The sequence below is a fragment of the Diadema setosum genome, chromosome 21, assembly GCF_964275005.1.
Source record: "Diadema setosum chromosome 21, eeDiaSeto1, whole genome shotgun sequence".
NCBI classification, from domain to species: Eukaryota; Metazoa; Echinodermata; class Echinoidea; order Diadematoida; family Diadematidae; genus Diadema; species Diadema setosum.
In genome coordinates this window covers 3528200-3672378 of record NC_092705.1, presented here as the reverse complement: position 1 = coordinate 3672378, position 144179 = coordinate 3528200, and the positions used below count along the sequence as shown (strand labels likewise).

Here is a 144179-nt window from a genome sequence, read left to right as displayed (position 1 = left end):
CATAATCTTTGCACGGCTGTGTGCAGCCACCAGCTGTTTGAAGCACCTCTTCAATTCCCTCTTTCGTTTCCTTGATCAGCGTGTAGGCATCCTCTTTTTTCCTTCTTTTCTTCCATTTTTCCATCCATTCTGTCTAATCGTGTCACGTTGCTGTGTGTCTCCTGTTTTGTTCCGTCTTGTCTTAATATATGTTTGTGCTAAGTATATGCAAATAAGTATTTCATTAGATTTTCCTTTGAGTGGTTCACAATGTAGGCCAATAGTGCTGAACTTTTCACTGTAGTCCACATTTTGTTCATTGATTTATAGTTAGCCCGAAGTGGTGGCTGCGAGCAGACAACCGTGTCTTCTCTATGACGAGATTTTTGTCTAGTTCCCTTTTTTACTTCACTCCTCGTGATTTTAATTTCGGTCCTTGTTTCGTTTTTGATATATATGTATATTTTTTCTTTTGTTTTTGTCTTGTCTTTTTGTTTCCGGGATTTTTCCCGCAGAATTTCGTTTGTACCGTATGTCTTTCTTGTGGAAAACTCTTCAGCAGTTTCCGTTCACACAATATAATTGCTGTACGTGAATACTCTAATAGCCCACTTGTATTATTGATAGAATTAAGAAACCTTTTGTCTCTCACCTGGTTTACTGGAAAAACATTATTGTGTACCACGCTCCAGAAGCATTCCTTGTATTTCTTCTCGAAAAGATTCCTCTTATACATGCATTTGTGTGACTTCACACATGACTCACCCGTTTTCGTAACGGCAATTTGCATCCTTGGCGTCAGTATGTTGCTTGGCATCGAAATTTACCAACTGGTATTCCTCGCTGTTTGCGTTTCACACCAGCTTGTCTTAAATGTCTCTTTCCATAATGACAATGTTAGGTATTTTCTGCTTCCTTTTGAAATGTTTATATGCTACTTGGTAACGAAATCTCCCAATTGTTATTTACACGGTGTTTCCGTTTCTGGCAAAGTATGTCAAGTTGTCTCTTTGTTTAACAGTAATGTCATGCTTTTCTCGTATTTCCAAAGTCAATATGTTACGCGATGTATATTGAAACCTCCCAACAGGTGTTATTTTTGTATGTCACACGTTTGGGAACCACGTCTAGTTTGTGTCCCCGTCCGGCTTGAAAGTGATAGTTTCTTTATTGTCAACCTTTTCTCCCCCACTAGTTGTAATCTAATTCACAATGGCTAATGAGGTGAATACAAACTCCCTATTTGTGACCAAGACTTCAGATTGTACCAGGGAGGTGACTCACCTCCCTGATTGTACTGACAACCCTGTATTTTTACCGTCCCTTTACACGGCCACACCTGAGCTGCGATTTGATTTTGATCCCAATGATCGGTTAGCTTACAACATTACCACTAATTATTATTCCGTGAATGAAATGATTGAACAAATGCAAAAGACTCCTGTGAGTGAACTTCTTCTTTTGCATTATAATATCAGAAGTCTTAATAAAAAGATTGATCAGCTGGAAACATTTTTAAATCAAGTGAAATCTGATTGTTCTGTTATTGGTGTATCAGAGACTTGGATAAGCAACTTGCCGTCTTCATTTTATTCTATTCCAGGGTATACTTTTCATTCGAATAATAGGCTTGACAGGAGAGGGGGTGGTGTAGGTTTTTTTGTTACAAACAATTTGGAAGTTAAAACATTGAAGGATTTAAATATAATGTGTGATAGTTTGGAATGTATTTTTATTGAAATTGAAATATCAAAACAAAAGAATATTGTAGTTGGTGAAGTTTATAAGCCGCCTTCTTCCAATTTCCGGGACTTTTTTGAAACGTTTTCTGATTTGTTGCTAACGCCTTCCCTACACCAAAAGAATATTTTTATCATGGGGGACTTTAATTTGAATTTGCTTCATTACAATGAAAATGTCCACTGCCAAGAATTTTTAGACCTGATGTTATCCAAATATCTTATACCGTTAATTAGAAAACCTACCCGTGTGACTGATACATCATCCACCTTGATAGACAATATTTTTTCTAACGATATTTCGTTTGTATCATCTGGTGTTATAGTATCTGATATATCTGATCATTTCCCGATATACGCCAAGGTTCCTCTTGTGAAAAGCTGTTGTCTTAAGACTCAAAGATTTACTTTTCGTGATTTTTCTGAGAGCAACATTGATAGACTCAGGGAGAGATTGTTGACTGCTAACTGGGAAGAAGTTTTTGGTATTGATAATGATGCAGAAACTGCATTTCATACTTTTCTGGATAAATTTTCTAGGCTTTATGATGAAATTATTCCTTTACGACAATCCACCCGTTCTACCTATAAAAAAACACCAAGAATGCCTTGGATCACCAAATCCCTCCTTAAGTCTATCAATCATAAGAATAATTTATTTTGTAAATATAAGAGGAATCCGAATGAAAATACGAAAGGTAAATATGCATGTTATCGTAATATTCTTACAACAACTTTGAGATTTGCTAAGAGGAGGTATTTCACGAGGCAGTTTGACCTTTACAAAAATGATACCAAGAGTACGTGGAAGGTGATTAATGAAGTTCTCAGAGTTAAAGATAAATCGGAACAAGTGAAGGAAATATCTCAGCATGGTATCTCGATCCAAAATCCGGTACATGTTGCTAATGCGTTTAATGATTTTTTTGTTGATTTAGGCCCCAGTCTTGCTAGTAATATCCCAGTAACAGATAAAGAATTTCATTATTTTCTAACTGATCCAAATCCTCAATCTGTGTTTTTTACTCCCATCCAAGAATACGAGGTGAGGGATGTAGTTCTGAAGTTGAAAGCAAAAAAGAGTGCTGGACATGATGGTATTACAAATTTTTTACTGAAAAATATTATATCGGCAATATTGTCTCCTTTAACATATATATTTAATCTGTCCCTTGTTACTGGCGTAGTGCCTAGTCAAATGAAAATTGCTAAAGTTGTTCCGATTTATAAAAAAGGTAACAAGCAAGATGTAAGTAATTATCGTCCAATTTCTCTTCTGACGGCGATGTCTAAGATTCTTGAACAGTTGATATATTCTCGTGTAATTAAGTTCCTAAACGAATGCAATATTTTTTGTGAGTCTCAATTTGGATTTAGGAAAAAACACTCTACTACTCATGCTGTGCTTGCTTTTATCGATAAAGTAGCCCACGCTATTGACGACTCGTCACATACTGTTGGTATATTCCTGGACCTGTCCAAGGCCTTTGACACTATCGATCACGGTATTTTGCTATACAAACTCTCGCACTATGGGATACGTGGAAAGGCCTTGGACTGGTTCAGGAGCTACCTAACTAACAGGAAACAGTTTGTAAATATCAACGGCTTCAGTTCCAACTTAAAAACACTATCTTGTGGGGTCCCTCAAGGATCCCTTTTAGGCCCACTTTTGTTTATTCTTTATATAAACGATTTCAAAAATTCATCTAATGTTTTATCTTTTCTTCTTTTTGCCGATGATTCTAATATCTTTTTTTCCCATCGAAACCCAACAACCCTTTTAGATGTAGTGAACAGAGAATTAAAGTCGGTTCAAATGTGGATCCAAGCTAACAAGTTGTCTCTTAATATAAACAAAACTGTTTATATGTTATTTAGTAATTCTGTGACCCATTTGCCTGGCGATATAAAAATGAATAATAATAGTTTGATTCAAGTTGAATCGTTTAAATTTTTAGGTCTTTATATTGACCATGAATTAACATGGAAATATCACATGAATTATTTATCTAAAATGCTTTCGAGAAATACTGGGATTTTAAATAAGCTAAAACATTTTTTCCCAAAGTATATTTTGAAAAACTTATATTCAACGCTCATTTTACCCTACCTCTGTTACGGAATACTTGCCTGGGGAAACTGTGCCAAATTATACATTGATAAAATTTTCAAACTACAAAAACGGGCTATTCGTTCAATAAATCTAGCCGATTATTATTGTCACACGAATTATTTCTTCTTTGAAAACAGACTCCTTAAGGTTGCTGACTTGTTTTTATACAACTTAGGCACATTTATGTTTCAGTTATCAGCAAACGGCTTGCCTGACGTATTTACTCATATGTTTCAGAAAAACTATATCGTCCATGCTTACCCCACAAGACAAAGAGAATCATTTCACCTTCCACGTACTCGCACACTCCTTGCTCAAAAAACAATTGTTTTTACCGGACCTAAATTCTGGAATGATCTTCCCGCCGATTTAATCAATTGTTCTAGTATGTTTACATTTAAACAAAAATTGAAATTAATGTTAATAAATGAATATAATCAGTCTGATTAGAATATTTCAATATGTTATATGCGCAGTATCCTCGTTCAATGTATATTTCTGGTTTATGCTCCCGTTATATAATCACTGCACCCGTATTTGTATTAACATTTTGAACTCATTATGAAGTTGATTATAGATAATGTGCACGTATATACTTGTGTACCTAATTATATATGCCATATTTTCATTTAGTTTTTATTCTTTGGGTTCTTGTTTTTTGTTTTGTTTTTTCACTTTTTCTTTTTATTCCCTTATTTCTTTTTCCCTTTGTACTTTGATATTTTAGCTTTCATAATCGTTTCGTCATTATTACTTTGTGTCCTATCTCCATTGATTGCATAGAAAATTTACACCGGTATTTTTTCATGGAACCTGCGTTTACAAGCTTTGCTTTTGCGGTTCCATCATATTTCACAAGTTATAGAGAATAGTCTTATGTACATTGTGTATGCTGACACACTTTTTTCTGTTCATGTCCCGACGTATGACATATTTTGTATCTTACTTGGTTTGTATTCTTTTTTTGGATGTATTTTGATGTCAAGTGAAATATGAAAATAAACGTGCTGGAACTGTTCACTGTGTCTCGAGTGCAAGACCAGTGCAGTTTCAGTTATTCAATCAAATTAAATCTACAAGCTTGCTTTTTAGTGGACCTCTTAATTCTTTTTTTTTCTCAACTGAAACATAAACTTGTATTATGCATGCATTATATGTATATATATATACTTGTATTATGCATGCATTATATGTATAAATATATATATATATATATATATATATATATATATATATATATATATAACTTTATTTGTAGCATTTTGATATCATTTGCAAAGTTGTATGTAAACGTTTGTGATATAATTCCTAATTTATACTGTGTTGTGTTTTGTTGGAAAAAGAGAAGAATGAAAATGAATTGAATTGAATTCATGAGGCATTTCATTCACCTTGGTATCAATATGTCTGAGAGGTATAGAACCCCTGCTTTAGATTACTACAGACAGAATGTTCTCTTTCTCACACCTCTTGTCACAACCTCCGGGGAAGCTCCGGAAGCATGCATAATATCAACATTTTGTAAGTAAACAGGTCTGTTACGAAGACTTCACATGCACTCTCCTCCACACAGATCAACTCTCTTTTTTATTTATCTTTTTTTTTTACATCGCTTAATTGCAGACTGCCCCAGAGAATTGTAACGCGTCGTCCGAGGCAGTCCCAGCGGCCCGCAGTTCGCTCGCGACTTGTATAACTACTCTATAAATTTAGTTGAGACTGTACCTGACGAGGAGGAATAGACATAGACAACTCACTTCATTGGCAAAATTGGGAGATGTTCGCTATCACAAATTGTACTGCGCTTACTTCTGACGTTAACGGCTTGACCTGTTTGACGAGTCTGAATAGACAGAAAAATCGGTCAGTTCGGAGGAGTTTTATATCATCTTTCTTTTTTTAATCTTTCCTGTGACGGTTCTTTTCCATTTCCGCGGAACACATCCCCGATGATAAATACAGATTGTTATTTCGGTCTAGAGCCTGAAATACTACATGTATTGTGAGCCTGCATACTGAAAGAATGCCCATTGTTGAAGCGGCATGATTAGTAGGGCAAGTAGATTGAGAAATAAATTGCTTTTAAAAAAGCGTTAAAAATTTCACATAATTTTTGTGAACCATTCACATCTATATCGTTTTTTCAATAGTTATGCAATTCTCCCATTTTCAGGGACTCATAATTTCTGGATGAAAAGATGAAACGACGTGTCTGGCCCACAAAGGGACAGAAATGTCGAAATGTCCGACATTTCAGCCTCATCACTGGTTAAAGTCAGTACTCACTGCATTCAGTAAATCACCTAAAATGTCACGGGTAGAAAAAGAAGGTCTTCGGCATTGTTCTGTAATAGATAACCATATTAGCAATCAAAAAGGCAGTAATCAAAGTTCATATTTTCAAACACATTTATCGGTTCATTTTTCACCTCTGAATTTTGCCGACAGGAAGTATGCCATGAAGACCAACTTCCAGTTAAAAATAATGAGATAGTCACATCTGAATACTGCCAGTACATGTAATTGAGTGTAAATATAATTTCAAGTAAGTGCAAGGAGGTACATGTTATAGGCGAGCTCGCCTGAGCACCTCATCGGTAAGTGCATATGAAGAGCTTTCAACCAAAAGTCGATAAATCCATTGAAAATGATGTATCTAGCGCCTTTTGGAAGCAATCTCCTCATATATGAAACCGTCAAATCAATACTTTTAGTAATATTTTATTTTTAAGTTGTTTATTATGATTTTTAAACACTTTGAGTAGATATTACATTTAAGGCTAAAATGCATTGCATTCATATATAACTTGATCGAAAATGTATTACATTTAGGTTGATATTACAATACGCGGTGACAAATCAAATACATCTAAGGTCAAAATGCAGTACATTGAAGGTTAAAATGTATTTCATTTTGAATTGACTCGATCATAACATTTACGGTCCATATCAAATTAAAGGTTTAAAATGTATTGCAATTAGAGCTGATATAACATTTAGGGTTGATATTACATTTAGTGTTACCATGTATGATATTTACGGTGGATATTTAACTTAGAGTAAAAATGTATTACATTTAAGGTTAAAAACTATTACGCCTAGGGTTGATATAACATATTACAAGGGTTGATCCACTGTATTTCATTTAAGGTTAGTATATATAACATTCAGGGTTGGTATTACATTTGATATATATAGGGTTAGAATGTATCACATTAACGGTTGATATTACATTAAGAGTAAAAATGTATTATATCTAGGATCGATATTACATTTAGGGTTAAAATTCATTTCATTTAGGGCTGATATCAGATTGAGATGTAAATATACTACAATTAAAGTGAAATATATTACATCTAAAATAAATATTACATTAAGGTTTAAAATGTATTACATTAAGGGTAAAAGTTTATTGCTATTGGGGTTTATAGCATGTATTACATTTAGGATCGATATTACCTTTACGAACAAAGTGTGTTAATTTAGGGTCGATAATACATGAACGGTTAAAATTATTACATTTAGGATTTATATTACATAAAAAAGTTAAAATGTAATGTATTTAGGGTAAAAATAATTATGTATTCATGTTTGAGATTACATGTTGGATTGAAAAAGTAATACATTTGGGGTTAAAATGTAATACATTGATATCATGATTAAGGATAAAGATATTACATTTAGAGTTGATATTACATTAAGGTTAAAAAGAATTACATTTAAGGTCGATATAAAATTTAGGGTTGGAATATGTAACTTCTTGGTCGATATGCTGCATTTAGGTTTTATTACATAAAAGGGTTAAAGTTATAGTAAGGGTCTACAATGTATTACGTTTACATTACAGTTGTCTCCAGTTATCACATTTAAAGTCAAAATCTATTGCATTTCTTGTTGACTAGATTATTACATTTTGGGTTGAATGGTATTACATTTCGGGTCAATATTACATCTAGGGTTAGAATATATTACCTTTGGCATATTTCGGGTCGATATTACACGTAGCTTTAAAATGTATTACATTTATGGCGTCTCCAGATATTGCATTTAAGGTAAAAAACAAACAAACATGTATTATACTTTGGGCTGACTCGATTACTACATTTAGGGTTGAAACGTAATACTTAGGGTCAATATTACATTTAGGGTCCACATTTTATTCAGTGTTTCACACAAAGTTCCACAGTGTTGTCACATAAAGAGGTAATAAAACGTTCCAATTCCTGTAATCACGACCAATCAAGTAAGAGAAATTAGCAAAATTACCGTCGTAGTGCATTAAAGACACGCAGTTAATTCCTTCTTCACTCCTCGTTATTTACTCTGTGTATTAGCATGTGAGTGTGTGCGTATGTAGCATTGTGTATTTCATATCCATGTACAAACTATTATTATCATGAATAATTTAATTGAATAAAGATTTGAGAAGTTCCCTGACGAATTAAGACGAAGATACTTTTCTCTGCCCACTCATAAACAGTTCATTTTGTAATCGAGTAAGTCTTCGCAATCTTAAAGACATGTTAACATCTGAACTTGATATTGACATAAGCAAAAATGCAAGTCCGCCATAATCAAATCAATAGCGCTAAAATGACCAAGCATCCCTTACCAGGTTTCAGTGTCATCGCTGCAAGCAAACAGGTAAAGCTGGTAACATAGTTCTTCACGTATTTTCCATAAAGGTAACCACAGGTAGGAGCACTGGCATTTCGTGCACACTTCTATTTGCAGTGTGTGTTGATGATGGAATGGCGCCGCTAAAGACCAAGCTGCTTACTTGTTTCCTTTGTAATAGAATAGCTCCGTTTACTAGCTTAGAAAAACTTATTTTCTATGAGCTCCAAACCCTGCCCTTAATGTTTAAAAGATGAGATTTAAGTGAGTTATTACAAAAGAAAGACAATGAGAATCGGTGAAAAAGACAAACCTCGTGCATCGATTTTAAACTATTGAGCATTGATTTATTTTGTGCCCTACAACAGACAGTTTTTACACTTTTTCACCTTGTGAGAGTTTCTGATTAATCAAAATCAATTGAATATTGGGAAATCTAAATTTATTCACGTATCATCCTTTTATTTCTTTTTTGTTTTAAATGTTCTTTTCAAACTAATGCAAAGGTAGAATTTTTCTGACTATGTTATTACCATTTGTGTACCCAGGTGATGGGAATATCAGTAGCCATTCCTTAAGTAGCAATCGATGTTAACCAATTTGCGCAATGCATCAACTTGGTGGGCAGATATCTCTCCGGTATCAGGTTCCCCTCTCAGTCTTTCATCGACTGGTCCTCAAATGATCTCATCGGAGGCGTTAAGCTGTCGGAACACCCCATGCGAAGCAACCTGTTTGCCCGCCGAGCAATGAAAAAAAAAAAAATCCAAGCAGAACAAAGACAGGATGAAAGAAAGGGATGAGGAGGAAGAGAAGTAGTCACTTTAGACTGACCGTTCCCATTTTCACCGACTTTCGTTTCCCGATGGCACTTAGAGTTACAGCAATATATGCGTCATATTTCAGTGGGGATACTTTGGACTGTCTATACCAGCAGTGTGCAAAATACGTTCGTGCATGCCTATATTACAAGATCTAGCAGCTTCCGCACTTTTAACATTCTGTGTCAGGTATACAGGTTCTCCGATTCACAATATGTGAATGATGTGAACGGCCGCGCATTTGATGACAAGTAATCATTTTTTTTTCTGTTTTTCTTCATTTACAAACACACAAACACACACGCACAGACACACACAAACACACATTTAAGAGACAGAGAAATAATTGTACGAATTTGTCATATTGTCAGACAGGGATTGTCATAGACAAATTATAGGCAGAAGAAGTAATTTTTGAGGATTTTAAAGAATCCAGGGAAACTGTAAATACGATCTAACCACCACTTTATCATATTGATATAAGTTCAATCCCAACCAAATATTACGATAAGATATAAAGGACTACTAGTATGATAACAATATTGATCCAGATTTAATTTGATTTCCATCTCTCTTTCAAAAAACAAACAAACAAACAAACTCACACACAAACAAACAAACATGTGTGATTATGTTAGAAATACTTTGATGATGTGTATCCCATTAATCGTGGAAAAAAATCGTTCCGGGGGAAAAAAATAGGGTAACCGCCGTTCATTGTCCTACAAGCTGAATCTTTTTTATCAAAGCTGTTTAATGTCGGTTTAGTTTGGAACATTTTCTGTTTTCATGGAGAATGACAGATGAGTCATAAACTGCCAATGCAAACGGTAAATAAATGATGGTCATAAATCATCTTTTAGAGAGGAAAACAAAATGAACTCGGTGACTCATAAAAATAAAATATATATACTGTTTGTAATCTCTTAGAAATGGTAAAGTAAATGCAGATGTCATAAGCGCTCCCAGGAATGATTCGTATTACCTACAGCTCTATCCCTTATTTGCTAAATTTAACTCACCTGTATCTACAGTATAACAAACATAACGCAATCATGCGCTATTTCATTTTGTCTTTGCTAGAAGTGAACGGGTATCATAATGATAGAAGAAAACAATGAGGGTTCATTCGAACCAAAAAATCCGCCTACACACGACAGTGCCTTTAATTGTGTAAACGCTTTGTCGGCTCCAATAGCGGTATCGTTGGACATTTAAAAGATTATTTCCAATCAGCGCATGAGATTATTGTTGCTCAGGCTAATATGATTGATTCAGATTTACGGTAGCTGGACATATAGGTAAGGGAAGAATAGCAAACTAAAGAAAAAAAAGACCCACACACTTACACTATTATCAATAGATTTTGCAATCCCTTGTGGATTCTTGCAGGTCTTACCATACTCATTTCGGCGATCTATGGGCTGATACGGACTTCTCGCTAAATGCGCTCAGGCCATAATGTATGATTAGAAGCCAGTGCTATAAACCAGATTTTTAGTGATGGTATCATATTAGTATTATGTGTTTCGTGGAAATTAATGCGTATTCCATCAATATGCCTGGTGTACGCAACACACTCTAAATGAGTCATAAAAATGACCGTATTGGTTTTGTTCAGTTTAATGCTCCGGTTTTTCTTTCGTGCTGTAACGACATATTTTGCTGTGGGCAGCGTAATCCGTCATTTGTCCTAAACGCATTCTCTTCACAACTCTAAACGAGCCAGATTAACAACTAAATTGGATCATTCACAACTATCTGGTGCAACATCGTCTAAAACATAAATGGCGTCATTAATATAGCAATAAAAAATGATATCAACAAAAAGCGACGTAACATTTGTTCCGGTGGTTTATTTGCTTGTACGTCTGTATTGCATACGTGTACGTGTGTTTTGACTTTCTAATAAGCCATTTGTCCCAAAGGTATTCTCGTTACCACTCTAAACGAGCATGATTAACACCTTAATTGGATCATTCACATGTATCTACTGCAAAGGGGTCAAAAACATAAATGGCGTAGAAATGCAGAGATTAAAAAAAGAATATAAAATGTTAACGAAAAAAAAAAACCCGGTAACGCTGGTTTCCTGTGATGTATTTGCTTCGTTCATCTGTGTATAATGTGCGTATGTGCGTTGACTCTTCCCCACACATTTTGAGGATGAATAAAGAAAAAAAAGCAACCATCTGAACAATCATAAAAGACGATAGAAAATCCGATAATTTTTATTCTGCCTACATTTGAGTGATTTTGATATCGCTTTCATTGAGCGCGTCACCCACGCCACTCCCACCATGATTTCTATTTCCCATGCTGTGTGCTCTCTCATTAGAAGTGAACGTGATTATTGTGAACAGTTGAATTTGCACGTTTCTTCTCATGTGACCAGTCTTTTCTCGCTTATTTCTTATCATATAAAGTTATTATTGTTCTTCAAAGAAAATGTAAAAATGTGAGACACGTATGTAGGTTATAACTTCAATCTTCCTTGTGAGTGAGAGAGAAGGAGAGGGAGAGAGAAGGGCGAAGAAAAGAAGAAAAACAGACTTTTAGAGAATCAGCAATGTCTCTTACTTTTCCCAATACGAATACACATCCCTTCCCCTCATGTACTGAAATAACATCAAAGCCTAGCTAAATTTTTGAAGTTGCTTCTCATTTTGCCTACATTTGCAAAAGAGTTTCTCCCCGGCATGTTAACTCTGTTCGGTAACATTCGCGCATTTTCCTTCTTGTGTTGTACCTTTTCCATTTATACTGTTTTTTAAGTAACTCCATGTTATGACTTAGAGGCATATTCATCCAGGCTTTACTCTCGTAGCCAGAAAGTTCAGCACTCTGAGCAGCTGTGAGCCATTAAACAATTTGTCTGAATATCAACTGAGCTTTCGCTAAAACACACAAGGCTAAGTGGGCGTTATCAAATATGCACCATTAGAACATCCAAGATTATTGCAAGAGATACTCCATCCCCTCCAAATGCAAGTATTTTAGGACGAATGTTGAGGAAGATGGCCGACTTTTTTTTTTTTTTAACCATGGCGATCCGAAAAGTGGCTGGTCTTCTTTGTGGATGATTCAATTCAAAACTACATTTCAAAGAAAAGAATTGAACAGGGAATTTTGACCTACGAGAGTTCAAATTTCTCCTCGGCCGACAAAAACCCAAAGTAGGTTCTATTTCGTTAGTTTGCATGTACGGATACATGTTTTCTCCACATTAGTTCAAGGATTTTGACGCCAAAGATATAGGACATATTATTACATACACATTTGATTTAATGTTGTTTTGAAACACAGCCTAGGATCTGCCAGAATTAAATTACAGGCACCAACCGACTCTTCATCTTTGATGTCCATTTCATTCGCCTTTGTAGGAATCATGTCAATTTCGTAAATGCTAATAAATGAAATTTTTATTGTAATTGCACCATATTATTATAGCGGTATCATGTCTGCAAAGCTGTCAGATCTGACTGTGTTGGTTTGAAAGAGCTAATTTGTGCCAAGTATCCAAGTATATAGGTATATATTGAAAGTCTAATGTTTGGATAGCCAAAGCCAGATTTTAAGTTATCATACGTGATTTTGAACGAGGAAATTACTTGAAGGGATTGGTAATAATTATATCGTGAGACACATTAACATTTTCTTACTCCTTGGATCGGAGGAAAAGCACCGGGTCATTTGAAAGACCACGATGTTATCAGACTCGGAAAAGGGACCAATTTACACCATGATGACGACGGCCAAAGCTCGTATCAATGAGGACGCTGACGAAGAATGAAGGACTGGTTGTAGAAATGATGACGATGATGACGATTACGATGACGATGTCAATATTGATTAATGTTTAATAACCCTGCTAGAGGTGTCCATGTCTTAAAAGAAAGAAAGAAGAAATATGCAAGAATTTGTGTGTAGGCCTACCATAAACTAAAATGACAATGAGTCCACCGATGATGACAGATAAGTAGGTCAATGTACTTCTTAAAATTCATAACACGAAATAGGAGATGGGGTGGCGTTGGATAGCCATTCGCACATCTGTAAATTAAACGTACGAGAATGAATGATTGATAGTAATCTGTGTGAGAGACAGAGCAACGTATTTCGAAGAGATCTATCCTTGTAGGGACGGATTTTTTTTTTTGTGCTAAAAATACGGTACGCTACATCAATTTTAAAACACTCGGAGAAACGGATGGAAAGGGTTATGGGAGAAATCTCGGACTACAGGGCTTCAAAATGCAGTAGCTTGCCTCCTTTTTTCGCAGCTACTTATTGCAACGCAAACGCAATCGGATCCCTTGCGCGCTTCCCTAATGATGTTCATCTATAGAATCTCCTGCCGTGACGAATTTTCCTGCTTCGCTTCCCAATGAAGAAATGAGCAAATTTTCCTCCCACTAAACCTCCCTTCCACCCCATCCCCCTCACTACACCGCCACCCATCCTTTCTGCTGAGTTCTGCACAGTGCAGTCATTTTTCCCCACCATCCGTTGTGTTTGCCTAGGTGCTACATGAGTCTTCCACTAGAAGTCAGCCCAGTTAAAGAACGTGAGGATTTGAGTTTGCCTAAATGACGTCATCAACCCATTAAAATTGCCCTTGAACCTACCAAACTGTCCTTCGTGAAAAAGGTGAATTAACTGATCGGGCTGTTCTGTGAAAATCAATTTTCGCCTCAGTCCTCTTGGTCTTATGACTGTCGCTCTGGCAAGCTTTATCATGTCTATAAACGATCATGATTCTTGTGGATGTTCAAGAAAGAGCACAAAAGAATAAAACAGAAAAAAAATACTGATAGCAAAAAATGGGTGTTACAAAGAGCGCACATCGCAAGGGGAAAATGGGGTGCAGATACTCTCAAATCGCACGTCAATTCAGATTCTAGATTATGTTCTAGGTTCTTACTTTGTGTCCCATCTCCATAACGAGACGTATTCACATTGCTGTTTGTTCCCAGGAACCCGCAGTAACAAGCTTTGCTTTAGCGATATCTGCATATTTTACAGCTTGTTGGAAATAGTCTTTCTAGTTATAATCCACGTTATGTTTTGTCTTTTGTATATTTTGTGTTTTCTTTTTACGTACATATGCCTACGCATTGCCTCAATGTCAAGTGAAATAATATTATACAAATGATTGTGCTGACCTGTCCACTGACACTGAGTCTCGAATGTAAGACTGGTGCAGTTTCAGTTATCAAATAGAAGAAAAAAAAAACAGAAAGGGGAAACAGCGAGAAAGGGGGACAGGGACGGACAGACAAGCACACAAATAAAGAAACAGACGTACATATATTATCATTGTTTATCTCGATTGCAAAATCGTTCAAAGTCTCTGAGTCGCTAAAGTTATAATTGGATCCTTAAATTTCATGTTATTGTAGAAAAACTGAATTGAATTTGAGTTTGATATTGGAAGTTGAATTAAGGTAGTTTGATTTAAGTTATTTTTTTCTGTCTCAATAATGAGCCAACTTCCGTGTTTTTGTTTTTTGTACCGATTTAATGAATCTAACGACTTTAAAGGGTGAGCATAGTTTTGTTTTAGACGGGGATTCAGGTTTTATCTTTTTGCTAAATGAAGAGAAAACACACATATGAAATATTAAAGAGCATGCAATTCTAAAAGTAATTCATAGTTAATTTGATGAAAATCGGTTTTGAAGTGGCTGAGATATTCTAGTACAAAGCAAAACAAAGTTGTCCCATCAAAAGATGGGGTCCCACCTTTTATTACAACTACTTGGTATTACTTTATTTGTTTGATATGTTAGCCATTTCATCAAATAGACCATCAATTTGTCTAGTATTGTATGCTTTTTAATATTTCATATGTTGGGCAATTTGTCAATCAGTTGCAATGAAAACATCTCGATGGAAGAATTCACTAATTTGAATAATAAAATAAGGATATAAAAGGATTAGAACCAGCACTTGCTGTCGGGCGGAAGCTCGGTAGTCTAGTGGAGATGACGCCTGTCCGGAGATCAGGAGGTCATAGGTTCGAATCCTGCTCGAGTATGTACGCCTATGATTTTTTATCATGGCTACTACTAAAACACTGATCAAATCAGTGCTTATTTACGTCGATGTTGGGCAATCTGTCAATCAGTTGCAATTCATATAAGTGGTCTCTGATTCTCACAAAAGTCAAAACATGAATCCCCATATCAACCTTTAGAATTTCTTTATCCAATAAGATGGGATATGTTCAGAGCTGCCAATACAATGACGACAAGTAAGTAATATCTGCAGAGAAATGATGGCGGGAAATTATGGGTTAAGCGGATTTTTCGAAAGGAAAATGACAGATAGCTCCTACCCACATACAATGATGAGGGTGTTCATATCGATGTAGCCAAGGGGGCTTTCAGTGATGTCTTATCAATCCGTATTGCAAGTAATCAAAATGTCCTTTAGAAACAAGTCGAAGATTCGTCATCACCTGCCGTCATCCGATTTCGTCTTTCTTCAAACACTTCATCTCCCCACCTCCCCCCCCCCCACACACACACACACAACATGATGACTGCGAATAAAAGAGCGACAAATTAAATTTCACCCGTCTTAGTTTTTTTAAATGAAATTCTCATATATTTACAGAGTAGCAAGGCGAATTCTTCGGCAGTCCCAACCAAGTTTGGAGAAAAAAAAAACTTGGGGAAGAAGGCGCGAAGAAGAAGACTGCAGTCCGGGTAGTATGGACAAATTGCCGAAGGCAAGGTCTACTAAAGTCATCCTTGATCGTATTTATTCTGGAAATGAAATTTCCAAACGGACGTATTTGATGGCGCCTATGCCACACATTTATCCATCGGCTTTCTCTCGCAGACTTTGTGAGAGACACTATACTTCCCTTGTCAGTTTATTTGATCAAGTTTGATTACAGACAGAGTGTAAATTATTTTCAGGGCCTCACTGATACATGTATCAATATTGTATACCCTTGGTATATATAATAATAATAGTGTATACTTTTATAGCGCAACAGTCCATCAAAAGATGCTCATGGCGCTTTTAGTCTTAAGGTTAGGAGAAGAAAGAAAGAAAGAAAGAAGAGAGAGGGAGAGAGAAAAGGAATTATGTGACTTCTTCACTTTTGTTTTGTTTCCTACAACATGTTAAACAGATATGTTTTCAGGGATGATTTAAATGATTCCACAGAGGATATAAATATAAATATATATATATATATGTATATATACTTCAATACAATTTTGAAGAGACTAGAGAGAACGAAGCGATGAATATGTATGCTCTGATCTCATGATTGCGCTTTCATAGTCATCCAACTGTGTGTAGGCAAATAAGGAATATAATCAACTAAAATCAGTGACATCACCTCCGTAACATTTTTGGTAAGCATGATATCGTAAAGCATAAACATCATATACAATGTGTAGATGACATTTTATCATACATTCAAATTCAGCACTCTGTAAAATCACTTTTCTAATATAACATACTCTATTCAAGTTCAACTGCGCCTTGACATTGCTTGATGGAGTCAGATCTTTGATGTAGTGAAACGCCCACAAGCTCCACAGATGAGTTTATTTTGTTTGGCTCTAAGTGGACATAATGAAGAATTGATCCAACACGTGGCATTTCATGTGGAAAAGAAGCGCTGCGGTTGAACCCACATACACTGTCGGTAACCTGGGGGTTCGTTTTAGGAAGCTATCACATTTAAGTCTTTACATAAATCTGAGAATGGCCAATGTCGCTCATAAACACTATCAGAGACTTTCAAAGAGAAGTAAAGTTTATTTCATGAAGCCTCTCACAGGTGTGTCGTAGGAGTGACAAGTCTCTCATAAGACTTTCATGAAACTGACCCCTGAATAATAGATAGAAATTTGCTAGCAAGAATCATGAATAGCATATGGCACAAGCAGTGAGATGCTATTCTCACAATTGATGTTTTGAGTATTTTTGTCAAAAACTGCACCTGGATTGTTGATTCATGACCTCATGATCAATTAAGCCCTGTTAATAATCTTCCCCAGAAAGATAAGAGTCACATTACAAGCCTATAGTACAGTACTAACTTGATTAAACAGTTAATTAAACAAAAATGTTATTACATCGTCCTTGCATCATTCACTTCCTGATGATAAATGAACATCTTTTGAAATTCCACGTCTTTCTTTTCACATCATCACCTCACCTCACTTGCCCTACTTTATCCGCAAGACTGCCTTTCTATTCACAGGCGTATACGTGATAATCTTTGCTCTCTATAGGAAATCAAAAGTTTATACATGCAGCAAATGACGCACTCAAGGAGAGATCGTGCCTTGTCTGTCATTGGCCCAAAACTATGGAACAATCTTCACCTCACATGTGCAACGTTTGTTATCTTCAACTGGATCACGTGGATTCTCCCTCTAGGCACATTCTATTCAACTTGACATAATGGTGCAGAATATTTTGTGATATAACGCATTTGTGCGTGTACGTCTTAATTTTCTTGTATGGGTGATTTTCCTCTCCCCCCCCCCCCGACTGTGAATCAAAGCGTCATAAAAGCCATATATGTGATGTGATAAGTTGCCACTATAATTATCAACAACGATAATTTAGTTTCTATAGCGAATATAACGAATCAATGTTCCCTGCGTTTTACAATAACTCTTGTCCATTCAACATACACAGTATTAACACAGAGGCATATTAAGAAATTACAGCGAATTGACAATAAAAAAAAAATAATCAAAATACAGCGCACAACATAAGCAGTATACCTTTATTTAAGTAACTTTTTAAAAAAAAAGTTTATTCTACAAAAAGATATTAAAGGACAAGTTCACCTTCATAGACATGTGGGTTGAGTTAATGCACCTATATTAGTAGATTACATCAGTGAGACCTTGAGGGAAATCGGACAATCCGTTCAAAAGTTATGAATTTTTGAAGTTTCTGCTCAGTCACGGCTGGATGAGAAGACTACTATAGCTTGTGATGTCACATGTGTACAACGATATAAAGAAAGAATATTGAAAGAAAATTCAACATATTTTCACTTTTCTCGCACAACAAAAGAACACTTGACTTCTGTCTTTCAGAACGCAGGGGGAATAATATTACACATAACATACATCAGTTACAAGTGAAAGAAATAAAGTGAAAGAAATGCACACTTTATTCAAAAAGTAAAGTTTTGTGAAATTCTCTTTTTATTTTCCTTATATCATTGTACGCATGTGACATCATACACTGTGGTATTCTTCTCATCCAGCAGTGACTGCACGATACTTAAAAAATTCACACCTTTTGAACGGATTGTCCGATTTCCCCCAATGTTTTACTGATGTGCTCTACTAATATTGTTGCCTTCACTCAATCCACATGTATTTGAAGGTGGACTTGTCCTTTAATTAATCTACTCGTTATTAATATTGTAATAGGAAGGAAAATAATAAATGCAACTTATTTTGCGTGATATCCACTCCAGGACAATACACCCTGGTCACTGGATACTATTATTTCCAACCAGCACTGATAGTGATCAGTCTACACTCCCAGGGGAGCATTTCAGCCAGTCGTCATCTTGTAGGCGCGAATATAAATGCTGATCAACCAAACATTCTCATCCTACCGGGTACTCATTTATCCTCCTTGATTGGGACCAGCAATGTATAGATAAAATGGCGTACTGAAGGGGAAACGTGTCGAGCTTGGCAGGGGCTCAAACCCTCGAACCCGTACCACGTTAATGTGATTCAGAGACGAGCGCTCTTATCTACTCAGCCACGACACCTCCAAATATGTTTTGATATCGAGAGATAGATAAAGACACATTGGGACCCGCGTATTGTACCGTAGGAGTTTACTAGATATAATTCAAGCAAAGGAAATTACCTTGTGATCCGCACTTATACCTCTCAGATCGAGAAGTTTTTCGGACAATCAATTCTGCCTCTTGCATGTGTGTGTTTGTGTGTGCGCGTGTGTGTATGTGCGTGTGTGTGTGTGTGTGTGTGTGTGCGTGTGTGTGGGGGTGTGTGTAAAACAAGGGAATCTTGGTTCATCGGCAACTGAAAGACGAGTCTTAGAGTGGAATATGTTCAATCTAAACTACGACATTATTGTAGCACAGAAAAACAAAACGAAAAAGTATGCCAGGAACAATTTCTCCTATGGGATTCAAATCAAGAGAACCAATTCCTTTCAGAATAGAATATTGCATGCCTGTCGGATGTGACAGAGCGTGCCATTAAAGTCCCCTTGTGTTATGACGTGCGTGATAGCAGCTCAAAATGCGTGACATAGTCGGCCCAAGACAGATTTAAATCGCCCCATTTGTACCGTTTGTTCATCTCCGCGAACTTTTTTTTTCTTCACGCACCTTTGATTCGAGAAATCTTTCATTTCTCACGATCTAGCGTCTAATTAAAGGTCACACCACAACTTGCTCTCCCTTATTAATCCTGTATCACTGGACGATGATGATATGAGTGTTGCTTGCATATTGTACGGTGTTTGCCTCCATCAGGAGAATATTAAGATGGCTGTAGTCATAGAGAAATATGACGTGCGATGTGTGTCAAAAACATTTAAGACATGACGAAGATATAGTCAAAAACTGATGAAATAGCGGCACAACTAGCCGGTCATAATTAATTTGTACGTTGGAAAGAAAGGGAAGTGATGATGAAGGGTAATGGACAAAAACAAGATAGAGAGCGAAGCAGAGAGAAATAGATAGACAGACAAACCGAAGAACAACACCTTTTAGCTCATAGCATGAGGCACTTTGATACATGGAATATGTCCGACCCTCGATGAGGAGTGGTGTGTTGTTGATTTTTTTTCCTGTAAAGAAACTAAAAAAAAGAAGCAAAAAAGAATAAACGAGGCAATAAGTATAACGAGACAACGAATAACAGCAATGGAAAACGTGGAAGCATGAACGAATGAACGTAAAACGATAAAGAGAAATCGTGTTAGATGAAAACAATGTACGCGGTTTGAAAATTGGATTCAAGAGCGTATAGTTGCGACTAAGGTAGAGTGGTGGATAAGAATCACAGGAAAAGGCAAAGCTGTGAGGAGGGAAATATCACGTGGTATGGGAAGATCGAAGAGAACTTGAAGTGTGAGGGAATTATTGGGATCGCTCCACGACATCTTCATAGCGAGGATGCGGTTGCCTTGGGAACCCGCCAGAGCTTGCCGCATCTCGCAGCGTGGAGCTGCATTGTCCGTCAGTGTTACTCTCTGGTACCACCGACCACGTACGCTTTCATCTCTATCTTGTCTGTTTTCACGCCAAGTCTCCGTTATATAAAATCATAAAGTCCCTTTAAAGCGGCATTCCAGACGATTTTCATAATTTCACATCGTGTAGTACATAAATCGACAGGTCCATGTATAGATTTGTGGAATTTATTGTGGTCTTTGAGCAGAGAAACCAATACTCTGAAAAATCTTAAACAAATTACATCGAGCAGTCTTGATGACATAGGAGCCTCACGTATTTCAGAAATGTAGCAGTGTAATTCTATTACAATACCGCCTGATTGACAGATTCACCTTTGTAGAATCTATGCATACGTTCTTCTTTTGTTCTGTTTCCTTGAGACCTAACTCATGCATTCTTATGGTGAGACTGCCATGTCATCATCCTTGTTCATTGCAATTTGTTATAAATTATGAAAGCATTCTTATTCCTCATCCCAAACACTATAAATTCTGAAACTCTGTACCCAGTATAGGTAATTTATAGTTGTTCAAATATATAAATCTGAAAATCATCCGGAGGTCTTCTTTAAAGTCACGGTTTAACAATGCTTCCAAGTTATGTATACATAATGCACATATTTATGTGAGATGCATGGTCCAATATGGTCTAGCGTGTCTAACGTAGTGTAAAGTGAAACTCTACGTAATTTCGGTCGAAGTTCCGAATTATGCTGAATTCATCACCAACAATCAAAAATGGAAATCACACAAACAGATATCTTATTGTGATGTTATCATCATTTCTTTGTTCATGTGCGTTTCTTTTTCTTCGTTTGAAGTCACTACAGCTCAGTTAACATATTCGGAACACACACACACACACACACACACACACACGCACATATATATATATATATATATATATATATATATATATATATATATATATATATATCCGTTTGGTATATATCCGTCGGGAATATGAAGTTTGGTGAGGATTGAAAAGTGCTCAATGCTGTAAAGCAGAGCTCATATCCAAATGCAGACACCGGAAAAGAAAAATCATCCAAGCGTCAAACCGATCCACCGCGCCACATGAGCACAGAAACACACCACTTTGTCAGTCTGCCTGAGGATCGCGACAGCGTGAAACCGACGGTAGCAGACAATGCACCAAAACACAGGTACGCCTATATATATATATATATATATATATATATATATATATATATATATATATATATATATATATATATACATATACTGTATATTACGATATGTAATACCTTCTTGGGTCTTGATATTCCAACGCAGAATCTTTAAAATCTTAGCATCCTTCTCGTCAGTCAATTCATTACGCACTCCACGAACATCAACCACGAAATCGCACTAATGAAATGCTCGACAAGATCTGTAACTAATTGGACTGAAATTTGTCGTGGTCGCACATGCCGTATTACTCCGGCGGTGCTGCTGAATGTAGTACGCATATGTTTAGTGGCATCTGGTATTGCGCATGATCTCACGTATGCACAATTCCAACACTCACATAACTGAGCCAGCGAACATAGATTGAATTGGACGAATGTTTCCTCTATTCCTAGTTCTAAAGAGTAAATTACTCCAATACCCAAAATGTACATGTGGATTGACTGTATGCAGCGATCGCAGTAAAACACATCAGTGAAGTTCGAGGGAAATCTGACAGCCTGTGCAAAAGTTATGCAACGTTATGATATTTCAGAGTTTCGGTGCGGCCATCGCTGGATGTGAAGACTACAACGGTTCATGACGCAACTGCAGAACAACGACGTTAAAGGCTTTTAATGCTATTAAATTATTATGTTTTATTTCATAAATTACATAATTTTTTGATAAAGAGCATTATCTTGCATTCCCCATGGTTGACAATTCTTTGCTGGATCATTGTATATTTGTTAATCATATGAGTTCACTAGCTCATTAAATGCGGGGCTCCAAAAGGATCCATAAAATCTCCTTCTAATTCACATTAATAACATGATGAATTAATTCGCTTTAGTTTCTTTTGTAATCTTTACCGATAGTTGCATGATATGATTATTAGATTATCGTACAGAAATTTAATAGACCTCACTGATGTTCTAAATGTATATTTAAGTAAAATTGCAAGCAGATTTTAATGCAATACTAATCATGCCATGGAATACCAGTAACTAGCAGCAACCTACAATACAAGCAAAATGGGAAATAGATCGATGTTTAAGAAAAAGAAGAAGCAAACAGTAAAGAAGAAGAAAGTGGTGACACTCCAATTTTGTGTAAAATGAAAAAGTTGACACTTTGTTTATGAATATAAACACACACGCATACACACACGCACACACACACACACACACACACACACACATACACACACACATACGAGTTACCAATCTATTTCTGTACGAATATTAGTCTAAGATGACCTGAAATGCGAAATGAATCGTTCACGAATCGTGTCTACATACCGGATGGCGAGCATTCTCGACCGCATCTGAACTTCAAAGCCCATGATTATAATCATGTCATGCTATGAAGATATGCTTTCATATCTCGGTGGCTTCTCTTGGAACAAATCGTAAGTCTGAATATGCTGTCACACGAATGTCAGAAATCGTTATTCGGGCATGTCGGGGATTTAGCCAGGTTTCCGTGATTGGGAGGCAAATAGTAAAGTAAAGTAAAGTAAAGTAAAGTAAAGTAAAGTAAAGTAAAGTAAAATAAAGTAAAGTTCGTATAAAGTAGGACATAATAGCGACACAATATAAATGACGGAAATGAAGAAGTCAGGCATTGAAAATCATTACGTACTTTGTTTCCTCATGTATTCAATGAAGCTCTATAGGCAAAAGACGTTTTCTGCCAAAAAGAAAATGCACTGTGAACCATTGTAACCCCGGTCATAGCGTGTGCAACAACAACAACAACAAATGCAGCACTGCTATATATTTTTAGTTGTCACTCAACACGAATGTGAAAGCTGTCAGCCAAGGTGGAAATTTGCAGCCCATCATTGTTCAAGCAGCAACAATACCTGAATGTTCTCTGTGTTACCAATATAAATGTAGATATTGAGTGATCTTTCTTTGTTTTGTAGCTGACGATTTAACTTTGGTTGAGAGAAATTTCATCTTCCACGAGTGCACACTGAGTTCATACTGGGTTTTTTTTCTCATTTTGACACAAAACAGCAATATAAAACACCACCTCCATTTTTTTTTCTTTAATCACTTTCGCTTCATTGCAGCGAACCTAATCATGATTATTGTCGTACTTTTTCTACATGGCATTACAAGTCGTCAACCCGAGAAATGTAAAAAAAAAAAAATACTGTAGATATCATATTAATAACATTTGCTGTCACTTACAAAGCGGTTGGTGTCTACATTTCTAGAAAACGGAAATATTTGGAAAATTTTCAACATCTGAGTAATCAAATGTTATTTTTGTTATTTTTGTTGTGACAAGTAGTTGGTATCTTGTGCGCCCTCAGATGGCTGAAAATGATTCATAATCACGCTAGAAGTCTATAACAAACGTTGTTCCAACACTTGAAGAAATTGTACAATCGCAGAGATTTTTCATGTGTGTTTGTGTTTGTGTATGTGTGTGTGTGTGTGTGTGGGTGTATGTGTTTCTTTATTCTGATGGCCACGACTCCTGTACTCAGATAGCTACCTCAGCGGATCTGTCAGGAACATTGAAATTTTATTCCAGTATTCTCAAACAGAACCGGCTCTCATCCAATCATTCTTGTATCTCTCGAATGGCAAAATGAATTAAAGTCACCCCAACCGCATTTGTTGCAGGCTTACCCGAATGAAGACGGATTAGCGCCTATGCCTGTGTGCAGTTTCTTGGAAGAAACGTCAAAGCTACTTCTCGCTTGAAATTCCGACATTAGTGAGCTTTAGATTTTAGACGCGCGGACGTTCAAAGAGAAAAAAACATGATCTGAGCGTGCGCAGTAGCGCGGATAAAGTTACTGCGCACGCTCAGATCATGTTTTTTTTTCTCTTTGAACGTCCGCGCGTCTAAAATCTAAAGCTCCCTATTGTCTGCAGAAGATTCACTAAACTCTGTCCAATTTATACATCAGTCAAGAGGGAAATAATGAACATCTTTTTTTCCGAAGGGGTGGGATTTGAACCCAGACCGTCTGTTCGACATTTATACTGGAGTTGTACCCACGGGTGCACGTCACAATCTGGATATCCACAAGTCAGACAACCCACGAGTTATACAACCCTCAAGTTATACAGCCCACGAGTCATACAGCCCATGAAATCGCACTGCCCATGTGTCACACAGCCCACGAGTTAAAGTGTCCACGATATGCCCCACGAGCGCCAAAGTAAGTAAAACACGTCACGATCTATCCATACGTTCAACGAGAAAAACACCAGTCAATCGTGGGCCTGGTTTTCTTGCTCAGTTTGGCGTCTAGCTCGTGAGTGTTTGACTCATGGACGATTGTCTAGCTAGCTCATGGGCTGTATATGACTTGTGAGTGTCTAGCTAGTTGGATGACCCCGTATCTACTACATAACGCTGCTATCCGCCTCACGTTCTTGCCTTCCTTCATGAATAGAAGAGAGAGAGAGAGACAGACAGACAGAGACAGACAGACAGACAGAGACGGAGAGACACGAAGATGTGCAACCTCCTTCAAATAGAGCAAGAGACAGATGAGATTATAACATTACAGCAAAATTTATTAAGCATTTTGATTTACCATCTCTGGAAAGTCTCTGGTAGTCGTAGAGCGATATTGATCGATATCTGTGGGTGTTCGCAGCATTTGACGTTGAAGGAAAACAAAAGAGTTCCACTGAGGAGTCAAACTGATGCTGTGAGACAGCGCTTCCTCCAATCATATATACCTCGCAATCCCTCTCCATCTCTTTCTTTCCCTTTCTATCTCTTTCCCGCCCTTTGTCGCCTTTTCCTCTTCCTCATCCTCATCCTCCTCCACCTCCGCTCCGAAGTTCAGCGAGTACAATTGGTCATCACGATGTTCTCCATCATGTTATCAGGGACAATCGCAACACCCCAGGAGGTCATTGGTCGTTATTGATACAGGATATGTCGCATCCCTCCAATCCTGGAGACACGGGCGCCCTCAATGTCATGTCTCTTTCATTACTCACGACCTTGTCCTTGACAGGGTCTTCTTCCGATCCTTCTCTTGCCGAGGGTTAACCTTCCTTTCAGCCTCTTGGCTGCGTTCTCTTCCTGTAAAATATTTGCCCATTCAGTTCATCTTAGCGCTTATCCTCAATCGTCCGCTTGCCTTCCAGGTTACTAGCGGAATAAACAGAAGAAAAGGAAATAAAAGAGGGCAAACAAAGGGGATTATGGAATCACAAAAGGCCAGAAAGATATTGGTGATAGCGATGCCACTGCTCGCAATAAAATCAATCATCATAAATATGGTAACAGATCAATGATAAATACGCAATAGACCGTGGTAATATTCAAATTCTATGCATGCTTTGTTCACAAAATTTGTCCTTATCAACCACAAAGCTTGCTAGGTCTACCTAGCAATGATTAAGTGGGTTTTCTGCCTTAGGAAGGTGAATGAAATACTTCGTTACATGAATGTATGAAAAGAAACATCAGGAACTGTAATGGATTACCCTGTACAGAAACAATCTATCGAATAGACGGTAACAACTATCGTACTGATTTTAATCAAAACACAACAACAACAGCAATATATACATGATTATGGTAATGTGAATATTAATGTTATTAAGAATGATAATTGTAATTCTAATGAGGATGATATAGATAGGAAGACGACGAAGAAATGATAGGGTGATGATATTGTGGGATGGAGTTGGAGAGAGACAATTGCGGTTTTGGACTCGAGACTAGGCAAAGGTTGCGATATTGGAGGCGTCGCCAACTAAGAGGGTGATCAACACGTTCAGCCATTAGGTAGCACAATTCTCTCTTTATGAATGGCTGGCATTGGCGGGGACCACAACGCCCAGCTCGTCAGACGCCAAGTGGATAGTTCACGTGATCTTCTGGCAGGTCCATCATCATCGCTCACAAAACAAACTGGAAGATGGAAACGCTACGCGAGATGAGAACTAAAAGGGGGCTTCTCTGGAGGACCAATAGTCCAATTTAAGAATTGATGTAAGAAATGAGAGGCAGTGCGTTGCACTTTGTGTATACTGGTCAGCACCATGTATGATGGCGTCTGGACCGTGTGCACGAGGGGATGTGAGCTCGGCGCAGTCCCGCTCCTTCACGTACTATAGATGGGACGTGTGATGGAAGAGATTTGTCAACACGCAGTGCCGAAGTACGAAACCGAGTGAGGGATACAGAACAAGTTCCTCAAATCTCTCATGTTTAAAGGGGCGCAGTCCAGACGATTTTCATAATTTCACATCTTGTAGTACATAAATCGACAACTCCATGTATAGATTTGTTGAATTTACTGTGGTTCTTGAGCAGAGAAACAATACCGTGAAAAACCTTAAACAAATTACACTGAACAAGGATGATGACATAGAAGCTCACATATTTCTGAAATGTAGCAGTGTAAGTCCATTACAATACCACTTGCTTGTCAGTTCACCTATGCATAATCTATGCAGGCCTTCTTCTTTTGTTCTGCTTCCTTCAGCCCCAACTCATGCATTCTTATGGTGACTCTGCCATGTCATCATCCTTGTTCATTGCAATTTGTTCTAAATTTTGAAAATATTCTTATTCTTCATCCCAATTATCATAAATTCTGAAACTCTGCCCTCAGTATAACTAATTTAAAGTTGTTCACATGTAAAAATCTGAAAAATCATCTGGATATCTCCTTTGAGTGTCTTGGTAAGATTTTTCTTTCTCGTTTTGTTTTCTTTTGTTTCTTTGTATTTTGTTTCACCCTTTTTTATTTTGCTTCGTTTTGTTTTGTCTTGATTTGTTTTGGCAGGAAAAACACGAAGTGAATTCCATTTCCATCCAATAGCTGCGACATGTTCAGAAAGAGTTTGAATTAAAAGTTATGCTCTCCACTGCACCTGCTGAGGGCTTACTGGATTCTCCTCTCTCTCTCTAGTCTAGTTTCTGAATAAAAAAATGGAAACTGCATTACAAAAACAACATCAACGAGGAGAAGGAGGCGAGTAATGAATGACTGCCGATGAAGACCAGAAGCACAATGGTAGACGACGTTAGGATTAGACAACATGATGGGTTAGAAGGAGGAGGGTGGAGGAGGAGGAGGAGGAGGAGGAGGAGAGGACGATATGACTGATGGAATCCTGAAGAGGGCAGCATGATCGTTCATCGCCATGACAATTCAATGTCTGAGTTTTTTTTAGAACTTTTCTAGCAAAAATTGCTTTAAAAAAGACAGAGAAAATGGCATATTCGGAAATTACGTTGTTCTTTCTACCAAAATATCATCACGATACTTTATCATGCCGGAAAGCTTCTCTTAAACGTAACTTAATTCATAATTTCGTCAGGGAGCTACGAAACACTTTTAGTAAAACAATATATTTAGAATCCCAGGGTTCTCACAATCCTTTTCACCTTGTGGCAGTATTTCTGAATGATCACTCAGCATGCTCAATGATTTACGTTGTTAAAATGAAAAAAAAGATGAAAACAGTGAAAGCGCAACAACAATATGAAAAGTGCAAATGCAAATGAGTGATGTGATGAAATCGTCCCTCATGAGCCCGAAATATTGTGATCAAACTGTCAATAGTAAATGTGCATCTGGTTTAACTGTAAAATGCGTGCAATGAGTAGCATTCGAAAGTAGTGATGTGAAAAATACCAAACAAAACCCATGAAAAAAAAAAAACGATCACAGCACATTTTTGGTTTAAGGCTATTGAAGCTAAGATTTCATAACATCGAAATACATAAGGATGCCTGCAAGTCGTGAACGCGGCATGAAGAACTCGCACACGCTCGCGCAGGCGCGGAGACAATGGAAGGAAAAAACAACACCAAAGTGACGAAAATAGTCTTCCCTTATTTTCCAAAGCTACACAGCTATCGTTCATCTTTTGCGCACGATAACGCCTCTGTGCACAATCAAGGCGTTAATGCAAGATCGATCAAATCTCTTTGCCTTCGGTGTTTGAGGACGAGGGATCATACTTAAAACCATAAAGTATTTTCTACCCAATAAAGTACCCATGTACACCTCATCCTACCAGCTCAAAGCCATGATATTGCATCCATAATTCAGGGGTATCGACGAGGCAGCGAGTACTGGCTAACAAATCAATCTTGAAATTCGATGCCTGAGTTTTTGTGAACCGGCGGGGCTGGGTGACCTTTTCTCTTTTTCTTTTTCTTCATATTTTTTCTTACAAATAAAAGGACGAAATTGGAAAGAAGTGAGAAAAAAAGCCAAAGGTTAAGACTCCCATCACACTGACAAATGTCCACCTACTGTGGTCTTCTTCATCGGTTGCTGTGAATATTTCATGGCATAACGCATCGTCTGTCCTAAACTCTCATGAAAATAACATCTCGAAAGTCTCAGCTTTCGATAACTGTCTCACAAAGAATACGCTCCATTAAGGGGGGAAAGTTTGGATAATACCAACCATCGCGCGTTTCACAATGGGTAAATTGATTCCGTCTAAGAGACAGAGATCGAGCAGTTGGGTCGAGGTTTAGCTACAAAGGGCAATTCCGCACCATCGCACGTGGAGGGGTTTGCACGTTGCAAAAAGAAAAAAATAGCAATATTAGTTATACAGAAAATGAGAAAACAACGAACGTTGGGGGCGACATTTTACGTTGTTCGGGAGCTGGCTTGAACAAAATACCGAATTGATGTGACGCATATTGTATTCCGGAATCTCGAGGTGTTATTGTGAATTGTTGTTCATCTGAGCATATATTTTCTTGCTTTCCTCCCAGGATTTACGAGGCAAATATTCCCTTTGACGTACTATAGCTTTAGAATTACTGTTCCGTTCGATATTTCCGTCCATGCACTCCTAAATCTGCAACTTGCGACAATTGACAGCATTTTTAAAGATAACAATTCACCTTCTTTAAGAAGTTCTTATCAGGCTATAATGGTTTACGCTTGACGACGTCGTATAAAACAACAAAAAAGAAAGAAGTTCTATGCAAGCTTCACATCATGTGATATAGACATCATGTTAAGCTTCAAATGCAATTACACAGCCAGGCTTGAGTCAGCATATGCAATTTATGAGCAATCTGTATTCGTTACGGTATGATTTGTGGTATTCAAGTTACTCGAGTTCAGTCGTATCACCAAAGACAACGAGATTCTACTAAATGCGTCTGGCAGTTATCTCGTAATATCAATCTTACAATATACAATTTTCAATATATCTTTTAGATAGTATATCTTGTAGTATATCAATATATTTATTGTAGTATCTTGAAGATCGTATGTAGTAAAGTATAGACAAGCAGACAAAGTATATAGCCAGCTGACCTACCCAACAAGTCGTTACATCCTCCCCCCCCCCCTCCCAGCTTACTACCTATCCGTCTTCAGAGAATACTTGCAAGAGGTCACGACCGTTGAAGTAATCTGTGTATGACAAAAATAATCCCCGAATTGTAAAACTCTTTTCACTTATAGCATTGTATAGTCAATCTTTCTAAAGTAGGTGGTAATGGTCCTCAAAAGATTAAACAAGTTGATACTATCCAAGTACTAAAGAGGGGAGACAGAATTCTTGGAAGTAATTACAAGCAAAATGCTTTTCTTTGTACGTCCTTTCCTTAAAATTCTTGGAAGGAAAATAAGTTACTGGGTGATTTCCTTTTGGGAGATGGAGAAAAACTGCTGTATTATAACGTTCTGGAACAGAATATATAGGAAGCCCAACTGATAATCACTCATTGGTTATTTCGAAAGTGTTTGGCAGACGATTAAAAGAGACTTCCGGGTGATTTTCAGACGTTTACACTTGAACGACTATAAATTGGTTTTACTGGGTAGGGGAGTTTCAGTATTTATAGAGGTTTTGATGAGGAATAAGAATGTTTTCAAAATGCATGCAGTACAAATCACAACGAACGAGGATGATGGCATAGCAGCTTCACATAAGAATGAATGATCATGTGTTCAAGAAAACACAAAAAGAAATAGAAAGCATACATACATTCTACACAATGGCCCCAATTCACGAAGGTGGTACAAATGAAACCATGGTTTAAACCAGGGACAAAAACCATGGAGCGCCAAAGTGTCGCACGGAATATTTCGTTACGAAATTGGTCATTTCGTCGACAAAATGACCGTTTCCTTAGCAAGATTATCATTTAAATTTATTAAATTTATCAAATTATCATATCAATGTTCATTTAGTTACAAAATGTTATCATTTCGTTACAAAATAATCATTTCATCGACGAAATGACTGATTTCGTAACGAAATATTCCATGCGACACTTGGCTCTCCATGGTTTTTGTCCATGGTTTAAACCATGATTTCATTTGTACCACCTTCGTGAATTTGGGCCAATGTGTAGGTGACCGAATTACTTTGCTACATTACTATTATGTGAGTCTCCTATGTCATCACCCTCGTTCTGTGTATTAGGCTTTGGGTTTTTCAGAGGATTGGTTTATTGTCTGCTCAAGGACCACGATAAATTCCATAAATCTATACATGTCACTATCAAGTTATGTACTGCATGATGTGAACCTGTATAATTTGTCTGGAATGCTCCTTTAACAGCGAAATTTATAGGGTACAAACTTTATCATGTTCGTGTCAAAGGTTTCGCACTGAGGAAATTTGAAATGGACATTTACAGTAACCGTCCTAAAAGACTGGAATGACCTCGCTGTTGACGTCATTATTAGCCTTTCCCTCCCCATTTTCTAACGCAGAGTAAATCTTTCTTGATTAAAAGGTAAGACAAAGGAACTATTTCATCTGCTACATGTTAATGATAGCATTGTCTCATAATCCTTTGACGTTCAAGCCACTTGAGATTCAGTTTGACACATCTGTTTATTCTTTTCTCAACCCTGAATTAAAGAAGTGCTTACTACAGAGTAAAGTGATCATGGTGCTCTTTATCCTTTTTCACTTCCGCTTTTTTTTTTTTTTTGTTATTGATAATAATAAAAAATTGAATGTCTTTATCCAGATGGCTGATTCATATTTCATAAAATTTGTCTTCTTTTATTTATAATCTAAGGAAGCACTCAACCGAAAGAAATGACTAGTACTGACACAAGCATTGCCGTTCCGTCATATTTCACACTCTTATTCGTTATCGAAACAGCCACTGTAAAAATTTGAATCGATATAATCTATGTTAACTAAGTATTGTTAAATACACAAAATGTGAACAATACTTATAATAAAAATGTTTCCAGACTAAACCGTCTACAGTAATGGTTTGCTGAGAAAAATATTGATATCTCCTTATATTTTAGACTTTATTGCGAAATTCTTATAGGGTAGGATGTTTTGTGATAGAACAGACCTACACTAGACATCAAATGTGATACAACGTATCTTGCAATTTTTTTTTTAAATCACTGCTCCCAAAGGAAAACAGGACCTTTAATGAACCGATCGCAGCTGTGAAACCTTCCTTGAATCTTTTGCAGACCAAAGTAATGTCTTTTAGTAACTCTCAGCGATTTACCTCCTGAAAGTATAATCGACCTGATTGATGTAAGTCACATACGACAATTCAAATGAGAAAACATCTACCTTCTTATCAATCATCTGTGATAATCTGTAATTGACACTGCAAACCACACGTAACCAATATATACACGGGGGTGATACATTTGATTTGAATTGTATTGAATTGATTTGATTTGATTTATTTTCCGTATGGCATATAATATGCTTTGCAATTACATCAATTTTCAGCAATTTCATTGACATTGTATATACAGATATGACATTACACAGAAATATGACTATGCAAAATGTACGAATAATCAATCACAGAAGAAGCACTTTTCAGAATTTTAATATAAAGGGTTTAATATTAAACAATAAGATAACCTTGGGTAAGGTTTGGTGTACTCATGTAGGTTTAATGCAAGCAATACCCTCCCTAAAAAGAATATCACTGCTACAACAACAACAACAATGACGACGATGAAATAATTTGTAATTTGGTTTTTCGTGTGTATTCAGGCTTACCTCTTCGCAGCTTTCGGTTTCCTGAGGATCAGGGCTGTATATGTAAGTATACTTTTTATTTTAAATGGAATATTTAACATTTACATCTTAGTGCATGTTTCAAGGAACAAGCATTATCAAGTTTATCCCACGAGATAATATGAATTGCCTCATTCATCAATAACTAGAGCTGTTATGCAGATAATATAATTGCGTATTCACACCTCTTCAAGACAAATTAAGACATTGGACTACGTTCATCTCAGCTTCACCCAGTGACAAGGATAATCCGTTCTTTTAAGCGTACGTAATTGCCCCCCCCCCCCCTAAAAAAAAATGTAATCAGAATAGTGTGTTTATTAACAGTTCTTATCCTTCGAAAAGATTTCATGCGAAATTTGCAATTCCGTCAGTGTTGTTCAATCCTCCCTTTAATATTCTGTATCCGCTTGCCTAATACCGTACTCTTTCTATATCCGATAGAATCGTTTCCCACTATGTCGTCCTAGAGAGCAGACTTATCTTAAGAGAGAAGAATGAATGAGGTTTCTTAGAAAAGATAAAGAAAGAATGATTAAATATGTATACTTGTCTTTAAGTTAATAATACTCTGTTTTTCATTGAAAATCACGCTCCGTTTGATTGCAATATAATCTTGTCAGCATCGCACGTTGAGTTCAAGACAAGTATAATCTTGTCGGCATCTGCATTTAAAAATCATCAGTATTTCTTCAGTTAGTTAACTCAAACAATATTGTTTCATGCTTTTGATTGATATTACCCTTCATTTTGAGGAAAAAGTCTCTAGTACACTGTACTTGACCACATCAAGTTGCAACGCATTCATGATTCGACCATGAAATGTCTCTTTTTCTATTCCGTTAGATGCCCTTGTGGCTGAATCTTCCATCGACTCTTCGCTTTGTTTCCACTTGTACGTTTTAAGCACATGAAATGACAGATACGCAGATTAAATATTACGTAACTGTAAATGCGATTTCTTCAATGAACCTTGATTGTGATACACATAAAGAATATACACATGTTGTTTCTCCCAAGATATTGTTGACGGAGGAGTTTGATGTAGATTCTCACGAACTGTAAAGGGTTTTCCATAATTTCACAAGAGATATCTTATAAACAAAAAAATGACTCTCTTACACAACTTCACACTAAGAGAGAACTTTCGAGAGGCAAGTGGTAGGTTTTGTTTGATATTCACTGTGCGAGGTGAAAAGAACATTGGCAGAAATTAATGTCAAGAGTGAAAATGTCAGAGGTTAGCATTTCTGAATTCATGGATGCACAAGGTTAAACTTTTTTTTGTGTGTGTGTGTGCAAAGTTAACGAATGCACAGCAATACTCATGTGCAATGACATAAACATGCAATGTTTGTATCAACATTATGCTCAATTCCCCATCACTTTTACCCCTGACATTTGTATAGCTCTAACGCGTTAGACACCCAAGCGATTTCTACACCGGAATGTCTCATCCGATCACTTTCCTTTTCGATAAACAAACTTGGCAGCAGAGAAAAAGTAACGAGCTCACTTCTACTTGGTCTTGCACTCGATCTAGTTCCACACATCTCTTGAATCGTGGCTGTTTACTATGAACGACAAAAATATTGATGGCTTCAATTTCTCAAACAGACAGGATGGGGGAAAGAGGAAAGGGTATAATCTTGGTACACTATCTCTCATACATTATACTTGAAGAGGTTTTTTCCATCTCAGAGAAGCAAGGTAGATCAGATGAGCCACTGTAATAGGATTACGCTAACACCACATGATGAGCAAACTCAGGGCCAAGGGTCATATGTATTAAATCGTCTGCCACGTGCGCGCCAAAGTTTTTAAAAGCAGACGACACTGGACGTCAGCTTAGATTCGCGCGGGAATCGGTTACCAGGTCAGACGACGCCAAGATGATGTTCTGTCATTTCCTCACCTTCTTTGTTCTAGCTGCATGCAGTCTTCAAGGTATACAGACGTAACATATAAGATACCTAAACGCTTCTTGTTGGTATCATTCAGTTCGCAAGGTTTTGTTTCGTCTTGTTTGTTTGTTTCTTTGTTTTTTGCGTTCATAATCACAAGTCATCTTCAAAATTTCTTTAGGTCTGTTTGGATTATTCAATGTTTGAGTAATAGCCATGACGAGAGAAAAGAAATCATGGACATGGTGGAATTTGACCAAATACGCAGTCTAAAAGGCTTCAATAAGGGAATAGAAACATCACTGGCTTCAACGGAAGCTCTGTTATATTCTAGTGGATATGACGCCTATCTAGCAATCAGGAGAATCGAATCATATAGATTCGAATCCCAAGAGTACGTATGGCTATGTTGTTGTATTTCTCCATCATGGTTATTACTTAAACAATGAATATTTGGTGTTTATCAGTGCTTTCTTTCAATAGTGGCAGCTCTTTCCAAATAAAGCAACGTGAGAGGAGGTCTTATTACTTTCTGCGCCAGGAGTGTCACTGTGTGACAGACATGGTGCATTGAAAGACTCCATCATCATCATTTATATTATTATAATCATTAGTATTATCATAATCATCATCATCATTTTTATTATCCTCGTCAATAAATGACACTTAGTCAGTCAGTTGCAACTCATATTTCTACCTTACCACTTCCATTTTCATATACCACCATCAGTCCTTGCAAGGACGGAACTGGCCCTGATATAGAAAGAGTTACCAGGAGATTATATACCACTTTAACAAACATGAAAAAAAAAAAAAAACTCTTCTTTATTGCCGTGGAAAAGTAACATTTAGGCTCTTCTCAAGACGTCACCTCTGAAAGATTGTTCTTAAAGAGAAATGCATCAGCCTTACTAGCGATCACATGGCTGTATGCGCTATAACTAGATGTCTTCCTTATGTTATTATTTTGCGTCTCCAGAGTTCTTCCTGAAGTTCATTTCTATGTTCTGTGTTCTAGGTCAGATATGACATACGAGAATAACATTGAGAGTTTTACTACTGTGTGTAGAACGCATTCAAGCTACACTGAAAGTATTATGCACGCGAATTTGAAGTTTCATTTACAAGTTTGTCACCTTCATTTAACAAAATTCGTCTTATACAAGAAGTTAGACTTTGCTGTTGATTAGGACCAAGTCTTGTTGCCTGTCCTCCTCTACTACAACGATTCTCCTTACTTACATGCCAAGTCTCTACTTTCCAAACAATGATAATGGACAATGGCCAATAAATACAAAGGTATTTTGTGGGGGAAATTATTTCAACCCTCTATTAGATCAATATTATACACTCTTCAATCACAAGACGGTGCAGCAGACACCGTGACTTACGACGACCTGGGCAGCTTCAGCTACGGTAACGGCGCCCCGATCTGTCACCACGCCATGCCGGAGAGCCCCGAGGACATACGCACTCGCTTCTGGCTCTTCACTCGCAGCAACACGAACTCCGGGCAGGAGCTCGACCGAAAATCTTCGAAGTCGATCAGGACCTCGTACTTCTCGGCAAGCAGAGACACCAAGTTCATCATTCACGGCTACACGGACGAGTACACAAGCGGCTGGGCCATGGACATGAAGAATGCTCTACTCACAAAGGTACGACTTAATACTCAGCCTACTTTCTCATAATAAAGTCGTCATCATATTATCCCTTTCTATCAGTTGTAATAATGGTATAAGGTTAAAAAAAACAAATCTGCGTTTTCAGCAGTATTTTGAAACGAAAATGTAATCAGAATGAATCATAGTATTACACATATTGTCTACCAAAATTTGCACTGAAGGTAAACTGGATCGAAAGAGGAGGTTACCTTGTTCCTTCGGTCGATTTTTTTCAGATTTTTCTGGGTCTCTCTTTTTTTAAATCTGTATTCTTGTAATGGTACCCTTACCACTTAACTTAGTCAACAATACAGTGAGGGAATTTTTTGACCCTCGGTGATAGACTATTAAGATACTATTGAAAATTTTCTCCATATCATTTGGCCTCAAAGAACACAAACGTCATCATGGTGGACTGGCAGGAAGGCGCTGGTCGCTTGAATTACGCCACTAGCCGAGCCAACACGCGCGTAGTCGGGCGCGAGATTGCAAACCTCATCGAGCTCCTGGCGTCGACCACCGGCGCGTCCTACGGCAGCATGCATATCATTGGCCACAGCCTCGGGGCGCACACTGCCGGCTACGCGGGAGAGGCGCGCTCTGGGATTGGGCGACTCACTGGTAAGTGATAAACACGACAACATACGTTGACATAAAAGAAGTGACCTTGCGTAAACGCTTTTACAGCTTAAAAAGTGCAGGAGTGTAAACCTGGGAGGCATTTCATGAAGGAACTTGTCGGATAAAATATCTGACAAGTCAATTATATTCGACAAGTTTTGAGAAATTCTTTAGTTTGATTGGCTGATTTCTCTGAACTTGTCAGATATAATTGACTTGTCGGACATTTTATCCGACAAGTTCCTTCATGAAATGCCCCCCTGCACCCCGGTCACACACACACACACACACACACACACACGAATACAATCACAAGTAAACACACAACAACGACGGTAACAAAATGCTACTTATAAACACACCCACACACACACACACAAACACACAAGAAAACACATAGACGCAGTAAAGAGTACAGTCAAGCGAAACATTAGAAATGGCAGAATTCTTGCTTCTCTGAGATATCATCCATGGTGACTGATACGGAGAGGGCTTCTGATCTTTTAACATCTAAAAATAAAGGTGAAAGGAAACATCAACCATGGATGTACAAAGTATAGAAATGGTGGATAAACAAAAAGGAGCTACGTTACTTTATACGTTGATTACTTTGTAAATAATAGATTAGAATCTGTGTCTTCACCTTCTCCTCCTCCTCCTCCTTCTTTATGTTCTTCTTTGTGTTCTTCTTCTTCTTCTTCTTCTTCTTCTTCTTCTCCTTCTCTTTACTTCATTTTGTTATGTTTGCATGACCAACGGAAAAGATATTTTACATTGTAACTATTATTCCATCAATTACTCGGCTACTCGCTCGATTCTCAGGCCTGGACCCAGCTGGACCAGAATTTTCTGGCTACGAAAATGAGTGCAAGCTGGACTCGTCTGATGCTAACTTCGTCGATGCGATTCACACTGATGGTGGGGCCACAGGGGCTGGCCTACTCGAGCAGGTACAGTATCAAAAGCAGAACATACTTTGCACAAACGTTGTACATTTAAGTTAAGGGCCTATCTAAATTGAGGAGACTTCGCCGCCACTCGTGCAACTCTGTAAGCCTGTAATCATGTTTAGACCAATGAATAGCTTGCGCTCTCATCAAGGAGACAGGGCGACGTCCAAGACGTCTGCATATAAGGTGACACCTAAATTCGTCAGGAAGTCGAGGAGATGTACTCGCGATGTCTCCAAGATGTCCTCGCAAGGTCGCGGAGAAGTCTCCGAGACCAGCTGAAGACTAGAAAAAGTCTCCGGAAGAAACTTTGAACGTGTTCGAATCTCTCGCAACTCTCCGGAGACCTGGCTAGTCTTCAGGAGACGTCGTGGAGACTTCGCAAATACTGCGCGACTAGCATGACTAGTGAGACTAGAGTCGCAACCAGGTCGCCACCTAAACTCCAAGCCAATGAGTTCATAGTAATGAATATGTGACCTGCTGAGGTGTGCAACTTTGAATGTATTGGAATAGTCATTGAATGTTTTCGTTGAAGAAAGTGGTCATAAGGACCATTTTTAACTTCATCCCAAATCATAATGAGTGTAAGTATTTTAGTGACCACTGTAGTAAGATTTTCAGGGGATTTATATAATCATTTTTATTTTGTTGCTGTTACTGTTTACAATGTATTTTGTTTGCTTTGTTTCTCCAAACCCCGTGTACAGTGTAGAAATCAAACTTTACCCCCATCGCTGTAACTTTATAAAAGCGATATCATGGACTCTTGATGAAAACACTGTGCTCACGTTGCAACTGCTACCCTTGGTTGAAAAAATGATCAGTGAACATGCCAACGATAACATCAAAAATAATGCTAAGAATCGTGATCATAGTACACTTCAGACTAATATTACTATCATGACCGTCTACTTCCATTATCACTACATCCATTGCGATCATTACAACTGTGTTGTGATTTTCATGGCATCATTCGCTCGATACCGTTTCAGCTGGGTCACCAGGATTTCTACCCCAACGAGGGCGTGGACCAGCCTGGCTGCGAGGGGACGAGCGTGCTTGAAGCCTGCGATCACATGAGGGCGACACACTTGTTCACTGAGAGCGTCACGTCGAGTTGCAGTTTCTCCCCCTCGCACAAATGCAGCAGTTGGTCGAGCTACCCGAATTGCGCCCGCTGTGGCTCCTGCCCGGAGATGGGTTACAACGCCCAAAAGAGTCGCGGAACGGGAGCCTTCTTCATCGAGACCAACGGAGCCAGCCCATTCTGTGCCTAGAAGTAGAATCAGATAGTCTATAGAACTACATGTATCTCTATATGCTAGTATCTATATAATATCTATCTATCTTTCTCTCTTCCATCCCCACACTGTAAAGCAGATGAGATACATTATTTGAATAACATATTATTAAATGAAAATTTTTACCAATCGTCATCGATATGACAAGTTGTCACTTCGTGGATTATATATATATATATATATATATTTATTTATATGTGTGTGTGTGTGTGTATGTGTGCGTATGTGTGTGTGTCCGTGTATGTGTGAGTGGTGTATGCTTACTGTAAAAATTATGCTAATTAAGTCTTCAACGGTACTTGTATGTTTTACTTTGAATCTACAACTGATTTTTTTTTTTTGTTTGAGAATGAATGAATGAATGAGGATGAAGATAAAGTAAACATTAAAAAAAATCTTATGGTGATATCAATGGCTTCCAACTGCTTTTAAGGAGAAGGTAATAAAATACCTCTGAAGTGATTCCTAGTCAGTGTCTTATTTGTTTAACTCTTTTGGTGCTATGAGTGTATTGACAATGGAAATCCCATAGCGCGGAATTCATTGCCCAAAGTCCCTGACACACACACACACATGTCCCCCCCCCCCCAAGAAAAAAATAAATGAATAAATAAAAATAAATAAATAAATAAATAAATAAATAAATAAATAAATAAATAAATAAATAAATAAATAAATAAATAAATAAATAAATAAATAAATAAATAAATAAATAAATAAATAAATAAATAAATAAATAAATAAATAAATAAATAAATAAATAAAAAAAATAAATAAATAAATAAAAATACAATACAACGGGAGCTCCGCAATGATATCTTTCAAAATGGTGAATCAATCTAAATACAAATTCAGGGTATGAAACTACTGTATAACTCATTGCCCACATCTTACAGAAAACCACACTCGATTTGCTTCAGTGGTCAAAGAGAAATGAGGAATTTTGTAGAGGATGTCAGGAATCTCTTCCCTCCATGTTTTTTCCATTGCATTCACACACAAGAGCATCGAAGTGCTAAACTTGGAAGAATCAGACTCAGGACATGCTTTACAACAATCCACATTTCTCTGTGACCGCTTAACCAAATTGAATGGGGTTTTCTACAAAATAGAGCTAAGACGTTATATTTTAAGACCTCGAAGTAGCATTTAGACAGTTTAATCATATTGAGTGTTATCAATGCGAAAATCTGATTGTAATTTTTTGGGGGGACATACTGTATAGTCCAGTTGCTATGAAAGTCGCCGATTCGTCCACGTTTCCAGCAAACTAGTTTGCTTGTTTATTGAAATGTTTCAATAATAACAATGGGGAAAAAAAGTATTTCAGATAACTATTATGACTGGAAAGCTTGTCAAAAGTTTCCCGGATTACAGGTCACTGTACTTTGTTGATATTCATGGTTAAATACGTTAATGTCATGGTGACAGTGGTAAACAGAAACATCTATAGGCCAACTTTATACCCTCCTCCACTCTCTCACTATAGCAAAGAATATCAAAAGTGCAGTCAACCTGGCTTTCATTTTCATTTAACATTTAATGAGTGGGGGACGGAAACATAGAAGGCGAAATATAACGGGTCCCATTTCATACAAACTAATATCCTTCCGCGTACGTCGAACTTGGCCTTAATTAATCGACGCTGGACTTTTTTTTTTTCGTATTCCTGTTCAGAATGGTGTATTAATAATCACCATTGTTTGCGTGTTCGTGAATGAATGTGAATAAATGGATTGGAAAGGGACGGTTTTTCTTTTAATGAATTTTAATTTTTTTTCTGAAAATCTCGAATTCCTTAAGAACTACATCAAACGAATGTAAGATTTGCAGGATATGCTAAATTTTTATTATCAAGTGTGAAAAGATTTATGACATTGTGATTGACGCTCATACGCGCTTAGTCTTGGCATTTGTTTCTCTTGGAACGGCTGACATGGCTGAGCTATATTGGAATTTTGCTTCGAATGAAGTGTACAAGTATATATGTAAAATCAGTTGGTTAAATTTGCGTTAATACGCCCCGTTTTCGTCGTATTTACGAAATTACAAGCCTTATTTCATTTTCGGTTTACCCAGCCTTTTCCATTTCCGGATTAACGAAAATTCGGAATAACGAACCGTCGGAATAATGACCCTTATTCCATCTTCGGCATTGTTCGGATCAACGAACCTTCGGGAAAAAAGCGGACTATCACCCAGCTGTTCTGTGGGACTTCTGCTCATGCTTTAGTCCCGCGGTTACAAGGTGACCTCTGCCTGGCCACCTGCCGACATTGTTGCAACAGTAACAGCAGGTCATGGGGAGGAGGGGTAAAGAGGATGAGAAGATAGAATTATAGCATGGGTGGGATACGCCCTTCCGGTTCCTACAACCTAAAAATGTTATCGGATGAATACTTCAGAGCACGGATAGTGCTCTAGATCAATGGATAGCGTGACGACATTAGCTTGCAGTAAGCTGGCATTGATATGGTAGAAAGGGGTTCGATTGGTGAGGATAATTATAGGAAATGACGCGGGGGGGGGGGAGGTTGAGAGGAGGAACTCACAAATTTCATCCTGTTTCCGATGACGTGACAATTTTGTGGAATACTTGTTTTAATGTGACTTTGGGCTTAGTCATTGTTGCCAGTTGGTGTGATACTGTAGCTGCTGTCTTGAAGCTTGAAGTTTAACCAAGTGAAAGGACTCGCGAAGGTGAATGTGGCAAATGTTTGCTTTGGGATGGAGGAGGGGTGGGGTATGACAGGAGGGGCGGTAACTTTAAAACTTCATATCGGCCCATCCGTAAGGCTGCGTTTTTGGAAGAACTTAAATATGCCTGTGTTTTTGTTGTTGTTGCTGCTATTCTAATCTAATGTCAAGATGGCAGTGATGTAATGACGTTCAACCTGTCTTACAATGAAAACACGGAAGGGGTGGAGAGAGGTGTCCTCAATTCGACTAACATCCGTTTTCATGGCAACGCCGTCATTAAACTGCTCCAAATAATAATTGCGTGTCAGCTGTTCCAGATCAATCCTCGTACAACGTCATAACGGCACAATCACTTTTTTCTTCTTTTTATTTTATTGTATTTTTTGCGGGGTCGTTTTATGAAATAAAAACATGTCAGCTGTTTTCAGTTGTCTATGCTTGATGAGATACACTGAGCCCAACGGGGCATATGAAAATGGCATTTAGCTGTTGTGCGACGGAAGTTGTCGGAAAACCGCCTAGGAAGCCACAATTGATACTGTGGTGCAGATCGTGGTGACCATTGTTACGCTAAAAACCTCTTGGCTTGGCCGTGACAGCACCGTGCGAGATTTTAGGAGAGTTCAGTATTCATTCCATTTTGCTCTTTTACGTGTTTAATGCCATTGCTAATCTTGGTTAATCGAGGCTAACAGAGATAAACTGATATCATTTTGGTGGTTTCAGTGGGTCTTTTTCCCATCTAGGAAAGCTGGAAAGCTGTTCGTCTTACAATTATTTGCAAAATCCAATTTTGATATTTTTCATGTTATTTTTTCTCTATGGCTCATTTGTGTTTTATGAATCCGAGCACAGTCTCTTGAAATTCCGAAAGATTTTCATCTAATGATGGACATTCATCACAGACGCACTCATTGTTATGCATACACATTTCACAAAAACAAAAAACTTGATTGGGAAATCATGCATGACATGTATATTATTCAATGACGTGCAACGACCTCATGACATTAGCGAAGAATTATACAATTTCTCTTCAAATGAAATCCAGGACTTATAATCATCTGTTTATTAAAAAAAAAACACACACACAAAAAAAACAACAACACAACTTTTCAAGTACACCTGACTGCAAATGGAGGTACATTTCAACTTTTGATTCATAGACCATAATTGGCCATCGATCAGCACATGACACAGATAATCCACGAGACATGAATTTCTTCGGTTGCTGGTGGCAAAACTTCAGTTTCATTGACATCATGTACTCTCTTAAAAAAATCGAGTGAAAATATTCACTCTTAAAGGAGTGAATACAAAAAAGAGTGAAATTAGAGTGAAATTGGAGTGAATTTTGAGTGAAAATGTTCATTTTCACTCGTTTTGGAGTGACGTCAGGGATCACTCCAAAATCTTCGAGTGATCCCTGAGGTCACTCCAAAATGAGTGAAAATGAACATTTTCACTCAAAATTCATTCCAATTTCACTCTAATTTCACTCTTTTTTGTATTCACTCCTTTAAGAGTGAATATTTTCACTCGATTTTTTTAAGAGAGTAGGAGAAGAATGAGGACCATCAATAGTCAACATTAAAACAGCGTGCGGAAGAATCTCTCATTCTCTTGACATTGGTTCGAAATACATAAAAAACAGGGATCATCTTATTTTTCGTAACACCCAATAATGTCATACCGTTTGGCAAAAATGCGCACGTAACACACACACACACACAATTTTATTTTCCTGTTAGACTTCCCTCCAAAAATGTTCACGAGTCTGGGTGTAATGGCATAATATGTGATTATAATTACATTATATACACACATATGTATACAGTATAATCTTATGTATATTCATACATTTTACTGAAGAAAATCATGACAATAACGAACCGGTTCACTTTTAAAGCGCGCGGGGGGGGGGGGGGGGGGAGGGGTAATTTTGAAAGGAATATCGATGCCACTTCGGATCCACTTCCATTCATGCATTCCCAGATCGATGTTATCTCGTTCCGGTTTTCAGTAGAAAATAGACACGCATCTGTTCAACACATTAGTGTGTGTGACCAAGGCATTAAAAAAAAAAAAACAAGGACGTGAAGTAACTGATCATTCGCTTCAGCCGGTCAATATTAACGAGACAGGTAGCTGAACTGGCCTCTCTGTCCCCTCCCAAAGGAAATCCAAACCCAAAGAGAAATGTGGATTGAGTGAAAGCAGCAACATCAGTAGAACAAATCAGTGAAAGTTTGAGGAAAATCAGACAATCGTTGCAAAAGTTATGAATCTTGAAAGTTTTGATGTTGGAAGTGCTGGACTAGGAGACTACTAGAAGTTATGACGTATGTGTGGACAACAATATAAAGAAAATATAAAGGGAATTCCACATTTTTTTTTTTCATGAAAATTACACTTTCCATCAACTTGATAATGGTATATTATGTTAAGGGTAGCAATATTCCCCCTGCTTTCTGAAAGCGTTTAGTCAAGTGCCCTTTCATTATGCTAGAAAAGTTTTTTTTTTTTTTGTGGAATTCCCTTTATGTTTTCTTTATATTGTTGTCCACACATGACATCATAACCTCTAGTAGTCTCCTCATCCAGTGGTTTCAACACCAAAATTTAAAAATTCATAACTTTTGCATCGATTGATTTTCCTCAAACTTTCACTGATGTGTTCTACTAATGTTGCTGCTTTCACTCAATCCGCATTTCTCTTTGGGTTTGGGTTTCCTTTAATAGAGTAAAGAGAGAGAGAAAAAAAGGTTCAAATATCATTACACTTCAAGAGGTCCCAACGTCATCAATCAATGCCATATCATCCTACAACCGTGTTCATCAATAAATAAAAGTTACTGAAAATATCGAAAACTCTGTTAAGCGAGTGAAATCTTGTATCAAAAAGGTCAACAATGTGTCGACCTATGCGTAAGTCGACATTCTCTTATTATGAAGTCGATAAAATAGATTTTCTCTTACTGGAGGTAAGATAACTCTACAAAAATAGCTTAAGGGCAAACATTTTGTGAATTGCATATCAAAATCACATACATTCATAACAAATATACATCACACCGTTGTAACGTTTATATACAGTAGATATACTTCATATTATGTTTAGATTATGGATATGAGCCTCTCTTTCAGTCTCTACAGCATACAAACACTTCCATACAAACATTTTTGCGAAATGTTCTGTTTGTTCTGTGTGTGTGTGTGTGTGTGCGTGTGTGTGTGTGTGTGTGTTTTACATCACCTGCACACTAAACACTAATAAGGTAGTTTGTATTTCTATAGTAAAGAACGTGTCAGATTTTTGTCACAGCACTCAAAGTACTCTTGCGGCAAGTGAAAGTATGAATTGACAACACATGACATTCGACATGTATTTACAACATCAAAAATCCTTGTCAAAGAGAAAACATGTTGGAGAGGGACTATAGCTAAAAGGGAGACCACAATAAATGTGAAGATTTCAGATCAGATTTACAGGGGATGGCTAGTAACTGAACAGTGGGAATCAGTGGGAATGCTGGGGATGATTGTTCCAATTCTTGTGGGATCCATTTAAGAGTACAATATATATCTATTGTTGTGTGAAAATTATTTGCTTCAGACAGGTCTCATATTCAAGTAATGTGCATTTTAATGCCCCGTCACTGTACAGGCATGTTAACCTGGAAACATTTAATTGCACATTACTTGAATATGAGACCATTCTGAAGCAAATAATTTTCACACAACAATAGATATATAATGTACTCTTAAATGAATCCCACAAGGATTGGAACAATCATTCCCCAGCATTCCCACTGATTCCCACTGATCAGTTACTAGCCATCCCCTTTAAGACCAGATTTCAGAGCAGATTTCAGATTTCAGATGTGAAGATTTCACAATCATGGGCGGTGAGTTAGCTCAGCCGGTAGCGCGTCTGCCTCACTATCCAAAGGACCCCGGTTCGATTCCCGGTCCTACTGCGTAGTGTTGTGTGTAATCATACCGTCCCTTCTAGTAAGAGGCAAAACACTCTGTCCCTCGGATAGCACATTAAATAAAGGTCCCCTGTGTGAGAGAGTCACAACTCATGCACGTAAAAGATCCCGCTACATCCATTCATCGCAAAGAGCAGGGTGTTTAACCCGGTGAAGTGGTCCCGTCTTACACCCAACTGGACCCCATGGAAGACCAGCTATTGCAGCTGAACATGGGTTATCAAGCCATCTTCTCAGATGGAAATGAAGCAAACAAACAAACAAACAAACAAACAAAACCACATTTGATGTGACCTTGTCTCCAAACTACATTTTATAAGGAGATTGCCTCTCAGTTAAGCTCTTCGGGTTAATATATGTATCTTCTTTAACTCTCTGCGTGCCGATGATATTACCTGTTTATAGTATAGGTTTACACGTGCGAGTTGTGCATATTCTACTCATTGGCAGAGAAAGGGTTAAATATGCTTTAAAGAGAAAAGTCCTTTTCCATTTGACTGTATTGTTCGTTACTTGCTTACTTATGTGTTCTTGGTTTTACAGAACTGAATGAATTCAATTGATCAGAACCTAGAATTACAGCACAAAACGAAGAAAGGAAATCCGACATAGGTAATAAGCGTTGTATGGCGCAACTTAAGTCAAATGCGTAATTGTATTCAATGCTATTTATCTCAATATACAGGTATAATGCAACATACGTGTCTAATACAGTGTAATACAAATAATTGTATCATCAATATAGATTGAATGATTAGTCTAACAGCTTTGGTTCGCAAACTTTCGTCCCAACCCTATCATGTTGCATACAATCTAAAAGCGATGTCTTTAATGATTCAAGACAGTCACATACAATTGACTTTTCTGGTAGCAAGGGAAGGCTCGCAATAGTTTCCATTCACAAAAATCCAGTTGATTACACGTAAATCATTTTAACGACAGCAAAGACAGTTCCTTGTACGCCGTGAATCAGCGGCTTTCGACAAGACACCGATCTGACAAGAGAAGTTTTACTCAGCTTCATTAAAAACATGTATTGGTATATGGTCTGGCAAACCTTAGTCACTGGGTATTTACTACAGCTTTTTATTGCAAGCAAATCTCGAGAAATCCCTGAAATATTTGCCGGATACAGTGCACTCCCGTTATATCGCATACTGTCATAGCCAAATCTCGCATGCAAAAAAGTTAAATTCAAGTCCCCAAAATGATCATTTATTCATCTCTATAATTTTATTTGTTCGGCCATAAAGAAATGTCGATATAGTGAAAGAAATTAAAAACCGCCGGTCTTGAGGACTTCGTTGTAACGAGAGTATTTTCACGTTCCCATCAGATTCAGACACAGTTGTAGAATTAATCGAACATACTGATGCAAACGCGAAAGAACAAAATAACGGGATAATGAGGTATAAGCTAAATGATTCTCAATGAGGTGTTGAAAATCCCACACTTGGTCTATAGGATTCGACATGTTCAAGAAGACAATATTCTTTTCTTTTTCTGCTCATCCTTAAAACACATAAAATCCATAAAACACGTCGAAAATAATCTGTCATTTTGTGCATCATCTATTAGTCGAGTATTTGATGGAAATGAACTTTCAATAATGGACCCGTATCAGCAGCGACAAGAATTATGTGAGGAAAATATGTATATAAATACGTATACATTGTAATTGACCGATACATTATGCAATTATGCGCTTTGTACACGTAGTTCCAATGTGCATTTTTACAAAATGGTGCACTCTGCAGTTGCTTCCTATTTGTTTTATAGTTATCTGTATAAGCTGTTATTTTCGTGAGGGTCTAATTTTCGCGAATTCCGCGAACCACAGTCGGATCGCGAATTTAACAACACGCGAAAATGTCGCGTTGCACAAAGGTAATACTGCATTTACGACACCGTTGTGTCAATTCGCGAAAACAACATCCCGCGAAAATGTCTCTGACCTCCTCATTCGCGAAATACTTGTACGCAAAAATAACAGCTTTTCCAGTACCCGATTATGATTGCGTTCTGCAAGCCTCTTATTCTATCACTGACATTCCCGGTCAGCGATCGTTCTAGACAAGTTCGGAGACATTTGTCGAGAATTTGTTGCATTTGGCACTACTTTCCATATGGAACTTCAGCGAAAGAAACAAAATTGAATTCTGCCCTTCGAATGATTACCCATGGTTAAAAAGTTCACAGGTTATAACTATGCTCATTGTGTTTATAATAAACATAAAATTCCTTCGTTGTCGCAGAAGGGCACTCCTTGAAAGTTTGGGCAGGAAAATATATACAGCTCTGACAAATTCAGAAACATACTTCCACCAACCATGTCTAGCACGAGTTACAGACAGTTAAGAGACATGTTTTGCTCCATAAAACGGAGAGAGATACTGTAAAGTTGATTCTAGCGTTATCATGATTTTATTATCATTTTTTTTTTTAACTGAAGTAAACTGAACTGAACTGAATTGAACTTCCAAGGCAAGATTTCAACGCGATAACAAAACAATACAGGAGAAGATTCGAAATAATATTTCCAGCCATTGCAGAATAATGATACAATTATTTCAGGTGGCGATTTTTTTTTCTTCCCTTCATTTTCTCTCTATTATAATCTTTTTTCTTCGTTCTTTCTTTCTTTAAAAAACCGGTAGTGTGGAGATGTATGGAGTGGGAAGGCTGGTCCGGCTCGGATATAATCGAATCCTCGTTACAAATTGTGTATAGCTTTATCACTGACAGACTGATCTCTATATAAAAGTACACACACAGCCGCAGCATCTCGACCGGAGTCGACCGTTACCGGTGAGCCTACGCTTCGATACACATATTCGCTGACCGGTGCTGTCCGTGGTTTTCGAATGTACCCCGGTGCGCAGTGAATGAATTGGACCACCCATGGATCCCCACGCTACCGGCTCTTTTGAGGCAAAGTCACAGCTTTGCAGCAGACACGGAGCACGGTGAATCGTCTGGATCGGAAGTGACCACATCACCGTTGACCGGACTCGCCCGTTGTCGGCCGGTGTCCAGCCGTCTGGCCAGAATGAGGCCACACGCCAGGCTGAGGGTGACCAGCATGATGCCACCGAGAACCATGAAGACCGTCTCGAAACTCTGCGTGACGTCAAAGAGGAACCCTGTGGGTGTGTCAAGGGGAAGAGGGTGAGAATATTTTACAGCTGGTCCGGAAATTATTCACAGGTGTCGCCGGACAAAGGCAGGATTCTCTTTAATCTCTACTACAAACAAAAGACATGGTCAAACTAGCATTACACTTGTATTTATACAAGATTTGATACGACAGTGTCTACCTCATTGGGTAAACGAGTATGGCACAACTGCAATGTCAACAGTAGGTTGCTTACATATTTTCTTTCTTTTTTTTTTTTGCCTAACGTGTAAATGGGTGGGTTAAACGGTGAAAGGAAAATGAAACTCAAATATAAATGTGAATTAATTGAGAAAATGCAGCAGTTATATGAATACATCAGAGAAGTTGGAAGAAAATCAGACAATAATCCGTTCAACAAAAGATATGAATTTTCAAAGTTTTGGTGCAGTAATTGCTGGATGAGAAGGCTACGACACTATGTAACGTCAGAAAGCAGGGGGAATGATATTACTTCAAACATAATTATGTCAGCAGCAAGTAGAGGGAATGTGTACTTTCAATAAAAATGAACATTTTAGACAGATTACAAGACAACATCGTTCTGGGCAAGCAATCGAGGTGAGAGTTTCCCGAGGGAAATGTTCCCCAGGTATATGTATATCTTCCGGTACTGATCCACAATGTAATTTTTACCTGAAAAGGGGCCTGCAATGAGTGTCCCTATTCCTTCCAGGGCAAAGGTGAAAGCAATGGCTCCTTGAAAGTTCTCCGGGGACACGATGACCGCTACCACCGCATCGACGACCACGGAGGTACCGTAGAGACTCCCTCCAATGAAAAATGAACATATAAGCAGGTAAGGGAGTGTTGACTGCAGAGTCTGGATGAACAATGTCAAAGACCCACAAAGACTAAACGCAGCCATGAGGTGGGGGCTCCATAGAGGGCGCTTTTGAAAGACGAGACCTTGTATCATGCAGGATACTATACCTCCCATGGCCCCTGCAGCAGCGAGGTAGGCAGCCGCGAAAGATTCCACGCCTACTGAGATGGCGTACGACGTAACAAAGAGAACCCAGCCATAGTTGGTGATGGAAGACAGAATTAGAAAGGGTAGCAAAATGAACGTAAAATGTTTCTCTTCGCGGAAAACCCTTAAGTCAAATTGGTCGGTGAAAACACTCAGGAAGTCTGACAAATATGATTTTACTGCTTCCTCTTTTACAAACTCGCCATTATTCACTGAGACTGTCACGCTGTCGGTTTCCTTCATCTCCGAACATTTTGATATTGCTTCTTGACGACTGTGCTCCGGCTTTACGAAACCGTCTGACGCGTGACTCTGGCAGTTCGTGACGGCAGAGCCATCAGTGAGTTCGTATGTGCGCTCAAGACTGGAGTCCCTCCGCTCAGCTCTGGGTTGGTGTGCCACACGTGGAGGTCGGAGGACTGCTCCGATGGGAAGCTCGTTGAGAAGGAGGCCGCCGAGCAGTAGAAGGGTTCCGTGGAGACCATACTGTTGGTAGAGCTCTGCCGTGACTAAGGGCAGCAAAGTGGACCCGGCTGCGATGCCTATTAAAGCCAGGGAGTTCATGGCACCAAACTTCTCCAGGTAGTGCTGCTGCAGCGTGATCGCCGTTCCCAGGTTACTGGTGGCAGCGAAGAGACCTGAAAAAAAATGGGAGCAGACCAACGGTGTTTAACATGTATTACTTAATTCCAAGACGCCAAAAAGGAATATTCAGTCAACCTTATCTAAGTCAACCTCGAGACGAGCTACTCATAATGTGTGCTTATCTAATACGTAGGGAGTGTGAGATAAAGAAGATAGGTGCATCAGGAATATCCAGTTTCGACTCAAAACGAATCCTCTAGAAAGAATTATATAACAGCTGATGTATAGGGTGTCCATCGATTTGATTAAATACCAAACAACGCGGGGAGATTTCAAAAACACATCGCTTGTTGACGGTCGGAAAAAAAGACTGTGATTCGACGATTATGTTGTCTAAAACAAAACAAAAACAAAGCAAAAACAAAAACGCAAGCACTATGCCAACACTAAAACAAGATTGTTATGTTAACCGGATAGGGAAACCGTTTCAAAGCCAACGCGTCAAGTTGCCCCTAAATTTGAAGCATTTGCTGATACAAAGTTGAACAATGAAAAAAGCACGTGAGGTGCACAAGTTGTTTTCATGACAATGGCATGCAAAACAACATGTAAGAATAATGATTAAGACAATTGAAGGGGTGAAAATTATTGACATGAGAATCACACAAAACGGCAACTATTTAAAGACATGTACATAGTACGTGTTCACTTTGATATTGCCGTGTTGTGTCATTGGCAAGTACCGTGCAACATCCCATTAAGCCAAAGAATAAGCAATATTTTTCTTCTTGTTTTCATAGGAAAGAAAAGCAGTGATCCTGATAATCATTATCTTTTTATTGCTAGTTTTATAGGTTTAACATTGTCGGGGTTTATACTTTAAAGCGATCCTATCTCCAACGATCATCGCAAGGACATTAACAGCACACATCATACATAACGCATTACACAGAACTGTCAACATCCGATCGGGCTCTGACCTCAAGCACAAAAGTTATGGTAGATCCACAGATTATACCTTTTGTGAAGTCCCGCGCCATCGACCCTTGAACACGATACACCCATATCGAAGTTCAGGTAATGAGATCATACGAAATTCTTTTGTGCACCAGTTTTGAACAACAAACAATTCCCCCTTCCCCTTTAACAAGCCTATACAGGAAAAGATATAACCTGCTTCTATAGATTTGTGCGCACATATTAAGTATTTTCCTTGTATCTGCAAAGAGCAGTCCTCTTAAATTACAGATCCTGATTTCCAGGTGCACCTGGGGATGTTTCATCAATTTAGTCAGCGCTGACAAGTTGTCAGTCTCTGACAATTTCAGCAAAATCCTTAGTTTTGATAGGCTGAGATGCTCTGGTCACTGACTGTTACCATGGTAATTGTCAGAGACTGACAACTTGTCAGCGCTGACAACTTTCATGAAACGGTACCCTGTTCATCCACCGAGTCCTGCACGTAACATTATAACATTATCATCTTGCCATCATTTAATTAGTACCTCTGAATATGACTGCATGTCTTTCATCAAAAAAAGTTCATTGGATGGAATTGCTTAATTTATTAGACCTGGAAAAAAAAATCAGACATAAATGGATATAGAAATACTGATAAGATATAGAAAAGCAGGAATTCAATCTCCCGAAGTGTGTTGCCAAATTAAAAATTGATTATACATCAAACATTTGAGAGACTTTTGAAAATGGCACAACCGAAACAAATAATTCTAATCATATGAGCAACAAAGGGCTCAAATGATAGACTTTTCTCACTTTTCATTAATAAGAAACACCGACAGTGAATAGGAAAGCATTAATATACTGAGATACAGTACAGTTATGTGGTTTCTTCAACTTGATGTATTAAAGCGCTTTTTTTTTTGCGTGATTCAAAAGCTATCAGTGACGTAACAACGTGTGATGTATCAACATACCTGCTGAGACAAAGAAGAATGACGAGGCAGCGAGGGATTGGCAGAAGGCGGTGCATACGATGCAGACACCCGACGCCAGGCCGCCTACCATGGCGATTGGGCGTGTCTCCATCTTCTTTACCAAGGGATTCACCACCAGACCTGGGCCAGATGGGAAAGGGTTATACGTTTTTGTTTAAATAGTTCTAAAATGTGAGTTTGGGATAAAAACAACCAATAAGAAAATGTTAATCATTATAATCAATGTTTAAGTATTGTTAGATATACAAAATAAGAGCAATCATAGTAAAATTGTTGTAGAACAAACCGTCTACAGTTATGGTTCATTGAGAAAAATGGTGATACATGTATCTTGTTATATTTTAGCCTTTGTTGCCATTTTTTTAATGGTAGGATGTATTGTGATACAACTGACCTAATGCATCACACGTGACATCTTGAACATTTTGAAATCACTACTCCTATAAGATAAGCAATACCTTTTTAAAGGCATTATTTACCACTTGTTTATGAAACAAAAACCCATCTTTAGTGCTTCAAAATAATTCAAAAATGTGAGCTGGGGACAGAAACATCCAGCGTAAAAATGTTTATCAGTTATGTTTTAAAAAGGAAGAACGTTTACAGTTGAGCAAGTTGTTATCATAATAGTCGTGGCACCGTTTTGCCCCACTGCTAATAGTACTGGTTATACTGTACTCAAAAGGTTACAGTACAAGCATTATATGAAACGGCAGAAGAAGTTAAGCGGCAATGTAGTCCATAGGAAAAAAAAAACCAATATTGGAAGGATCCACGGTGTGAAAGAATTGGTAAAAGTGCTGGTAGAAGCAATCACCGCAGTGATATCAGTACAGGCAAGAGGGAGAAAAGGAGTACCATTAGTCGACTGCAGTACTAGCAGGAGTATAAAAGCATAGACGTGGCTCTCTTTCAACCTCTTTGGTGGTAGTGTCATGTTAGAAAAACAGTGTTGAAAGTAGTACTTTATGATGTTGCAGGTATTATTTGTCTAGTAGTAGTAGTAGTAGTAATAGTAGTAGGACGAGTAAGAGTAGAGGTACAAGTGATGGAGTAGAAGAAAAAACAAACAAACAAACGAACGAAGAAACAAAGAAGCAAACGAGCAAGTCGATAGCTGTAGTTATACTCACATTTGCAGTATACATAGGGCTACTTTGAACACGATGACTATACGGAAACAAAGTAATAATCATGATTATAATAACAGTGATAGTTGTAGTACTATACTTTACTACTAGTTAGGAATCGGTAGTAGCTTTAGTTGTGAAGACAGTGACATCATGCGCATTTAAACAGTTAGTATTCTAGCTGCCCTTGTTTAATAGAGCTGGCAAATGTAGAGTGAGGAGAAGGAACAGGAGGAGGAGAAGTGACAAGTTCCATGGGGGTCTAGGACTTGTCCCCCGGAGGACAACTCCCCCGGGGACTACTCCCACCTGACAACTCCCCCGGAGGACTACTCCCCCGGAGGACTACTCCCCCGGAGGATGTCTCCCCCGGAGGACGACTCCCCCGGAGGACGACTCCCCCGGGGGACAACTGCCCCGGGGGACAACTGCCCCGGGGGACAACTCCCCCGAGGACAACTCCCCCGGGGGACAACTCCCCCGGAGGACAACTCCCCCGGGGGACCACTCCCCCGGAGGACCACTCCCCCGGGGGACAACTCCCCCGTGGGACAACTCCCCCGGAGGACAACTCCCCCGGGGGACAACTCCCCCGGAGGACAACTCCCCCGGAGGTCAACTCCCCCGGAGGACAACTGCCCCGGGGACGTCTCCTGGGGGACAATCCCATACTGAACAGAGATTTTTTTTTTGTGTGTGTGTGTCCTAGAAATTAGAATTAAATTCATCTGTGTAAAAGCAGTATTCTTTTTAAATAAAATTTAAATTAAAGTTGGCGTTACCGAAGACACGTCCATCTTTATAACAAAGTTTTTGAAATCTCAGCACAAAGTTTTTACCATTGTACACGCTACATGTAATGTCGAAAAAAGTAGAAACGCAGGTCCATTTTATCACTGAAAATTGGTCAAGAGATAAACACATTGACGGATACACGCTTTTGAGGGGAGAGTTCATTCCTTAGCATGTACCTGTTATTCTTCATTATTTTATAATATTTTAAGACGTATCAGGACAACTCCCCCGGAGGACTAGTCCCCCGGGGACTACTCCCACCTGACAGTTCCCCCGGAGGACCACTCCCCCGGAGGACGTCTCCCCCGGAGGACTACTCCCCCGGAGGACGTCTCCCCCGGGGGACAACTCCCCCGGGGGACTACTCCCCCGGGGGACTACTCCCCCGGAGGACAACTCCCCCGGGGGACAACTCCCCCGAGGGACCACTCCCCCGGAGGACCACTCCCCCCGGGGGCAACTCCCCCGGGGGACAACTCCCCCGGGGGACAACTCCCCCGGGGGACAACTCCCCCGGGGGACAACTCCCCCGGGGGACAACTCCCCCGGAGGACAACTCCCACCTGACAACTTCCCCGGGGACGTCTCCTGGGGGACAATCCCATAACTGAACAGAGATGTTTCTTATTCGTGTCCTAGAAATTGAAATTGAATTCATCTGTGTAAAAACAGTATTCTTTTTATACAGAATTTAAATTAAAGTTAACGTTACCTAAGACACGTCCATCTTTATAACAAAGTTTTTGAAATCTCAGCACAAAGTTTTTATTTTTGTACACGCTACATGTAATGTCGAAAAAAGTAGAAAAGCAGGTCCATTTTATCACTGAAAGTTGGTCAAGAGATAAACACATTGACGGAAACACGCTTTTGAGGGGAGAGTTCATTCCTTAGCATGTACCTGTTATTCTTCATTATTTTATAATATTTTAAGAAGTCCATTCTTTGATGATTTTCCTTTTCTTTTTGCAATTCATGATTATGATAAGGAATATGTTAAATGAAAGAAAGATATTATTCAGAGGGGTGAAGGCTCAAATTTTTGAGTTTCTTCAGTTTGTCTCCCTCTACAAAGGAATAATTTATGTTGTTAGAAATACCCTTTTAATGGGGTTATGATTTTCATCTTAGATTCTTATGATAGTTACTATCATATATGTCACTGTCAGTAATACTTTATTGTGCAATTTTCGTTTGTTATGTTGACTGTGAATTTATCTGAACGTCATTACAATTCTTAATGTCGGAGAAATAATTGACAGAAAAAAATATGAATATTCTGTGCCTGAAAAGACTTGAACGTGTAAAAAGGTAATATCTTCCAACAGCCCTGGGAAAGCACACCCGCACGACCAACACAAATCTCTCAACCACAAAGATGGGATGATTCGAGTTTCAATTAATTGAAAATTGAGTTTTGTTTCACACAGTTTTATTTGATAACGTTTGAACATGGAAAACAAAAACAAAAAAAAAATGTCTAGCGTAAGAGTAATTGAAGTTAGTATGCAAACAACACTTTTGCACGTAATGGTATACCGGAGATTGTGGTATCAGATAATGGTACACAGTTTACAAGTGACCAGTTCAAAGAGTTTGCTTGTCAGTACCAATTCAAGCATGTCACGTCTTCATCACTTTCTACATAGCAATGGGAAAGTTGAAGAGACAGTACAAATCGCAATGTCTAATGATAAAGGCAATGAGAGATGGAACAGATCCAGGTTTGGCATTTCTTGACTATCGGAACACACCGATCGATGGGCTAGATGCTAGTCCTGCACAATTGTTGATGCAGAGGAGGACAAGGACCACCCTGCCAACAGCTAGTCAGCTGCTGAAACCAAAAGTAATAAAGAATGTGCAAACAAAGCTGACCAAGAAACAAAAGTGCAGTAAAATTACTTTGATCGAAGCGAAAAGCGTTGTTGTTTCAAAGACAAAGTTTCTAAGAAGTTGCATAGTTGAATGTGAAGGAAAAATGCTCCTGTCAAAACAGAATTGACATCAGAAGAGGTACAGCGGAAAACAATCCTTAATGCAACAAAGCTAGATGACTCAACATAATATCGTATCACAAGATCAGGTCAAAAATATGGACCAGTGTAAAAACTTATCTATTTTATAGGATAGATACCGGAATTTGACGGGAAATGAAATGACAATGATCACGGGATTGTGATAATGTTTAGATGTTGAACTATTCATCTGGAGAGTAGAGTTGGTTACATTTTGAGTGCAATAAAAGTGTTTCATCTAACTTATCAAAAGTAACAGCTTTGTCGGTTATTATAAGAGAAACAATGATTAACGTTTCTTCAAAGACAAAAATAACACATTTCTAAAAGTGAACAAAAGTACAGTTTACAAAACAATCAGAAGTATTCCTCCAAGTGTGAAGAGCGAGATTGAACTTACGTCGTTATAAGAGTGCGTTGTAATGTGTCATACAAAGCCGTGATATCTCAATATTGAAGTGAAGTGTTACTCACTTTACAAGTATCAGTAATGTTTGTGTTTATAAGATGTGTTGCTATGATTACACATGTAGTAAAGTTGAATGTAAGATATAAGATATGGCAAGTCAAACACGCCCATACAAGACGTATTTCCATTATTACTCAAATAGGACAAGTATATTGTGTGAACAACGTATCAAATAATTGCCATGATAATCCTAAAAAGACAATGGCTTATTAATTAAGTTTCAGTGGTAGTTGATAAATGAAAAAATCTGTGTCAAAAAGAGAAACTTTACTTTTCTACAAAAAGGGAGATGCCAAATGTTTGAAATTAGTACAGTTTGAACGCAGAGACTAGTGCCTAGCTATGCAGCACCAACCAATCCACACAGAGATGATGCTGTTGCTATGCTCTATAGTTACCCCTCTCGAGAAACCCCGGAGGTAGATGTACTACCTCAGCAAACTTCCTTACTTGCACCCAAGACCTAGAAGAATAAAAACATATCAGCCTATCACCTGCGTGTTAACAAAATGTGCACATATACTTTTTGATCAGTGTCCGTTTCTTCCCTTGGGCATCCGATGCAATCGATATCGCTAAAGCATTTGCATTGTTCAAACTCGTCTTGATTGTAATACAACAAATTACTGCCAAGATCGTGTGCTTATTCTGACTGATTAAAGAAACAACTAAGGAACTCTCTAAATAACAGGCTAAATATTACAGTCGTCATCCCTTGATATCTCTTAGAGATGGGCTAAAGAGGATGACATTTTCAGAACATGCTCATCACACCTTAGTTTGATGACTTTGTGCCTACTGACACCATTTTTGAAGAAAAAAAAAAGAACAAAAAATGCGAAATCCAGGGTGCCCCGGCCGAAAAGCTGGTCGCCGTTTCGGCTTTAAAAAGACATTTCTGGTTATAACTCGGCTATTTTTTGGTCAATTGTGATGGTTTTGGTGTCTAACCCCATGTTTTGGGGGTCAAGGAAATGGATTATAATGATAATTTTAGTGTAAAACCTAATCTTCCACATGATACTAACCTTTTGCCCATATTTAGGCATAAAATTTCCTTGCCTTTTACCCATACCCCAACTGCCATTTTTTGCATTTTTTCTGTATTTTTTCAAGTAGTATTGACTACCATACTCTTAATAACAAGTTCTAGCTATCAATCTGGTGTTTTCTACCAACAATAGTACAGCAAGGGTTATGTTATACGTGTGTCATGCAGATACCGGTATGTGGCTGGTGCATTCAGGATGCATGGTAACTGTGCAACCAGTGCTAATACTGTTTCTGCATTATAGTGCCTAATGACGGTTGGAAGATATTACCTTTTTACACGTTCAAGTCTTTTCAGGAACAGAATATTCATATTTCTTTCTGTCAATTATTTCTCCGACATTAAGAATTGTAATGATGTTCAGATAAATTCACAGTCAACATAACAAACGAAAACTGCACAGTGAAATTACTGACAATGACATACAGGATAGTAACTATCATAAGAATCTAAGATAAAAATCATAACCCCATTAAAAGGGTATTTCTAACAACATTCCTTTGTAGAGGGAGACAAACTGAAGAAACTCAAAAACTTGAGCCTTCACCCCTCTGGATAATATCTTTCTTTCATTTAACATATTCCTTATCATAATCATGAATTGCAAAAAGAAAAGGAAAATCATCAAAGAATGGACTTCTTAAAATATTATAAAATAATGAAGAATAACAGGTACATGCTAAGGAATGAACTCTCCCCTCAAAAGCGTGTTTCCGTCAATGTGTTTATCTCTTGACCAACTTTCAGTGATAAAATGGACCTGCTTTTCTACTTTTTTCGACATTACATGTAGCGTGTACAAAAATAAAAACTTTGTGCTGAGATTTCAAAAACTTTGTTATAAAGATGGACGTGTCTTAGGTAACGTTAACTTTAATTTAAATTCTGTATAAAAAGAATACTGTTTTTACACAGATGAATTCAATTTCAATTTCTAGGACACGAATAAGAAACATCTCTGTTCAGTTATGGGATTGTCCCCCAGGAGACGTCCCCGGGGAAGTTGTCAGGTGGGAGTTGTCCTCCGGGGGAGTTGTCCCCCGGGGGAGTTGTCCCCCGGGGGAGTTGTCCCCCGGGGGAGTTGTCCCCCGGGGGAGTTGCCCCCGGGGGGAGTGGTCCTCCGGGGGAGTGGTCCCTCGGGGGAGTTGTCCCCCGGGGGAGTTGTCCTCCGGGGGAGTAGTCCCCCGGGGGAGTAGTCCCCCGGGGGAGTTGTCCCCCGGGGGAGACGTCCTCCGGGGGAGTAGTCCTCCGGGGGAGACGTCCTCCGGGGGAGTGGTCCTCCGGGGGAACTGTCAGGTGGGAGTAGTCCCCGGGGGACTAGTCCTCCGGGGGAGTTGTCCTGATACGGTTCCATGGGACTTGCTCTCAGCACACGTGGCCTGGTGAGGGGAAAGAAGCCCTCGTCATAGCCTTGGCGGCCCGACGGCCGGCCGTACCTTCTCAACCTACTTACACATAAGCTGCGTGAATGCTGCGTTGAGGGACATGACGAGCCCCAGGGTCGTGTAGTTCGTCGCTAGTTGGACAATCATGGCAGGCACCAGCACGCCAAAGGACTTGATGACTCCCTTGCGGATGAAGGCGTCGAAGAACCTGGCGGCCAGCACCAGACGACGGCGACATCGATCTCGCTGGAGGCAGGTCGGCTTCGCCTCCATGGTGCAATCTCCTAACTCTCTCCTTCTCCGATGCCGCACAGATAAGCCTGCAGACGACATGCAAACGGACGATATAATGATATTTGCGTAAATTCTGTGTAAACACATGCATTCAACTTATGTACCGCACGAGTGCACTAACTCTATAATGCCAGGGAGGTGGAAAGAGACCTTCCACCTCCCTGATAATACACTGTACTGTTCCATGAACATTACAGAGTCCTTATCGTTTGTATATTACCTCCTGCGATTACCTCGAACTGTATGCCTTATACAATTATTGTGCGTGTGTGTGTGATAAAAGAAAATGATATGCTTTGGGGTTCAGGTGCAGCCACGTAAACACAAACCTAGGCATTTTCTCCTCATGAAAACTCTTTACTGCATCAAATGCAGTCGTTGCACGCATTTCACCTTCTTCTGATGCTATTCTCATGCTTGAGATAAAAAAAAAACCGACAACAACACAATAGGCGTTTTCACATCAGCCCGATAAAAATCCAAGCTCGAAATATTTTCCGCGATTGCGAATTAGAGCGCTATTTCATTTCTTATTCACATCAGCCCGAAGAGGGGGTAGCCCGAATAGTTAAAAATTTTAAAATAGCTAATTCGACAGCTGAGTATGTGCAAACAGCATCAGTAATGTGTGTGTCCTCTCAAAAATTCCTCATGACTTGTGTGCAGTTTGCCTCGATCGATCGGGTCACACACGCTAGGCATAATGGATTCATCGCGCTAATTTCTCGAGTCGTTGTCACATTATCAAATAGCGCGCTACTATCCCGCTATTTCAGAAATTTCCCGAGTTGGAGTAGAGAAATTTTCTCGATCAGAGCGATACAATTAGCGCGGTAATTTGTGTTCACATTATCAAATAGCGCGCTATTTCGCTATCGGGAATATTTCCCAAGTCAGAAAATAGCGCGCTATTTGGAGACATCGGGCTGATGTGAAAACGCCTCATGAATATTGCTAACTGATCAGAGACTGGCTAATTTGAGTCGATATATACCCAACAACGAACCAGGTCAAATTTAGTGTTTTAACAAAGATATGAACAATATAAACATATAACAAAAGATATGATATATATATATATATATATATATATATATATATATATATATATATCATATCTGATTATCTGAATTTCTGAATTTCTTCCAGACCATACCCTGAGCATACAGAGAAAGAAGACCTTTGAACTACAATGATTACTTTGCACTAGATATCGGACATGAAATAGCAGACATGCAAACAGTATACGATGATGGACAGAGATATTAAACAAGACATTGTGTTCTCGATCTCGGATGCCTCCATCAAGTAGTAATCGTGGACATATAGGTTTTCCCGCCCAATTTCATCAGATTTGCATTCAAATTGAAGGAGAAGGCAAATTCAAGCGATTTCGGTCACTGATCCCCTCCCGCGGTACTTTTCCATTCTTTGAGCATTCAAATTCGTTTTATGCCATTCCTTTTAAATTCTATTTCGTTCAAATTAGAGAGGAATTCATTCAATTTAACGACTACAAAGAGACGTTCAATTTCGTCACAAGTACCAATTTCAATTTCATTTATAGGAACATAACTTCGCACTTTGAACGTTCGAATTCAATTAACACAGTTAATTTCAACGCGTTTCTACGAATCTTGTATTTCCCTGTGATATATTGGCTTATGATTTCTTTTTCATTTCAAAGTTTCATTTAATCTGTTAAATTCAATTGCTCTTTTACAGGGAATGGCCATACATCTTAATTTCTCGTATTCCACATCCATATTTAAATGTTGGATTCCATTCCTTCATTCCCGTGTATATGACAAATTTGGCTCAGCTGTAGACCTGTTTCATCCGCTCACCAATTCTGTCCATATTCGAGATATTCATGTAAACTCTGCTCTATACACTGTAAAAAGTCCGGTGTCAAATATGAAACACCTAGCTGGTGTTAAATTTCCGGTGCTCATTCATGGTGTTAGATTAACACCTCCGGGTGTCATTTCAAAATATAAAATTGTTTTTTGACTAGTTTCTTAGTTACTGCACTTCTTGTTAATTTTAAACTTCAACAAGACAAGAAAAAAATTTCCGATAAAGTACTTGATTTTTGAAAAAAATGTGTAAACACATTCACACCACAGTAACACCAGTTGGTGTGGTCTCCTATTGAAGCTGGACGGGTGTTATACCATTGAAATTAACACCACCAATATCAAATCAACACTATGCGGTGTCATTATTGAATTAACTCTAGCGCAGTGTCAAAAATATCACCAGCCACAGTGTCAAATTAACACCACGAAGTGCCAGGTGAACACTTTTTAACACCGTCACAATACATTTTCTACACCTGTGGGTGTGGTCCTCTATTGAAGCTTGCTCGGTGTTAGATTTAACACCCATAGTGTTAAATCTAACACCGATGTTTTTACAGTGTAGCAGCCGCGTATAAGTCATGTGTAAATAAAATGTATAGTGTAATTATATGTGTTTGAAAGTAAAGTTATACGAGCTATTATAGCTATCATCAGGCAAAAGTTCCATTCCACGGCACATTGACTTTGCATATTCAAACGTGCATTTCAAATTAGCAAAACCTCATAATTTCATAACTGTCTTAATTTCTATCCGATTTAATTTATCCGATTAATCCGATCAAAACTTCACTGTTGTGCTTGTAAAATGTTTCTCTTTCTTTTCAGACTAACTTTCAACTGGACCGCAATTACCCTTTAAGCGTTTCAAAAAAAAAAATACTCACTGAAGTATAGTACACCTGTTTGTACCAAATTATGATTTCAACATCACAATGCAGAAGTTCATGCAGCACTCATCACGCAGACGAACCCTATTCCCTGGTCACTTCGCTCCCTGACAATGTTTTATACTATCTTTTTTTTTTTTTTTTACTTTAAACAGTCCTATAGGCAGAGAATAATGCCTCGTAGGAATCGTAAGTCACCTGGTAGAATACATTGAGATACATGATGAGGAACAAGGAAAAGTAGAAATTATGCGGTGCGTAATATATGTCCCCGCCGGAAGTAGCATTTTGTAGCAAAATGTACAATATAGGTCAAAAATCAAGGTCAAAGGTCAAAGAAGTCAAAGGTCAAAATTCTGTGTAGAAGTTTTGAAGCCCTCATCTAGTGCCATCACATGAAGCAAACGGAATCGAAATCGGGTTAGAAATGGCGAAGGAGTAACATTTTGTAGCCAATGTACAATATAGGTCAAAAATCAAGGTCAAAGGTCAAAGAAGTCAAAGGTCAACATTCTGTGTAGAAGTTTTGAAGCCCTCACCTAGTGCCATCACAAAAAGCAAACGGAATCGAAATCGGGTTAGAAATGGCGAAGGAGTAGCATTTTGTAGCAAAATGTACAATATAGGTCAAAAATCAAGGTCAAAAATCAAAGAAGTCAAAGGTCAACATTCTGTGTAGAAGTTTAGAAGCTCTCACCTAGTGCCATCACATAAAACAAACGGAATCGAAATCGGGTTAGAAATGGCGAAGGAGTAGCATTTTGTAGCCAATGTACAATATAGGTCAAAAATCAAGGTCAAAGGTCAAAGAAGTCAAAGGTCAAAATTCTGTGTAGAAGTTTTGAAGCCCTCACCTAGTGCCATCACATAAAGCAAACGGAATCGAAATCGGGTTAGAAATGGCGAAGGAGTAGCATTTTGTAGCAAAATGCACAATACAGGTCAAAAAATCAAGGTCAAAGGTCAAAGAAGTCAAAGGTCAAAATTCTGTGTAGAAGTTTTGAAGCCCTCAAATAGTGCCACCACATAAAGCAAACGGAATCGACATCGGATTAGAAATGGCGAAGGAGTAGCATTTTGTATCAAAATGTACAATATAGGTCAAAGGTCAAGGTCAAAGGCCACAACTGAAATTCTGTGTAGAAGTTTCAAAGCTCCCATGTAGTGCTCTCATATAAAGCAAACAGAATCAAAATCGGCTCATAAATGACAGAGAAGTAGAAAATTGAACATTTTGATCATACACGGACGCACACACGGACACACGGACAAACACACGTACGGAGCCCGTTTCATAGTCCCCTGCTCGAACTTGTTCGGCGGGGACAAAAATAATTATATCCCAGAAGATATTCACATGAGTATCGATACATTAATTTTGATAAAGTAAAACGAAATTAATAATTGCTCGTCTTAATAGTAAGGCGAGATCTCTTGCAAAGACTGCAATCATTCTTAGCTATTGGATCGCTTCGATATTAAATTCAACAAGATTTTGTTTGAACTTGTGTATTCATGAAGTTGTTTTGTTCTTGTTTTGGTCTTGTGTATACTGATGTTTTCGAACCATTCGAAACCTATACAAAAATCAAAATTTGCAAAGCTAGAAAAGTTTATTGGAACCGTAAGTCTTCTTAACTGTTACAAGCATTTTGTACACACTATAAAACCTGAAGCATGCACAGTTAGAATTAACAAATGTTTATGTCACCTATATAGTCCGCAATTCGGCAGGCCCGAATAGCGATCTTGATCTGAACGTTTCGAAAACTTTTGCGGTCGCAGTGTGAAAAGCGCCCATTGTCATCTGAAAAATTGAGTTAAATGTCTTCAACAGACGCATAATTTCATGGACTTAAATCAGAGCTCGAGTAAACGTGGATGAAAACTACAGACGAAATTGTTAAAATCATCCAATGATCATGTATGTTCAATGTTCAAAAGTATGATTAAAAAAATCAAAGGTACTGCGTTTATATAATTTCAAACGCCCCATCGGGTAAAAACAAAACAAAACAAAGAGTCATCTGTTTTATAAAGTGGGTCGAAAATTCCTAAAATTACTGTTAAATAACATTGTAGTTTACCGAAAGCAGGGAAAATCATGTGTATAGAAAAAAAAATGCGTGTGTCCGGTAGGCCTATACGATACCGGATGCATGGGAAAATCATGCATCCACTTATTACCGGACGCATGGTTATGGGAAATGGTGACTGAAAGGAAAATATACATGTATGCAGTCAGTGAGAAATGACTAAATGGATACTGAACAATCAGGTTGCAAGAATACACTAATCCATTCCATGAAAACAGTTAAACACATCGCGCCTAAAACTGTACTGATAATATTCAATGGCAGTATCATGATATTGTCTCACCGTTGCAATGTACGAGTTCCTACTTATCAGAACCCTTTTCTCAGATAGAAATAATTAAACCTGAAAATAAAAGGCTCAAGGAAATCAATTGCCGCGCGAAGTATAGACTAGGTGCCCAGTCTATCTGTCATAAAAACTTAACCCTTCATTTATAGGTCTGTCATAAACTTCATTTCTAATATAGGGAGATTTTGCTGTGGCGACGCGGTGGTAGACTGTGCGTGTCGTGTGCAAATTTCGGCATGGTACGAGATTGATATCCTTGAGATCTGTCGGTTCTTTAATATTGTCTTTAATGTTTGATAACAGATCTCTTAATTAGTTCTAATTGTTTGCATGGCAGCACCCTTAAAGGCAACAGTTCGTGAAATCATGGATTCCTTCTTTAAAAGATTATATTTTATAACGAATAGTTAAATCATATCGAGATTCAAACGATGTCACAAATCGCTCCCTTCTGAGGGAGATGCCATAGAAACAATATACTTCTCAAAAACCTAATAATCCCCAGCACACATACACGCGCACACACACGCATATTATATTACATACTTGCGGGTAAAAATAATGTATATTGCCCCTTGACCCCATCACGGGCACAACCCCCAATACACACTACCCTCCCCCCCCCCCCCACTACCACCACTACCACCACTACCATGCCAATAATAACAGCTTTCCGCTGTCCCAACGTTCTATCCAATGTAAATAAAAGTGCGCTGTTCTTTTGTAGCTCATCCGTAAACATTAATCATGTAAGTGTTAATGACTTCTACACCTGCCCTGATATGCACTGTGTTCATTCCACTATTTCTATCCCCATATCCTTTTTTGTACCCTTATCCCCGGCGATGTGTATTTTCTTGACATTTTTTTTCTTTTTCATTGTAAATTTGTATTACTTTTGTTCCCTTTTTTCCCGTCTCCATAACGCCCGTATAACCGCGCTATAAAAATATGTTTACTGGGCCACATCCAGCAGCTGAATCTTTTTTCTTTTCTTTTTTGTGGGGGGGGGGGGGGTTCAATAGTCGTGATTATTACTTTTCTGTCTCATGACTATTCTTCATGAGGTATTATTCTTGGAATGCTCAGGAGGTTGAATTATCCAGTCAAACATGTCTATTTAGCGGCCACACACGGAGACGAAACAGGTGGCCGTTATAGACAGGTAAGCGTTTTTTTTTTTTTTTTAAAAGACGTGGTCTTGTGGGGTTGTTTTTAGTGGCCGTATACGGTATGTGACCGGTATAGACATTAGTGGCCGTGTACGACAGGTGACCACTAAGGCAGGATTGACCGTGCGTGAATCTTTGTTTGTATTTCATTGTAGATGGTAAACTTATATCATGATTTTAGCATGAAGTGAAACAGAATGGTAAACAGGCTGACAGTGAAAAAAGAGGGGGAGTTCTACTCTTTGTTCTGATGCCAGAACACATTGAACGCTCAGCCTTGTCAATGATCTTCGAGATCTGTAATTTAATCTCTTTTTTCCCCCGTCACCTGACCCACTTTATATTACAGGTGCACAATCGCGAACTTCTGATTGGAAGGTATAGGCGAGTTCACAGTTAGCTGCATGGTCTGCAAAGACATCCAAATCTGACTTGTCAAAACATTGACTGGTGGTGTAAGAGAGGCAGGTGAATAAATGAAGCTAAGCAAACAGAGGTAATTTATAAGTATAAGTTCCTGCATGAATGGCTGTTATTTACTCGTACGTGGTTGAAAAGAACACGCGTTCACCTGTAGGCCTACATATCGATACATGCATGCACCTGTACATTTTATGTACTGGGCCTGGCTAAACATGAATACCCACCTCCACCCCCGTTATTACCATAGTTTTCATTATCATAGTTTGAAATGCCTAAGTTACGAGTCACTTTCGAGAGAAAGTCTGCAATGACCTTTGTTTGTCTGCACATGCTCAGATTGTAAGTGCGAACTGGCTTATTATGGACAGCTGATGAATTCATAAACGATGGCGACTAGACCTTGAACTTCATTACGTCGTGGTGTGAACACGCGCACGCGATGACTCCGAGCTCCCCGCTATCTCGGCCTGGTTTCAAACGCATTTGATGGACCTGCTCGGACTCGAGTGCTGTCAACAAAGGGGGAGGATATGTTCACCTGGACCTGGTACAGTTTATCTGCCCGTGAAAATTTATCACTCTATCTTCACTTGTCGCACGCCCTTCCTGCTCATCTAGCTCACGGTCGCTACCGCTTCGAAGGTGAATCATACGGAAAGGTGATATACATCTTACGTACCTATGTCTGTACCACTAACTGTACATCATCTCGCGGCCGAGTAAGTCGGCCATTGTTACAGCAGACGAAAGTGAGAATGTTTTCGCACAATTTTGCACGTGAGTGTTGCGTATGACGAACCGTTGCCGCGCACTGTTTCGCTGTATACACTCGCCCACTGTGACCAGTCGTTGCGACATACAGCACAATAGCGCGGGTTATGTACATTGTTCAGCTGTTTGCTCCATTCAGGTTATATAGGGAACGATCAGCTGATTGCTACCGTTGTGTTGTTCCTCTGCCCTGGTGAGTGCTAGGGCGAGTTCACTGCTACGCTCCAAGATCGAGGCCCCTCGTATTTACAAATACAAGTACACAGCTGGGACTGGAGACGGACGAAGTGGTAAGTGATATGGTACAATTCAATGCTGTAAATGTAATGAACTGTTGATGTAATATGACACCACTGTCGTTTGCTTGTTGTGTGAGTGTATCTTTCAGTATCATGCAGCTCGTATGCATTAAATTGCAGAAATTACTGCAATCATACTGGCAGTCCGGGTACGTGACTGGTGTATTAATGACGGCATTAATGACACTTAGACCCGTTCAAAGGGTATTATTATGTCACGTGCAGTTGAAATCAACATGTTTGATCAATATTTGCTGTCATCCATCCTATGGATAAACTGCATTGATATTCCAAGGAACTCCCAACGAAGGGGGCGGGACGTGTTCCAGTTTCGAAATAATAAGATAAGATTAAGACACTATGCCAGTATGTGTCATGTCTCTTGAGTCTTAGACATGCTGTCACAGGAGGAATATTAATATCTATGAAAAAATAATAAGTTACTGACCAGGACGTATAAAAAAAAGGCCAAAGGATCATTCTATCCATATGCCATGCCCCCTCCCCTGCAAATAAAACTGAGAAAAAGAGGGGTACATTTCACTTGTCTCAAAATTTTGGGCGGTCTTCTTGTCTGTTGCACTTGCTACCAGCAAAAAGAATAAGCGTACAACACTAGGCTGCATTTTATCATGTTAAAACAACAAGCAAAAAAAAACAAAAACAAAAACAAAAAAACAAGCAAACCGGGAGTGCTATTTACGCGCATGCATGATCATCCTCAGATATAATGTCTTTATAATGGAAGCACATTAGGAGACGAAGTACAGTGTACTAGTAATATATCCAGAGACTTTTGCACGTTGATCGAAATAGTGAAATAGATCTCCTCATTTCTATTCTGTATAACACAGAGCAGTCATTGCACATAGTGTCAGTGTCCAATTTAACACTAAACGCCATGTGGTTAATGGATCACTAACCAGAATATAACATTACGAACAGAAAGACATTACACACTCGATCATTACAACATTATTCCCCACAGCTTACAGTCATGCTCTTATAGGGAGTAGCAGAAACCTGCAACAATGCGAGTAAAAATCACAGGCACGTTTACTAAGGTAAGACTATATGAATGCGAATGTTGAAACAGTTAACAAGGAGACAGACACAACGTTATACCGTATAATAGGACATTATTATAGCATCAACTTGACAAAGAAATCTGCTGCAACTAACACACAAAGGCTCGACGTTTACATCCATGTGTCAAATTCCACACAATAATGGTTAGTTTCTTTCATTACACATTGTAGTTCTTTCATTTCTTGAATAGAAAAAAAAAACGCATGATGTTCATACGACCGAGGGTTTTTAAAAACATGTTTACAAAAGAATGATTTATATAGTCCAACTCTCAGCCTTTAGACAATCGCAAAGCATTATTACCACAAAGAACGTCTCAGCAAACACACACACACACACACACACACGTAACAAAATCTGCTTGATATCATTAAAGGGATGGTAGGGCCTATATAAAGTATTGGTGAAGATGGGGATTGGGCTTTATTTTATTTATTTATTTTTTTTTTGCAAGATACCAAGAAACCACTTATGAATTAGAAGAGAACATGCAATCTAAGAAGAATTCAAAGTTTATTTGATGAAAATCGGTTTTGGAATGGCTGAGACATCCAAAAACGAAGTAAAAGAAAGCGATTGTAATAAAAGGTGGGTCCCACCTTTTATTAGGATCGCTTGGTTTGGATATCCCAGCCATTTCAAAACTAATTTTCATCAAAACGCTGAATTCCTGTTGGAATCACACGTTCTTTCACATTTCGTAAGATGTTTCTCAGTATCTCACAAAAAAAAAGAACAAAATGTTGGAAACCTGAAGTTAGGTCTGAACCAAAACTATGTGATCGCTTCAACAATGCTGCCAAGCTCTTTGTCTGCTTTGTACTTTGTGTGCTATCCCTTCAACCGTTCAGTTTTATTGCGCATTGGTTTCACTTTGTTAAGAAAAGATTTGTTTTCCCTGTTTTTTGGTCCGACAGCTCTAAGCTGCCACATGCAGGAATTGTGAGCGGTGGTCATGATTTATTGCTGGATAGTACAGTATTTCGTTTCGTGAATGTGTTGTTATAGGGTTACAGCTTTGGTTCGCGAAAAGTACTATGTTATTCTAGAATGTATATACAAGGCAAAATTATATACGCATGTTTACGTGCATGGAAATGTTTCGCGGAATATAACAGACTGTTTGTTTAAAGGAAACCTCCAGCTGTCTTTAGACGTTTAACATTTGAACATCTATATTATGTTTGTTATCCTACTGGGTAGGCATCTATACATGTATCATGTTTGTTATCCTACTGGCCTCACGCTCCTTTTCCCGGCTCCCATAGAAACCTGTGTTAAATGCAGCATATTCCATGAATCATAAAAAAATTAATCGAATCATAGAATTTTTTTTAATGGAAGCAGATGAAGGGAAATTTTCTCTGCTTTCAAGCAAACAACATATTTTGGGATGTTTTCCAGCTCTAAAAAAAGTTAAGAGCCTCCATACGTGATTAGTCATCCAGTCACTCTCAAAAATGATAAAAATAGCAAATTACCTCATACATCAATAAAAAAATCATTAAAAATACAAAAACCCTGACTCATTCAACTTCTTCATAACCTGCAGAAGCTCCTGTCCTCAAGCAATATCAAACACTACCAAAAGTGGCAATTTTCCACTTGACTGATTTTTAATGATTTTTTTGGTAAAAAATAACATTACCTCATCTTTAGGCACATAGGCAATGCGCGAGTTTAATTAGGAGCGTGAGGCCTACTGGGTAGGCCTACAGAGTTACGGTAGGTTGGTTAAGAGGGGGCGGTGTGGCATGTGTATAGTGGATAAGACTCCCGACTCCTGACCGGAAGACCAGAGTTCGAATCCCGCCCTGTGCTTACGTCCTTGGACAAGATGTTTTTATCCACCATGTCCCTCTCGACCAAGGTCTATAAATGGGTAAACCTGGCAAACGATAGGGTAATGATAATGGCAGAGCCCTCTGGTAGAGCATTGGCAACACTGAAGAGGCTATCCTAGGTAAATAAGATCTTATTAAATTATAGTTAATGGGAAAATGAATAAGAAATGTTTTCAAAATTCATAGTAAATCATATTGAATTTACAAGTATAACAGAAAATAGCTTCACATAATAAAGAATACATGATCGGTTGCTCATGGAGGCAGAACAAAATAATGGAAGAAGGAGAAATTCTCCATATATGAATTTGTTAGAGCAAGTTGCAATGTAATGGAATAACAATGCTACATTACTGCCTTTACTGGTATATGTGAGTCTCCAATGACCACCATCTTTGTTCACTGTAATATATAGGCCTACATCCAATGTATTTTTCTTTTTTTGGGGGGGGGGGGGTCAGAGTATTGGTTTGTCTGCTCAAGGACCAAGATAAATTCCACAAATCAGTACATGGCACTGTCACTTTATGAACTACACAATGTAGAATTATACAAATCGTCTGGATGTCCCTTTAAGCTGTGTCTTCAATATGACTTTCTTGTATGCGTTTTTTCTCGTTAGAGAATATTCGCGCATAGGCACCCTACACATTCTGTTTCGACGAAATCAAAGTTGATTTTGCTGTAACCAGTGTAATGACGCCCATCAACATATCCTGCAATTGTCATTACAGATATGCAACTTGCGGTCTGTTCCTGCAGGTACATTAAATAATTTGATTGTAATGCAGCTGTCATGGCCAGCTGTCAAAATAGTGTATGGTGGACTATTGTTTCCACCTAACAGTTTAGTCCTATTGTTCAAGCTATGATTTTTTTTTTTTTTTACATTAGTACCTTCTTGTGTGTAGCACAAAAATACCCCCCCCCCCACACACACACACAAACAAAAACAAGCAAACAAACCTTGGATTGCAACTGATTGACAAATTGCCCTACATCGACGTCGACATACGTAGGGTAATTTGTCAAACAGTTGCAATAAAAACACCTCGACGGAAGAATTTCATGATTTTAAAAAACCTTGGGTTTCCATGAATAACACAATATTTGAAAAGATAAGGCCCTACATGAATAGGGTACTGATAAAAGCAGGAAAATAGTTGGGTGGTATAACAGGATGCCATCTTATCAAGACACACGGTCACACATTAGAATTTTGCCCGGGAGGAGCGAAATTTGGTGTATAGCCAGAGAATCCCCGATGGGGAGGGTGCTAATGAGGTGTTACCCACCGGCGCGCCTCCTCATCTGGCGCCTGCAGAATTCGCAACTCTGCATCAGGGTCTACAGCATACAGCATGTGCATCATGTTCAAAGATACAGAGCGGCAGTAATTTAATCGATAACGGATATAGCTCATGAAACATCTTTTCATCGGATAGTGGTGGTTGGTCGCAACTGTGATATCATTACTATAATTATCCACAAATTAAAAACAATTGCTCTTTTAAACGTCTTTACACAAAACGACCGTAGACGCGCATGGTCGTACATGACAACAATTGTATTGTCCGTCACTATAATCTAGCAATTACGAGTCTTTTACCTCTTATCCCAATGAGGACAGACTGATTTTGCTACTACACGCATAAGATTTATTTCCCATATACCTCTTCCCGAGTATTCTCGGGACTCGTCTTCAACGGGTTAAGACATCGGTTACTACAGACCCGTTCATTCGGTTTTTAACGTTTTCAATGCCAAAGTGTCCATTTCAGACATAACTGTCAGGGCTTCATTATGTCCAACAGTCGTTGATTTATGCACTGACATTATAATACATAGCAATACACCTGACTCATTGCATCTAACCCATTGAATCATCCGTTCTCCTTATTTTGAAAGCCCCCCCCCCCCCCTTGTATTGGCCGGCAGAAAGTTTGTCTTTTAAACCGAATATAGGTCTGGGTATAACGGCAAGACTTCAATACTTTGATGCGACCGTTACAAGTTATTCTAATTACGTTCATTTTTTAGGGATGTTTACAGAGAAGATTAATTCAATACGTCAGTGAGAGACTAGTCAGGCCATGATCACGTGATCTTGATGTACATAGATATATATTCCATTCACATGCCCATAACTTTCATCAGTCCCCGTCAAGAAAATGGAATCATCCCTGAGAAGTCATTGTATTAAACAATGAAAACACTGTAGCTTTGTTGTCTATTTTTTGATGTAATTTTCGTCGTATTTGTTCCATTGTTTGTGGGTTTGGGGTTTCGTTTTGTTTCTTTTGCTCTATTTACTGAAGTCAATGGATTATGGAGTGCATGGGCTTTCATTTTCAATCCAGGTGTACCAGTAGGCCTACATGTACACCGTATAGCCAGTGGCGGATCCAGGCGGGGGCGCAGCGGGTGCACCACCCGCCCCTTATAATTTTTGTTAAAACAAAAGAAATAGAAAGAAAAAATGGGGGCGTGCACCCCCCCCCCCTTTAATTTTGTGAAGGCGCCCCTCTTTACGAAATTCCTGGATCTGCCCCTGGTAGCGGCGCGCCGGTTTGTTAAAAGTTAACAATTAAAATTTGATTCCCCATCGCAACCTATACCATCCCTTTAAAGTTGCACCCAATATTTTCACAGAACAGTGATATCGGTCGAAAGCATTTACGCAAATCAGCTGAGAGGATATTGTCAACAACTCAAAGGTCTTTCATTAGTTTGTGTACGAAATGCTAAGATTTCATATCTTTTGTGTGAGATTTGCGGCTGCTTTCCCACTGAAATTCATATTGACAGTCATTGCAACACAAACATTATGGAAGAGTTTCATTACGCTGAGCGCCACTTTTAAAGTTAGTCCATCATATCAAAAATTATATAATATAATAACGGCCCGTTTACGATCGCCCCGTCACTGTACAGGCATGCTAACCTGGAAACATTAAACTGCACATTACTTGAATATGAGACCATTCTGAAGCAAATAATTTTCACACAACAATAGTTTTATAATGTACTCTTAAATGAATCCACAAGGATTGGAACAATCATCCCCCAGCATTCCCACTGATCAGTTACTAGCCATGACCGTCTGAACGTAACTTTTGAATAAACCAGAACTATTTACATTGTATCAACAACGTTCTAGCAGTGTCACACACGCAGGACATTATAGGCATGCATATTACATGTACATGTATGTGCTGAGGTAAATGATCACCGTCTGAACGTAACTTTTGAATAAACCAGAACTGTTATTGTATCAACAACGTTCTAGCAGTGTCACACACGCAGGACACTATATAGGCATGTACATTACATGTATGTACTGAGGTATGTTTGCAGCTCTTTGCCTTCATGCTGAACCAATTATAATTCAGCTCTCACTTAAAAACAAACAAACAAGCAAACAAACAATGGAAAAACGTCGTGTGTGAAGGTATGCTCGCCATCATTTTGCATTTGCTGTATATGGATTCCAAATAAACGTTCAGCTATATAGACGAAAACAACTCATCAGATTACCGAGGCCAAAACGAACTCTACATGGCCGCATGCATGCATAGAATTTGAGAAAAGACAGGATTAGCGCCTACAAGAATGGATGTCGCTCCATGGGCACAAGGTTGCTCGCATTCAATTGACAGTCCACAGACTTCTATACATCTAGTAATTGTATACTCGAGACCTCCAAACTCTTACATGTAATATCTTTCATCTCTTCCTCTCTTTCTCTCTCTCTTAAAATATTGTATCTTGTATGTAGGTATTCATCCTTTGTTTCCCTCGAAAGGGAACCGAGTAATATTTCATGTGGTTTGCTGCTGTAATGATTAAAACATTTGCTTTTACATATATTAGATGATCTGATGTAAGAAAGGAATAACTTCACACTTACAGAGTAACTAAAGCATATTCTCACAATCTTTACCATATTCTATGCGCACGTCTACGTCAATTTTTACTCTCTTCGACAACCAGGGAGATGGCTTCCTTAACCAACTCGGACACAAAAGGCAACAAGACCTTGGGCACTGCCTCCGAGACTTTTGTATAAACTAAGGACTCTACTCAAAATAAATACATAACGCGAGTATAATTCTCAGTTTCGCTGTCAAAAATACATTGCCTTGCTACATGTATCAAACGAGGAATGCGGTCAACCTATCCCTTTATCTCTCTATCACCTGATAGGGACTACTGCGCCACTTGTATTCGTGATTACTCGTATTTCTTCTGTATTGTTTTTTGTTTTTCTTCCCTTTTTATTGTGCAGCGGTATCATTGTATCAACCAAACACGAGGAGTCAAAGGTCAACGCACATTGTTCGGAGCTCAAGAATCACGTGGGGGCGGGTCTGACTTGACAGAGAAAGGAAGGATCAGGTAACAGTACAATATTGTATGTGCACACTCCATACAGTCATAGAGAGTATACCTCTTCGTGTAATGTGTTTCCTCTCGACAGGAATTTTTCCATCATGACAGATCTATTCTTTCCGGGCTGTTCCACTCTTCTGAGATACAAACAAGATTGAATGAGGGGAAAATTTAATGCGCAAAATGGGAAATGTCACATTTGGGTTTGGGTTATACCGGGAATAACTTCCTCTTCGGCAACAATGCAATTTCGCAAGTTAGACTTGTAGTTGTAGGGACTGGATGCGCATGGCCACAAAGCACTTCCAAATTCTGTAGTAGTCCGACACTGGCGACAGTGCAGCTCACTTACTGGCGTACAACAAGCCAAAGTGATGTATAAAAGCTGCTCCTGAAGTAACACATACAAGCAGGAATAGAAATACACGCATACATCACTACTGAGCTTACTTTCAATCTATCATAATTATCATTACTGGGGATATAAATAACGGCGTTAACGACACCGTCGTGTGTGTGTGTGTGTGTGTTTGTTTGTTTGATAACACATGGAGTCTGAGGTTATACACTGGACACACTGTCTCTTTCACCTATCATGGCCACGCAATAGCTTAACGACGCTTTTGTAGTTGTTAGAGGGGCTGTATGATGGATGTACGATCTATGTCAACTTGTGTCGATTCATTAAACCCTCAACATCACTTATGTAGCCAGTCACCTAAATATTCTTCGGATTACTTGAATACGCCCAAAAAAAAAAAAAGAAAAAAAAAAAACACTTCCAAACCAAGATTCTGCCTGTGATCATCTCTCAGTCATTGCTGAAGTACTAATATGATGAACAAAAGACATTAGTATGCACCTTTCCCGAGACTGAATATAACTTGCATGTTTCCATTGTGTTACTAATAGTATTGTAGGGAAACACATGTATGTTATGCTTGGTCAAGGGAAGGTGCATCCCAATGTATTATGTTAGTCATGATTAGCAGATGCCAGGATACTGTGATTCAACACAAGTCAACATTAAATTTTTGCACTGCATAGTCCCCTTTAATGTTATCGCAAAGATCTGAATTGAACCTAGATTAGAACTTGTACCATTGATAAGAATATGTACTGTTACACATTCCCAATACCACTGCTACGGTGTTTACAATCCTGTGAGCCATAGCATGCCTGTGATCAATCGTGGAGCAAACGAGGAACTACTGGGTGTTAAAAAAACAAAAAATCCCACTTTTGATTCTTAATAGTTCAAAAACTATATATCAGATAAAACTGTCATTGATAATCTTATGAGTAATAGCTGAATAGTGTTCAATTTAGTTTGACGTGATTTGAATATGAAAGCCTCTATTAGTTTCATGAAATCAATGATTCATTTCAATGTTAGGTTCCAGATTTTGAGCAAATTTTAACCCTCTGTACAAAAATTGAACTTGATACAGGAACCAATGATGTGTATGTGAGTGTGTGCTTACAATGACCCTGAACGATGGACATGGCTGCCACCTGTTCAGAGCTCCTGCTGCAAGGCACATGAATGCTTTATCAAATTATTCATGTGGATTGCCCTGAGCACTGCTAGTCTGAATTCATGACACAGGGTGAAATGCATGCACATGAAAAAGTAAGCACATGTTTCCATGTGCTTGCATACACCGCATTTCAGAATGAATAAAGACTAGCTGTGATAGTGGAATTCCTCATAAATATGTAATAGAGCATTCCAATCCTGGCCATTGTCCAGGACCATTGTCTGGGTATCAACAACACACTCCTATAGGCCTACACACCAATAACCCCCTATGCAAAGTTGAAGTTTTGTACAGAGGGTTAAAAATAGAGCAAAATCTGAAACCTAACTGAAATATTAATGTTGAATTTAATGAAACTGAATCATGCTTTAATTTTCAAATTATCTCCAACAAAATTGTACACTTTTCAGCTATTACTCATACCAATGTTAGTATTATCTGATATATCGTTTTTGAACTATGAAGGATCAAAAGTGGGAATATTTTTTGTAACACCTATAGTATAATGGAACGACAATCTATCCTGAAACTATACAGAGTTAAGAAATAATTATACTGCACTACGCATAATGGCTAAACATAAACTTACTTTAGGGGATTTATACAAAGGATAATGTACAGTCCTCGTCTTGCATGAACGAATTATTGCAAGTAAAATCATGTATAAGACTTGTCGGTATAAAGAAAGGGAGAAAGGGCGATAAAGAACAACCGAGCCAAAATAAAATCGTGGATTGAGTGAAGACAGCTCTATGTATATTAGTAGAACACATCATAACTGTGAAAGTTTGAGGAAAATGGGGCAGTTGAGTCAAAAGTTCTGATTTCTAAAGTTTCAGTGCCGTCATTGCTGGATTAGGAGACTATTATACTTCATGACGTCATCATGGACAACAATATAAATAGAAAATGACAAAGAAAATTCAACATAATTATTATTTTCACTTTTCTGTTGCAAAATGAAAGAAAGAGCACATTGTTGACTTACTTCTTTCAGAAAACAGGGGGGACAACCCGTTACATGATTATGTCAGTAACAAGTCGACGGAATGTGTACTTTTCATGTAAAATGAGATTTTGCGGGACTCTCCTTATAGTTTCTTTTTGGTAATACACGTACATATACTATCAATAGTGGTGTCCAAATACATGTACGACATAATGTAGTGGTCTTCTCATCCAGCGATGATGGCACCGAAACTTTTGAACCGATTGACCAATTTTCCTCAAACTTTCACTGATGTTTTCTACTGATAATGCTGCTTTCACTCAGTCTACAATGCTGTTTTGGGCTTGGTTTCCGTTAATAAGCCAGTTCGCAGTTCCACTTTGCGCATGAGCTGAAGAAAGGTCATTCGTACCAACAGGCATGTGGGTTTTTAAATTCACTGTGATAAGCAGCTGTGATGGAATGGTTATTCTGGCATGTAATCCTTATAACTGCTGCTTGCCAGCACATCCACCTGACAGCAAAAGTGGTATTTGGCAATAGCAATAGAAAGAGATTGTTAATACATTCAATGCAAAATATTTGAAATGAACACTTTCCCAAGTGTTAATATTGACGGATCATTCTGGTCATCTGGTCTACGCAAGTTCATTCTTTGTTAGAACAGGATCAATGAATTCCATAAATTGTTACGTAAAGCTTGCGCATTATGTCGCTCTAAAACGAGTGAAGTGCCCCTAACTGACTGAGAAAAACATAAAGTTCCTTCGGACCAAAGTGCCCATGAGCTAACTCCGAACTGGCTTATTAAAACTGTCAGTGTAATTGATGCGTGCCATTGTACTCCGATTATTACGTGCAGCTTTCACGAAATTGCATTGAGCTCTTGATGCGTAAACAGGTTGTTGTTCAACTTATTTTTGAGCGATTATGTGTAACCTTATTAAGGAGAGAATGCATTTTAGAAATGCTCAGATGCAAGACCAAAATGTAGTAAAAGAATGTTAACGGTGACGTGCGAGCATTTTTACCTTCTCTTTCGCGTGAGAACGAAAGAGGGCGGCATATCAGAGAGGGTTCTTATAATCCTTGTTGATACGCACCATGATAGTGTTCTAATAATCATTGTCGAGATTCAAAAAAAAAAAAAAAAGTCGGGGAAAATTCTCGTTCCGGTTTGTTGCAATATGCTTTGAGATAATGAGTAGTAATGGCATTTACCACTGCCTTATCAAAATTCAATCATTTAATACACGGCACATAGTGTATCGTATATGGAAGAAGGACACAACAAGATCAAAGCACCATTGCTCATTCGTGGATTTGGAAGTTGGTGCATGTACACACTATAATACAGTGTACATCGTTTTGTGTACACCGATGGGGCACAAATTGTTATTACAGATATTAATCAGGGACACAAAAGTATCTCGGATAGATCTACTTTAATAAGGAGTTTCTCAAGTTTGGATAAATCAAAGAAAATGCGAGCAAAATCGAGAAAGGGACAGTAAAACTGCAGCAGTGAAATTACAGACTGTAATATCATGCTCAAAATATAGACGAGAGAGGGCGGCAAGCCAATTCGGGGCAAGAGGGACGACAACTCAAAACTCTCCTTTGTGCGAAAGCTGTCAAGATCATGCTGCTGGAAGCTCTCGCACACTTGCTCAGGGCAGCTAAAACTCACGGTCGGACAGGTGGAAGAAATGGCTGGATAATTGCCTGTTGAAAGCATGGGACCTTAGTTTGCCCGAATGTCTATTTGGGGCAAGGTGGAAGACAATATAATATGGGTAGTGTGTGTTATGCCCAGGGCGCCGTTTCGTGAAAGTTGTCAGCCCTGACAAGTTGTCAGTCTCTGACAATCGCCATAGTAACAGTCGGTGACCAGAGCTTCTCAGCCAATCAAAACCAATGATTTTACTGAACTTGTCAGAAACTGACAACTTGTCAGGGCTGAGAGCTTTTCATGGAACGGTGTCTTAATGATTTCATTTTCTTTTGATTCAATCATTATTTGCCAAAAGTAACAGCACAATACACAGGCGCAGAATAAACTGTCGGTATGTTTTGATTCAAGAGGATCCGTTTCCTCAGACAGCAGTTTCCCATGACACATGAAGAACTGTTGACAACTTATTGCAATAATAAATGCCTACTGTTATCTTACGATCTTATTCCATGCCCTTTGTGATTGTGTTCGTTCGTGTGTGTGTGTGTGTGTGTGCATGTGTGTCACATTGTTACGAGTCAATAATATATAATATATATACTTTATTTTCACATCAAATGAAGCTGAAAATTAATTGACGGTATAAAAAGCAGATGCTAGTTCATTTCTGTTTTAAAAAAAAATAGAATAAGAATAAAAATAAAACTATCTTTAGTCACATTATGATGGAGAACACGCTTGCAACCTTTATTCAAGAGCACAACCAAAGCTTAATATCATCAATGAATAATAAATAAAAAAAAAATCATGGATGATGCAATTATGTAAATGACGAATGTCGATTCTGCTTATCTACAGGATTGCGTGACTATGGTTACCAGGAGCCGATCTAAGGAGGTCAACGACTTCGAAAAAATGGCGAACGGAAAGGAGGAGAAAGGAAAGGGAAACATCAACAAGTGGACCAAGAGGAGAATATATAAAAATTTCCTGGTCTTGAGTGTGCTCGTATTCCTCAACTTCACCGCATTCTCATCGTTGGTGACGCTACAGAGTAGCGTAAATTGCAAGAGTGGCCTGGGGTTGGCTGCCCTTAGCCTGTCCTACACAACAACAACTTTTGCTGGTAAGCTGCCGTATGCGATCTGGATTTGTGTGTGTTTGTGTCTATGCGTTGGGAGGGCAAGTGTTTGTGTGTGTTTTCCTTTTGGCTTCTGGGATTGCAGGGCAAGGGAGGGGGCGGTAAGTAATTTCGGTTGGCCATTTACTGTTTGGCATCAATTTGACAGTTTACAATTTTTTAACAAATTCATGGGTATTTGTATTTTCTCTGAGGACTTTTCAGCTACATATTGTAATTCAATCCGGCTACATTAATTATTCAGTTCATTTCTACAATCCAGTCTGTATGCAGTATACACAATGTAGGGTATAGCCTTTGCGAAGCTTTCTGGTTCTGAGGACGTGAATGCACACTAAAACCCACAAGGTGGAAGAGAGAGCTCATCTCTTTCCTACATCCCTTGCAGAAAAAAGTTAAAGTCAGTTAACGTGATTACTACCTGATCGTCTTCCATTGTCCCTTCTCTGTTTTGTACTTAATTATGACATTTTTCAAATTCATTCATGTTTTTTTGATCAATTGTTGAATTAGTCATAATAATTTAAACAAACCTGGCAGTAAATAGTAATTGATTCTTAGGGCCATTAAGGAGGTTGGGCTACGAGTGTACAAAGTTGTTCAATCTAATGAAAGACTTTCTTATACCTGTACATACCTCCAGGGGTGGACGCCCCAAAGGGCCGAACGTGGATAGGGCCTATAAGACCGTTTCTGCGTTGTATCACAAGATGGATGCTTCTTTTTCTACAGCCTATAATAAAGAATCGTTTCATTCACAAACTCCCTCCCATTTATACTGGCAAGAATCACTCGGTTTTTGCTAGGTAGGGCAAGCCTCTGGCAAGCTTTGTGGTTGTTAAGGACAACTTTTGTGAACAAAGCATGCATAAAATCCGATGAATACATTACAGAGCCGGTGACACCGGCCTATTTTTAACATTGTTTGCAGATCTGTGCAGATCTGTGCATGCACAGTCACATCGTCTTGTATTTAGATGTGGAGGGATAACAACGGCCTATCTTTGTAATAGAGCGGTTTACTAATTTTCTGTATTCAAATTTCATACGAATGCCTTCTGGCAGTGGTCCCTTTAAAAAAACTGACAGCTTGTCTGAGGTTTGCCCGACATAGCAACATTTAATGTGTATAAACTGGATACCAAGCATTGAAAAAAAAAAGTGTTTTTGAAGTACAGTGTGCAAGTTAAATTCATTATTTACCATTTGCAGATGTAACAAAAACCCAACTTGAGTGCTTCAAAATACACGTAGTTCTACAATGTTAGGGATAGAAAAACCAGTGTAAAAAAAAAAAAGTTGTTCAATCGATGTTGAGTATTGTTAAACATAAAAAATGGGAACAATAGTTATGACAAAATTGTCTATAGGCTAAACCGTCTACAGTTACGGTTTATTGAGAAAAATAGTGATATCTCCTTATATTTTAGGCTTTATTGCTAAAAATGTATATGGTAGGATGTTCTGCGATACAACTGACATACACAATAAATGCACCACATGACCACTTGTACTCGAACATATTTTTAAATCACTGCTCCCAAAGATAAACAGTATCTTTAATATAGAAAACCTCGTTTCTGTGTCAGGGCGGGAGAAACATCCAAAATTCGAATATGTTAGTAAACTCAGGGAGGTGTAAGAAAAGGAGAGACAACTCCTGCTCTATTTTGAAGGATGCGCGACACCGCCGAGAAGTTATGCGCTTAACTACAGGTGGAAATCAGGTGCTTTGACAAAAGCGAGCATCAATAATCGGGACTAGCGCTCTCACATCTAGAAATACTTGCCCCTATACTGTATTTCGCTCTCTCTTTTTCAATGTGATGGCAACAATGAATTTGTGTACCTTGAATTGGAGCAGCGAATCAAAATGCAGTGTAAAACTGAAAATTTTAACTGCAAATAGTTTAAAACGAGCTGGTGCACCCTTTAGCGGAGTACTTTATTTGAAAGATCAAAATATCCCAGATTAAAGGATAGAAAACTAACATGCGGAAATGTGCGCATTATAGAAAAATATTAGGTTTTTAAGAGGGCCTGATTTTCATTTCATTTCGATTTGCGCATTACGAAGAAACTAGAAATACATGTTTATAATATTGAATTCTTTCCTAAACTACTCTTAATCAATTCCAGTATTTCATTTAAAATTTTACGGGAAATAAAGCTTGTAATTCAACGAAAGGTGAAATGCGTTCTTCGTCTCCGAACTTCGCCTTGCAACTGGAGCGGTGCAGAGCATGACTTCAAAGCGTATAGTGGAATGCTAGACATCCCATTGTAACGCTTTGAAACCAAACATGTGTTTGCATGAATTACGAACGAGTTGTCTCTCCTTTTCTTACACCTCCCTGGTAAACCCAAGGAGGATTGAGAAATGGAGTAACAACAGTCTCATTCCCCTTGATTCCATGTTTCATGCCGCCACTCAGAAATATTTGAAGTATGTGCTAAACTGGAGCTGCCTCACAGATAGGAAGACAATTGATTCATGTAGCATTGCATCATGACTCGTCTCAAAGGAAGATACGTCTTTGTGATGGTACAATATTGCTTTTCGCCGTCCCTTCTTGGAAAACAAGCGGCACATTAATAGTACAGGCACAGGGATGTTCGAATAAAAATTGTACAAAAATTGATGAAATGAATATCAAAATCACTCGTTTTTACATGACTTTATACTAATCTAACATATAAATGAATAAAGAGCTATACTCGAAAATTATACCATATCAGTTTCATTTGTCGGAAGTGGTCGGAAAGATGATAAAATCGGCTTTGTAGTGAGAGTACAGTTTCAAATATTTTCACGACATACAGCTCAGGTTTACATTTTTGTACATAATTTTGGACGGGATTTACTTTTGTTTCATATGCTTTCTCATTAAGAGAACATTCATTTTATTTGACAAATAAACCAGCAGAATATAGACGATATAATGTTAGAGTTTAAAATGAATCTTCAGATTGCTCAAAAAGACGGCGGCATGGAACCCTGATCATCAAAGGCACAAGTGCACCTGAGGAATTCTTTTGTGCATCAATAGAAAAATGGCAGCTGTTTGAATAATTACAGCCAGTTGGAACTACATCTCTTAAACCTCCTTAGTAAACCGGTGTCTTGGGCACATAAGGGGGCATCAAGTTCAAAAGGACAAAGTGGTTGTGAACAATATTTTCATCTTCGCATCTTCTTTTAAACGTACAGTGGGATACGTGTATAGTACTTGGAATCATCTTGCCTATCTTCATTGTGGAATCTACATTATTCCACATTCACAGGTGGGCTGCACCTGTTGCGACATTTTTGTTGTCTTTGTCCAGCGTTGATACAGGTGACCTGCACCTGTGATACAGCTGTACAGTGTTCTGTGTTGTCTGTCTTGCACTGATGACTGAGGTTGTGGTTTATGCTGTGATCTTGGTTTGTATGTACAAATCTACCTGGAAGGTACCAGGGAGGTGAGACGTTCTCACCTCCCTGAAGGTACATAGGTGCCAAATGATGTTTAGATTTACCAGAGAGGTGCCACCTCCCTGGATTTACACATCACATGGCTATAATACTGATCGCTTATTGATTCGGAAAGTTTTCGTACGGTAGATATATAGAAAATATAAAGAAAAATCAACATTTTTTTTTTCACTTTTCTCGCATAATAAAATAACACTAATTGACTTGCCTCTTTCAGAAGGCAAGGGGAATAATATTACCCTTAACATACACGGAATTACGTCAGTAACGAGTCGATGATACTTGTATTTTTCCACATAATGATATTTTGTGGAATTCTCCTTATCGTTTTACGCATGTGACATCATACACTGTACACTATAGTAACTTGTTGTCTTTCATCCAGTAGTGACTGCACAGAAACTTTTACAATTCATAACTTTTGAATGGATTGTCCGATTTTCCTCATAACTTTCACTGATGTGTTAGCTTGTGTTCTACTAATATTGCTGCATTCACTCTATCATGCACATGTATATGAAGGTGGACTTGTCCTTCAAACGCTAGTCATTCCCCAGAACACCCCTGCCCCCCACACACACACATACACACTGTAGGCATGGTACGGAACACAGACAATTTACCAGATAAAAGAAGAAATTTTGCCACAAAGAAAGATTACCTTCATTCGAAAGCGGAAAGGGTTTTGATAATGACGTAACTACATCTAGATGGTACAATAAAACATTTTACATGTATTCTTGCCGAGTTGTTGTTTGTTTGTTTGTTTTTTGGTTTGTTTGTTTTTTGTTCATTTTCCATCTGAGAAGATGGCTGGATAGCCCATATCCGTTAAGCTGGTCTTCCATGGGGTCCAGTAGGATGTGGGGTGGACCACTTCACCGGGTTAAACACCCTGCTCTTTGCAATGAATGAATGAAGCGGGATCTTTCACGTGCAAAAGTTGTTACTCTCTCATACACGGGACCTCCATTTTATGTCCTGTCCGAGGGACAGAGTGTTTTGCCTCTTGCTAGAGGGGACGGTATGCTTACACACAACATTGCTCAGTCCAGACTCGGGTTCGAACCCGGGCCGCGTGATCGTGAGGCAGACGCGCTACCGACTGAGCCAACTCACCTTCCTCCTGTTATTGTTGTTGTTGGTGTTGTTGTTGTTGTTGTTGTTGTTTCTGGTTTTGTTTCGCATTTGAGTAAACGTGACCTCTCGATTCCAAACTTAACCGTGACGGCTCTTGTCTCCTACAATATACCCCATCTATATTTCTTTACTATATGTAGAGTTCAAATCTATTGTTCACAAACGGATATTTTTTTCCTAAATGTACAGCCTTACAGGACCTAAGTGATATACATTGTAATGATCAATATCACTCCAGTATTTTCACACTGGAGTGTCCACTACCACCTGAGTAATTCCCTTCTCCAATTCCCGTCAAAATTCTCTGAACGCTGCTTTTGTTTCGTCGGTTTTTTTTTTTTTTTTTCATAATGCTTTTCGACTCGGGAGTAGCATTGGGGTTTGCTGCACGTAGAGTTCTTGTTTGTGTTGAGTTTTGTTTTGTTTTGTTTTGTTTTGTTTTGTTTTGTTTTTTTTTTCCCCGCGGCGTGAAATGGCCCTGTAATTCAAGCCAAATGCAGGACTATGTTGATATCGATGCATTTTGGTGTGTACATTACCAAATCACTAATTCCTTATATGCATCATAGATTCTTTAAAATTGTTTTCATTACTTTTTCTGCACTGGTTTTTTAGACTCGCTTTCAGAAAATCTAAAGAAAATTCCTCCAGATCATCTTCATTCATATTCCAGCTGTGGCATCATCCTCCTGTGACATATAAAGCATCGTTATATGCATTCTGTTTTACCATTCAGTATTGACAGGTTGCACTTTCAATACGCACAACTTTACCATTCAGTATTGACAGGTTGCACTTTCAATACGCACAACAGCACCGCATGTTTGTTTGTTTGTTTGTGTGTTTTTTTATACTAGTCTGCAAATTTTTCTGACAAATTCTTGACCATTCAGTGAATGGTGAGGCAAGTGTTACCAGAGGATGATTTCTCAATGGAATATGAATACACCGCCTTACCGGTAAATGATCTTGAGGATCCCCGTGTATGAAACAGGGTTAAAAAAAAAAAAAAAAAAAACCGCGATGCATATTCTCATGAAGTATTTGTTGATTTAGTTATGTAGATCTAACGTTATAGATCAAAGGCATCAATAGAGGTCAACATACAATTTGATTGCAGCTTAGGGACCCTTTAATGGCCATGACACATCAGTCATGGGCATGCCCAGTCATGTTGTGTGTATCACTGTATGGGCGACAGTCCACACGCACATGTTCAAGATGAAGATCGACGCATCAAATTTAATGTTTCCGGTAAATCAATAGGCAAATTTTATGTAGGCCTCCGTATTCGTATACACTGTACTAGTATCTGGTAATTGCAGTGGTATGTATGTACAATGTACAAACTATGTATCCCAAGTGTACTATGCCCAGGGACCGTCACATCGTCTGTACACACACACTGCCCGATGCCTACATGCTACGCTGAATATAGCGCTTGTCCTTATCGTTGAAGATATTCATCACGTACCGGTACTATCAAATTACTCTGCTCATAATAGTCGATAACCCACCATAAATGAAAACATAGAACCAAGTAAATCGGACTAATGAAATTCTCGGTGCCGACTTAGTAGAACCACATAGCACAAGTCGAAACGGTTTCCAACGTGCAACATGATCTATCTCCATCTACTCACCGTTGCCCGTTGGTTTAGTGTGACATATGCAGCTAGCTGTCAATGGCAATGCTTAGCTAGCTGCGTTTGTTGAGATGACACTGTGCCAGAGGTTATTCCGCCATGTCCACGAGAACACACGTAGTAGGAGTGAGAACATGTGATATTCACCGTGGATATGCGATGGAGTGGAGGAGCTATGCTTTGGTAGGGCCATGGTAAGATGCCCAATTTGACGTTGGCAGCGGCGGGTGGGCGGGGCGGCTGGGGAGCAGAGCGAGCGGTAGCAGCTTGCAGATACAGGATGGAATCACGCTGAAAGTGTTTGCGGTGAATGTGCGTACCATTTCCCCCATCCATCCAGCGCATGCTTGTATTGTATGGCTTGTCTATGGAAGGCCATCGCCGCCAAAACGCGTGCCAAACCATACGCATACATGTCAGAACGTACGCATGCTTATTTCATAACGTACGCATGGTTCTTTCATAACATACGCATGGGACATTTGCTATTATTTTTCAATGAAATTCCTAACGTACGCATGCTTCTTTCATAACGTACGCGTGGTTTTGCCATTACATACGCATGGATTCGGAAAAAATGTATGGAAGGCCATCGTCGCCAAAACGCGTGCCAACACCATACGCGTGCATGTCAGAACGTACGCATGGTTGTTTCGTAACGTACGCATGGTTCTGTCATAACGTACGCATGGACATTTGTCATTATAGTTCTATGAAATTCTTAGCGTACGCATGCTACTGTCATAACGTACGCATGTTACTGTCATAACGTACGCGTGGTCTTGCCATTACGTACGTGTGCTTCTGTCATTACGTACGTATGGTCTAACAGATTTTTGTCATTACGTACGTAAGGTCTTGGAATTACATACGTATGGTCTCGTCATTACGTACGTATGGCCTTTTTCTTACGTACGCGTGGTCTTGTCATTACGTGCGTATGGTCTCGTCATTACGTACGCATAGTCTTTTCATTTCGTGAGCAATATATAGCGGGTATGTTGGAATGACCAATTTGGCGGTAGTCCCTATAATGATACCAATTAAGCTAGGAGGTTCAAGAACAAGAGTTCCAACTGGCAGTAACTATTCAAACAGCTGTCAATTTTGTAAGGATTCACAAAAGAATTCCACAGGTGTATTTGTGCCTTTGGCGGTTGGGATTCTATGCCGCCGTCTTTCTAAGCAATCTGAAGAGTTCCAACTGGCAGTAACTATTCAAACAGCTGTCAATTTTGTATGGATTCACAAAAGAATTCCACAGGTGCATTTGTGCCTTTGGCGATTGGGATTGTATGCCGCCGTCTTTCCAAGCAATCTGAAGATACTTTTGAGCACTAGCATAATGTTGGCCGTATATTTCGCTTGTTTATTTATTCAATGAAATTGCATTTTACCTGACGGTAAAGCACATTGAACAGAAGTAAATCCTGTCCAAAACAATGTGCAAAGTTCAATCATAAATCTGAGGCATAATGTGAAAATATTTGAAACTGTATATCCTCACTGGAAAGCCTATATTATCATTTTCCGATCAACTTCGTCAAATGAAGCTAATGATTATGTGATTATAACAATGGACCTACTACTTATTGACATCCATCGCTTGTTAATCAATTCATGCACCCGTTTCTGTTAAAGGCGTCACAATAACTTTTTGCTGTAAATATGCTTTCCTGCTTTGATCATATTGCCATATCCTTCATAATATAAGATATTCAGCCTGAATGGAAATAACACTACGTTTTGAAAATCTAGAAACTACATGCGCGGAAGATAATAACTCTCTTAGATCCGGAAAAATGCAAAAAGAGAGAGAGAGAGAGAGAGAGAGAGAAAATGCGTGTGCAGCGGTAGTGTATTTTGGGAAAAGATCGCTCAAGTAATCTCATTTGCACGTACTTAACAAGAGAAAGTGAATACTTTGGCAAGTGGATCGTGATTTGTAATCTAATTTTCCCATTTCTCGCACATTGGTTCAAAGTATACATGGACAGTAGCGATTGACAGATAAGTCTTACCATTGAGGCAACGTTACCTGCTTGCCCACAAGTGTCCACTGCAGTCATTGATATTCTTTTTTACACAAACTTTGTTGTGTTTTGAGGTTTCCTTTTTTTTTTTACTACATATCTCGGCGTAACCGGCTCTGATGTCATCAACACTGTTCAGTGTAATTTGTTTAAGATTTTCAATTTATTGGCTTCTCTGCTCAAGGACCACAACAAATTCCACGAATCTATACATGGAGTTGTTGATTTATGTACTACATGATGTGAAATTATGAAAATCGTCCGGAATGTCCCTTTAAGGGACTACAATACATAACGCAATGTGATACATTCCACAGAGCAGTCATTGAGCAACATTGCAAGTTTTCCTTACATGGATTATGGAATGACGGTGTGAAACGACAAGTTACTGGCAGCAACATCAGGAGAATTGCATAACAATTAAATGCAAGCAAGCGGAGCTAGCGAGCTTGAAAATTGTGACATTTTTTCAGTCCAAAAACTGCCGTTTGTAGCTTATACTTTTACGCTTTGGAAATTAAGGGGGCTCACCGGGCGCAACTGCTGGCAATTTACTGACAGTAACATCAGGAGAATGGCATAACGATGAAATGCGAGCGAGCGGATTTTGACATTTTACAGTCCAAAAACTGCCGTTTGTAGCTATATATTTCGCTTTGGAAATTAAGAGGGGGGGGGGGCGCCCAAAGTGCGCCACCCCCCCCCCTTGATCCACCGCTGGTAGTCAAGGGTGTCGGTTTATGTTCGTGATTGGGGGAGGTATGACCAGCGAAGGGGCGTCGAAGTGACCAAGCGGGGGAAAGATGTTCAAAATCTGCACTATAGAGCATCCCCAAATTGTTTGTGTTTGTGTGTGTATATGTTTTATATACATGGAAAGGTTGGGAAATAGCCCAGGTCAAGTTTTATTATTGGCAATGCAAGGCATTTTAAGATAGACTAGTATGTATAAAGCAACACTGCAAAATCTATGATCTGGCTTTGATAACGAAGCGTAAGGTACAAAGGTGTAAATTCTATATCACATTGCGCAACGTTGCAGCGACTCTTTTTGCCGTTCGGATGTTCTGAGTACACTGCGCACATCCTGCTTATGTTTAGAATGCCAACCAGGGATCACGCTGAATCACAATCTTTTGTCGGTTCCAGGCTTTTTCAACAACGTTCCACACTATATACCTCTTTAATCATGGTTAAAAGAAATCTTAGAAAAATGTCTTATTTCTTGATCACCCTTTCATGTTGATTTCTAAAGCAGTTTACTAACCCTTGCATTACCATTTTGGTGAGGTCTTTTTTTATTTTGTTTTTTGTTTTTGTTTTGGGGTTTATTTACCAGCAGATGGGGGGGGGGACACGTGCCACCCCCCCCCCTTAGTTACGCCACTGCCTACGCTTTATGATAATTCCTCAGAAGCTGTTGATCTCCCCTGTGTCGTAGCATCGTTCACAAGGTGGACGCTTCTACTACGCACGTTTATTTCCCAAATAAATTATCCTCTAACTCACATTTGTTTTTTATTTGCCTCAATCAATATTTAAGAAAACAGAGATGGGCAATTCTAATATTGATCTTCGGAATATGCGAGAATATCTATAACAATAAACTATGCAGTATATACATCGGCGAGAATCAGTTTACCAACGTTAATTGGTTATATTCTAAAGGGGGTTTCACACCAAGCTTTACGTAGAGTTGCGTAGAGTTGCGTAGCGACTACGCCGAAATCGGCTGCGTACTCATGAAAAATAGTTGTGATGATCCGCGCAGGATCGGCGTAGTCCAAGCGTAGGGTTACGTACGGTTGCGTAGGAAGCGCGTATCAGCGTAGCTTATTCAGCGTGTAGCGGGCGTAGAGTTGCGTACATAAACGTAGGTCGGGCGTACAGGCCGCGTAGAGTTGCTTAAGCCCCAGTCACATAATGCTCTGCGTCCGGCGTTACGTCCAAAAAAGTCATTTCTATTGCGGACTCCCGCGGATCCTTTGCCGTCACTAGAAAATTTATTCAAAACATACCGAGAAAAAGTGCGGGTGATACGGACAAATACGATCAGATGCGAATACTTGCGTCCACTTGCGGATATTCTTACAAATTGGCACATAATAGTTCTGAACACTTGCGGAGAGTTGCGGATATTTTCGGATAGTTAGGGATAGTTACAGATTGTTATAGATAATTATGGACAGTATTGTTTTCTGTGACGATCCTTGCTAAGTCAGTGTGTTATGACAGCAAGGTTATCACATAGTGGACTGTTTGTTGCACTGGCATGACTGGGGAAAACTGAAATTCAATTACGTACAATTTGTGAAAAAATCGTAATCCTTTAATTTGCTTTGCAATGATAAAAGATATATGAAATTTTTGAACTTGAGGTTTAAATTTTATTTGTGCAACTCAAATATGAATAAATTTCATAAAGAATACATAACATAATTATACCACAAATATAATACAATATAGCTCGATAAGTTAAACATTAGAGTAAGAAAATTATTACTTACAGTCATGGAATAGACAAACTGTGGTTACGCTGTCGTTGTGCAGCGATATTCATGACTTATTTGGGTTTTGTTAAGGAGATTTTTATAATAAAGTAATGCTTATTAAATTTCCAGAAAAAAAAGACATCGAGACATTCAAACACCCCTCCCACACCCAAGCACTGTATTATATACAAAAATGTAATACACATTCCATGGAGCGTAAAGTGGGTAAGACTATAGAGAAATACCAAATTCGTTCTCATTTTTTCAAGTTGATTTATTTCATTTCCATCAAACAAAATAATTAGAAATACAATGAAACACTCGAATACACAGATGTCATGAAATCAGTACCACAATGCGATGAACAGAATAACATTGTAAAAGAGATACAGGTAAATTATCAACAGAGATACAAATAACTGTTACGTCACTGTGGTGAATGCATAAACAATATTGCTGGAAATGGAGAGGACTGCTAAAAAACAGGGCTTGTAGAATGCAGTCCCCTCATACAGAAAAAAAAAAATATAATAGCAAAAAACAACAACAACAACAACAACAACAATTTCCCTTAACGGTAGTAAAAAAAAAAATGACAGACAGAGTAATGCACACATACATGCACACATACCAACTCACATTAACAAACAGAAAGAGGCTCTCTTGTAAGGAAAGATTGATGAGAGGATAGAAAGATAGTACGGAAGGAAGGAAGTCCGAGGTGGAGGGGGGGGGGAGGAGGAGAGGGAAATGGTGGGCACTGGAGGCACAGGCTCGCTGATAAACAAAGAGTAGTGAGGTTACCGATGCACAGACGATTTTGAAAATCAAAAGTAAAAAAAAAAAGAATTATTCATTTTGCTGCATACGAAGTTTTTGAATAATTCTTTAACTTTAAAGAAAATGTATTAAGAATTAAAGCTTCTTTTACATTATTATCAAAAGAATTCCAGAATTTTGGTCCAGAAAAGGAGAATAAAGATTTTCCAAAAACCGTCCTAGTCAAAGGCAAATGATATTCATGGGATTGACGGGTTGGATATGCATGAACAGTTTCATTCTTTAAGAACATGGAATCAAACACAAGGGGGAGAGAATGGTTGGTGAGTTTATACATGAATTGTCGTAATTGCAAACGATAAAGGTCAAATTTTCAAAATATTATTTTCGTGAAATAAATTATAAGTATGACTTCTCCACGACTCGTGACAAATGATACGAAGAGCTTTTTTTCTGTAATAATAGTATTCTTTCTGTATGTTTAGAAAAAGTGTTTCCCCATGCGAGTATACCATAGTTTAAGTAAGATAGTATCAAAGCAGAATATAACATAAAATGTAAATTTTTGGGAAGATAGAATTCAACTTTGTTTATAATACCTATATTCCTTGAAATAACACGACAAACAGAATCAATATGCAAACCCCAGGTAAGTTTATTGTCCAGAATCAAACCTAGAAATTTGATGGAGGAGACTTCGTCTATGACCGTGTCTTCCAGGAAAACGTTTCTCGGTAGATTTTCTAGCGAATTACTGAACAGCATGCATTTTTTCTTGCAGTTTTTTGCAAATTTATTAAGAGTTTGTTCGCTCTTATCCAATGGAGTAACTTCGTTAATTCACAGTTTAAAGTATCATGTGTTAATCGATCAGAATCAGAATGAGATAAAACACATTATTATCATCCGCAAATAATAAGAAAGAGAGAATGTTTGAAGAATTTGACATGTCATTGACATAGAGAATTTTGACATGGACATAGAGAATTTTATATAGTTATCGCTGTCACTCACCTTTCCCGGCCAGAAAAGTGAACGAAATGCTCTCACCCCATCCCCTACATAGAGAATTTTGACATACCATTGACATAGAGAATTTTATATAGTTATCGCTGTCACACACCTTTCCCGGCCAGAAAAGTGAATGAAATGCTGTCACCCCTTCCCGTAATCAAAATATTGCCTTTTCGAAAAATATACATTCAAAGAGTGCAAGAAAAAAAAAAGTTCAGCACCAAGGGTCAACCGATGTCATGAGTATATGGGTGCCGCCTAAAATGACCATTTGTGGTAGAAATGTCATAATTTGACCATGCGGTTCTGCCTCTCCACTGCTCCGACTGTATTGTAGCATTCCTTCAGGTAAATGCGCTGCAGCTTGGCAACACGAGTTGTGTGGCTTCCCACGAGTCTCTGTGTTCCAATGCGAGTGGAAAACGGAAAACGTCGAAGGACGTAATCTTCCGCAGCATCCGTAACTGTCCGCAAATATACGTAAGCGGACGAAAGTGTTGATATACGTTAACTTGCGATTACTTTCGGATACTTACGGTGGACGTAAACGAATGCAAACGGACGGGAGGTAAAATTTTTTGCGGATGGTCTGCGTCCAGGCTACGGATAGTTACGTTCAGTTACGGATAATTACGTTTGGTTACGGTTACTTGCGAAAGTCTACATCCGTAGAATCCCTCTGCGAAATTTTGAACATTTCAAAATTTCGCAGGCTTGGCGCCGTCATTTTGCGTTTCTTTACGGATGAGTTACGGACAGTTACGTCTACATACGTCCCTGCGGATGCCTGCGTCCACGCTGCGTCCCCCTACGTTCACTCATTCGTATCTATCCGCGGCGGACGTAACCCATCGCAAAGCACTGTCCGACTGGGGCATTACAGTTGCGTGAAGTTGCGTACCGCGTTCGTATGCACAAATTATTGAAGCTGCAGAGCTATTTCAGCATTGCTTTCTGTTTCTTATTCCACTAATTACCTGCTGTTCAAACATGATTATGGTGAGGAGGTTAAAATCTTTGCTGATAACGTCAGTTCTCCATCATTCAGCTGTCCTAGAAACAATATTCGCATAAAAACGAATATTTAGCAAAAATTAGAAAAGAGAAGAAAATGAGACGTTGCAAGAATCAGAAAATTAAGAATATAGAAGTGTATAGGTCAAATCTCGGATCCAGCGGAGACCAAGGGGCAGTATTAACAACTGATGAAAAAACTGCATGCTGCCGATGTTTGTTCATTTATCAATTTCACGGGAATGGAGCCCATGCGTTCAATGAACTCTTGACACGAAATGCACCGAGAATGACATAATAAGATATCAATTTCATGAGTTCTTTAGAACCTATTTCAAACTTGCTCTAACCTTCATTTGATAAAGATGACCAGCAGCTTATGAAGTAACTTCAAGTTCGTGGAAACGCGTGCAATGCCCACCTGCCAGACATGGAACAACTGTAGCGTGGCAACACAAGCAGAGCAGAAAATGAGCAAATGAACTATACCTCATGGTGCCATAGATGGGAAGATGAGATACCCATCATTTAGATCAGTGTGACTAAATGGCACCTGAAATGGCAGTAGGTTCTTCTACCTTATGGGCATCCAACCCATCAATAACAATAGGAGACAACATGTCTTTATACCGATTTCCCTTATGCTTCTCCAGAATTCTTCACTAGCGTGCCACATACTCGTTGCGTTTGCACTCATGTCTTCGTGCGCTATCCTGGTTGATCACTAAAAACATAGTAAACTGTAGCCTACCTTCCACCCCAATCTAATTCTTCTCTTTTATGGCTGATACAGCAGCTTCTTAGCCTTCTTGTTATAGTCTTCACGAGCCTTATCACAGAGCATTGGGTGCAATTGAACCAACTCCATTACAACGTGTACCCTTTCTTGGTCAGTTAAAACTAACAAGGCTGAGAGCACATTTTTGTTTCCTCTACCTCGGTGATTTAGGGAACTTAATTCCCACTGGAGCTTCATTGCCAGATTAGTTCACACAGTTCTGGCAAATCGCCTGCATCTTGATCAGTAGAGGCATGTAAAATGAGCAGGAGAAGAATTTTTGCACCAGCCACAGCAATTTGCTCTTCTTCTTTTTTTTTAATGTATTTTTAATGTATAACTAACATTTCTGATCATCTATACAGTATATACCTATATGTATTGACGACACACAGAATTTCTATACTTATACCAACAAAACTTGAGACAAACTGCAAATTTCATCTGCATCAGAAAAAAATATTGTTGTTCAACGACGAATTAATCACAGAAACATGAGACAATTTATCATTATGCGCAGACACAGATATTGCAGATAGCGTCTCTGAAGCGTTCTAAGATATTATTCATCTCTTATTTTGGCATGCACATCCCTGGTATTGAGCAGAAACATAACACAAAAATAAATTTTTTCGTGGATGGCAAAGGAAAATTTGTGTTCAATTAAGAAAATAAATGCCTTAAACAAAACAAAATTTGCATTCAGATTCAATATTCATTTATTGTAATCTGACAGTAACACAGTTTTTCAATCTAGCTTTAAAAGAATATAACGTTTTAAATGATTTAACATAATCTGGAAGTGTGTTCCAAAGGTTTGGTCCATTAGGTCTTATAGATTTTTGTGCAATTAAGGTTGCAGGAGGTCGCAGGAGGTCGTAGAGGTCGCAAGAGGTCATATAGAGGTCGCAGGAGGTCGTAGATTTGAATCCCGCCCGAATATGTAGGCCTTTGATTATTTTCTATTGTGGCTACTACTAAACACTAATTAATTCGGTGCCTATACGTTGATGTAGAGCAATATCAATATCAATTGAAACACTTTATCAAATTGACCCCTCCTCCCCCCCCCCCCCTGAAAAAAAGAAAGTCCTCCTGATAATTTATTTATCCTAGAACACCAGAGATGTTCGCGTGCATTATCAATTCGCAAAATTTCGCGAGTCAAGGTTTCCGAAATGAAAATGCACGCGACAGTTTTTGCATACTATACCATATGCATTGAATGTCAGTGGCGATTCGCGAACGTTTTGTGCCACCGACGAAAAAAGACCGTCGGCTCCAAGTCACGACAATATCATGCCGCGAAAATGTTTTGCTTTTCAACCGACAAACTATCTTGTTTCACCATGGCTCAACTTCTGTAATAGCCTACTATTTAGAATTACTGTAACAAATCCAAAATTGATGCGTTATTTCTCGTACAAAAAAGAACATTCCAATTGGTATATATACATTCTGTCTATTTAGCTCATACCTCTCCTTTATCAAAACAACTATAGAACTATGAGAGTACGTGACCTCTGTACCTACCAGTCTGCACTATGTTAAAGCACATCAACACAATTACTTCATTTCTTCCACGATACATTCATCCCCAACTGCAATATCAACCTCCTATCCCACACGTCATTGCAAAGATTTTCGTTTTCATTAATCCGAAGCAACTCCTCTTCCATAGTTCTATCACATACCACGGACCTTGCAGTTAATAGAAATCGCTGCCGGAACGAATCGAATCATGCGCGACACCTTTGTTTTTCTTTCAAATCTCCCATGACAAAGCAAAGGCCTATCAATATCTAAAGATCAGGAAACATCTAAATATGTCATTCACGATATGCTTTATGCATTTGTTATTTCGGATCACTATTCACGAATGTATTAAATATCAAACCATTCAGGAAAAATTCACGCCTATAGTTTAAGGCATATTGCACTCACTTCATCCCTTTATACTTGACAATCTATTTTCACCAACGGAATGCAAAACTGAAGAATATTAAATAACATGGTTTTCTCATATGCTCTGTACTTTCAATTTCCTATTATTTTTTTAACTCTTTTCTTCAGACTGCCGTCTCAAGTTATTAGCCTATTTATAACGACAGACTTCTGCATTCCAATCCCGCCAAAATCATTCTGCCATGAACCAGTTAGATCACCGTTTATTCCTCTATCCTGAATTGTTAAAACAACACAATTTTGCATTCTGTCATCAGACTACTGTATATTTAATTTTACTTATATGAGTGTACTGATTGTGCGCCTTATTGTTCTTGAAAAAAATAAAAAGAATACTCTTTTTCATTTGGAGTACGTTCAATGCAGACAAGAGAATAAAGTCCGATTCTGAATTGAACTAAACCGAACTGATATGTTAACTTTTAATTGCTTTCTCACTGGTTGTGCGAGATCGTAATAGCTACAGAAAAATATATGATGCACTACGTACGCATCGTCGAGTCATTACGTACGCATGGTTCCGTAATAACGTACGCATGGTTCCGTCATAACGTACGCATGGCTCTGTCATTACGTACGCATCGTTCATTCATTACATACGCTTGGTTCTGTCTGAGAGTGTGCCATTTTTTCCGAATCCATGCGTATGTAATGGCAAAACCACGCGTACGTTATGAAAGAAGCATGCGTACGTTAGGAATTTCATTGAAAAATAATAGCAAATGTCCCATGCGTATGTTATGAAAGGACCATGCGTACGTTATGAAATAAGCATGCGTACGTTCTGACATGTATGCGTATGGTTTGGCACGCGTTTTGGCGGCGATGGCCTTCCATAAAAATGGCACACTCTCAGACAGAACCAAGCGTATGTAATGAATGAACGATGCGTACGTAATGACAGAGCCATGCGTACGTTATGACGGAACCATGCGTACGTTATTACGGAACAATGCGTACGTAATGACTCGACGATGCGTACGTAGTGCATCATATATTTTTCTGTAGCTATTACGATCTCGCACAACCAGTGAGAAAGCAATTAAAAGTTAACATATCAGTTCGGTTTAGTTCAATTCAGAATCGGACTTTATTCTCTTGTCTGCATTGAACGTACTCCAAATGAAAAAGAGTATTCTTTTTATTTTTTTTTTCAAGAACAATAAGGCGCACAATCAGTACACTCATATAAGTAAAATTGAATATACAGTAGTCTGATGACAGAATGCAAAATTGTGTTGATTTTAACAATTCAGGATAGAGGAATAAACGGTGATCTAACTGGTTCATGGTAGAATGATTTTGGCGGGATTGGAATGCAGAAGTCTGTCGTTATAAATAGGCTAATAACTTGAGACGGCAGTCTAAAAAAATAATAGGAAATTGAAAGTACAGAGCATATGAGAAAACCATGTTATTTAATATTCTGGAGTTTTGCATTGCGTTGGTGAAAATAGATTGTCAAGTATAAAGGGATGAAGTGAGTGCAATATGCCCTAAACTATATAAGGCGTGAATTTTTCCTGAATGGTTTGATGTTTAATACATTCATGAATAGTGATCCGAAATATCAAATGCATAAAGCATATCGTGAATGACATATTTAGATGTTTCCTGATCTTTAGATATTAATAGGCCTATGCTTTGTCATGGGAGATTTGAAAGAAAAGCAAAGGTGTCGCGCATGATTTGATTCGTTCCGGCAGTGATTTCTATTAACTGCAAGGTCCGTGGTATGAGATAGAACTATGGAAGAGGAGTTGCTTCGGATTAATGAAAACGAAAATCTTTGCAATGACGTGTGGGATAGGAGGTTGGTATTGCAGTTGGGGATGAATGTATCGTGGAAGAAATGAAGTAATTGTGTTGATGTGCTTTAATATAGTGCAGACTGGTAGGTACAGAGGTCACGTACTCTCATAGTTCTATAGTTGTTTTGATAAAGGAGAGGTACAAGCTAAATAGACAGAATCTATATATACCAATTGGAATGTCCTTTTCTGTACGAGAAATAACGCATCAATTTTGGATTTGTTACAGTAATTCTAAATAGTAGGCTATTACAGAAGTTGAGCCATGGTGAAACAAGATAGTTTCTCGGTTGAAAAGCAAAACATTTTCGCGGCATGATATTGTCGTGACTTGGAGCCGACGGTCTTTTTTCGTGGCACAAAACGTTCGCGAATCGCCACTGACATTCAATGCATATGGTATAGCAGGCAAGAACTGTCGCATGCATTTTCATTTCGGAAACCTTGACTCGCGAAATTTTGCGAATTGATAATGCACGCGAACATCTCTGGTGTTCTAGGATAAATAAATTATCAGGAGGACTTTCTTTTTTTTTTCGGGGGGGGGGAGGAGGGGTCAATTTGATAAAGTGTTTCAATTGATATTGATATTGCTCTACATCAACGTATAGGCACCGAATTAATCAGTGTTTAGTAGTAGCCACGATAAAAAAATAATCAAAGGCCTACATATTCGGGCGGGATTCAAATCTACGACCTCCTGCGACCTCTATATGACCTCTTGCGACCTCTACGACCTCCTGCAACCTTAATTGCACAAAAATCTATAAGACCTAATGGACCAAACCTTTGGAACACACTTCCAGATTATGTTAAATCATTTAAAACGTTATATTCTTTTAAAGCTAGATTGAAAAACTGTGTTACTGTCAGATTACAATAAATGAATACATGTATTGAATCTGAATACAAATTTTGTTTTGTTTAAGGCATTTATTTTCTTAATTGAACACAAATTTTCCTTTGCCGTCCATGAAAAAAAAATATTTTTGTGTTATGTTTCTGCTCAATATCAGGGATATGCATGCCAAAATAAGAGATGAATAATATCTTAGAACGCTTCAGAGACGCTATCTGCAATATCTGTGTCTGCGCATAATGATAAATTGTCTCATGTTTCTGTGATTAATTCGTCGTTGAACAACAATATTTTTTTCTAATGCAGATGAAATTTGCAGTTTGTCTCAAGTTTTGTTGGTATAAGTATAGAAATTCTGTGTGTCGTCAATAGGTATATACTGTATAGATGATCAGAAATGTTAGTTAGAATATAACCAATTAATGTTGGTAAACTGATTCTCGCCGATGTATATACTGCATAGTTTATTGTTAAAGATATTCTCGCAAATTCCGAAGATCAATATTAGAATTGCCCATCTCTGTTTTCTTAAATATTAATTGAGGCAAATAAAAAACAAATGTGAGTTAGAGGATAATTTATTTGGAAAATAAACGTGCGTAGTAGAAGCGTCCACCTTGTGAACGATGCTACGACACAGATCAACAGCTTCTGAGGAATTATTATAAAGCGTAGGCAGTGGCGTAACTAAGGGGGGGGAGTGGCACGTGTCCCCCCCCCCCCATCTGCTGGTAAATAAACCCCAAAACAAAAACAAAAAACAAAATAAAAAAAGACCTCACCAAAATGGTAATGCAAGGGTTAGTAAACTGCTTTTGAAATCGACATGAAAGGGTGATCAAGAAATAAAATATTTTTCTAAGATTTCTTTTAACCATGATTAAAGAGGTATATAGTGTGGAACGTTGTTAAAAAAGCCTGGAACCGACAAAAGATTGTGATTCAGCGTGATCCCTGGTTGGCATTCTAAATATAAGCAGGATGTGCGCAGTGTACTCAGAACATCCGAATGGCAAAAAGAGTCGCTGCAACGTTGCGTAATGTGATATAGAATGTACACCTTTGTACCTTACGCTTCGTTATCAAAGCCAGATCATAGATTTTGCAGTGTTGCTTTATACATACTAGTCTATCTTAAAATGCCTTGCATTGCCAATAATAAAACTTGACCTGGGCTATTTCCTAACCTTTCCATGTATATAAAACATATACACACACAAACACAAACAATTTGGGGATGCTCTATAGTGCAGATTTTGAACATCTTTCCCCCGCTTGGTCACTTCGACGCCCCTTCGCTGGTCATACCTCCCCCAATCACGAACATAAACCGACACCCTTGACTACCAGTGGTGGATCAAGGAGGGGGGGGGTGGCGCACTATGGGCGCCCCCCCCCCCCCTCTTAATTTCCAAAGCGAAAAATATAGCTACAAACGGCAGTTTTTGGACTGTAAAATGTCAAAATCCGCTCGCTCGCATTTCATCGTTATGCCATTCTCCTGATGTTACTGTCAGTAATTGCCAGCGGTTGCGCCCGGTGCACCGCCCATAATTTTTAAAGCGAAAAAGATAACTACAAACGGCAGTTTTTGGACTGTAAAATGTCAAAATGTTCAAGCTTGCTCGCCCCGCTCGCTCGCATATTATCGTTATGCCATTCTCCTGATGTTGCTGCCAGTAATTGCACCCCCCCCCCTTAAATTCCAAAGCGAAAAAACATCGCTACAAACGGCAGTTTTTGGACTGAAAAAATGTCACAATTTTCAAGCTCGCTAGCTCCGCTTGCTCGCATTTAATTGTTATGCAATTCTCCTGATGTTGCTGCCAGTACCTTGTCGTTTCACACCGTCATTCCATAATCCATGTAAGGAAAACTTACAATGTTGCTCAATGACTGCTCTGTGGAATGTATCACATTGCGTTATGTATTGTAGTCCCTTAAAGGGACATTCCGGACGATTTTCATAATTTCACATCATGTAGTACATAAATCAACAACTCCATGTATAGATTCGTGGAATTTGTTGTGGTCCTTGAGCAGAGAAGCCAATAAATTGAAAATCTTAAACAAATTACACTGAACAGTGTTGATGACATCAGAGCCGGTTACGCCGAGATATGTAGTAAAAAAAAAAGGAAACCTCAAAACACAACAAAGTTTGTGTAAAAAAGAATATCAATGACTGCAGTGGACACTTGTGGGCAAGCAGGTAATGTTGCCTCAATGGTAAGACTTATCTGTCAATCGCTACTGTCCATGTATACTTTGAACCAATGTGCGAGAAATGGGAAAATTAGATTACAAATCACGATCCACTTGCCAAAGTATTCACTTTCTCTTGTAAAGTACGTGCAAATGAGATCACTTGAGCGATCTTTTCCCAAAATACACTACCGCTGCACACGCATTTTCTCTCTCTCTCTCTCTTTTTTTTTTTTTTTTTTTTTTGCATTTTTCCGTATCTAAGAGAGTTATTATCTTCCGCGCATGTAGTTTCTAGATTTTCAAAACGTAGTGTTATTTCCATTCAGGCTGAATATCTTATATTATGAAGGATATGGCAATATGATCAAAGCAGGAAAGCATATTTACAGCAAAAAGTTATTGTGACGCCTTTAACAGAAACAGGTGCATGAATTGATTAACAGGCGATGAATGTCAATAAGTAGTAGGTCCATTGTTATAATCACATAATTATTAGCTTCATTTGACGAAGTTGATCGGAAAATGATAATATAGGCTTTCCAGTGAGGATATACAGTTTCAAATATTTTCACATTATGCCTCAGATTTATGATTGAACTTTGCACATTGTTTTGGACAGGATTTACTTCTGTTCAATGTGCTTTACCATCAGGTAAAATGTAATTTCATTGAATAAATAAAAAAGCGAAATATACGGCCAACATTATGCTAGTGCTCAAAAGTATCTTCAGATTGCTTGAAAAGACGGCGGCATACAATCCCAATCGCCAAAGGCACAAATGCACCTGTGGAATTCTTTTGTGAATCCATACAAAATTGACAGCTGTTTGAATAGTTACTGCCAGTTGGAACTCTTCAGATTGCTTAGAAAGACGGCGGCATAGAATCCCAACCGCCAAAGGCACAAATAAACCTGTGGAATTCTTTTGTGAATCCTTACAAAATTGACAGCTGTTTGAATAGTTACTGCCAGTTGGAACTCTTGTTCTTGAGCCTCCTTAATTGGTATCATATAGGGACTACCGCCAAATTGGTCATTCCAACATACCCGCTATATATTGCTCACGAAATGAAAAGACAATGTATGCGTACGTAATGACGAGACCATACGCACGTAATGACAAGACCACGCGTACGTAAGGAAAAGGCCATACGTACGTAATGACGAGACCATACGTATGTAATTCCAAGACCTTACGTACGTAATGACAAAAATCTGTTAGACCATACGTACGTAATGACAGAAGCACACGTATGTAATGGCAAGACCACGCGTACGTTATGACAGTAACATGCGTACGTTATGACAGTAGCATGCGTACGCTAAGAATTTCATAGAACTATAATGACAAATGTCCATGCGTACGTTATGACAGAACCATGCGTACGTTACGAAACAACCATGCGTACGTTCTGACATGCACGCGTATGGTGTTGACACGCGTTTTGGCGGCGATGGCCTTCCATACTTGTCTGCTGTTTTCGCGTCTCAACAGCGCCACGCTGAGAAATCGGAGAAGATTCTTGGGTTCGCGGTCGAGCAGTACGAGCGCCGTTTCACGCGCGGAATGAGTGCATTGATAGTGCTTTGACTTTGCAGGAGGAAAAAAAAAAACCCTCAGACAACAGATTTATGAAAAAAGCGTTACGGGGCAGTAGAAACTAGTTTGTATTCATTCGGCCGAAAAAAAAAGAAAAAAGATAGAGCTGCCTCAATGCACCTCTATCGTAGTTGAAAGGCCTTTATTGCTGTCCAGTCAGTGTTAGCAAGGCGACACACAAAGCCGTACTGTGTTGTTTAAGACAAATAATTTCGAGGAAAAAATAACGAGGTATATATGGATATAGTATTTTTTAATATTCGAGTATTCTCTCCTCTCCCTACTCTTCTACGTCAAGGCTAACTTGCAAATAAGCCAGTTCGTAGTTCCACTTTGCGCATGAGCAGAAAAAGGTCATTTGTACCAAGAGGCAAGTTGGTTTTTAAATTCACTGAGATAAGCATCTGTCATACAATGATTATTCATGCAATCCTTGTACATGCTGGTTGCCAGTACATCCGCATGACAGCAAACCTGGTATTTGGCAATATGAATAAAACAGTTTTTAATGTATTCAATGCAAAACAATGAAATGGATGCTTCCCCGACGGTTGATTGACGGACCATTCTGGTCACCTGGGCCCCGTTGCAAGAAAGTTGCAATCAATTGCAAATAATTGCTAATTTTGAAACAACCATTCTGATGGGCTCAGGGTCTGCCCTATTAAGAAGACATGCATGCAACAATGATTTTGATTGGCCAGTGACAATCAGTTGCAAGTTGCGTTTAAACGCAAAGTTTCTAGCAACGGGGCCCTGGTCTATGCAAGTTCATTCATTGTTTGAACACGAATTCCATGAATTATTACGTCGGGCAAGCTTACCGGTACCCATGTCTCTTTAAAAACGATTGAAGTGCCTAACCAACTGAGAAAAAAAGAAAGGTCATTTGTACCAACGTGCCCATGAGCTAAATTACAAACTGGCTTATTGGCCTGTCCAAACAACACAAAGCAAGCACAGTCCTAATTTTTATTCGAGTAAAGAAGGCGTTTTCCTTTCCACAGCAGAATTTCATTCTCTTGCGCTAGTTAGCGTTGAATCGTTGCAGACGATATTATGCACCGCGGCGCAAGTTATGTTTACCAGGAAAGAGCAACCTAGGACTGGTCACCGATTTCATATATAGCTTAGGACTGGTCACCGATTTCATATATAGCTCTGGTGTTTGTAAATGTGGTGGTAGGGGAGGGGTCTTATTGCTCTTACTTTCTTGGGTCAAGAGGCACCCTCCGCCTCTTACCCCTCCCCCCCCCCCCCCCAAAAAAAAAAAAAAAAAAAAAAAACGTGAAGAGCGCGGGTAAAACACCCAGAATGATGTTGTTGTTCTTGGTTTTGTAATGTTTCCCCGATTTGTATTGTATTAATCATTTTAGTAAAGCAAAGCTGTGTTTGTGTGTGTGTGGGGGGGGGGGGGAGGAGGTTGCAGCCCTCCCAACCCATCTCCCGCCATCACCTCGCCACTGCACCTTATATCATACAATATATAGACCCGCTGTGCACGCTTTTTCAACGTTCATTATACTCGCTGCAGCACATCTCGATTCAGATACACATTCGTGTACTTGTGTGATCTTATGTTACTGATTAATCTTATTTTACTGACTCTGAATGTTTCCAGCGGTCGGAAATAGAACCAAGAAAGTCCTGGTTATATTCTGAAGCAAACACAACGTGATGGACAGAGCGTTAATTGTGATGTTTCGTCGATACGTTGTATTCTTTCCCACTAAACTTACGTGCAGACCGACACAAAAACGTCATTAGTGTTATCATAAATCATAAACAGTTCTGACGATTTTTTTTCCTCTGGAGATAGTACATGATAAATTATAAACTCTCTCAACTTTTTACAATTCATTTCTTTAGTGTCTGTGTCTGATTTTCCTCCAAATTTTTATCGATCTACTTGTCTAATTGTTCTGTTTTCATGCATGCAAGTCAACATAATATCAGGATGAAATATCCCTTTAATTGTGAAATTCAGAAAAGACATGCAATTTATGTTGGATTTCTGATATTCGTTTATGATTATACTTATCGTTTTCTCCTCTGACGAGTTTATCAACAAATACATAGTCCTCATCTCTATACTCCATGTATTCCAGCAATATTAATTTACCATCTTCGTGCATTGGTTGTTGCTATGTCGGGAACTGCTTTTTGTAGTCAAAGAATTTCGAAACATTATATGAAAAACCATTATACCGCATTCCAAACTTTTAGTTTTGGATACCTTAGTGATAATCATTGCATGTTCTTGACAACCAAAACACTTTCCCGACATAGCAACAACTATAATTGCATAATAGCAAATTTGATTCTTTGTATTGAAATGTATCTTGAAATTGTATCTTGAAATGTATCTTGAAATGCCCCCTTTTTTTTTTTGTTAAAACAAAAGAAATCAAAAGAAAAAGGGTGCGTGCGACCCCCCCCCCCCCCCTTAATTTTGTAAAGGCGCCCCTTTTTACGGAATTTCTGGATCCGCCCCTGTCACACGTTTTGGTAGATGGAATCTCTCATGAAGAGGTCCAGCTGAGAGAAACTCATCATACTGGCATATTTGTCTTCTGTTCTTGTATCTTCTTTTTCTGTTTGTTTCATTTTGTTTTGTTTGATTGTTTGGAGGAATTTATGAAACTTTAAAGGCTAGCATAGAAGTCATGCACTCTGCCTAATCAAGAATAAAATGCGGCTGAAAGAAAACTTTTGTAGATTTTTGCAATCAGTTTCTGCACCATGCAGAGAAAAGTTTGACAGCTTGAAGGGATTTTTTAAAACTGTTATTTCAGTTTCACGCCTGAGAGGCCTCACCGATAGGAAATTATTTCCACGTGCACATAACCGAAGTCGTTGGGACATTAGTATCGTGTTTTTCTGCCCTCACGGAAAGTGACTTACTATTTAGGGACTGTTCATTATCACGCAATTTAACGTTGCTGAGTCAACCTCACTGACTTCGTTTCCTGACATAGCATGCACACGAATATTTTACCAAGCCCATGAAAAAAATACTGTGTGTCATAATAGTGTATCTTTTTGTGAGTGTGGGCCGCAAACCCTCGTTGTGCTGCTATATATATCGCAAAGTAGAATCATGGTATAAATCCCAGGGAAAAACGACTCATTCAATCGGGTCAAAACTCGATCGAATCCGCAAAGAAATCCATCCTAAAATGAATAAACTTCAAAAGAAAGAGGAAAATATTCCCTATGACAGAATGATACAAAAATGACAAAAGTCGGATAACAACTAATCAAATTTTAGTTTTTGATAAAAGTTTACATTTCTTCGACTTGTCACTGATGTATACTATAAGGGTGATATTATTCCCCCTACATACAATAATAATAGAGAGTGTGTACAACGCTATAACGTTTTCTGTGCCAATCGGCTTTCAAAGGACGCAAAGGGTTGATATTTCTTTTGTTTTTCCATCTCGTCCACAGCTTTATTCTTGCCATCGTTTGCCATACACCACCTCGGCTTGAAATGGACACTCACTCTCGGATTGTCTACTTATGTGCTCTTCACGGCTGCAAACTTTTATCCGGCCTGGTGGACACTCCTGCCCGCCTCTGGCCTCATGGGACTGAGCTGTGCCCCGCTCTGGGCGGCTATGAGTACATACGTCACCACGCTGGCTGGTAGCTTTGCTCACAAAGCTGGTAGGTATAATTCTGTGACATTTGGCAAAGATTCGTGGAGTTTAACAAAATTTCGGTAATGTACAAGCCTTCGAAAGGGGGATTGCTTTTTAGTGTGTGTATAGATCCTTGCTGGGCGCAACTCTGGTGTTCGAGAATTGCAGTACTGAACGACTTAGTACTTACGCGGAGCTAAGGTTATTTCGCTTCCGAAGCGGGCTCAAGTCGCGCGCAGTACAAAAGGTGTTGAGCGAACTAACTTTACCTCGGGTTGGATATTTTTCGACCTTTTATACAGGGATTTAATTCGCTTTATACCCAGACCTGAATCGAGATAAATCTTAGTATTAAATAGGGTGTAATAAGGCTGTATAAGTGACGGGAACTGGGTGTGAAACGCGCAATAGCTGTATAACACAAGTTATGGAGGTGATGGTCTTGAGGCCGTGCGCTACCTTTTAAACGAGAAGGTCGAAGGTTACAGCCCTTTCACGGCACTTGTGACTTTCTGCAATATCATCCATATCAATGTTCCCTTCCTGGCATCTATTATGATTACCCAGGAGAATGTGATTGAAAAGCATGAAATCAAGAAACTCCTGACCAGCTTGAAGAGGATAATTAACTGTCGTCACTTTCCCTTCTTGCGACGTATCACTTTCCATCGACTAAGGTCAAAATAATTTTCTTTTAGGAAGCAGCAGGATGCTTCAAGCACATGTTGCAAATTACTGAACTCGTATTGTCAGTTTTGATTAGAGCATAAAGATGATGAGATGGCAGGAACTTTGAAAGTGACTTGTTGTCTGTCGTTTAGCTTACCGTATTATAGTATTATGAGTAATACAAGGGCAACCATGTCGCAACCTGAAGAATTACTCGTCATCAAGAAGCGATAAATGAAAGAAAAACAAAGATGAGAGCACGCCTTCGTGTACTAAACTTTCACCTATTTTTATACCAGGGACAACATTTTACCTCATTAGATATAAAATAAGAACGTCTAACACTGTCTAATACATTGCGGATTTCCATGATGGGGTTGTCGTTGTTATTATCACCGTTGTGGTTGCTGCTTAATGTTGTTGTTGTTGATGTTGTTTGTTTGTTTGTTTGTTTGTTTGTTTATTTGTTTGTTTGATTGTGTGTGTGTGTTTTGTTGTGTTTGCTTGTTTGTGCAATTTCCTGGAATGGCAATGCACTGTACTTAAAACAAAAACAGACAAACAAATAAATGTACTTCTAGACTCATGTGTATCTCGACAATATTAATAAGATAACTGTTTTGTACACACGTGTATCCAGGAGTAACGCGAGAAGCCACCATCAACCGGTTCTGGGGCTACTTCCTGGTCTTCTACCACTCCGCTCAGATCGCTGGTAACCTCATCTCCTCCCTGGTCCTCCACAACAAGGGACGCATCGAGCTGGATGACGTCACAAGCCACAACTTGACGTGTGGGGCCAACGATTGCTACAGAGGTGAGATGTCAATTGTTTAGGGGGAGGGACATTTTTTTTCTTCTGAAGAAAATCACCTAAGGTAATGTTTAGAGCTTCTGACTTTTCACTAACATTTGATCATGTTTATTCAATTGTTTGTTGAAATGTCAGGTCAAATGTTAGAACACTATACACTGTACCAGTACTTTAATTTTAGATGAAGAGCTGTCAAAAAAAAAAAAAAAAAATGGTGTTCTGCACATGCGGACAGCTGTTTCTAATGTTCAATCCTAGATATGCGTCGTCTTAGCCTTCTCGTCGCAGATCTCAAACTCGCTAATATGTGTATGTACAACGCACCTGTCTACCGAGAAGTGTTGTTGTGAAATGACTGTTTTTACGTAATGATTATAACACGCATTGCATGACGTCATAACAATATTGACAGAAACAACAGGACATCAACAGAAATTGAAAATACAAAGCCATATGTGTAAAAGACGAAGGGGGAGTAATAGCGTATGAATGTGTGGAGAGATTCGGTGCTTGTGACAGTGATTCCCTGAAAGAAATTGTCCGCTTCTTCAGACAGTGTTAAGAAGTATCAAGGAAAGATTATACGGGTACGAGTTCTCACTTTCACTCATTGTGTGTACATGCGAGGGGAAATAGTTATAGCACAAAAAGACAGAGTGACGCTGGAAACATTCATCGTATACGAACACTCCTCTATATTAGTTACTTTTTAAGATTATTATATTATATGTTAACTTTGTAATGTTTGGCATTCATCGTTTCGTCGCAAGATGACGCTTAAAATATCAAGCGAAAATAAATATGAAGAAGTTGAAGTAGTAATCTCGTTTCACTTTATTTCATTATGCTGCAGTGAATCGCATTCGTTTAATCAGGGAGAAATATGTTATTCGCATACATGAAAAGAAGTTTAGGAATATTTCATTTGTATCTGAGTATAAAGTCGATAAGATCTCAATCGAGCACTGAAACAATGTAAGAAAGACATATACCACCTCAAAAGGATCGTTTAGTTTTGATTGAGACCCAACTTCAGGTTTCCGACATTTTTGGTGAGAAAATGAGAAACCTCTTAAGAGGAATTCAACGCTTATTTGATGAGAATTTGTTTTGAAATGACTGAGATATCCAAAACTGAGCAATCCTAGTAAAAGGTGGGACCAACATTTTATTAGATCGTAGATAGGATCGCTTTGTTTTACTTTGTTACTTATATATCTCAGCCATTCCAAAACCGATTTTCATCAAATAAATTTTGAATTCGTCTTAGAATGGCATGCTTTGTACTGTTTTATAAGTGGTTTCTTGGTATCTCGCAGAAAGTTAGAAGCCCAATAATCATCTCTACCAATACAATACTATCCCTTTAAAGAGGTCAATCACATGTTAGTGCATTTGGTTTTTGTTGTTATTTTTTTTATTGACACATTATAATGATTTGTGTCACTACTTCCGTGGTAATCCCTTGCGTGCGTGCGCCATGGGAAAGTGAAGAACGAAAATGATGATAATATTTGCCTGAAGCGTATGTGAAACTGGAAGAGGAGTATTAGTGTATACAATCGATCAGCCCCCGGGATAGTCGTGAGACAATTGGTGATTTATATCCTCGGCCATTTCCTGATGGGATTCTTTGATATTTTTTTCTTTGGTGTGTGTGTGTGTGTGTGTGTGTGTGTGCGTGTGTGTGTGTGTGTGTCATTTTTACCGAAGGAATTCAAATGGGCCCACGTACGAGATAAGTCTGAGATCAGTCTTGAACCCATAAGGTCACTGTCACAAAGTGTCTGCAAGCAGATTGCAGACTGCTTAAGTAGGAATGATGACAGAGAAAAACTGGGAACCAGACTTCAATTTATTCACCTTCGTCAATATGACACTTTTCCAAACTGTGTTTTGGTCGTAAAAGAGGTGTAATGCTCTACGAAAATACTTTTTGAAAAAGTATAAAAAACACAGCACCATGTTTATCGGGAAATGTCATAGTATTGTGAACTTATCAGTGGCAGACCTGAAGCTCAATTATGTGGGTATTTCCTTTTGCCACGAGCATTAAAGGCATAATTTACCATTTGCAGATGAAAGCATTAGTGCTTTAAAATAGTTCTAAAATGTGAGTTAGGGATAGAAACAGCCACTGTCAAAATTTGAATCCGTATAATCGATGTTAAGTGTTGTTAAATACACAAAATGTGAACAATAGTTATAATAAAAATGTTTCCAGACTAAACCGTATACAGTTACGGTTTACTGAGAAAAACCCTGATATCTCCTTATATTTTAGGTTTTATTGCAAATATTTCATATGGTAGGATGTTTTATGATACAACAGATCTACACGTATGCATCAAATGTGATATCTTGAACATTTTTGAAATCACTGCTCCCAAAGGTAAACTGGACCTTTAACCGAATGTTTTGATGAATGTTTTGCGAGGAAAATTGTCGACTTTGGGTACAGAAGATGGATCATGATTTGATCCGAGAAACATGTGGTGAAATTTACTCTTGAGTAGGCCCTATGTATACGTGGATCACACTTTTGATGCGATAAATATAGTTGTGAATTTCACTTGAGAAGATTTTTAGCGACCGTGTTGGCGAGTACAGTTTGACACTGTCTTGCGTCACAGCTTGTCACTTCCGTCATCGGATGTTATGCCCCCTCCCCCTCAAAGAGAAATGAATAAAAAGGCGTTATACAGCCCTAAATTTCGAACCATCTAGAGTGGAGTTATAGGCCTACTCAGACTAATAACCCACCGTGGGCCAATTACATTGCAATTACCGATGATAGGATGCAGCGGAAATTGATGAAAAACTTGATTTCTTGCCCATAGATGATAACCTGTCTTGTAATATCCGTTCTCTTCTCCGACGTAAACTTTTCTTACGCGTACTAAATGTCATGTTTAAAGGACAAGTTCACCTTAATGTAAAAAAGAGGTCCTGTACCTTTGTACATTAATAATTATTCCCGTACGTATATGTACCTCGATGGTAAATTATCATCAGTTGATGTGTGTGTATGTGTGTTTGTCTGTCTGTCTGTTTGTCTGTTTGTGTGTATGTGTTATCTGTGTCTTCTTCCACGTAATAATGATTAGATTTATAGATTTTATAAGGTTTATAGTACCCGACAAGATTTATAGTATCCAGTGTGGTATTTTGTTCACATTAAGTTATACTACGTAGCATAAACACCAGAAGATTTGAACCTTGACATATACTATACCATCAAGCATGAACAAGGGCAGGATTTTTAATTCGTCTGTATTGTTTTCTGTAAGTTATTGTTATTACATATCTCGATATTTTCACAGGTGCAGAGGAAGCTTGCCACCGTGAGAAAAGTGAATATGTGTGCCTTTTTCATTCGCCTGATTTTTGTTTCTTTTTGTTAACTTGTTCAGAGACGAGTAACCCTAACGCAACGGGCTACTGCAACCCACCGGAGAAGCGGCTGATGAACAGCCTTCTAACAGTGTGCCTTGTTCTGGGCATCGTCGCCATTGTCATGTCCGTCTTCTTGCTCGATAGTCTCAAAAGCAGTCGCCATCTCAAGAAGAAGGGCACGTGCAGTCTGTTCATGGACACCCTGCGACTGCTCAAAGACTACAGGATGCTGTTACTCATACCCTTCACCGTATTCAACGGCGCAAGACAATCGTTCATGTCAGCCGACTTTGTTAAGGTAATTTGCAAGGGTTTATGGTTTCCTTATTTTAGAGTATTTATCAAACGAAATTGTACTGCAATACAGAGATGTGTGTTCCGATATATAGTGGTGACCCCAACTAATCTTGAGCTACAATGTTCTCATTCATGCTAGCTCACATTGATTGCATTCTTTTCAGGATTGAAATAATCTCTGACCTGTTCAAACGAAACAATTCATAAACGCCTCGTAAACTGTATTTTATTAGAACTTGTCAGAACACTTCGGAAAAAATGTCATTCTAAAATATTGCCTTCTTTCAACTGAGATATCTCTTTCTTCTCTCATCGTGAGTAACATTTTTTTCATCGTAGTTATTTACTCTGACTATGGTGTTGTTCAGTCGTATGTATACATTCGTTACATGCAATCATTTGCTTATATTCTTCTTCTCTACCCAAACTGCCAATCTATATGTTTACTTATTAGATTTTACTGCAGTATGGAATTATAAACATCATAGGACGCGAAATCGTCATAAATGGACCTCAATGATCTGTGAGGTTGTTCTTTTTTTTTTGCATGTGTGTCTGTGTGTGTGTGTGTTTGTGTCTGTCTGTGTGTCCGTGCCTGTCTTTTCTTTTCTGGAGGTCCTTAAATTTGTCGTTGGCCACGGAGATTTCCCTAGAGAGATTAGAACATATCCCTTCGGGGTCAAATGAATGTCTGGAAATTTTCATGATATTGGATTGTGCAAGGGTGTGCAAGAGGTTCATCTTCTCCTGAGGAGCCTGTAATTCTCGAACGAAAGTGAAAAAAAAAAATCTGGTCTGCGAAATGATCATCAATGAACATGTAAGTTGCTGTAGATAAGGATAATATTGCAGTGATAACAGAAATGTAGTATTAACAAGGAGATAATTTCGCCCTTATTTTTTCTATCCTTCCTCGCTTCCTCTCTTTTTCCACAGTCGTACGTCACCTGCGTGTTTGGCGTCCACTGGGTCGGGTTCGTGATGACGTGTTATGGGCTGTCTCTCTCGGCGTTCAGCGGGATCTGGGGCACGATCGCCAAGCACACGGGTAGGGTGGCGCTGTTCTGTCTCGGCATCTTGTCCTACGTTGCTATCATGATGTCGCTGTTTTACTGGACTCCGGGCATCAATGACATCGCTAAGGTAGGCACACACAAAGATATGTAGATCCTTATACGATCTCGATGGGTAAATGAACTCACGATCCGTATTTTAAGCACGCTTGTTTCCGCGTTCTGTGCATTGTGGCCTTATAGAAAAGATGTCGCAAATCGCAAATGGCGAATCGCAGAGACTGTGATATTACTGAGAGTATTACGAGAGTTCACTAATTCCGGTTTTACTTTTCAAGGCACCATAGTTATATCTTGTGATAGAGAAAACAGCGAAAAAGAATATCATTTGAAAGGTATTCGTATACAATTTTGATGCATTCCTTTGCTTTTGCTCTCCCTTGTATTAGCTAGATTTGTATAAATTTACGTAAAACTATGTGGGATTTTTTTTTTTTAATTAATATTCATTTCGAGGGAACTTATTCCTACTTACTAGCTATGGTCACTCACTCAATTTACAGACGTTTTTAAACTTATGTTGTTATGATATGCCATGATTTAGTCGAGTTCCGGTTTCTCCAGTGATAATAGTTTTTTTAATGCATACTCCGACAGATAATGGTGGTTGCTGCTACAGTTGGAGTGATCGATGCCATCTGGGCAGGCCAAATACGAGGTGGGTGCCGTAAAATTCATCGACATGGTACATTAAATGTTTTAGGAGCAACGTGTACCCGCTGTGTAATAATGCGAGCACAATATGATAGATGTTCCAAGTCATAAATCTTCGGAACGCCCGTACGGACATCTCAGGAGATGAGAAAATATGATATTTTTGTTTTCAGATGGGTAGTTTATAGAAAACATATGTTTCCTGCAGTAGTATGTGCTGCTGCCCAAGATTCCCTCATCAGAAGTTGGAACCTAGTTACGTAATAGTTTGATGAATCCAAGCCCGTCATGAATAAACGATTCCGGTGTCCTTTTTCAAGTAGCTTGAGCAAGGTGTTCCGTGTTTAAGGAACGGAACCATTGCTGACGATGGAGCCCAGGAACCTCTGCGTCTCCTGCGGGCAGTAATGTCCTCATAATCCTAGCAGAGTGCTTCAAAAAGTGATGACAAATTAGTGGTACATTGATTGATCTGTCAAATTTATTTCAGCAATTACTTTATTTATTTTTGAGTGACGATGATTTCAAGTTATTTTCGTATGCAGAGTACAGCCATATGGCTATGGCTTTGTTTTTATCATAATGTTTTGACTTAACCTTTTCTTTGTATACTCATGTAGTCTGTTAACCATAGTATTCGACACAGGCTTCATGATTCCATAGATGCGATATGAGTGAATCCAATTCTAAGATTGTGTAAAGTGCATGTGTCGCAGGTTCACCGTTATTAAGTCTATTTCGTTATCAGAATTTTTCTGTCATGTGCGCCCTCTAACCGCCATCTCTTTGTAACTCCATGCAGCACTGTTCGGCGAAGTCTTCTACCACACGCAGGAGCCGGCTTTCTCCAATCTCCAGGTATGGCAGTCCATCTCCATGGCAGCAGCCTATGGCTACAGTAACTCCTTCTGCGTGTCGACAGTCATTCTTATCGTCCTAGTCGAGCTCGCCGTGGCCTCCGTGTGCTACGCGGGGCTCGAGGCGTCCCTCAGGTGGTCCAAGGCGTCGTCGAAGGACGCGAAGGTTGCGTACAGCGTGACCAAAGAGGCCGACATCGATGACAAGGGGAACCAGCGGCCAGGCGAGCTGAAAGCGATGCTCGAAGTAGAGAGCAATGACAAACCCGCAGAACTCTGAAAGGAATACATATATTTGCCGCTTTTTAAGCATTTAGTCTGAATTCATCATCGTTTGTGTATCGAGGTCTTCATTGTTAGCCTCCACCATGCGCCTTGCGTCTTTTAAGTGCCCCTCTGAAAATCCTCAGTCAGCATTAGAACATCTCAGTTGAAATTTATAAGGGGCTAGGAGAGAGCTGGTTATTGTAAGTTGCACAGAGCGTTACTCGGGTTCGTATACTAGTAGTATTGAAGCAGACTGACCATGCTTCCAGAGTGACATTGAGGCGCAATTTATGTTGGCATGCGCTGTGTACAGACGGTCATACGGAGCAAGTCTCGGTATCAGTCAAACAGTTTGTAGCGCCAAATTGTTTAAGCGCGATATGATAGGCAAGAATGATAGTAACAATAGGTGCGACATAATACATGTTGAAGAATTTGGATGTTCGTTAACTTATGGCATCACCTGAGATGCAGCGAGTTAAGAGAGCAGAATCCGTTGCAGTTCGTAATGCAATGGCAGGCGCATATATATGTCGACGTTTGTGATGTTGATTCACTCAAAATGGGATTGCATTTTCGATATATTTTTAATTCTAATCACTTTGTACAGATGCCTTCCCTAGTATAGCTATGACTTCCTGCAGAGTGCCTATATGATGTTTTCTAATACTTAAATCACAAATCAAACTCTTTTGATAACTGACGAGAAACGGTTGGATACCGACCCGTCTATGATTAAAACATATTTATGTATTATTGTAAAACATGTGATTGTACTTTGTTGATTAACCATATGCCTTACTAGGTTTCGTGGGAATCCATAACTGTTCTTCACCATGCACGGAATAGATGCACATTGCAGAGTAAGTCGTACATTATCATTGTGGATATATGGTGGTGCAAGCTCTCTAATGGTTTTACCAAAGATAGTAGATAACTTTACATGTGTGCATTGAATATGTGTATATAAAGGCTATGACTTTGGGAATATCAAGAGTATAATTATTTGGAAACCTAACAAGTGCTACAGAGCTGTCGCTCCTATAGCAGTGCATGTTGCTTTGACGGTGATGATGATGATGATGTTACCGCAGATGAGAAGAAGTTGCGGAAGAATCGAGAGGAAGATAGAAACAGGAGAGGAATTTAGGAGCAGCGGTGGGAGAGAAGAGGGGTATAAAGACTTAGAAGAAAAGAAGAGATTATTTTTGTTGAAGATGAAACAGTGAAGGGAGGAGGAGAAGGAGGAGGAGCAAGTTGGGAAGAAGAGAAGATTAATCCAGGAAGGTGATAAGGAGTCGACAGTGACAGGTAATGGATGAATTGATACAAAATTAAATGAAAAAGAGAGAGAGAAGTGGGGTAGGAAGATTTAGAAGAACAAAAAAAAAAGAATAATTTGTTGAAGATAAAACAGGAAAGAAAGGAGGAGGAGGAGGATCAAGTTGGGAAGAAGGGAAGAAAAATCAAGGAACATGATGAGGAGTCGACGGTGATAGGTAATGGATAAACCGATTCAAAATTACGTCAAAAGAAAGAAGAGGCCATGTCCACGTTGCACACGAAGAAATGACAGTAATGTAATTCAGTTATTACATAATTCTTAAAAAAAAAGTTGTCCCCAATGGTGTCCACACCGTGTTTTGGGTACCAACCTCGACAAAAAAAAAAAAAAAAAAAAAAATCATAAGTGATCAAAATTCATAAGTGATCGAAATTCATAAATGACCAGTTTTATACTAATCGTGTAGACGTGAACGTGAACATGCTGTTATTCCTGGCTGTCTACGTATACATTAAAAAAATGCATGTCAAATTTCACCACTATTATTTATTTGCAGCCTCCATGCTGTTGAAAAAAAAAAACTGAAAATAAAGTTTGAATGGAATTGAATGGAATAATCATGCTGGGTGTGATCAGAAACGAAAGAGACAGAAGTTGCAGTTTGGTCATGGCAGCTTAACTTTGCGGTACCACTTCACAGTGTGACGTCACAGCGTGACAGGTGTTACTATGGTAGTCAATGGTCATTTGACATTCACAGTCATAGGTCGAAATGAGAAGTTATTTGATTCGTACACTGTGTGTCCTTGATGTTGTACTTACGTACATTTATCTTAATTCTCCCCACGAACATGCTATAGCTAAAAGTATCGGTAAATGAAGTATCGGTAAATAAGTATCGGTAAATGAATTTTACTTTATTAAAGTGTGTGTGAATATTAAAGTCTCCCAGACGACTACGATCATTTTACAGAATCTCGGTCAAAAGTCATTTTTTTATGTTTGTTGTTTCTTTGTTTGTTTGTTTTTGTTTTTGAGGGGTTGTATCCAGATGCATGCAGAAGAAATTTAACAGTTTACATAATCTGGACGTCAGCATTATTGATTAGTTTAATTTCCTTTGTAGTCCTTAATGATACGTTGAAAGAGTTAAGATATCGAGTTCCACGCTTCATCGTTCATGACTTTGCCTATATCTGCTAGTATTTAATGGTGATTTGTGCTAACAAAAGTAACGTTCACTCAGGATGAGCCTGTTTACGTATGCGATGATCGTAGTGTTCATCAGGCTGTCTTCTGTATTGGTACACCTTTGAAATACATCACTGCAGTGATTGTTTGTATTACAGTCTTTTCTTTTTCATGAAAAATGATTTGGTTGCGGGTTATTTTCCTGTGTTCACATTAACATTCTGCTAGTGATTACAAAATTCGAACTCTATATAGTAATGAAGTGATGATATCACAGTCTTTTGTTATACTTGTAGCTTAGGTTGGTACCAGGTGCGCGCATAAACACTCAGGCCAGATGATGTTAACCAGTTTCCATGGCGATGAATAGTAATGGCATCACACTTTGGTACTCTATCAGGGGTTATGGCAAACCGAGTTGTATTATGTGTGAGGTATGCTTGTATAAAGACAGATTACATCTCGTCACACTGTGCGCATTGAGCCAAAGATGACATGTACAGTTTGAATGATTCTGAATGGCAATGGTTTTACCATTTTCACCAGTAGCTTGAATTCATTTATTTTGTTTTACTCTACCTACGAACATACTAAACAGTATTATGTCATTCTTGCAAGAAAGGCTAACAGTAACCACGTGACCATGTGGTGAAGCTATAGTGATATCGCTATCTATTGGACACAGAGAAAGTATGAAGAATAAGTACGAAAAAAAGTGTTTCAGCCGCTTCAGTACAGTTTACCAGCTTCAAACTGTACATTATGTAAGTTCTTCCAAGTCATTTGTATACTTTCATGAACTGGTACTTATGTGGTTTATATGATTAGAGCTACCTCATGTATTAGTTGTTGGTTTTTATGACTTATTTGTAGGTACATGTATATTAATGCATACTGTCGACTATGTTTGTTGGTAGTGTCTTTGTTTTACGTGAAGAGATATCGTTTATGTGAATACATTGGGGTCTCTGAAGACTTCTCCAAGATTGTCAGTGCAGTTGATAAGCAGATGGAGTTGTCTAGAAATTTCTCCATGTTTCCATGCTCGATGTAGCATCTGACCAAAGATTACCGAAATTCGATGGACTTGGAACGTTTTGATTTGATGTACGTAGAAAGTGGATAAGATGGGTGTTAGCAATCTATCGGAAAGCTGCAGCTGCTACGTGGTCGCTCGTTACAAAATGAAAAGCCCTGTTCTTGTTTGTTGTTCTTAATTATTTCGAGGTAATGTTAAACAGAGTGATATTATAGAATGTTTGATCGTTTTACGTATATCGCCAAGGAAACCATTACAGGTTTAAAGCAGGCAACGGCGGTAACGAACGGTTTCATTTCTCCTCTGCGAAGCTGCTTCCCGCGAAAATGAAACCGAAATTGATGATGTATACTATGCTTCATGCTTTTGAATAACACTGGGAGATCGCCATATCTTGGAAGGACAATGGCTTTATGCAAAAACAAGATGTAATCTTGTAACTGAACATAATTACGTGATGATATATAATATATTTATACATGTGTAATGCAAAACCCTTCATCCATGATATTCGGAATCTCATGGAATGCAGGATCGAGCGATATCAAAAACGTTCGTAAGGACATGATGTAGTTTGTATGCCGATAGCTTTTATCTGATGGGCATGTTTCCGCAGCTCGGCACCACACAGCCAATTTGTATTTGTGCGTGCGCAATATCGATGTGTACGTCGAGTAAAGATTACGTAATGTGTCGCTTACAAGAGATTTCATCATGTTAGAAAGTACCTGTGCATGTATTGCCTTACCATTGATGATGCTTATTTTATCGCTATAATTCTTGTACCTTCGGGGAATGTTATCGGAACTCTGTCCATTGTGCTGTCAAAATATCAACACTATTTGTAAAATATTCGTAACCGTTACAGACTAACGACAGAATATTCCTTGTGCTGATGATTAAAGTTGGTATGAGTAAAATTATCCTGAGCTGCTTCAACTGTGAATGTCTCTTGTCGTGACTACTACTGTGAAAGAATATATCAAACAATGACATTTTATCTCTTTTTTTTTGTGAAATCAAAGAGAGAGACTCGAGATAAGACATTGTACATTATCGAGACAAGGGCTTAAAGATAAACAGAGAGATATATAGGAGAAAGCGAGAAAGAGAGAGAAAGAGATATTCAGATTGATAAACAGACAAACTCGATGAATATAGCAATTAACTAAATAGATAGATAATAGTCATCTACCATGTTTATAGTACTATTCAGAGAAACAAGCACCTAACATACCGAAGGAGGCTATTAGTAACTATACAGTGTGCCTGTGCGGGAGGTCATAGTTATGGTCTTAACGTTTGGAACACAGTTGCAACTTTTTTTTTTTTACTGTTTCTTCTATTAATCTTTTTTAAAAAATTGATAATTTACATCGAATATATAACAATCTCTTTCTATTTATATTGCCAAATATCACTTTTGCTGTCAGTTGGATGTGCTGGCAAGCAGCATTTATAAGAATTACGTGAATAAGCTTAACATCACAGATGCTTATCCTATAGTGAATTTAAAAACCAACGAGTTGGTACGAATGACCTTTTTTTTTCTGCTCATGCGCAGAGTGGAACTACGAACTGGCTTATTCTGTGGAAGGGACTACAGTTGGCAAAGGGTTTGGAAACCAGACTATTTACGATTGTGCTTTGTGCCATAATTTCTCTGAGAGGTCATATTTGAAGATCACCGAGCAATCTGTTTACAGATCACAGAAAACAACCTGAACGTCATCTGGGACAGTGAGCAAAAAGAGATAATGTATCAATATATCTGTCATTATAGGGGGTGGGAAGTAGCTCAGGAGAGACGGTGAGAGAAAGAGGGGGAGAGAGAGAGAGATGGTGTGTGTATTTTTTGAGTATACTTGATGTCCTCCGTCCCAGATCCAATCTGTACAATTAATCAGTCATTAAATGTTTTCTCCGTGTTTGCACACGATTCACTTACCAGGGTAGCCTTTTGACAAGGCCCTCGCGCTGTATGGTGTCTAGCGAATGGGGACGAGCGAAGCGAGCCCAGCCGAGCGCAAAAAGGCGCGCTAGGACCTTGTCAAAAAGGCTACTATGAGACTGACACAAGACATGCAAGAGATAATGTTCTATACCTTACAATATAAAACAGAAGCTCTTAGCACAAAGATTGCACTGAAGCTAACATCGATCATTGTATCCAAATGCAAACAGGCCTACATCTTGTAAAGCTGTTATGACACCTACACGTACATCATTTTCAATCCGTATCCGGGCATTGTTTTAGGTATGAATTGTTTTTAGTATATATATGATTATAGCCGATATTCTTTCTCTTTGACATGTGACTATCTTTCAATATGATAAGCTATTGGTTGCCCCCCCCCCCCCAAAAAAAAAGCACGTGGTAAAGTTTATGTAGGTGTGTGTGTGTGTGTGTATGTGTGTGCGTGCGTGTGTGTGTGTGTATGTAATAGATGTTTGTTTCTCCTGAAGCAGGACAAGCTGCGATTCTCGACGCAGTGGTTCAAAGGTAACTCCTCCTTGTTTGTTTGGGTTTTTTTTTTCAGAAATACACTGTACCAGATTATCTACTGTATAGAATGTAAGTCGAAGTCTGATTGTCCATCAGCCACAGACGGGCACCATTTACTAACTACACTACCAGACACAAGGTCCTACAACTGTACTATCTATCTTGTATTATAATCGAATGCCTAACTGACCCATAACAAACCTATAACCAGTTGGATATGAAGGGCAAGGAGTAAATTGTAGATAGCCTGCGTGTGCGTTGCATTTATACTTGGATTCTGCCTCTTTATCGATATAATCACGAACGATGGACTCCAAGAATACAAGTGGACACAAGGGTAAGCAAACTTTTTTAATGGAATAACTCCTTATCTACTATATTCACAGATTTTCTGTCCTTGTTACAAACGTGTTGCTGACACACAATCATTATTTGGCGTTATTATCACATCGTGAATTGATTGATCCCTTCACATGGGTTTGAAGTTTAAAGTTGGGTAAGAAAAGATCAAAACGTATATACCCTTCTGTGAATGTCTGACGTCAAATTAACAGTAATTGCATTCATTTTCCCTCTTGGAAGTCCCTCCGATCCAGTGTCTCAAAGGAACCTTTGAGACTGTCTGCACCAGTTGCTCTCAGACCTGTAATAAAACGGTCAAGCTGATCGTTCAAACATGACAGTATACTATTGCGATTAGTGACGAAAAAGACTATATCTTGCATTTACTTTTTTTTTTCGTAGGTTCCTCTTTAATTGGATTTTGTATTTGACAATGCGTGATATGAGGGGAGACGTACTCAATACATGTTGAACTTTGAAACCCTACAAACGACTATTTGGGAGTGGTTTGTTCTGTTTTGTTTTTGTGCGCGCGCCTACAGCATATTTATCATTCGTTTACCAAATGGGGCTCATTATCCACATTTTGAATGTCAGATGTCGAATAGTCCAAAACGTCGTTACCCAAGGACGCCAAAATCAAAAAAGCTATACTTGATGGAAACATCAATGGATTTGTAAAACAGCTGAACTAGATTATCATTCTGCAGCGATACACATCGCATTTATCACCAAGCTGTGCCGAAAAACAAACACAACAACAAAATAAAAATCGGTGACGCCCTTTAGTGGTTGATGTGTTTAATCACTTAATTTATTGCTCTCTAGTTGTTAAAGCTTTCTCTTGTGTTGTTTTGTTTTTCACAAATTTGAATAACGGCTAACGCAGCGTTGCTGATGTATCTGGTATTCCATAATGCATAAATAGTAACAATTCTGCTTACGTCTTTACTTAAATCCCAATGAAATGAGGGACAAAATGTGCGTTCGAGGCTGAACGAACAACGCCCTCTCATGTGAGAAAACAAACAATCAGGTGGTCAAGGTTATTGAACTTGATTGATTAAAAAAAAAAATAATAAGGCTAGTAGTTGTCCGTCGATAGGCATACGACGTGATGAGATCAGTATCATCATTTTTTTTAAACCTAGTTTCGATGGTCATTCAGGTGATATTAAGATTGTCAAAGATTAAATTAAGAACAAGTCACAGACTACAAGTCACAGACCACAGCCTGCACTATAAAAAGATAAATTGATAATTTCCTATATTACGCATTATCCAGCTGGAGCAGGATATGTTTCAGAAGACAAAAAGTCTCCCCAGCCGCCCGCGGTATTCTCCACCGCTCCGACCGACAATGATCCCGCCGACGATGACGAAATGGCGCTACCGGCATTGATGCTCGACAGCAGGAGGATCTACAAGAACCTCCTCCTCATCAGCAGCGCATTCCTCTTCGTCTTCACCGCCTTCCAAGCCCTGTCCAACCTCCAGAGCAGCATCAACTGCGACGAAGGACTGGGATTGGCCTCACTGAGCACCATCTACGCCACGCTGATTTTGTCAGGTGAGTCAAATTCGAGATCTGGGCGTTGTCAAATATTGTATTCTCGCCCTATTTGCGCCAGAATTTCCTCTTTGTTGTTTAGCTTCGAAAGTTGAGGCATGCACATTATTAGTCTTTATCTAGGCCATGCTTGTCTTGTCTGTTGAACATCTAGTTTAAAGTCGATCCAGAGATATTTTCTGGTACTATATTTTGATCAATTAAAGACGCACGAATTAAGTCTGTTTTGTGATGATCAGATACTAAAATGATCTGCACACACGTTTATGTGCAATCAATTGGATCCTTGGATTAGAAACAGTGTTGTTATAATAATGAACTGCGAATTCCTCATTCAGTGGCTCGGCAACGAAGGAACAATATTATGAAATCTTACTTCAAGCAAAGAACTCTGAAAGTTACCGACTATGATGAGGGTACAGGATTGTTATATATAATGTGATTTCGACAAGTTTTATGCAAGTGGTGTAGCATATGGTTGCTAACTGTTAGTTTCTAGCTGATTCTTCCTTCGAGTGTTGGTTTGCAAAGCTTATGGGGATAAGTTTGCGAGCAAGAAAAAATTGAAATAAAAGATCGGATAGTGAACAATTAAGGAATACAAATTGAATACCAGAAAACTTGAATTGGTGACAATTCAGGTATCTACTGCTTTTGTCATTTGTCTGTTTATTTGTTTGATTGCTTGTTCCTGTTAATCAGCCATGTTGGTCCCGTCCTTCATAATCCGCCATCTTGGACTGAAATGGACGATGATGGGGAGTATGGTGTGTTATGCCCTCTACACGGTGGCCAACTACTATCCGACCTGGGCAACTCTCATTCCCGCCTCCTTCCTGGTCGGCCTCGGGGCGGCGCCCCTGTGGACAGCCAAGAGCACGTACCTCACCACCATAGCTGCTGCCTATGCAAAGCTGTCAGGTATTTATAGATACATTATTATCTTCTGAGTACAGCTACATCTGAATATAACTCACAATTGAAAGAATTTTGCAGCTAAATTTTCTACAGAGAATACCTAAAATACCGCTAGACGTTGCTAGAGTGGAATGCTATAATCACTATCATCATCATGATTTTTTGTTATCATTAGTTAAGTACAGTTGTTGTTTTGATAATAAGCAATATTATTTTCATTAAGATGATGATGATCATTACAATTATTATCATAATTATCAATATTATCAGCAGTATTATTGTCACTGTTGTTATAATTGTTACTATCATTATTATTATTACCATCGTTATCATTGTCATTATTATCATTATCATCATCATCACCACCACCACCATCATCAAGAGCAGCAGCATTATCTGTATCACGATAGTTCACTTTCTTTTCTCTTTTACTCTTCGATGCAGGAGAAACGATCCCTTCCATTGTGAGTCGATTCTGGGGGATCTTCTTCTTCTTCTTCCAATCCTCTCAGATCATCGGCAACCTCATTTCATCGCTGGTCTTTCGTCAAGAAGTCTCGTTGAATGGGACCGATCGCTTTCAGTGCGGCGCAAAAGACTGCTATACAGGTGCACCACAGCTTAGCCTTTTGACAAGACCTTGGCAATGCTTAGTGACTGAGTTTGATACTACATGCAGCACAATAGAAATGTGCTGAGACTTGCGAGATTTCGATGGGGAGAACGCGACCAGGCGTGGATGAACTCGAGAACGAGTGTCGTAATTAGCGGCTCCACGTTCACTCTACCTCTCGATTAGTCTTTTAACAGCACAACAGTTCACAACATACATACCAGACGCGAGGTCTCGCTACACTCGTCTTCACGTTATGTCTTTAATACCTTGTTCTATTGTATTTTGCGAAGCGGCCAAATGCTTATACACTTTACGAAGAGGGTGTCCCTAATCCCGAAATAGAATAATCCAATAAATTCCATTAATTTAATGCCATGTATGTTTATTGAGCATACATTATTTCACTTTTCTATGTGTTTGTAATCATCTAGTTGACCTGTCGATGCGCTTATTACGATGACTTTTGGTGGGTTTTTTTTTTTAGTTGTTGATTTTGTTGTTTTGTCTTTCGTTTGTTTGTTTTGCTGAAAGACACCTTTTACAGAATTATAACAAATCGATATCTAATCGCGGCAGGTGCATTCAGTTAGTATGCCAGAATTATTTGAACACGTATTACCGTACCAGAAATCTTGGTTTAGTAGTTCGGGCGTCAGTTGCAAGCTTCTGTGCGTCCTTATGGTAGCAAAGGCATACCGTCTTCAAAATTTAATCTCCAACCTGCAATTATTTCATTTCGTTTCATTTCATTTCATTTCATTCTTCTTCTTCTTCTTTTTTTTTAATTCAATGGGCTGTGTAACTTTACCTGATGTTTAGAAACGGGAGATGACAACGCCACGACTTACTGCGACCCACCGGACCGAAGGCTGACTTACATCCTCCTCAGCATCTACCTGGCATCGGGCATCGTGGCCGTGCTCATCGTCGCCTTCCTCGTCGACCAAGTGAAGGCGAGCAAGCGAATCCGGGAGCAAGGGACGTGCGATCTCTTCTTCGCCACGGTGCGCCTGATGCGGCTCCCACGGCTGCTGTTGGTGATACCAGTGACGGTCTTCAGTGGGCTGGAGCAGGCGTTCATCACAGGCGACTTCACGAAGGTAGGTATATACTGCAAACAAATATGAGCACTGTGGTGTCGTGGTTAAGGGACTGGACTCAGAAAGGGGAGAACCAAGTTCGATGCCTGCTAGGTGCGTATATTCCCTGAACAAAATGTTGAATTTACCATGTTTCTCTCTTCCCATGTATTCTAATGCGTGCCTACCTGCTTTTAAAGTAATGAAAACGGCATCGCCACTTTTTTTTTTTAAAGAGCAATGCACACACTGAAAAAAGAGGCTGCTGCATTAGGTTTATGTACAGCTACTAATCTACTGCAATTAAAGTAATATTTTTATCACAAACAGTGTGGAGATTTTATGACCCAACTAGACCTCTGAAATAGTTACGGTTCCACTGTTGCGCAAGTCTTCCTCTGCCCCCCAAGGAAAAACGCAGTATCTACATCCAGCTCCATTTCTAAACAACCGAGATATTCACCATTTTATCTTTTTGCCAAAGCCCCTGGAAAATATACTCTTTTGAAAAATTCCTTCATTGTGGAGTTTTAGTCTATCTAGCTACCAATTTTCCTGGAAAATATCATTTTGTGTTTTTGTTTTGTTTTTCAGTTATTGATGAAAATGTAGATACTTTGGGGAAACCCCACGCAATTGACTGATTTCCCCAAGGAAAAACGCAGTATCTACAATGGAACGAATTTCCCCAAGGAAAAACGCAGTATCTACAGCGGAATGACTAGGATTAATCTTCTGCCATAATTATGTATGCATGTATACATCATTGTTCAAGTATTCTCTGGCCCTAGGGGATGCATCCTCCACCCCCCCCCCCCCCAATTTATGCCCTGATTACAGAGCAGGCTTCATAAGATTATTAAATAACAGATCGTTCTTTGAACGTTTTGCTTAAAAGTGTATCCCAGACCGATCTTGCTGTAGGCCTAACGTTACGTCGATACGTGTTTAATATGAAGCTTGCCAGGGCTGTAATGTGATGCTACATGGCCTAGCCGCTAACTAGCATCTAGAATACTAGATCTAGGGCCTAGATCTGTACAGTCTAGGTTACAGTCTGTCTAGACCAAAATAAATGTAAATCGGATGTCTGGACCTAGATCGATCTAGACTAGGTCTAGTTTTTATATCGTTTATTCTAGGCTGGCTACGTAGCAGGCTACACGAGTCTACCGCCTCAGGCTATACATGCACGATGCTCACAGAAAAAAAAAAAAAAATAGCCTAACGTTAGAACTGCAGAAGGTTTAAGCCCTACACGAGCCAGGACTCTTTGATTAGAAAAAAAAATACATCTAGAACCGGTCTAGAATGAAGTGACATCCGCTCTCTAGGCCTATTCCTTCTGGATTGAACCTAAGTTTAACGATATGTAAATTTGTAAAGTAGGGCCTAACTTTTTTTACTTGTAAGTTATGTAGCATGCAGCATGGGATCATGCATGCATTTTACACAACCCAGTCTCACTAGGGTCTAGGCCTAGACACTGTCTAGATCCAATAAGAATTAAAATACAACTTATTCTTAACTGTCTCTATTTCGTCCATTTACCGTGGGTACCTATTTTTCACATGGACCCTACTCTATACTATTGTCAACTCTGTAATTTTAAGACAGTATAGTATGGAGTAGATAATTGAACATTGGCACTTCACTAGGCCTAGACTTAGGATTCTAAAAAGTGGTTAAGTTTTAGACTTCTTACTACAGGCCTGCCCTAGAGTAGGCCTATTCAAGTCCTACACTAGATCTTTCTTTAGACTTTCGGAATACGGACCCTGAAAGTTCTGATTAACGTTAAGTCTAACATTAGAAAAGAGACGCAAGACTCAAACGTTACTGTCTAGACAAGTCTAAAAGACTAATAGACTTAGGCCTAACGTTAGATCTAAGGGAGGGTGTAACATGTTAACATGTTACATAACCTGACATTTATCCGATACAACACAAATAGATCTATTGCCTTTCCAAGAAACTTTCGGATTCGGAGCCTGAGGAATTTTGACAAGGGTCTAGGCCTAACAAAGTTACTTCACAACAAGTTATAGTGCGGATAATGTTCATCATTGAGGTAGAATATGAAAGAATAAGAAAAGCTGATCGTTTATCACACGAAGCGAAGTAAACACAAATGTATGCGCGCATTTGTGTTTACCTCGCTTCGTGTGACAAACATGCATTTGTGTTTACTTCGCTTCGTGTGACAAACAATCAGCTTTATTCTTTCAATATTGAAATAGTTTTGAATAACTTACTCATTATCTGCAGATAAATTTTTCTTGAGGGCTAGGCTCACGAGTAATTTTCCCCAGGACAACATTTTGTTTTATTCCAAGTACACACTCCCACTGTATGCTGACTAGCCGGGCCCTGTGCTGACTGCTGCACAGCATCAGTGCACGTGCAGCTAGCTAGCTGCAAGCTGTCACTGTTGTGTTGTATTGTTCAATGTGCACTCGGTTAGCCTTAATCACACACTGTGTTTTATATTAGGATCACGATCTCATCAAAATATTTACTAATCAGTATTGTTTCGGTTAGATATTTTGAACATTATGTCTTATTATTGAGCAAGTATATCTAAAGAAAGTAATTTACGTTCAAATTACAGAACAACCGGCAAAGTATTCACATATATAAATAACAGTGTCTGGTAATTAAGACTAGCTTTGTAGATACTGCGTTTTTCCTTGGGGAAATATTCATCATGTAGATACACCTGTACTGCGTTTTTCCTTGGGGAAAGTGCAAGTTAAGTGTAGATACTGCGTTTGGCAGTTACGGAAAAGTGGCTTTCTAAACATTTTTTCAAAAATCTGAATATGTCATATGAAGAAGGATTGCCCACTGACTATATTTATGCAAAAAAGTGAAAATCGCCAAAAATGTTAGATACTGCGTTTTCCTTGGGGGGGCAGTCCTGTAGCTTTGCAATATCAAGAAGAGACATATCAAGAAGAGACAGATACACCGAAGCTAGTGGATCAGCAATGCCTTTTATCTCCAAGCTACTACAAATTATCCCGTTGGACATAAAACAATTGTAGACATCATAACCGTCATCATTTTTCTTCAAGAAGGAGTTATACAAGGCCGAAATGTTCAGCGTCAACATTGTCATTTTGAATGATGAGAACGGGCACGAAGTTGAACCTTACTGCTGTTGTTAATTATGCTCCGTAAAGAAAAAACATACACATAAGAACCATTATGTTTTGCTTTGATTTATTCACTTTTTGTTCCAATCTTCACATTTCTGTTTTTCAGTCTTACGTTACCTGTACCATTGGCGTTGGCTGGGTCGGATACGTGATGATATGTTACGGGGTAGCTGACGCCTCCTGTTCATTCCTGATCGGACGGCTGGCGAAGTACACGGGTCAAATACCACTTTTCTGTTTTGGCGCCCTCACCAACGCGTCGCTTATAGTCGCTCTCGGGGTTTGGCAGCCGAAGAGCAGCGAGTTGGCGGTTTTCTTCGTCATCGCGGCGCTCTGGGGAGTGGCTGATGCCATCTGGCAGACACAGCTGAATTGTAAGGGCTTTAGCCAACCTGCAAGACAACCAATGGTCATAATATGTGCGTTTGTGTTTATGTGTGTGTGTGTGTGTGTGTGTGTGTGTGTGTGTGTGTTTGTGTGTGTGTAATAATTATTCAGCAGCACAAGTGAGAAGGATACAGCTGGTTATTTTTGTTGATACTCCTTTCATTGTAAAATGATGCTGATATTGAATGAAATTCAAATAAAGAACATCATAAAAGATGATGGTTTGTATATTGTATGTGGGTAAAATCAAAATAGGAAAACAAATCCTCTTCTTCATAAAAACTCACGGAGTATACCATAACATTGTGAAAAGGAGATGTAAATTAATGGTAGTTATCAGTAACAGAATCATAGTTATTGCCAGTAATATAAAAATGATTCAGTGTTTCATTTAACCTTTTCTTTATTGTCCCCCTCCCCCCACCCCTCCTTCCTCAATGTCCACCACAGCTCTGTACGGAATATTATTCCCAGAGATGCAGGAGCCCGCGTATTCCAACTACCGTCTGTGGGAGTCCGTGGGGTTCACCGTGGCTTTCGCCTACAGTAATTTCCTCTGCGTGTGGGTAAAGCTCGTCATCCTAGCCTGCGTTCTGGTGGTGTCGATGCTGGGATACGCCCTGGTAGAAGTGGTGGTCTGGCGAGAGAGAAGAAGTCGAGAGGAGAATGACCCCCCGCCGGAGTACTCGATCAACCATCTGAAGACGTCCCCTATCGAGTAGTTGAGGTGCTGGTACATCCTTCCTGCGCCTATCGCCTGCATTTGAAAGTGTGATCGTAAAACGGTTTAAGCGTCCTATTTTCGAACATTTTAAAGTATGTTCATCACAAGATAAGAGCAAAAGAAATCCATACCAATGATACCTCACTTGTATCATAACAACAAAATATTCTTGGAGTTAAAAATGTCCCATATTTTCCTTTTATTTATTCATTTATATACTTATTCATTTGTGCTTTTTGAAAGGTTTATTCACAAATATCTCAAATTGGCAAAAATGAAGTTATGTCGTTTTGCAACCAATTTTTTCATTTCCTCAGAGCACTTTCAAGTGAAGATGGCAACATGTTCTTCGCATGGAGGGTGTGAAATGTCAAATTTTCTCATTGTTCCCTTTGACATGGACAAGTGAAATCATATATTAGAAAGGACTAAAAGAAATACATTCTATATATATATATATATATATATATATATATATATATATACATATATACATATATACATATATTCATATATATATATATATATATATATATATATATATATATATATATATCCACATGTAGTGCATGGGATCCTCTTACTTGCAAGATGCCATCTACTTGACAACAAGATTGTGGTTAGTCTATTGTATTGGTCGACTATATTTACGTAGGTAAATGGCTTCGAGTTGCAATGGAGACCATTATTGGCTTATGCTAATCTGAAAACGTAACTGGATAAAGCGAATCCGTGCATGGAGGTAGACTGTTTACCGGTGGTCAACATGCTATCCCGGCTAACAATGCAAGTGTGTTGGCAATCGTCGAGCCAAATTCAACAAAGGTTGGAAGTCAGCATTCCGTGGACGATCTCGCGTAGTCTTTGTGTTTGGGAAGCTGCTTCTGAGGAAGATGACATGACTACACTGACCCCAAGAGATGACCATTATAGCAATGACTGGCCACTTTGTGGAGATAATTATGATTATATCACTCCAAAGGTCCGTTTCTAGCAATTTGTCTTGTGTTCCATAGCTAAGATGATATTGAGACCAGTTCATCGATTGAAATCAGTTTAACTGTTTAACTTCGGGTTAAACAGTATAAAGGGACAGATACTTAAAGAGTCTATCATGAAAGCGCGCAAGAAGACCCTATACGCAGTCATGCTTGCCAGTTCCTGACATTTTCATTCATTTCATTCTAATTTGTCATCTGATACATACAAAATATACAAAAATGACCAAAAAAAGACTTGAAACATAGAAGCTATTAAAAAAAAAAAACACTGTAATACTTCAATGTAGATCGAGGGGTATAGTTTCTATAAGAATTAAAACATGTTCTATTGATGCACCAGTCTTGGACTAAAGAACTCGAAAAAATATTTTCCCTAGTGCAGTTATATATCACTTCTGCCTGCGGCCTCGGTGAAAACGGCACTCCAGCTAATTTAGCAATTGTCTGGCATATTTTGTCGTTCTATAATCCAGTGTAGTGCATGATAAAGCATTCACTAATTGTTAATATATGTATATATTTTTTTTAATATATATATATATATATATATGTATATGTTAATATATATATATATATCTTTTTTTTATATATATGTATATATGTATATGTATATATATATATATATATATATATGTATATGTTAATATATATATATATATATCTTTTTTTATATATATGTATATATGTATATGTATATATATATATATATATATATATATATATATATATATATATATGTATACATGCTAGTAATGGTAGAGATCGATCCTGACCGGAGCGTAAGTGGCGTCTCATTTTGACGCATAAATATTATCAAGTTTGAGGCGGTCGTTGCTCTCTACTTTTCCTTTTAATCGAGCTTTCGGCCTATCACGGCCTTCATCAGGATCTACCAACAGAACAGATTACAATAATATATAATGACATAATGTGGCATGATATAATAGGTGCAATATTTTATCTATGCTTTATAATTCGCTGATACTATCGAACATCTCATACTGTAACATTGTTTGGGCAACTGCAAAAAGTCACATTGACAGTATATTGCTTCTACAAAAGAAAGCTATACATATATGCACCACTTCAGGTCATCGGGACCATTCAGATCCTTTGTTCGTAGAATTAAAAACACTAAAGGTAAATAATATTAATTTTTCGCAAAATTCACTTTTTATGTTTCGTTTGTATAACGGTTAGTTGCCATCTTATTTTTTCTCATTATTTCAGTTAAAGAAGGACATACATTCTTATCCCACTAGGCAATCTGATAAATTTCATCTACAAAATCCTAAAAAGGTGATGGCTCTGAAATCTATCAGACACACTGGACCCGATATTTGGAATTCTCTTCCTTCTAAAATTCGAACTTTAAAGTCTATGTACTAATGCTGCTCTCTGGATATCAGTGATCTTATAATGTCATTGTAATTGTTTTGTATATGAAATTCCCTCGTGGAAATATCGCCGTTCTGAATTTATTGCGTAATGTTATGTAACCGACCATGACCTGTCACTGTTCACCTGTATCTCGGTGAGAAAATACTTTTCCATGCTTTACTATTCAGTGATCCAGGTGATCTAACTTTGTGTATTAGCGAAAGCAGACAGACCTCTCCTCACTCCTTTCTTCTATCCTATCTCTATGCAAGTCATCCCTCCCTCCTATTTTCCTATATGTTATGTATTATGTACGAGGGCTGCATGCAAATCAAGCAATGCTTAAGCTGTAGCCCTTCTGCGTTATTCATTGCATCGCTGATGTGTTTTGTTGTACATTGTAAAGGCAATGAAGAAACTTACTTTGTTAACAATTAATGTTTATGGCGCCATCAATGTATGCAATATATGTGTATGTATCTGCATGAGTAATAATAATATAATGCAGAAACCAATAAAATCAAATCAAATCAATGTTGTACAGTGCAATATTTTGATGAAATGATAATGATAATTCTTATGAAATATTCCCTTTGAACAAATCAATTTTTATACTTGAACACTTAAATACAATCTAGCATTATATCGTCAAAAGAAATGTGTTGTGTATATGATACAAATTGAGATTCAATACTGTATTATACTTCTGTTTGTGTGTGATACATAACACATTTCTTTTGACGAGATCATATCAGATGCATTTGATTGATTTGTACAAAAGTAATATTTCAGAAGAATTATGTTATTATTATCATCTCATCAAATTATATAATATTGCAATAGTCAAAATAGTGTTTTTTAATAAAAAAAACCTTGTATTGCGTATTACTTATCATAAGGGTTTAATAGTTTTGAAAAGTAAAGAGTTGATCTATAACATGCATTGTACAATTTCCCTATACACGATATTGCACCTAATGTAAACGAAGGAAAATTGATGACCAGAAATGTATACAATATTAATGAAAATGAAAAAAGAAAATGGAATTCCATCGAGATTGAATCAGATTTTCACAACCTTACTTCAAAGCAAATGAGGCAAGATTAAGTATTGTATAATTTTACACAAATGTCAGGAGGTATGATGGCATGTATGCTGTTGATTGTACCTAAGGCTCTGGAGACTTTACAGCATACTTCACTGACATGATGTTGCCTTAGTGAATGATTAAAAGTTCAGTACTCCAAGAAACTTGATAGAGCTTACAATATACCATTGTGTCTACTCTCTCCTTCTTTTATGTCCGCTCTTCTGCATTCTTACCAGTGTATGTACACAATTCTTTGCAATAATATTCAATCCAGGTTACATTTTGTCATTACTCTTACATCATGGAATCCAGTTTGCTTGTGTCCACGATGGCGCGTGCTGTACTTTCATTTTTTTCCATTTTTATTTTTTTTCCTCTTGTTTTACATTCTAATTTGATCTGTCAGTTGACATTGGTCCTTTCATTTTGTTTTATATCTGTTTGTATTTCATTTATTCATTATTCCTTCTCTTATGTACTTTCTGAGGGCCTCATATCGTACAAGCTTTTCAGTGGGACCTTCCATTTCCATCCCCATCCTTAGTTAATTTATACTATGCATATGTATATATTAAAAAATACAATTATGTTTTCTTCATTTGGTTACTCATTATCAAATGTATTTTGTTAATTTAGTTTTTGAAATTATAACAAATATGTTCTGCTTATACATTGTATATATTTTCTCTGTTTATTTGATGGAAATGAAAATAAATCTGAACTTTCAACTTTACAATAGGCATTCTGATGGAATCAGCTACCCTTATATCACAGTCATTAGTGCATAATATTAGATTGTTTTGTGTTGTTTTACTTTTATGATATCTACATGATTTTTATCTGCGTTTAAGTTAAATTTGGTAACAAAGAACCATTGATCGAATTTCAACTTTAGTACAACTTCAAAAAAGTTGCACTAATGCTGTGGATATTTATACATTCGTCAATGGGAAGCGGTAAATGAATTTCTTATTATTTTACATCTTTCTCAACAAGTACACTTAAGATTGATTAGCTCTCAAATCCGCATGGGGGTAGTATATATTTTACTTTTACCATCGCACGTTCATTCACGTTCTCTATGCACGACAGCACTTATTTAACTTGTCCGTCTCCCTGATGTCCCTTCTTTGTCAAATATTTAATCAATCTCCGTCGACTCTGGACACATTCAATAGGGCGAGTCTTGGCAGTAAAAGTCCGGGAACGTAGCTGTATATCACAGAATGAATTGCAGAGCCTTCCAAGAGCCACAGACTAAGACATTGTCTTAATTTCGTCTACATGAGTTCTGTTGGATTCGATGACACCTTTATTCTGGAGGCTGAAAATACACGCTCCCATTATGACTGACCAGCATGTAAGCTGTCCCTGAATGGAAACCTACATCATGTTCTATTCAGTTTTGTCGATGATCGCTAATATATGAACAGGAGCGGAGTGGAGTGAGGATGACTTTAAAGCGTTTTCAGGATTTTTTCATCATAGCCGTCGCATTTGTCTCGATGACACTACTCGCTCTCGGCTTGACGACTGGCTGGAATCGAACGAACCAATTCAAAAACCTAACAACCTTCGAGTTCCAGGAGGCGTATCAAACGGCAAAGAAACTTAAAAACTTCCTCACCTTTTCTCCTGGGCACATCGTCAAGTCCGCTGATGTGAAGAATTCTTCGTCCATGATTTGGCGACTATCGGGTCGAGAACGAAGACTCCTTGAGAGGAGCATGCCTGTGATCGATCATGACGTTTTGAATCTCGACGTCGGAAGAATTCTTCGTGGGAGGCCGTTGGTCGATTATGACGTCAATCGAGTGATGCATAAGCTGCAACGAGCTGCAGCCGGAGAGAAGTGCACTTTACGCATAGCGAAATATTGCGCGTCGCACTGCGAGTTTTCTCTCGGGAAAGCGTACTCCGAGGAATGGCGACGGTTCAGATGCCGCTTCTCAAATTCGTGCGCGATCGAAACAAGTTTCGTCAGCGATCTCTCCGCAGGGGGTATAATGGCGACGATCGACGTACTCATTATACTTTCATCTCTCCGGGAGGGACTGCGATTGGTCGATCTCATGGCGACGCGTCCTGCGGGACAAATGTGGATATTATATTCCCGAGAGAGCCCGCAACACGACCCAGAGTATGCACCTCCTGTCGGCACCCCAAACCCTTATAACCTTTCCATAACATATCTACAAGAAGCAGACATCTATTTTCCGTATTGCCAATCAAGAAGCCATACACAAGTACTCAATGTGTCACTACCAAAACGAACGAAACTGATGGCTTGGATGTCGTCTAACTGCCGGAGGCCGGCTTGGAAGAGACGTGAATTCATGGACGAGCTTCAGAGACACCTGCCGATTGACACCTACGGATCCTGCGGCAAACTCGGAAAGGTTTCCGCGGCTGACGAAGAAGGAGTCCTGACGCAGTACAAATTTTATCTCGCCCTGGAAAACAGCGAATGCAGGGACTACATCTCGGAGAAAATGTGGCAGAAGGCGTTACGCAATGGCGTTGTTCCGATTGTGTACGGAGCACCTCGTGCCGACTACGAACGCCTAGCCCCGCCCAATTCATTCATCCACCTAGAGGACTTTGGCTCGATGCAGGAATTTGTGGATTTCATACGCGAGCTCGACGCGGACGACTCGCGCTACTACGCGCATCTCTCGTGGAGGCGGGATTTTGAGATCGCATGCTTCCCGCGCTCCTTTCTCACCGGCGAACCAAGCGTCAATCTGTGCTACCTGATACAGAAATTGATACACGTTACGGTGAACCCTGGTTCGTCCTGGCATGGTAGGGTCAGGGATTTCAAATCGTGGTGGGAAGGACAGTGTTCAGATTCTAAGCGAGAGAAACTTGTGATGGGCTTCAATGTACATTACAAAGATGATGGGGAGTAAGTAGAGAAAATAACAAAAACTAGTGTTTTATCCTTCTACGCTGATGAACATCCATGCCCTGCCAGCAGATTCGAGTCAGACACAATCGTTCCTCTAACATGAGATTTTCGTTGTTTGTGTTGCTGCTATGATATTTCATTTTGTTTCTGGGGAAAAGTCGTAGTCAATTTGTATGAAACACCTCGAGGTAATTTTTCAGATGTTAAAATGAAAGATGTACAAGATTGTGAATTAAAGAGGGCACAATTTAATGTTACAAAAAGATATGCGATATAGAGCTCGTTTTTTATCCTTGTTTTTTGGGATTTTAAGATTAAATATCTATTCTTGCGTTAAAGGAATAGACATCAATTTTATTCGTTTTATTCATTCCTCACTCTACGAGATTCTAGTACCTGTAGCACGCTTTGGGCAATTCTATTATTGTCATTTACCCCTGTCAATTCGATGGACTTAAAATGTCTTGTATGTTTGCATTGGTGTATTCCATTTTGATAGTCACCTAGCGCGATTGCTCGATACGATGCATTATCCTCTATAGATATTAGGGAACATTAGATTTGCGACTCAGACGTTTAAGAGGACGATTGCGTTGACCGTTCTCCTCTCTCCCTGCTTGGCGTTGAAAAGTAGCTTTCATTAGATAAGCCAGTTCGGGGTTAGCTCATGTGCACATGGCTACAAATTACCTTTCTTCTTTTTTCAGTTGATAAGGCACTCCACTAGGTTTTTCATGTGACAGAATGTATATGCTTGCGAGACGTAAAAATTTATGGAATTCGTCAGTCATGTTCAAACAAAGGATGAACTTACGTAAACCAGGTGACCAGAATGATCCATCAATCAGCACCTTGGAAAGCATCCATTTCATTACTTTGCACTGAATGTATTAACAATGTCTTTCTATTGATATTGCCAAATACAACTTTTGCTGTCAGGTGAATGTGCTGGCAAGCACCACATACAAGGATTACATAAATAATAATTACATCGCAGATGCTTATCTCGGTGAATTTAAAAACCAACATGCTCTGCTGGTACAAATGACCTTTTTCTGCTCATGCTCAAAGTGGAACCCCAAACTGGCTTATTATAAATTACACGGTGACGCACCGAACAACGTACAAAGTCAAATGGCGCCCCCATATGATCAGTGCATCAACTAGAAGCTCTCTGCGTCCTGTTGAGCGGACGTAAAAATAGCCCGGATCGCGGAGTGAAAACTAGACGACGAGAGAGATATAAGCAGATCGATTTTAATCACCGAATTTGCGCCTGCGCAGAGCAGTTTTTTGTCCTCTGAACGTCCGCGTCGCGAAAATCTAAAGCTCTCTGCTCAGTATCTTCGACACATTCTCAACAACCGACACACTGCACTAGTAAACCTTCTATGGCGCCCAAACCCCTTTCCTCCATTTCCCCCGGCCATGAAGTCTTCTATTTGTATACAAAATGCACACAAAATGGCCCACACAGATATAATAGTGTTGATGATTTTGTTGTTGTTTTAAAGAACGAAAGGAGGGAGAGAGAAAATGGGGCCCTATACAAATAATTTGCCCCAGACAGCACTTAACATAAAACAAACATTATAAATCTTATAGAGATATAAACAAGAATGTTAAATATATGCCAAGTCTCCACGAGGGAGCTCATATTGTCTCCACGAGGGAGCTCATATTATCTCCACAAAGGAGCTCATATATTATTATCTCCACAAAAGATTATTTTATCTAGGTTCTCAAAGCACATTACAACGAGTTGTCAAACCGTGTCGCTGGAATTAAAATTGCATTTACCGTGTCGTCATTAAACCAATTTCCATTAAAAAAAAAAAAAAAAAAATATATATATATATATATATATATATGTATATATATATATATATATATATATATATATATATATATATATCCAGCTGCCTAGCTACCTAGTTTTGGCTTGCGCGCAAAAAAGAAAAGAAAAGAAAAACAAAAAAATTGAGAGTTGATGTAATGTGCTGTGCGTAGATTGAATGTATTTTTATATGAGAGTTAAATGTTTAGGAAGAGAAGATTGTGGGAAAATATTTCTGAATCAAACTGATTATTTTTGCTGTGTAAAATTTTTGATTTGAGCTGTATAACAACATCTGTATTAATAAGTATAAATGACCGGCACACACAATTAATATAAACTCTTTTTTTAGTAATTAGTGAGAATAGTGATATTAGATAGGTAATAACATAATATTTGTTTTTGTTTTGTATTATAGGTTGATCCCATTATGCAATGGTTAAGATGAATAAGATTTTTTGTTTGTTTGTTTGTTCTATGCTTTGTTTTTTTCATTGCTTTGCTGTATCTTGTGTGTATTTTTAATGTATTCATGGTCCTTTGTTAACAATGTCTGTAATTCAGCCTCCGGGCTGCGATGGATATTGATGAATAAGACGCCTTTTCAATTCAATTCAATTCAAAATCAAATACCATTAAAGCGCTATTCCATTACATTTCAGTGATGTTGTCTATCTTTATCATATCTGTCGTTAGGGTTAAAGTTCTCGAAGTTCAGGTCAATTTACGCGGGCACAAGAAAGGAGGAAGAGTTCACCGTCTGACAGATATTAGAGAGCTGTCAATTTGTGACACGGACGTTAAGACGACGGTTGCGTTGACTGTTCTCCTCTCTCCATTATACGTCGTGTTGGTTGCAAAGTAGCTTTAAGGCAATGTCACACCTTTGCGGGCAAGTTATTCGGGCTTGTTGGGAGGAGGGATTTTCCAGCATGCAGGAGAATTTTCCCGGGCGGACAAGAATGTCTGCGAGTTTCGCACTTGTTTCTTACCTACTAGACGCGTGCTACTTATCTTCTAATTGCGTGTATTCCGTGTGACCTGCCTGAGAGCTTTGAAACCGATCCGTTTTCTGTTACGAGCGACTTACAGGACCTGAGAAGTACCTGCGTTGGAGTTGCCTGAGAGGTGTTGCCGGTAAGGGTCTTCTACTGGTGTTCTGCGTGTTTCTCTGCGAGCGAACCCCCACGACTCACTCGGAACAAGTTTTGAGCATGCTCAAGGCCTTGTCATACCGTATCTGGGGAAGTTTTGCGGCTTGACATGCGGGGATACAAATTTGCTACCCGGAGCTCTCCGCAGTTGGTCCGCACCTGACAATACCTTGCGCGTATCTCCCCTGTAGTTGCCCGGAGGTGCGCACGCAAGTCCCATTTAAGGCCGTGTCACACCTTTCCGGGCAAGCCTTGCGTGCGACTTGTGAAGAACAATTTTTACTACCCGGAGGTCCCCTCAGATGACCCGCACATGACAGTATCTCACCCGTAATCGCCCGAAGGTGCGCACGCAAATCTTTTTACCCTCAACCATGTTTAGGCCCTGTCACACTTTTCCGGGCATGCAACGCGGGCTTGTTGTGTGTGGGGGTTTTCCAGCATACCGGACAATTTCTGAGGGCGGACAAGGATTTGGGCGAGTCAGAGCATGTGTCTTACTTAATGGACGCGTTCTACTTAAATACGAGTGAGATACGTGCTAGGTACTGTCATGTGCGGATCATCTGCGGGGACCTCCGGGTAGTAAAAATTGTTCTTCGCAAGTCACACGCAAGGCTTGCCCGGAAAGGTGTGACACGGCCTTTAGATTTTGAAGACGCAGCCTATGCAATACAAAATAGCGCCCCCATATGTCGTTAGTCATAATGGCATCAACCAGCTCTCTGCGCGTCTTGAATTTGCGCGGACCCTAAAACGGCCAAGGATAATTATTGTGTAAATTCAGACAACGCAAGATCGATTTTGATAAGCTGTCTTGCGCATGCGCAGAACAGTTTTTCCCCTTTTAACATGCGCGTCGAAAACCTAAATCTCCCTAATTATTGTGACTGAGGCGCCCCCGCCCGAAAACCATCAATAATATCGCAATTAAAAACAGGTGGTGGACTGGCAGCGTGACAGACTTTGCGAAGTTTTAATGTGGCGAGCGTGCAAATAGCCCCAGCTTGAGTGGGAAGTTTCGTTAGAAGCTTGGCGAAAAGTTTCGCGGAAAGTTTGCGATCATAGTGGCAAAACTTTGAGATCTTGAAGATCGTGATCTTAAGGTCCTGTTTACCTTTGGGAGCAGTGATTAAAAAAAAATGTTCAAGATATCACTTTTAATGCATATGCGTAGGTCAGTTGTAACACAAAACAACCTACCTTATAAAATTTTTGCAATAAAGGCTAAAATGTAAGGAGATATGACTTTTTTTCTCATTAAACCGTAACTGTATACGGTTTAGTCTGGAAACATTTTTATTATAACTATTGTTCACATTTTGTATATTTAACAATACTTAACATCGATTTACATCGGTTGTTTCTATCCCTAATTCACATTTTAGAACTATTTTGAAGCACTAATGCTGGGTTTTTGTTTCATCTGCAAATGGTAGATTATGCCTTTAAACTTCGCGATCTTTTGCCGGTGTGACCGTGGCTTATAAATCCTTTTTCATTTAAGCCTTTTGCCGTTTAAATAAAAGTATGGCAGCTGTCTGTTTTGGTTGCAACATTTCCACGAGACTCTTCATAGGACATCTGTATATTTAGAAATGATTCTCAAACATGCAGCCTATTTAAGAAAGATTAGGCGTTTTCACATCAGCCCGATGTTTCGCAATAGCGCGCTATTTTCTGACTTGGGAAATTTTACCGATAGCGGAATAGCGCGCTATTTGATAATGTGAACACAAATTAGCGCGCTAATTGTATCGCTCTGATCGAGAAAATTTCTCGTCTCCAACTCGGGAAATTTCTGAAATAGCGGGATAGTAGCGCGCTATTTGATGATGTGAAAACGACTCGAGAACGTAGCGCGATGAATCCCATCATGCCTAAGCGTGTGTGACCCGATCGATCGAGACACACTGCACACAAATCATGAGGAATTTTTGAGAGGGCACACAAATTACTGATGCTGTTTGCACATACTCAGCTGTCGAATTAGCTATTTTAAAATTTCTAACTATTCGGGCTACTCGCTCTTCGGGCTGATGTGAATAAGAAATGAAATAGCGCTCTAATTCGCAATGGCGGAAAATATTTCGAGCTTGGATTTTTATCGGGCTGATGTGAAAACGCCTATTGCCGTTCCAGTTACTCATTCAAAAATTTGCACATTGTTTGTAAATTCTTTCTAATTTTGTAGAGACTTAATTTAAACCACACTACCGGTTCCATGACATTTGCTCCTGGGATAAATGTTCCCATGGAATATCTGCACGCTAAGCCAAACATGAATTTTACCAACAAGCATAACCCTAACCATAATCCCAATCCTCACGTCAATTAAATCTTACACCCTATCACAACCCTAACCCTAACCCTAAGTCCTTGGATAAGATAAGATCAGAGAAATTGTTGCAGGAGCAAATGTCGTGTCACCATCACTACCACCTAATCTTTCTCCAGTATATGATGTGTGGTGAAATTGAGAGTTGCCAATCTTATAAGAATAAGGTGATCATTTCTGTCGCAAATTTGTCCCAGGAATTGAATCTATCAAACAGAATGGAAGAAGCTTCATCGTATCATCCAATTTTAATCTTTATTTCTTTTTTTCCCCTCTTCTTCTACAGAACATTATAATGAACGAAAATAACAAATGATCTCAAGTACACAAAGGGGAGATAATTCACGAATTAAAAGCATGTATATGCAGTTTTAAACATAGTTTCATATTCATAAATGCCTCTTTTTATCCACTGAGGCTGAATTCACTACTTATGATAATGGACCTCCAGCGCGTGAGTGCATTATGGACAGAAACAGTGATTCATTATGTAAATGGCTTAGCACCCACATTCATGGTCCAAATGTATATGTATATTTTTTTTTTTTGACAAGACATTAATATTTTCTATTGAGTGGACTATACCTAGTTCATTCACATGAATTCAGAATAAATTGCAGATGATGGTGTCATTATTTTTACTGATTGATAATAAGATGCATTTCTGTGATGAGTAGACATTAAGTACAAATGTTACATGCATGTACATTTGCAGAGAGCCGACGAAACACAGTAAAAAAAAACAACAACAACAAATAAACAAAAAAAAAAACGCGGGCTTGTTGAGAGTATGGATTTTCCAGCACTTGAATTTTCTGCGGGCGGACAAGGATGTTGGCGAGTTCCGTACTTGAGTCTTACCTGCTAAACGCGTGCTACTTACTAAGTAGCAGAGTACTTACCTGCTACTTGCGTGTATTCCGTGTGACCTGCGTGAGAGCTTCGAAACCGATCCGTTTTCAGTTACGAGCGACATACGGGGACTGCGAAGTACCTGCGTTACAGCTGCAAAGTACCTGCATGGGAGTTGCCTGCGAGGTGCTGCCGCTAAGGGCCCCCTACTGGTGTTCTGCGTATACCTCTGAGGGCAAACCCCCGCGACTCACCCGGAACAAGTTTTGAGCATGCTCAAGCCTTGTCAACCCGTGTCTGGGGAAGCCTTGCGGGTTGACTTGCGGGGGAAAAAAAAATTGCTACACGGAGCTCTCCGCAGTTGGCCCGCACCTGACAGTACTTACAACTTATCTCACCCGTAGTTGCCCGGAGGTGCGCACGCTTGTCCGATTTACCCGCACTCAAGTTTTGAGCATGACCAAAACTTTTTCCGGGTGAGTCGCGGGGATTGCCCGCAGAGGTCCACGCAGAACACCAGTAGGAGGCCCGTAGCTGCCTCACATCACAAGCAGTTGACCCGCTTGAAGTGCATAAGTTGCCCGTGGATCTATGCCTATGCGCTGGAAGCGCGTGTCATCTGTGGACATTCTACGAGCATAATACGGGTGTTTTACTTGCAAGGAACGTTGTCGAAACTGCCAATATCTGTGTAGCTGGTAAGTTCTGAGGGCGTGGAGAGAATTATACGAGCAAATTGCGTGCATGCTGAGGGCTGCTTCGAAACCATGGTGGCGCTGTTCCGATAAAAGAGCAAACCGTATTAGGAATTGGTGCTTATCTACAAACACTTGATAGTTTAGGCGTTCACACTATCAAATTTTATTTCAGTATGCATAATATCATACGCACTCAATAATAAAGACGAAATATACCAAGTTATCTATAAATGCGATCTGAAGGCATTACATTTTGCAGAAGATTCTTATCAGGAAACTAAGAAAAAGAGCAAAGTTGAATATGCTACGAACCGGTTTCCTACAGATAAGTCATAATGATATTTTATTCCGGACCAGATAACATTGGTATAAAAAGAAAGAGTAGATCGAATTTTACTAGCACAATCTTGAAAATGTGATCAAAATCATTATAGAAATTAGGGAAGTTACGAAATTGTGATGTTTTGCTAATTTTCAAGAAATAGTCAAAATGAATAATTATATAAATGAGTGAAGTGATGATGTCTTCGTCTCGTAAATTACTACAGTTTGCACAAAAGATTGTGAAATTTCCCGTTATGTTTTGTTGTTGTTTTTGTTATTCTTCAGTTCGAAGTATATATTCCCAGGTTTCAAATCCTAAAATATATTTGACAGCTGTTATCATTTATAGTGTGTATATCATTATGTTTCACACTTTTAGAGCAGAATAGCTGAATTTTCGTCAGGTTTTTTTTTTTTATACTATCTATGGAAAAATTGTGAAGTGATCATATCATCTTCTGACTATTTGCATATTTATATCAGCTGATTGAGAAGTGAGTTGGAAAAATAAGCAAATATGTAGAATTTCATAACTTCCTCAATTTTAAGAGATTTTGATTAAAAACCCCCATTTTGGGCTTGCAAATGGTTCGTCTTTTATAAATCAAGTTATTTGAGGTTAGAAGTTGTCCTTTTTATAGGTAAAATGCATTTGTTAAAGCTAGAAATACTTTACAGAGATTGATACTACATTCACTTTTGACGCCCGTTGATAATCAAATCAATTACATTGTGAATTCGAACAAACAGAATGGTTGAGGGTTTTCCTATCAGATATATATATATATATATATATATATATATATATATATATGTGTGTGTTTGTGTATGTGTGTGTGCGTGCATGTGTGTGTGTGTGTGTGTGTGATGATGATTCACAGCAATTGACGCCATATTTCTGTCAACAAATATAATAGCGCAGACACGTACCCAACATAAAATTACATAATGAAAATTATATATACGTAAGTCTCTTTATGTCCCACACAAAAAGAAATAGTGCAAAAAAAATTTTGTCAACCCCCCCAAAAAAAAGAAATAAAAGAATAATAACAATTCATCTTACAATTATAGAAAAACGCATGCAAAGTTGAATTGATATCAAAGTAAGAAAGCAGCCATGATGTTATAAAGGAGATCATAAATCTATGGACAAGTATACATGTCTTTTATGTCATGAGGACACACCTATTATTGCTAGATACAG

The 144179-nt window shown here is 38.7% G+C and overlaps 4 protein-coding genes across 6 annotated transcripts; 3 read left to right on the top strand and 1 right to left on the bottom strand.

Moving 5' to 3' along the window:
- The first annotated feature begins 35855 nt into the window (after positions 1-35855).
- On the top strand, positions 35856-39090 carry LOC140244812 (pancreatic triacylglycerol lipase-like). The gene is made up of 4 exons (XM_072324426.1): positions 35856-36233; positions 36632-36860; positions 37683-37810; positions 38806-39090. Exons 1-4 carry the CDS (start codon positions 35856-35858, stop codon positions 39088-39090), a joined length of 1020 nt encoding a protein of 339 aa, XP_072180527.1.
- A 9349-nt stretch (positions 39091-48439) lies between these two features.
- On the bottom strand, positions 48440-86386 carry LOC140244318 (monocarboxylate transporter 13-like). Its single transcript, XM_072323962.1, has 5 exons — positions 86337-86386; positions 59417-59668; positions 52480-52620; positions 49621-50595; positions 48440-48952 (listed from the first exon to the last, which is right to left on the bottom strand). Exons 2-5 carry the CDS (start codon positions 59619-59621, stop codon positions 48747-48749), a joined length of 1527 nt encoding a protein of 508 aa, XP_072180063.1. The 5' UTR covers positions 59622-59668; positions 86337-86386; the 3' UTR covers positions 48440-48746.
- Positions 66803-114796, top strand: LOC140244317 (protein unc-93 homolog A-like). 3 transcript variants are annotated; one of them, XM_072323960.1, is made up of 8 exons: positions 66803-67151; positions 79793-80060; positions 106348-106566; positions 107851-108027; positions 111438-111718; positions 112654-112860; positions 113388-113448; positions 114247-114796. In XM_072323960.1, the coding sequence occupies exons 2-8, from the start codon at positions 79805-79807 to the stop codon at positions 114579-114581; spliced, it is 1536 nt and encodes a 511-aa protein (XP_072180061.1). In that variant the 5' UTR covers positions 66803-67151; positions 79793-79804; the 3' UTR covers positions 114582-114796. The 3 variants fall into 3 exon arrangements, with proteins under 3 accessions (XP_072180061.1, XP_072180060.1, XP_072180059.1); XM_072323959.1 differs by lacking the exon at positions 66803-67151 and adding an exon at positions 67223-67435; XM_072323958.1 differs by lacking the exon at positions 66803-67151 and adding an exon at positions 74659-74775.
- A 6099-nt stretch (positions 114797-120895) lies between these two features.
- Positions 120896-129384, top strand: LOC140244811 (protein unc-93 homolog A-like). The gene is made up of 7 exons (XM_072324425.1): positions 120896-120926; positions 122217-122501; positions 123204-123422; positions 123864-124028; positions 124855-125135; positions 128382-128649; positions 129113-129384. Exons 1-7 carry the CDS (start codon positions 120896-120898, stop codon positions 129382-129384), a joined length of 1521 nt encoding a protein of 506 aa, XP_072180526.1.
- The last annotated feature ends 14795 nt before the right edge of the window (positions 129385-144179 follow it).

What these genes read in the sequence shown, in the direction of transcription:
- LOC140244812 (XM_072324426.1), top strand. Translation starts at nt 35,856, where the DNA reads ATGGCCAATAAATACAAAGGTATTTTGTGGGGGAAATTATTTCAACCC. An exon ending in AGAATGCTCTACTCACAAAG is followed by an intron (nt 36,234 to 36,631) that starts GTACGACTTAAT and finishes TTGGCCTCAAAG; the next exon opens with AACACAAACGTCATCATGGT. An exon ending in GGGCTGGCCTACTCGAGCAG is followed by an intron (nt 37,811 to 38,805) that starts GTACAGTATCAA and finishes ATACCGTTTCAG; the next exon opens with CTGGGTCACCAGGATTTCTA.
- LOC140244318 (XM_072323962.1), bottom strand. Translation starts at nt 59,621, where the DNA reads ATGGAGGCGAAGCCGACCTGCCTCCAGCGAGATCGATGTCGCCGTCGT. An exon ending in AGCATTCACGCAGCTTATGT is followed by an intron (nt 52,621 to 59,416) that starts GTAAGTAGGTTG and finishes CATCTGGCCCAG; the next exon opens with GTCTGGTGGTGAATCCCTTG. An exon ending in ATTCTTCTTTGTCTCAGCAG is followed by an intron (nt 50,596 to 52,479) that starts GTATGTTGATAC and finishes ATTTTTTTTCAG; the next exon opens with GTCTCTTCGCTGCCACCAGT.
- LOC140244317 (XM_072323960.1), top strand. Translation starts at nt 79,805, where the DNA reads ATGGTTACCAGGAGCCGATCTAAGGAGGTCAACGACTTCGAAAAAATG. An exon ending in TGTCAGCCGACTTTGTTAAG is followed by an intron (nt 111,719 to 112,653) that starts GTAATTTGCAAG and finishes CTTTTTCCACAG; the next exon opens with TCGTACGTCACCTGCGTGTT. An exon ending in GCATCAATGACATCGCTAAG is followed by an intron (nt 112,861 to 113,387) that starts GTAGGCACACAC and finishes ATACTCCGACAG; the next exon opens with ATAATGGTGGTTGCTGCTAC.
- LOC140244811 (XM_072324425.1), top strand. Translation starts at nt 120,896, where the DNA reads ATGGACTCCAAGAATACAAGTGGACACAAGG. An exon ending in CGCAAAAGACTGCTATACAG is followed by an intron (nt 124,029 to 124,854) that starts GTGCACCACAGC and finishes CCTGATGTTTAG; the next exon opens with AAACGGGAGATGACAACGCC. An exon ending in TCACAGGCGACTTCACGAAG is followed by an intron (nt 125,136 to 128,381) that starts GTAGGTATATAC and finishes TCTGTTTTTCAG; the next exon opens with TCTTACGTTACCTGTACCAT.